Source organism: Mirounga leonina, unplaced genomic scaffold, assembly GCF_011800145.1.
Source record: "Mirounga leonina isolate KUSES-001 unplaced genomic scaffold, KU_Mleo_1.0 Mir_114, whole genome shotgun sequence".
Taxonomy (NCBI): Eukaryota; Metazoa; Chordata; class Mammalia; order Carnivora; family Phocidae; genus Mirounga; species Mirounga leonina.
In genome coordinates this window covers 28762416-28904002 of record NW_023270265.1, presented here as the reverse complement: position 1 = coordinate 28904002, position 141587 = coordinate 28762416, and the positions used below count along the sequence as shown (strand labels likewise).

Below are 141587 nucleotides of genomic sequence, written 5' to 3'. Positions count from 1 at the left end.
CATACCAATTGGTGTGGAGTAAAAATAAAAGCATCCCATTCTTCCATGCCACTCCATCCCCAGCCTATTCTCCAGAGGTAGCCACTAGTAACAGCTGGGAGGGCATCCATTCAGACTTGGTCTGTGTTTGTACAAAGAAAATATGGATGGGCGATGAACAGATGCACGGATAGATACATAGATAGATAGATAGATAGATAGATAGATAGATAGATAGATAGATAACAAGACATCAAACCACAGAAGAGAGAGTTGTTCCACTAGACATCTACATTGATCACTCCTTCACCTCCTTCTGGTCATTTTCAAATGCCATCAGGCTTTCTCTGGCCAATTTATTTAAAGTGTAAACACCGCCAGACTCCCCACCCGTAATTCCATCCCTGCCACAGCCCATGACTTATTTCTCTCCAGAGCACTTACCACCATCTGACATCCCATATGTCGTCTTTTTCTTTCTTTCTTTCTGTGTGTGTGTGTGTGTGTCTGTCTCTCCTCATACTCATAAGAATGTAACTCCATGAGACAGAGAATTTGTTCACAACTATATCCTAATGCCTAGAACAGTGCCTGGCACATAGTAGTCACTAAATAAATATTAGTTGGAAGGAAGGAAAGAGGGATGGGAGGGAGGGAAGGAAGGAAGGGGAGAGAAAGGAAAAATATAATACTCTAAACACAGATAGGATCATAGGATGCACACTAGGCATACCGTGCAATTTGCTTTTTGCTCTAAACAATATGGTGCACATTTTTAAAAACAGTACCACCGAATAGTAAAAGTTGCAAAGTCATCCTGTGTATAGAGGTACCATCGTGGACTAACCACACTCCCTCCTTCTTGAAAGCCTGTGTGGACAGTAAGTGGGGAATGGGCCACAATGAGGTGCCTCCCCAATGCACTTGGCAATAAACTGCCTGATTTTCAGTCTATGAAATCGACTGGCCATGAATCAGAGCATGCAAAGTTACCCTCGAGAGATGAAACAGCCCCAGTAAAAGAAACCTGACTGGAGGGATTAACAAACCTAAAGCAAAGAGGTGTTCATTGGATGCCAAGGAAAAAGAGGAAAGGGGTGTCCCTGAAGCAAACTGTAGTGGGGCCCATGGGAGCACAGCCAGGGGTGGCCTAGCGTTGGGTCCACCTGGTAGGCATCTCCCTGTTGGTGAAGTGGTCTGGGTGGAGTTCAGGGCCCAAGGGCATTAAAATCTCAGATTGTGGCCTCAGCTCCCTGGTCAGATGCCAGGTTCAGCCAGCACTCAAGGAGCTTCCTGCAAGGGAAGAAAATGGCAAGCAGTTGACATACTGCCCGGTCCATCTGACAGTAAATTTCTCACTGCCAAATGGTAAATTGACTTCTGATTTGATTCATGAGTTTTTGTGGGCTTGATCAGATGAGCCAGGAGCCCCCCAGTCCTATCAACTCAGACAAGACACCTTGGAGATGGAATCTGGGGCCAGCTAGATGCTAGGCAGGGGAGGACTCCCATTAGGCTGAACCCTGTCCCATTGCTCACTATCTTCAAACTTCTAGTTATGAACAAGAAGTGCCTACTGTTGACTGACATTTTACTATGGACCAGGTCCTGAGCCACCCCAGTTAATCCACACGATAACCTTGTGAAGTGGGAACTAGTATGCCTGCTTACCAATAGAGAAACTGAAGATTTGGAAGATCAAGGGACTTGCCCAATGTCAAGACCCAAGAGCCAAGATTGAAGCCCAGATCTGACCGACTCCCAGGGAAGCGTTTCACAATGGGTGGTCCACAGATCTCTCACATCTGTATCACCTGAGATTCTTGTTTAAAAAAGCAGAACGCAGAAGCCCAACCCCAGACTGACTAAGCCAGATTATCTGGATGTAGGCGCCAGGAGCCTGCATGTTTACAATCTACAGGCAATCCATAGGATCATTAAGGTCTGAGAACCACCCCATAAGCTATATCACAACCTCTAAACTCTACCCCCATGACCTCCGTCAGCTTCTCTGGCCAGCTGCCTTTTCTTGATTTTCCCTTACTCCTCGCCCAACTCCTTCACAGATTTGTTCTGTCTGCCCTGGGATCCCTCATTCACCTTCAAAGTTTAAGTGGCACCCATTGCTGACAACAGGTTGCAGTCATGACTTCCCCCACAATCCTGGAGCTCACACATGGAGCTGCTGACCCAAGTGTCTCCCCCAGAATGCCTCAACGCTCCTCTGGCATCCCAAAACTCAACCCACCAGCTTCCCCTCCAGTCCTCCCCTGCTGCCTGGGGTCTCGATGGAATTTCCATCCTCCCAGCCACCTGAAAACCTGGGCACCATCTTGGATTCTTCCCTCTCCCTTATGACCCCCGCCAGGCACCCCTGCTCAGTGTGTCTCAAAAGCTATCCCTTCCTCTCTTTCACCAAAACTGCAGTTCAGGCCCAGGCATCCTTCCCCGAGATAGCTATGCTCCCATTATAACCAGTCTCCCTGCCCCCATCTTGTCCCTCTTAAATCCATCCTCCACAAGGCAGCTAGACTGATCTACCTAAAAAGCAAATCTAAAACCTTCAATGGCTTCCCACTGCCCAGGAATGCCCAGGGCCAGTGTGGTTTTGTTGGTCTTTACATCATCTCCGTTCACTTTAATGCTGAGTTTAATGTTTGCTAGGGTGTGATGTGCTCTTGGCAACGAGATGATCTTTTGTAAATGAGTGCCTCGCCAACCATCTAGAAGCAGACGTTTAACGTACCTTTACACACAGCCTTGGATACTAGTACTAGTGTTACTGCTAAAAGAGCAGCGACTGGAATGTTCATAGTAAACAAATACAGTGTCTCCTGCCCTGGTTTCCCCAGCACCAGGGCCTTCCAGTTACAATTTGTCAGGTCTGCGCTTCCTAACATCTTTCTTTCCTTTTTCAGACCCGGGGATTCCTACACTGGTCAGTTGCAGCTTCCTACGTCCCAGCTGTGTGATCTCTGTGAAAAGAATCAGTGAATAAATGAGAAGTTCTTTTTAAAGGATTTTAAATGGGGAACTCCCTCTAGAAAGAATATCTAAACATGCGCTTGCTGTTCATCCAGTAGGGGCCCAGGAGAGAGCAAAGGCAGCGGGGCCACAGGGAGCCCTGAGGCGGGCCTGGGTAGGCTGAGCAGCTCAAAGGCAACGGCCACCACGCTGGCCTGCTTCCTGCCCCACTCCCCACTCTATTTGTTGGGCACTCCGGGATAGACATTTTGGGGATATGAGTTCATGTCCTTCTTGCAAAGACCCCCACTGCTCCCTGTAGAGCCGCAGGTTTTGAAGCCTGTATCCTTCATGAGTAGCCCAGCTAAGAAAGTATCAGAGGCAAGACCGAGACCCGAGTTCTGCCTCTAAGACTCATGCTCTTGCAGAGGACTCATGAAGGGTCCACACCCCCCTTTGCAAGGAAGGGGAACCTGGGCCCAGAGAGGGATAATGACCTGCCGGGTGAGCGGGGTCCCACAGCCCATCATTCCCTGGCCTGAGTTCATCCAAGGCATACTCTGGGAGAGGCACAAAAAAAGGCTGAGCCTCTAGGACAAGTGGGGAAGACCAAGGTCAAAGAAGGCATCTGAGAGCCCGAAGTTACAGCAATAGCAGCAGAGTCAGGACCAGAACCAGTTCTCCTGGACCCTCAGCCACCTCCCCCTTCCCTCGCACCACCCCCTGCCTTCCTTGCCCTTCCTTCTCTCTCACACCCGGGGACCCCCCAGCTCACTGCCCCAGGCCTCTGTGTTTAGCCGCTAGGCCGGAAGCCTTGGAAGATGCCCAGACTGAAAGGCCTCTTGCAGCCAGATTCACCAGCACCCCCACCCCGCACAGCTCCTAGGCCAGAGGCGTCCTGGCAAAGCACAGAGATCTGAGAGCCAGAGACTCGGGAGCCTTCTAGACCTCTGTCTGCTCCAACTTGCCCTCGGACTCTGGGCAGGTCCCTTCTCTCTGAGCCTGTTTCTCCCCTGGGAAAGGTCAGTGCCGGACAACATGACCCCAGGCCCTCTCCATCCCTGAGGTACTGGGGGTAACTGGTGTCCAAGGGCCAGGCTCTATGTCACAGACACCTTGGTGACCTTTGGAGGGGCCCTGCAGACCATGTCCTAAGGAGGGGGCACAGAGGGGCTTCCCCAAAGCCCCCACTGCCTCCCCGTGAAAAACAATGAATTTCATTCCAAATAAGGGAACTTACAGCAAAGTCCTCGCCATGGCCCAGTTCCGGCTGGTTTATGTTAGCTGGACAAGACTAAACAGACCTTCACATTCTCTGTATCAAGCACTACAAATGAAAAAACGACTGCTTGTCTCTGGAGCATGGGGCGAGGGAGAGGTCAGTGCTTCCCTGAGGCCCCTGAGCAGACCTAGGGGGTAGTGCTGGACGCAAGGAGGTGGGGTGTTTGGGAAGGGCCACTGGGGAGGGAGAAGGGTTTCAACAGGCAGCAAAGAGGCAGGCACAGAGTAATGGCACCAACGGGCCTGGGGCCTGGGCGTACAGGGGGCAAGCGGTGCTTTGTGTCTGCAGAGGTGAGAATGTGAAGGGGAACCAGACAATGACAAGGTGGAGACAAGGAGGGACAAAGAGAAACGCAGGGAAGGCCAGACAAGGCCAGAAGACCCTAGAAGGCTCCTTACTGCCATGACCAGGGGACTGGGAGAGAGGGAAAAGGGCAGGGGAGGGACTCTACCACTTCCTGGACAACACAGCACCTTGTTCCCAACGGCTGCATCTGCCTCCTGCAGCGTGGGCACCATAAACCTGAGATAAGAACTTAATTATTTACAAAACAGAAGCCTGAAGCAGGACTGCCTTCCTGTTTTCCCACGTAGCACCCCCCCATACCTGCCTCCTAGCCTGCCCCCCTGCACGGCCTGCCACTCCGTCCCTCCACTGCCTGGGCCATCTTCTTTTACAAAGAGGTTTGCCACAGTGGGCTGACCACCCTGAGTGGCGGCCATCACAGCTCCCATCCTACGGGTGGGTACCCTAGCCCTCGGGCCATGCCATGACCTGCCCAGGGTCACTTGTCTGTGGACGGCAGCGCGAGGATCAGTGGTACCCACAGCTATCTTTAGCAAGATAGCCAAGGCCCCCACACCCTCAGGCCACGATGTCATTGGCCAGCTTTGCCTTATTGCCATATATCAGGCAGCTCCATCTTCTTCAGCTGCTCTGTGCCCACCCCCAAGAGAAGGCCCATCTGTTATCTACCCAAACTTCCCCATCATTCTGCAAAACCAATCTCTCCTCCTGGAAGCCTTCCCTGACTCTACTCAGCCTAGCTGACCACCCTCTCCTCCTCTGACCTTTCTCAGCCCCAGGGATCAGCACCAGGAGTGCTGTAAGGATGGGGGCACATCCGTCCCCAGAGGTGCGGCACCCCCGAGAACATCTGTGTCATCAAGGCATGAATGGATGAACCGACAGTCCCACATCACTCTTCCCTTCTCTTGTCTTGGCCCCAGAGCCTGGTATTCGGGAAACGTCATTTCAACCAAGAAAAGAGTGGGCTGTTGCAGCGCTGAGGGGCCGGGAAAGAAAAGTTTGACTTTCCCAGATTCAGCCCGTTCTTGCCTCTATTTCAAAATATTTGTTGAGCACCTACTGTGTATGCCGGGCCAGTGAGCGCGCAGGCCGCGCGGGACACCGACAGCCGACCAGGCCCTCAAGCCTGGTTGGATCCGTGCTTGTGAGGGGGGCCCAGGGCTGCAGTGAGGAGGACACAGAGGCCATCTAACCCAGCCGGAGGATGGGGGTGGGGGGGGTCAGGGAAGGCTTCCCGGTAGAAGTGATGTCTAAGTTGGGACCTGCAGGCTGAGCCTCAGGATAACAATGACTAGTATTTGACTTGTCAAGCATCAGCTCCGATAAGGAATGCGGGTATGCAGAAGTTAGCCTCTGGCTCCAGGTGGCCCAGGCAGCAGAGACAAAATCTGACTCCAGAGTCTGTTCCTCAACCACAGGGCCTCTACCTTGCCTGCTTCCTTCCTCCCTCCTCACCCCCTAGTTCCCCCACCCCATGCCCTTGGGGAACTCCAGACGCCTGCTGGACCACACCAGAGTCCAATGTCTGGGTTGAGTTTCCTTAGCCCAGTGGGATCCCCAGGCTCCTCAACCTCCCATGTACCTTGGCCAGGCCCAGACAGGGGGGCTCGGAGGGTCCCTGCAGACCCAGACAGAGCACCCCCTACATCCCTGGGACAGAGCTAGTGGTGGAGAAAACTCCCCCATCTTCTGTGGTGCCTGAGTTTCCTGGGCCATAGGGAAGGGGCTCTGTCCTAAGGGAGAAGTTCTTCTGAAACATTAGAGAAATTGCCCCTGAGCTGGAAACTCCCTGCATGGCCTCACCCTGACAGCTCTGCATTACTCACTGCTGTCTCCCATTTGGGTTGAACAGAGGAGGGCCTCAGAGACAGGAAGGTCCACCTGCCAGAGGGGTGTCGTGGGGCTAGGAGGCCACAAGGCAGGCACTCGCGTTCAAGGCCCACTGGCCGGTTCTGTGACCCTGGGCAAGCGGCTACAGGCATCATTGAGGGTACCCTGGAAATGTCCACCCAACTGGACCTCAGTGTGTTCCTCCAGGAAATAAGGCCAAGACCACCTGTCTCCGCAAAGCTCTAGGAGATGTGGAGCAAGATCCAGGAGGGAAGGGACAGGAGGGCTTCACAAAGCTGAAAGTCCCAGACAAACACAATGGGCTTTTTTCTTCCCAGCAACTTCGGCTCTCTGAGAGGATCCACACTGGAGTAACAGGAGAAAGAAATGAGAGAGGGGAGTTAGGGCAGTGGCCCTATATAGAAGCAGATGTTTCTCAGCTGGGCGCTCGCCAGGCTGGGGGCAGAGGACAGAATAATCCCCCCGCATCCCAGTCACTCTCCTCCACAGAGCACAGTGGAGAGAGCCAGGCCCCTCAGATCACAGTTTACGGAATGTCTGCACCCACCGCCTGGGCTATGTGAGAACTGGCCCACTCGGAGGGAAGCTGTGGGCCCAACCCAGCCCAGCTCCCGCCTGCCAGAGCCCCACACCAAGCCCCAGGGCCCCGGATTTAACATATCCCACTCAGAGTGCGCTCCCTTGCCCCAGGGCCCCTCGGCACAAGTTAAGATCCAACTGGCACTAACTGGACCAAGCTGACAGTGCCCAGGGCAGCCTGAGCACTGTCATCATGTATTTGACTCACCGAGCAATGGCCATCGGTGCCTGCGGAACCCACCATTAGTGTCATTTTGGGAGGATCAAGGGAGCTTGGATGGTGCTTTGTGAGTCAACACTCCTGCCCGGCCATGCTGCGAGCGAAGACCTAATGCTTACAGGTGATTTATCTTCAGTCTCACATCCAGGCAGGGGCTGGACCCCAGGCCTCCTGACCATCAGCTCATGAGTCTATTGGCCCATTCCTCTGCTGCTGGTCCCAGAAAGTCTTCTCCAGAAGTGAAAGGGAATTCTAGCTCTTCCCTTCCTCCCAGGGCACAAGACCTCCAGCCTGATAATCAAACCCCAAGCCCAAGAATTGAACCTCAACCCAATCCTAGAATATGGAAGGCCAAAAGGGATTCTTGGCCCCAAGACTCAAAGCTCAACTGCAATCATGAATCTGCGGCCCTGAGGTGAAAACCCCCCTCCAGAAATGGAACTCTCACCCCAGCATGGAAATCAGACCCCCAAAATGGGCACCTCAATACCAAGCCAGAACCTTGCCTACAGAAATGGTACCTTCACCCCAAAATAGAACCGTGTACCCTAGGATCGGAAACTTAGCACTAGACAGTAAACCCCCCACTTTCAGAACAAGCCCTGAATCTTGGGAAACCCTCTTCACAACAACTGATCTAGGCTCTTGTTATATTTTGTTTCTTTAACACACCCTCAACTTGGGGACCAGATGAGGAAACCCAAATTCCCTAAAACAGTTTCCTTTACATTTTACAGTGAAGGAACCAGAAGAATCTCATGCAACCAGAGCCCCAGTTTCTAGGAGGGCTGTACTCTGATGCAGAAACTTCCATGTGAGTGGCATTCTGGTCACTCACAGCCTCATCCCACCACTTACTCTATGCTCTTGGCTCCACGCCAGGGTCTGGGGGGCTGGCTGGTTTCCTCAACCCCAAAGGATCTGCCAGCCCAGCCCAGGAGATGGAAAACCCCCTCTGCTCCTCTCAGGCCTAGCTAGGCTCTCTCTGCCCTGAAAAGAGAAGATTTCCTCGCTCATTATTGGTCTGTTCAGATTTTCTCTTTTTTTAAATTTTGATTTATTTTTTTAATTTAAATTCAATTATTAAATCTATAATGTATTATTGCTTTCAGAGGTAGAGGTCAGTGATTCATCAGTCTGATATAATACCCAGTACTCATTACATCACATGCTCTCCTTAATGTCTATCACCCAGTTACCCCATCCCCCACCCCCTCCAGCAACCCTCATTTTGTTTCCCACGGTTAAGAGTCTCTTGCTGTTTGTCTCCCTCTCTGATTTTGTCTTGTTTTATTTTTTCCTCCCTTCCCCTATGATCCTCTGCTTTGTTTCTTAAGTTCCACATATAAGTGAGATCATATGATAATTGTCTTTCTCTGACTGACTTATATTGCTTAGCATAACACCTTCTGGTTCCATCCATGTCATTGCAAATGGCAAGATTTCATTTTTGATGGCTGCATAATATTCCTGTGTGTGTGTGTGTGTGTGTGTGTGTACACACATACACCACATCTTCTTTATCCATTTATCTGTCGATGGACATCTGGGCTCTTTCCATAGTTTAGCTATTATGGACATTGCTGCTATAAACACTGGGGCGCTCAGATTTTCTATTTCTTCATGATTCAGTTTTGGTAGGTTGTATGTTTCTACAAATATATCCATTTCTTATTGGCAACTTGTTGGCATATTATTGTTCACAGTAGTCTCTTATGATCCTTTGTATTTCTGTGGTATTTGAGTCTTCTCTCTTTTTCTTAGTCTAGCTAAAGTTTTGTTAATTTTATGTATCTTTAAAAAAAAAACAACTTTTACTTTTGTTGGTCTTTTCTATTATCATTCTAGTCTTTATTTCATTTATTTCTACTCTGATCTTTGTTATTTCCTTCCTTCTACTAACTTTGGCTTTAGTTTGTTCTTTTTCTAGTTTCTTGAGGTGTAAAATTAGGCTTTTTATTTGAGATCTTTCTTTTTTCTTAATATGAGCATTTATCGTTATAAACTTCCCTCTTAGAACTGCTTTTGTTGCATCCTGTAAGTTTTGGTATGTTGTGTTTCCATTTTTGTTTGTCTCAAGATTTTTTTTTATTTCCCTTTGGATTTCTTCTTTAACCAATTGGTTGTTCAGAACTATGTTGTTCAATCTACACATATTTGTAAACTTTCCAATTTTCCTCCTATAATTGATTTCTAGTTTCACACCATTGTGGTTGGAAAAGATACTTGATATTATCTAAATCTTCTTCATATGTTAAGACTTGTTTGAGAATAACATATGATCTATCCTGAAGAGTGTTCTATGTGCACTTGAGAAGAATGTGCATTTTGCCACTGTTTGATGGAATGTTCTGTCTATGTCTATTAGGTCCATTTGGTCTAAAGTGTAGCTCAAGTCCATTGTTTTCTTATTGATTTTCTGTCTGGATGATCAATCTATTGTTGAAAGGGGAGGACTGAAGTCCCCTATTTTTATGGTATTGCTGTCTATTTCTCCTTCCAGATCTGTTAATATTTGCTTTATTTTACTTATGTGCTCTGAAGTTAGGTGCATATATATTTACTATAGTTATTTCCTCTTGATGAGTTGATTCCCTTTATCATTATATAATGACCTTGTCTCTTACTACAGTCTTGTACTTAAAGTCTATTTTGTCTTCTGTAAGTAGAACTACCCCCTGCTTTCTTTGGTTTCCATTTGCCTGGAATATCTTTTTCCATCCCTTCATTTTCAGCTTAGGGGTATCCTTGAAGCTAAAGCTAAAGTGAGTCTCTTATATTTGGGTAGTTCATTGGATCTTGTTTTTCTGTCTATTCAACCACTCTATGTCTTTTGACTGGAGAATTTAGACTATTTATATTTAAAGTAATTACTGATAGAGAAGGATTTACTACTGCCACTTTGTTCATTGATTTCTGGGTATTTTATAGATCCTTTGCTCCTTTCTGCCTCTCTTACTGTCTTTCTTTGTGATTTGATGATTTTCTATAGTGGTATGTTTTCATTCTTTTCTCTTTCTCTTTTTTTGTACCTACCATTGGTTTTTGCTTTGTAGCTACCATGAGGTTTACATAAAACATCTTATCACACCCAGGGGTGCCTGGGTGGCTCAGTCTGACTCTTGATTTCAGCTCAGGTCATGATCTCAGGGTTGTGAGATGGAGCCCCGAGTGGAGCCTCAGCATGGAGCCGGCTTGGGATTCTCTCTCTCTCCCTCTCCCTCTGCCCCTCCCCACCCTTACGGGCGAGTGCACACACTCACACACAAACACACACACTCCCTCTCTCTCTCAAAACAAAACAAAACGCCAATATCTTATCACAGTCTATGTTAAGCTGATAGCAACTCAACTTTGTTCATATACAAAAGCTCAACACTTTTACTGCCTCCCAACCATTTTAAATGATGTTTTTGATGTCACAATTTACATCTTTTTATATTGTATATCCACTAGCCAATTATTGTAATTATACCTTTTTAAAATAATTTTGTCTTTTAACCTTTACACTAGAGTTGTTAGTGATTTATACACTACCATTAGAATATTGGAGTATCCTGAATCTGACCATACATTTACATTTACCTGGGAATTTTATACTTTCATATGTTTTTATGTTACTAGTTAGTATCCTTTCTTTTCAGCTTGAAGAACTCCTTTAGCATTTCTTGTAAGGCAAGTTTAGTGGCTGTGAGCTACTTCAGCTTTTTTTTTTTTTTTTTTTTTTTTTGTCTGGGAATGTCTGTATCTTTCATTCAATTCCAAAGGATAGCTTTGCTGGGTAAAGTATTCTTAAATCTCCCAACAAAGGACGCCTGGGTGGCTCAGTCGGTTAAGCATCCACCTTCGGCTCAGGTCATGATCCCAGAGTCCTGGGATAGAGCCCCGCATCAGGCTCTCTGCTCAGCGGGGAGTCTGCTTCTCCCTCTCCCTCTGCCTGCAGGTCCGCCTGTTTGTGCTCTCTCTTTCTCTCTGTCAAATAAATAAATAAGATCTTTAAAAAAAAAAAAATCTCCCAACAAAGAAAAGTCCAGGACCAGATGGCTTCACTGGTGAATTCTATCAAACACTTACACAAAAATTAATACCAATCCTTCTCAAACCCTCTCCAAAAAATAAAAATAAAAATGAAGGGAAGGAACCATTCCAAAGTCATTTTATGAGACCAGCATTACCCTAATACCAAGGCCAGATAAGAACACTACAAGAAAAGAAAACTACAGGCCAATATCCCTGATGAACATAGATGCAAAAATCCTCAACAAAATATTAGCAAACTGAATTCAACAGCACACTGAAGGGATCTTACACCATGATTAAGTGGGATTTATCCCTGGGATGCAAAAACGGTACAACATATATAAATCAATAAATATCATATATCATGTTAACAAAATAAAAGATAAAAAATCATATGATCATTTCAACAGATGCACAAAAAGCATTTGACAAAATCAACATCTTTTCATCACAAACACTCAACAAATTAAGTATATATGGAATAAATGTACCTCAATATAATGAAGGTCATACATGACAAGTTCACAGCTAACCTCATACTTAATGGTGAAGAGCTGAAAGTTTTTCCTTTAAGCTCAGGAACAAGACAAAGGGGCCCACTCCAACTGACAGATATATAGATCAATAGAATAAAATAATGCAGAAATAAACTTATGTATATATGGTTAACTAATTTTCAACAAAGATGCCAAGAATACACAAGGGGAAAAGGATAAATGGTGTTGGGAAACTGTGTATCCACAAACAAAAGAATTAAACTGGACCTTTATCTTACATCATATATAAAAATCAACCTAAAATGGATTAAAGACTTAAACATAAGACCTAAAACTATAAACTCCTGGAAGAAAACATGGGAAAAAGCTTGACATTGGTCTTGACAATAATTTTTTGGATAGGATCCCAAAAGCACAGGCAATGAAAGAAAAAAAAATAAACAAGTAAGACTATATCAAACAAAAAGTTTCTGCACAGCAAAGGAAACAATCAACAAAATAAAAAGGCAACCTAAGGAATGGGAGGAAATATCTGCAAATCATATGCCTGATAAGGGGTTAACCTCCAAAATATATAATGAACTCTTAGAACTCAAAAACAAGAAAATAATAATAATAACTCAATTTAAAAAAGGACAAAGGACCTGAAGAGTAATTTTTCCAAAGAAGACATACAAATGGCCAATAGGTACATGAAAAGGTGTTCAACATCACGAATCATCAGGGAAATGCAAATCAAAACCACAATGAGATATCACCTCACACCTGTTAGGATGTTTCTTATCAAAAAGACGGATAACAAATATTGATGAGGACGTGAAGAAAAGGGAACTCTTGTGCACTGTTGGTGAGAATGCAAACTGGTGCAGCAATTTTGGAAAACAGTACAGAGGTTCCTCAAAAGATTAAAAGTAGAACTACCAAGTGATTCTTGCTTCTGGGGATATATCCAAAGGAAATGAAATCTCTATCTTGAAGAGGGATCTGCACCACCCTGCTGCTTCATTTCTCAGCCCATTCTTCTGCATTCTGTTTTACTATATGGCCATCTATCCAGTCCCTTCCGCTTTCCCCTCCCTTGACAGTTTAATAATTTAATAAGCACTGAGCCCCAGGGTGAGGGTCTGGGGCTTTGATCTCACTCTGGGAAAACCAGAGCAACCTTGGCCTGTCCCGGCTGATTTATGGCCACCTTTCATGGTTTGTGTGTGTCCGCTGGGAGCGAGGAGCCACCTGAGAAAGCCTGGCTACATCAGGACTGAAGGCCCCTGGCTCAGGGGCCAGCAGAAGCCAGGTGCACATCACCCCACAGGTGCCAGCACCCTGCCTCTCCCACCCCCCTGCGGGAGCCACCTATGACAGGCAGAGGTAATATTGATTATTGATGGTTTCCCAAGTGGTAGAGATGGAGTTAAGAGCCCAGGGCCAGCCATGCCCTGCCCACCTGTCTCTCCTCCAGGCTCTAAGACCTCAAAGCTTGGGTGGGACACAGCACTCAAGGGAACACCCACACATCGCACACACCTGACCTCCCAAGAGGCTCACCCTCCCCCGTGCATGCAAGCTCTTCCAAGCCAGGCCACTGCGTGTTTCCCTGACCACTGCCCTGGAAGTCAGAATCCCCAGAGATGTATCCACACAAGCAGCTCCTCCGTATCTCCCTCGCCACCTCCAAATCTTCAAGCTGAAGTCAATCTCCTGACCTCACTGCTCACTGCCCCCTCCTGGCAGAAGCCACACCTGTCTCCTCCCCTGGTGGTCTGCAAGAGGCTCCTGGCTGGCCCTGCCCTGCTCCTCTCTTGACCCAGAATTTTCTAAGACGTCGAAGTGATTTTGTCACTGTTCCATCTAAAGCCCTTCAGTAGTTCCCCTATGGCCAGCACAAAGCACGGCAGGGGCAAACATTCAGGCTGTCCCTCTGGACTATACTTCTGCCAACTCTGGAAAGCATTAGCATCCTGCAAGGTCAGAGCCTTGAGACCACATACCACCTGGTCCAATTCAGCTGTATGATCTTGGTCAAGTCACTTTCCCTCTCCAGGACTGAGAACCCCAAACTGGGGCTGAGAAAGAAGGCGGGAACAAAACAGTCTCTATGGTATATTTGGGTTCTGATGTTCAAAATCAGGGGTCACCGGCCCTTCCTCCTGACCACCTGCCAGTCTTCTAGCCTCAGGGAGAATGTGTTCCAAGGAGCATTTGCTGGGAAGACCAGGGAAAGAAAGGGAAAGGAAAAGAAAGCAGACATAGAGGAGAAAAAGGGCTCCAGGACCCTTCTGTCTATACGGATGGATGTCTGAATTAAATAAGGCTGGGCTGTGAGCACCTCAAGGGCAGACCCAATGCCCAGTATTCACATCTCAGTTCTCCATACCCAGCTCCATGTCAGACGCCAAGAGACACCAGCACATGAAGTAAATCAGCTGGAGCATCCTTGCAGTTTTACTTACTCTGATCAAGGCAAAGTTCCTCCTCCCCTCACTCTCAGAGGCACCTGGATGGACACACACTCTAGACTGACCCCTGGAGCAGATCCGCCTTTCAGTGGATGCTGGGGAGAAACCAGGGCAAGCCACAGGGGAAAGACGAAGGTGAAAGCCAGGAGCATGTGGATCTGCCACCACCCTTATCGTAAGACAACACCTCCTCCTGGCAATGTTCTCCCTTTTTGTTGTCCCCTCCCCAGCCTCTGGGGTAGCCAGGCTGGCATTCCGGGGCAACCGAGGCAAAGAAAACCACACAGATAAGCCAGCAGACACACTTCCCTCGGCCTTTCCTGCAGCCCAGGAAAGACCCTCTCTCCTCCTGCTGTCCCAGCCTTGCACAAACAGCCTCTGTGACCACGGCAGAGAGACAAGGCCGTGGTCTTTTAATGATTTTTCTGCTGAAAGTTCCTTGGCCCAGAGGGTCAGGATGACATGGGCCTGGGCTCATCGCCCCCACAGTTAGCAGGAGCCAACTCTAAACTCTGCCCTCAAGCACAGGGGCTTATGCTAGGCCCCCTGCCAGGAACCGTCTTCACTGCTGCTCTCCACACCCAGCTCAAAGCTCTCAATTAGGGGTGGCACTGCCCCCTTTGGGGTGTTTTTAAAAATATGAGAGATCTTAACTTGAGAGAACAAACAGATGGTTACCAGAGGGGAGGTGGGTGGAGGGATGGGTGAAGAGGTGAAGGGGATTAAAAGTACACTTATCTTGATGAGCACTGAGTAATTCTAGAATCGTTGAATCGTTATATGGTACACCTGGAACTAATGTAACACTGTATGTTAACTATACTGGAATTAAAAGAAAAAAGAAAAGAAAACCTTGGGAGAGCTGCTTTTTTTTTTTTTTTTTTATGTCACAGTGACATTTAAGGTGGCCAGTGGCATTGAACAGGCAGGGGACAGGGGTGCTAAATGAACAGTTCCACACCCAATAGGCCAGGAGCACCCCTCTAAGAACATAAAGCCAAGCCTTACTCATCCTCAGATCACTTCCCTAGAGAAACCTTCCCAGACCCCAGGACCACGTCAAGCTCCCCCATTGGCTTCACAGTCTTCTCTTTCACAGCCCTTATCCAGATGTAACTGATGTTATAACTGACCAGGTAACTAAAGAAATAGGTGACAGAGTAGTTAAAGTAGTGCTTGCGGGGGCAGAGGGAGCACCTGGGTGGCTCGGTCAGTTAAGCGTCTGCCTTTGGCTCAGGTCATGATCCCAGAGTCCTGGGATCCAGCCCCACATCAGGCTCCCTGCTCACCAGAGGAGTCTGCTTCTCCCCCTCTCCGTGCTCATGTGCTCTTTCTCACTCACTCTCTTTCAAATAAATAAATAAGATCTTTTTTAAAAAATTAAAATAAAGTAGTGCTCGGGCCTCAGGGAATGAAGTATAACTCCCACCCCTTAAGTGAGGGCTGTGCATGGGGACTTTCTTCCAAAGAGTTCAATATGGAAAGGGGAGAAAAGTGTAACTTTAACATTACAATGAAGAGATCAGACAAGCACTACCTCAGCCAAGTGATCAAGGTCAACTTCACCAGGGATAAATCATGTTGATTGCATGCATTGTTGATATGTGATGAAAATGGCACTTCACCTCTATGGTCTATCTCTCCAAAACCTACACAGCAATCTAATCACGAGAAGAACATCAGAGAAATCCCAAGAAAGGGGCAGCGTATAAGATACTTAACCAGTAATCCTCAAAACTGTCAAGGTCACCAAAAACAAAGAAAGCATGAGAAATTATCTTAGGAACCTAAGAAAACATGACAACTAAATATATAAGATGGTACCTAAAAATATAATGTGATATCCTGGATGGGATCCTGGTACAGAAAAAGAACACTGGGAAAACGAAGGCAATCTGAATAAAGTATAGACATTAGTTAATAACAGTGTACAGATACTGGTTCATTATTTGTCACAAATTTTCCATACCAAAATGTTAATAATGGGGAAATCAGATATGGGGTATCTGGAAACTCCCCATATTATTTTGCAATAATCCTGTAAATCTAAAACTGTTCTAAATAAAGAGGTTACAGGCATACCTCGTTTTATGGTGCTTCACTTCACCGCACTTTGCAGATACTGAGGTTTCTGTACAAATTGAAGATTTGTGGTCACCCTGCATCCAGCAAGTCCACCGGTGCCATTTTCCAACAGTATTTGATCACTTCGTGTCTCTGTGTCACATTTTGGTAATTCTCGCAATATTTCCAACTTTTGCATTATTATTATATTTATTATGGTGACCTGTGATCGGTTACCTTTCAGGGGTGTCACCAACCACACCCCTATAAGACACAAACTTAACCGATAAATGTTGTATGTGTTCTGACTGCTCTACCAACAACAATATGGACATTTGGCCAATTGACAACCTGCATTGGCCTTTAAGTGTTCAAGTGCAAGGGAGAGTCTTGCACCTCTCACTTTGAATCAAAAGCTAACAGTGATTTAGCTTAGTGAGGAAGGTGGGAGATAGGGAAAGCAAGGCCTCTTGTGCCAAACAGTTAGCCAAGCTGTGAGTGCAAAAGAAAAGGTCTTGAAGGAAATTGCAAGTGCTACCCCAGTGAACACATGAATGATATGAAAGCAAAACAGTCTGATGGCAGATATGAAGGAAGTTTTGGTGGTCTGAACAGACGATCAAACCAACCACAACATGTTCTTAAAGCCAAAGCCTGATCCAGAGCAACGCCCTGACTCTTCAATGCTGTGAATGCTGAGGGAGTTGAGGAAGCTGGAGAAGAAAAGCCTGAAGCTAGCAGAGGTGGGTTCATGAGGGTTGAAGAGAGAAGCTGTCACCACAACATAAACGTGCAAGGTGAAGCAGCAGGTGCCGCTGTAGAAGCCGCAGCAAGGAATCCAGAAGATCCAGCTAAGATCATTCTCGAAGGTGGCTACACGCAACAGCAGATTTTCCATGTAGACGAAAGAGCCTTCTATTAGAGAAGATGCCATCTAGGATTTTCATAGCTAGAGAGGAGAAGTCAGTGCCTGGTTTCAAAGCTCCAAAGGACAGGCTGACTCTCTTATTAGGGACTAATGCAACTGGAGGCTTTAAGTTGAAGCCAATGCCCATTGACCATTCTGAAAATCCTAGGCCCCTCAAGAATTATGCTAAATCTATTCTGCCCATGTGCTATAAATGGAGCAACGAAGCCTAGATCTGTTTACCACATGGTTTACTGAATATTTTAAGCTCACTGTTGAGAACTACTGCTCAGAAAAAAAGATTCCTTTCAAAATATTACTGTTTGTTGACAATGCACCTGGTTACCCAAGAGCTCTGATGGAGATGGACAACCAGATGAGTGTTGTTTTCACGCCTGCTGACACAACCTTCGTTCTGCAGCTCATGGAGCAAGGAGTCATTTTGACTTTCAAGTCTTACTATTTAAGAAATGCATTTCATAAGGCTGTAGCTGCCGCGGATAGTGATTCCTCTGATAGATCTGGGCAAAGTCAATAGAAAACCTTCTGGAGGGGCACCTGGGTGGCTCAGTCGTTAAGCGTCTGCCTTCGGCCCAGGTCATGATCCCACGGTCCTGGGATCGAGCCCCGCATCGGGCTCCCTGCTCCACGGGAAGCCTGCTTCTCCCTCTCCCACTCCCCCTGCTTGTGTCCCCTCTCTCGCTGTGTCTCTCTCTGTCAAATAAATAAAATCTTTAAAAAAAAGTTAAAATTAAAATTAAAAAAAAAAAAAAAAAACCTTCTGGAAAGGATTCACCATTCTAGATGCCATTAAGAACATTTATGATTGATGGAAAGAGGTCAAAATGTCAGCATTAACAGGAGTTTGGAACAAGTTGATGCCAACCATCATGGATGCCTCTGAGAAGTTCAAGACTTCAGTGGAGGACGTAACTGCAGATAGGATGGAAACAGTAAGAAAACTAGAATGAGAAGTGGAGCCTGAAGATGGGACTGAATTGCTGCAATCTCGTAATAAAACTTTAACAGATGAGGAGCTGCTTCTTATGGATGAACAAAGTGGTTTCTTAAGATGCTGTGGAGAGGGGCGCCTGGGTGGCTCAGTCGGTTAAGCGTCTGCCTTCGGCTCAGGTCATGATCCCAGGGTCCTGGGATCGAGCCCCACATCGGGCTCCCTGCTCCGTGGGAAGCCTGCTTCTCCCCCCTCTCCCTCTCCCCCTGCTTGTGTTCCCTCTCTCACTGTGTCTCTCTCTGTCAAATAAATAAATAAAATCTTAAAAAAAAAAAAAAAAAAGATGCTGTGGAGATTGTTGAAAGGACAACAAAGGATTTAGAATATTACATAAACTTAGTGGATAAAGCAGTAGCAGTAGGGTTCAAGAGGATTGACTCCAATTTTGAAAAAAGTTCTCCTGTGGGTAAAATGCTATCAAATTAGCACCACATGCTACAGAGAAATCATTTGTGAAAGGAAGAGTCAATTGATGCAGCAAACTTCATTGTTGTCTTATTCTAAGAAACTGCCACAGGGGCACCTGGGTGGCTCAGTTGGTTAAGCATCTGACTCTTGGTTTCAGGTCATGATCTCCTAGGTTGTTGGGATCGAGCCCTGTGTCAAGCTCCACGCTCAGCAAAGAGTCTGCTTGAAAATTCTCTCCCTCTTCCCTTCCCCCACTCATGCTCTCTCTCAAATAAATAAAATCTTAAAAAAAAAAAAAAGAAAGAAACTGCCACAATCACCCCCAACCTTCAGCAGCCACCACCCTGATCAGTCAGCAGCTATCAACATCAAGGCAAGACCCTCCACCAGCAAGAACACAACTCACTGAAAGCTCAGGTGATGGTTAGCATTTTTTTTAGCAATAAAATATTTTAAATTAAGGTATGTACACTGTTTTTTTAGACATAATGCTACTGCACACTTAATAGACTACAGTATAGCATAAACACAACTTTCATATGCACTAAGAAACCAAAAAATTCATTTGACTCACTTTATTATAACATTCACTTTATTGCAGAGATCTGCAACACAACCCACAATATCTCCTAAGTATGTCTGTATTAAAAAGAGAAAGAGAGAACAGTAGCTCCAAAATCAGAAAGATTTTGGCCAGAATCCCAGCTCCATCTTGTATCAGCCATTTGACTTTGAGCAAGTTGCTTAACCTCTAAGCTTCAGTTTATCCATCCATAAATGGGGTTAATAATCATACTTCCTTCACAGGTTTGTTTTAAAAATTACATGAGATAAGGGGCGCCTGGGTGGCTCAGTCGGCTGAGTGTCTAACTCTTGATTTTGGCTCAGGTCATGATCTCAGGGTCGTGGGATCGGGCCCTGCGTCTAGCTCTGTGCTCAGCGCGGAGTTGGCTTGGGATTCTCTCTCTCCCTCTGCCCCTCCCCCCACTCACGTGCACACGCACTCTCTCTCTAAAATAATAAATAAAATCTTTAAAAAAAAATAAATGAGATAATAGGTGTAAAGAGCTTAGTACAGACTCCAGCACATAGCATGCTAGCACTTTTATCGTATTCCGATTCATTTTTGTTCATTTGTCATTTTTCTTCCCATCTGCCTCTCCACTGGAGGGGAAGCTTCATGGCAGCCGTGGCAGCAAGCCCTCATCTATTTTGTACACCACTGTATTCTCATGCCTACGAGAGTGCCTGGCCCATCGTCAATGCTCAGTATGCATTTGTTAAACAACAGAATGAGCCCTTCCCATCAGAGCATTCCTAGAACCCCAACTCTCACCCTAGGAGAACCTCAGTTCCAGAGCCCAGTGCAGAGCCCGGCCTACCCCCCAGTTGCAGCTAGAGCAGAGAGAAAACCAAGGCCTCCCACCTGCCTGCCAGTGACTCTTATCTATTTCCTTCTCCTCCTCTCCTAGACCTTCTTTTCTCCCCGCCCGGCTCCCCACGTGTGTCAGCACCTGCTCATTTCCTGAAACAGCAGGATCTGGGTAATGACCTCTGATAAGCATCTTTTAATAAACCCTGTAGCTGGATCTGTCATCCAGAAGCTATATTCTACCCCCCTTCCCACTCTCACCCCCATCTCCTCCCACTTCCTGGGCATTGGTGCCTTTGGCGTCGCCAGGCAGGCCCCCAGTTCCCCTGGGCCACTGGACTCTGGCTTGCTGGGGAATAGCCAACAGGCAGCCCAGGCTATTTCATAAGCTTGACCCTCCCCAAAGGCCTTTGATCTCAGCAGCCTAACCCAGCTCTGCCTGTGCCACCCTGCCTGACCGCTGGCCAGTCCACTTCCCTCCATCCCCATAGGCAGGTTTCCCAGGCGTTACCACGGAGACCACTTGCATCCTGCCCAGGGTTGCCAAAGCAACCAGTTCAGTGATAAGCAGCTCCTAAGCCTCTAGCCCTTGGGAGAGTCACAGACCAACAAGAAATAGGCCCAGGCAGCTGGCACACCAGGATAGAGGCATCCCTGGCATCCCCCGGGCAGTGCCCAGCTCCTGCCCTCCTCCCCCCACCCTTCTTGCTCTTGCCTATCCAGCCTCCATCTTGGCCTCTGTGACTGAGAGCCAATGCCTGACCCTCAATGTGCATATCTTGGCAAGAGCACGTGCCATCCCAGAGGGTCAGGGAAAAGAAAGCCCTAATGTGTTCTCTCCCATGGGCTCCGGTGTTCTGGGTAAAAGTCCCAGTGCCACCACTTCCTAGGTCAGTGTTTCTGGGTAGCATTCTTAGCCAAGGATTCAGGGGAGGGGGTAATGGGGAGTGACTGCTTACTGGATACAGGCTTTCCTTTTGAGGTGATGAAAATGTTCTGGAACTTGATAGAGGTGGTGGTTGCACAACACTGTGCATGTACTAAATGTCACTGGACTGTACGCTTTAAAATGTTAAAATGAGGGCACCTCGTTGCTCAGTCAGTTAAGTGTCTGACTCTTGGTTTTGGCTCAGGTCATGATCTCATGGGTCGTGGACCTGAGCCCCACATTGGGCTCCGTGCTCAGCAGGGAGTCTGCTTAAAGATTCTCTCCCTCTGCCCCTTCCCCCACTCTCTCTCCTTCTCTCTCTTTCTAAAATAAATAAAACAAAAATAAATAAAATATTAAAATGGTAGATTTCATGTAAATTTCACTACAATTTTAAAAAAAAATGATGGGAGGTGGCCCATCCAATCCTCATCTATAGGTAACCACTGGGGCTGGATAGCCCTCCACAGGGTTTTCTTAGTTACCTTTCCCTCAACACATACACCAAGCAGGCAGGCACTCAGAAAGAACTGGGAAAGGAGGAAGTTCTTTATTCTCTGTATTTGTCTCCATGAAGCATGAGCCCCTTGCCCCAGTTACCCTGTGCCCCTCACTGAGATTATATACACACAGCTACCGATTCCCACCTTCAAGCCTCTGCTGTATGTCTCTTTCCCAACCTCCTCCCCATACCCTAGCACGCCTGCTGCACCCCTTGTCACCTATCCAATTTCTGCAGTTCCCTCCATGTTCAGCTCAAATCCACCTTGCCTTTTCAAATAGATCTTCAGCCTGTGAATGTACAGGGATGTCAGAAACCCTCACCTCTAGGCCAGGCACATAGCAACTCCTTGTAACTGTCTGTTGGTCCTAAGCCCAGAGCTATGCCTTGGATCTCTCCCCTGGACACTCCTAGACCAACCCTGTTCAGACCCCAGTGGGAATCACCAACAATGAAGTCAGTGTGTCTCCAAGGAGAACACCAAAGTCTACCACCTGAGAGGTGATGGATGAGCTTCATTTCATGTCGGACTGACAGCCAGACCAATCTTAGCTCTCCAATGTGTCCCAGGGTCCCTATTGTGCCAGACCCCTTCCAGTTGTTTTAATTAAAATGGTGAGAAATCAATAGAGATTGCAATTATAGAAGGAGAGAAAAAATCGAGAGTTCCTCACCCCTAGCAAATTTCTAAGATAGACACTGATATGAATTAGAGCTGGATTCAGGGTGAGTACATAAGCAATCTGAGCAGAAGTCTGGGTGGACAGGCTTAGAATCACAGCCAGTATTGAGGTCAACACCAATAGAATTGAAATGGAATTCTGGATGACCAGTGATATATCAGAGAAGACTACTAGGTCAATGCTGATACAGTTAGAAGGGAATTTCGAATGGACACTAAAACAATCACAGAATAAAGCTGATGGCTTTATTAGGGTGTGGAGCAGTCAGGATCAGTGGAACCTGGGCAAAGGACAGAGGGCACCCATAGGTGGCTGTCATGGGCACACTCTAATCCTCATCTCAGGCTTGGAAGGAGCAAAATCAAAATTCTCATGGCCACCTCCTATAGGTGTGTGGGAAGGGAGAAGAGAGTGGATTCTGGTAAATCAAGCCTGAAGGGAGATGGGCAGAGGGAGGGAGATAGTTAGGGGGAGAATTTCACCACAATTTAGTCCCCTAGAAGAAGAAACTGATCCCTGTAAACCAGGGAGGCAGCATAAGGGAGGTTTCCCAGGCCACATAGGTGGGGAGTCAGGCAGAGGAGGAAGTTGGGGTGGGGACAGGGAGGTAGGAGGATCCCAGACCCTCTCCTGCCCCTTTTCTCCCTTGCCGAAGACCCCAGCCATGGAGACCTCACATCCCCACAATCCCACATTTTAGGTAAAAAGGGGTACAATTACCAAAGCCTTCTCTGGGCTTCCCTAGGGTCAAGGATGGAGCAGGCCAGCCTTCTTGGGGCAGTTTGTGAGCAATTAAACCCCAAGTCAACTCACTGGCCCAGCTACCCTATCCTTGAAGGGTTCAGCCCGACTTTGCCTTCTGATGCACTGAATAACTGGGCAAATAACTCTCCCTTCCCTTCATTCTTCTCACTTGTGAGGGAGGACATTGAACGGGAGGATGTCCACAGGTTCCTCCATCGTTAGGAATCTGTTTCCAATACTCAGAAATAGTCTTTATCCATGTTAATACTTACAGCTTATTTCTGATGATACAAAAATAATACTTGCTTATTGTAGAAATTTTTTAAAAAGAGTGAAGTATAAAAAAGAAAAGAAAAAATCTTACATGATCCCATTTACCAGAGGAAAACCATTGTTACCATTTTGGACACTTTCCAAGGTTTGATTTTTTTTTTTTTTTTGCATTCATATTTTTTTTAACAAAATTGGGATCTCACAGCCTATACAACTTTGAATCCTGCTTTTTTCAACTGTCATTATGCTGCACTGAGCATTTTCCCAAGTCATCAAATATTCTTCAAAAATACAATTTTAAAGATTGCATTATACTCCACTGAGAGGATATACCATGATTACAGGGCATTTAGGTTGTTTTCCAAGTATAAATAACACTGCCGTGAACATCTTCACCTGATGCATAAGTATTTGCCCAGATCTCCATTTTGCTGGGATCAGTTCTCTAAGGAGAATCACAAGGCCAATGAATGTGTTATTTTAAAAAGATTGACATGTACCACCATATTAATTTCCAGAAAGACACAACAAACCCACTGATCTTCCCAAACCCAGTGCGAGCGTAAGTTCTGAAAGGTTTGGAGTTAGAACGCTGAACAGTGGTCCTGTCTCTCCTCTCTCCCAGTCTGAAAAGTTAACTGTCCAGTGAAAGAGAGGACAGAATTCCAAGTCAGAAGATACAGCTCTGCAGCCTAGCTCTGCCTCTCGCTGGCTTCAGGAATATAAAACAAGCATTGGTTCTCCTCCACCACAAAATGGGTTCGATTAGTTTTGCTGACTACCCAGAGCAGTTTCCTCGCTCACATGAACAGGTGTTTGTGTAAACTTTAACACTTTGTCAAGGGGTATGACTATTATCCTTCTCACAACCCAAGAGACTGAAGAAGTGGGTGGTTCTTTGTGGAAGACCAGGGGCTTCCCTTCCTAGCTCTTAGTCATCAGAACGCCCAGGACAAGTGCTAGCTGGTTCTAAGGGATAGAAAAGCAGTTTCCTGAAGGGAATCAGTGGGGTCTGAGGGCCTGGGAGGACCCAGTTGGGTCTTGCAAAGGTCAGAGACAGCACTGGAAGCCTCAGGGCTGAGGACTGGGCCTAGGGCCTCCCTTCCGGTGCTGGGTAGGTCTGGGGGTTTAGACAGCAAAGACATTCCTGGTAAATGTTCCTCTCTTTCAAGGCTCCCAGCCTTTCCTTTCTAAGGTTCCAACTGGACATCTGGTCTTTGGAGGAACCAGAAAACAAGCTGAGTCTGTGGATGCAAAAAGTCAACGGCTGCAGAGGACTCGAGAGGCCATCAGCTTTGGCTCCTTCTTCCAGGCTGCTGTAAGTCAGTCCTGGATCTTTAAGATCGTCCAACTGGAAATGCAACTAGTACTTCCAGCGTGACCTCTCCAGCCCTGGGCAGATGAAAAAGGAGACCGAGATGCCTCCCTTGAAAAGCACAGCTGGCCAGCCTGAGCATCCTGCCACACTTCCCTACCCACTGGGCAAATGCCCTTCCCAACGCCTGCACGCTAGCCTAGCATCATGGCCTGAGTTAACTCCAGTGACGTCCCCAGAGCTGGCAGGGAAAACTGCGCAGACCCCACGGAACGCCATCCTCCCGGTTTTCAACATCACCACCAGCAGCCCCCCCACCCCAGCCCACCTCTAGGGCCAGATGCGCACCTCGAGTCTCCAAATACGCACAACAGGTGGCACCTGCCCGTCCTCCCCAACTACACCTGTCCACATCTCCCTGCCCCTCCACCTGCGCCCCAGTCCTCCGGCTGCGCCCGGCCCGGCGGAGCCTTCCTTACCTTTGAGGGTTTGGGGGTGGCCCCGCGGCGCCCGGCTCGGGTTTCCTCGGGGCAGAGAGGGGATACTGGAGAAGTTGTTACCCATGGCATCCGGCCCCAAGGGGTTCGGCACTCGCGGGGGGCAGGAGAGGCTGGGCAGGAGCCGAGGGACCGTGCGCGAATGTGTGCGCGCGCGGGCGCGCGCCGCCGGGGGAGGGCCCTGCCGGGGCTGCGGCCGGGGGCGGGCGGGCCGCCGCTCTCCTCCCTCTCTCGGGGCCGCGCCGTCCTCGGCCCGGCCTGCCCGCCGCGGGGGTCCTCGCGCCAGCCGGCTACCTGCCTGCCATTCCCCGCGGCGGCGGCGGGGGCCGCGGGCGGGCCCCTGGGCCGGGGCCGGCGGCGCCCGGGGCTCCCCTGTTCCTCGGGCTGGCGCTCGGGTTCCCGCCGGTGATGGGCGGCGCGGAGGCTCCGGCGCGCTCCCCCCGGGCCATAGAGTCAGGGCTCCCGGCGCGAGCGCCGGGCGGCTGGGCGGCGGGCTCGGTCCCCGCCCGCGGGGACGGCCGCTGCGGCGACGTGCGTGGCGCCCTCCCGCCGGCGGGTCCGCATGGAGCGGGGCTCTGTGGAGCGCGGGGCGTGCTGGGCGCCCCCGCCGGCTTCCTCCCGCGGCCGCCGCCCCCGCCCCCCGCCCGCCGCAGTCGCCAGGAGTCCCTCGCTCCGGTTGTTATGGTGACAGCTGCGCCGGTGAATGAGCGTCTTAGTGACACGCGCGCGCGCGCTCAGCCAGATGTGGCCCCGGGGCGCGCCGCGTTCCCGCTGCCGCAAGTTCTCCGCGGCGCTGGGGGCCCGGCCCACGTCGGGGGAAGAGGCCAGGCAGATACCGGGGCTCCGGGAGTTGGGCTCATTCCTCTCACGGATAGTGGAACTCGGGGTTGAAAACAGAAACAGCAAGAACGTTGAGGTCCCCGGGTGCCGGGCGCAGGGCGAGTTAGCGCTACTTTACAGTCCCCTTGGTGCCAGGTACAGGGCCTGGCACACAGTAAAAGCTCAAGAAAAAAAATTTTTTTGGATGAGTGAATGGTTGATTCAATGAGTGGGGTGAGACTAGAAACCAAAGCACTTGACCGTCGCTCCTCAGTTACATCTGAGGGTGCGCCGGGGCAAGGGCTCAGGACAAGAAGCCCCGGCTATCCGGTCACTGCACACATCGCATTGGGGGCCTTTGTGAATACAGAGAGGACCTAGGAGACCTGGCCAAGCTGGGGGAACAGCTCTCAGGGACAAACCGTGAGAGAACCACCAACTCTGAACCGAGTGGTTCTGTCAACTGTAAGAGGTGGGGCGAGCCCAGCCTCTGTGGCCCTTAGCAATCAAAGAAGGCTTCCTAGAGGAAGGGGCTTCAGCAGGTTATCTATTCACATGACTCTTTTATCCTCCAGCTCAATACTGCTACCAGGAAGCCTGCAGGAAGGGGTAAGGGAGCCATTCCCTTCTACCTGGATGTAGGGTATCTCCTTCTCCCTGTCTGTTGGGGTAGAAGATGAACCACGGTCCCCCCAGAGAGAGAATCTGCCTTCCTGCTCCTCTAGGTCACCTCTAGTTCTCTGGCTTCAGCAACTTTGATCCAGAATCCAGTGAGGGTGGGAGCTGACAACAAGCATCTCATCCATCCTCTTATGGAAGGTTCTTCCCTCAAGTCTCCATGTGATGGCTCCTCATTATTCAGGCACAGTTCACGTGTCACCACCTGACCTTCCCTGCCAACCCCAGCTAAAGAACCCCCAACACCTCGGCCATTTCCCATACCATTATTGGTTTTTGGGGGTAAGGGGGGATGACGGTGAAAGTAACCTTTCCCCCTTATTTATGTTCTGCCTCCCCCCACTAGAACATAAGCTCTGTGAGGCGAGAGGGCAGGTCACCTCTATTCACCATGATGTCCCCAGCCCGTAGGAGAGTGCCCGGCACGTGACAGACTATCAAAAAATACTTGTGGAATGGATGAATCTGCCTGGCTGCCAGCAGAACTCCACTAAGATCCCTGGGAGTGAAGCTCTTTAGGTCCCTCCCCTACCCCCTGCCCCCCACCCATTGCAGGCATCACATCCACAAATGTCTGGGACTCCAGGCAAGCTAGAAATATCCATGACAGCTGCTCTGTGGGGTCTGGAGGGAAAGACAGCCCCCACCCCCGCCTCCAGCGTCTTAGATGCCCAAGATCACGTGCCCAGTCAGCTGCAGAATGGACATGGAGGTTAGGGGTGCTGTCTTATTTATGGGCATATCTTCTCGAGGCTCGCTCCCAACCCATGACTCATGCGTCAGAAATCCATGGGCTCTGAATGGCAGCACACTCACACATTTGCACACACACCTCTGCACTCTCGCACACTCATTTCTACACAAGCGTACACAGACTCTCACACATACACCTATACCCTGAAGTCTGCTGCAGTGAGGTAAACTGTGAACTGCTGCTGGCCTGAGAATAAATCTGAAGGCTCTGTCTAGACCAGACTAATTCCCCTGGAGTGTGAGTGAAGTGCAGGGCTCTTGGTAGGACTTGCAGAGGGTGGCTGAGGGGCTGCTCAGGCCTGCCCCGGAGTCCCACCCCTCCCTTCCTCAGGGAGGAGGAGCTGGTGCATGGGCCAGGGGACGGGGGTGAGGGGATGAGGCCCCAAAGGGAGAAGACAGCAGGGATGTCACAGGCCCCACGTAGTCTAAAGCTGGGACTGTGGGCAAAGCAGGGGAGAGTTAGAGAAGGTCAAAGGGAAGAGGAAGTGAGGGCCAGAGACTAGTGCCCGTCAGGCGGGTCCAGAGGCAGCTACAGGCTCTGCAGCCCCATCCCAGGGAGTCTCACAGGAAGGTGAGAGGAACTGGGGACCCAGGCGGGGAACTGAGGGCAGGAAAGAAACCTCTTCTGCCCCAAGAGAGTTGAGGAGGTAATGGGAGCATCAGCAGAGCCAGGAGAGGATGAGGCAAGCGAGGCATCCCTGGTGTAAAATGCAGGGGTGCGCTGGCTCTCGCGGGGTCACAAGTGAGTGCCTCTGAAATGTTGCACCCCACGCCCCCTCCCTGGCCTGGCCCCAGCCGTTCCAGGGAGCTCTATACTGTGGGAAGGGAGGCCACTGTCAAGTGTCAGCTGGATGCAAGTGTTTAGCCAGGCAGAAACCTAGAGAAGGCAGACATGACCGCATGGGACCCTGAGAAGCTGAGAGTGAGCCCTCGGAGGGCTCCTGTGTCTCAGAAACCCTTTTCTGGCAGGGGCTATGGTTAGACTCAGCTCAAAGAATCAAAGAACACCAGCAGTCCCCTTCCCACTGGACATTGGGGCAGAATCCCTGAGGCTTCTAGGACATTCTTTACCAAGGCAGCTGCCAGGAGGCAGGGAAATGGCCTGTGTGGCCCCAAGGGTCCTGTCTAGCCCCATCCTGGAAGGGAGGAGGGAGGAGGAAGCTGCCAGGGAGACAAGGTTGGATGAAATCCTTGTTTCGGTAACTTCAGTGGAAGCTATTAATACCCATGAGGTGGGGCTCCAGTACCTGTCGCCGTGGCAACCCCGCCCCCCCAGTGGTAGAGATTCTGAAGGCGGTACCCAGGGGGATGGGTGTTGGTGCATGTGTTTGCATGGATGTACACGTGTGTCCTTGTGCATGCATGTGTGGGTGCTGTGAGTGCTCACACCAGCATGCAGGAGAGGGAGGAGCCCAAGCAGGGATGTCCGGCAGAACTGGAGCTCCTTCAACAGCAGCTCTAACCCCCTCTTTCCCCTTCCCTCTGTCTTGTTTCTCTCCCTTAAGGCTGACTCCTTTCTCCCTCTGTCTCTGTCTCTTCCTCTTTCCCTCCCTCCCTTTGTCTTTGTCCCCTTCTCCACGCCCTTCTCTGCTTCTTGTCACTTCCTCTCCTGGCCATCTCTCTTCTCTTTTTGTTCCTTGCCTGTCTCCTCCTGCTGGTTCCCCTCCCTCTTCCCAGCTCCCAGATCAGTTCAAGTCTTGAAGCGTCTCCACGTTGATAAATAATAAAATATTTGACAGAATAATGAATTCCTTCCCTGAGCACCTGGATGCTGAGCCCAGAACCAGCCCCAGGGAGGGGCCCCACCAGGCAGGCAAGCGTGGGGTTCATCTAGGCCACGATGGGCTCCCTGCAACTTGAGACCACCCTAGTCCATACCGTGATACCTTCCTCCCTGTCAAGAAACTAACCTTAAAATAGGAAAAAGCCACAACCATCCCGAGGCTGGGAGACAGGACACCCCGCCATCCCTCAAGGCCCAGTCCATAACTATCAGGCCATCAGAAAAATCTATTCAGGGTTGTCCTGTCTGAATGGCAGGAGGTGGCTGGACAGGCTAGAGGGGGAGATCTTTGAGTGCCTGATACATAATAGATACCCAATAAATATTTGTTCAATGAATCAATCAATCAATCAATAAATCAGCAAATTCCCCTATCGGCACAGCCACCCTGTCAAGAGACTTGCTCAGACCAGCCCACCTGGCCTGTTCTCTTCTCAACAGTGCCTTTCTCGCAAAGTTGTCCCTGAGGCCAGGTCTTCCCTTGGAGGGATGGGAGTCTGTGCTACGCATCTTAGCACGGCATGGGCACCATATGGCCCAGGCGCTTTGGAATTCAGCATCTCTGTTGCCCCAGTGACCATTTATTGAGCACTACCTGTATGCCTGGCACTGTGTGAGGTGCAGTTTCCTCGCCAGCACCATAGAGGGAACCTCTCCTGTGCTTCTGTATGTTCCAGCTTCCTACCTCCCAGGGCTAAGGTTAGGGCCAAACACACAGTAGGTCTCAATATCGTCATGATAGCAGTTCTTCCCGACTTGATCTATAGAGTCAACGCATCCCAATAAAAATCCCAGCAAGTTATTTTGCGGGTGTCAACAAACTGATTCTAAAGTGTGTATGAAGAGGCAAAAGACCTGGAATGACCAACACAATATTGAAGAACAGAGTTGAAGGACTGACGCTACCCAACTTCAAGATTTACTATAAAGCTACAGTAATCACGACAGTGTGGTGTTGGTGAAAGAATAAACAAATGGAGCAATGCAACAGAATAGAGAGCCCAGAAATAAACTCACACAGATACAGTCAACTGACCTCTGACAAAGAGCAAAGGCAATACAATGGAGCAGAGGTAGGCTTTTCAACAAATGGCACATGAACAACTGAACAGCCACATGCAGGGGAAAAAAAAAGAATCCAGACTTTACACCCTTCACAAAAATTAACTCAAAATGGATCACAGACCTAAATGAAAAATGCAAAACTACAAAACTCCTAAAAGATAATAAAGAAGAAGATCTAGATGGCCTTGGGTTTGGTGATGACTTGTCAGATACAATGCCAAAGGCATGAGCCATGAAAGAAAGAATTCATAAGCTAGACTTCATTAAAATTAAATTTTTCTGTTCTGCAAAAGACACCGTCAAGAGAATTAAAGACAAACCAGAGAGACTGGGAGAAAATATTTGCAAAAGACGTATCTGACAAAAGACTATTATCCAAAATATGTAAAGAACTCTCAAAACTGAACAATAAGAAAACAACCTGGTTTTACAAATGAGCCAAAGACCTTAATAGACCCCTCACCAAAGAGGATATATGGATGTCAAATAAACATATGAAAAGATGCTCCACATATTATGTTATCAGGGAAATGCAAATCTAAACAACAAAGAGATACCATACACACTTACTAGAATGGTCAAAATCCAGAACACTGACAACACCAAATGCTGGTGAGGATATGGAGCAATAGGAACGCTCATTCATTGCTGGTGGGAATACAAAATGGTACAGAACCTTTGGAAGACAATTTGGTGATTTTTATAAGAAAACATTCCCTTACCATACAATCCAGCAATTACAGTCCTTGATATTTACCCAAAGGAGTGGAAAACTTACGTCCACACAAAACCTGCACAAGGATGTTTATAGCAGCTTTATTCATAATGCCAAAACTTGGAAGCAACCAAGATGTCCTTGGGCGGGTGAATGGATAAACAAATGGTGGTACATCCAGACAATGGAATATTACTTGGTGCTAAAAAGAAAAGAGCTATCAAGCCATGAAAAGACATGGAGGAAACTTAAATATGTATTACTAGATGAAAAAATATAATGAAAAGGCTACTTACTATATGATTCTAACTATATGAAAGTCTGGAAACTGTAAAACTATGAAGACCATAAAAAGATCAGTGGTTGCCAAAGATTGTGGGGAGGGAAGGATGAATAGGCAGAGCACAGAGGATTCTTGGAACCATGAAACTATTCTGTATGATAACATAATGGTGGATACATGCCATCACACATTTGTCTAAACCCCATAGAATGTACGACACCAATAGTGAGCGTTAATATGAACTATGGACTCTGGGTGATACTATGTCAATGTAGGTTCATTGATTATAACAAATGTACCACATTGCTGGGGCGATATTGACAATGAGAGAGGCTATGCATGTGTGTGGGTATATGGGAAATCTTTGTATTTTCCACTCAATTTTACTGTGAACCTAAAGCTGCTCTAAAAAATGAAGTCTATTTTTTAAAAGGATCATCTTGCCCTCCTCCTGTGGTGCACACACACCAGACTAATGATTCTCAAACTTAGTATACATCAAAATCATATACAGACCAGGGGGGGAGGGAAGGGGGACATGATTGATAAAATGCAGATTCCCAGGCCTCATCCCAAGAGATTATGGTTTAATAAAATCTGATGCAGGTCATTAATTGACCCCACTTTGGGAAACTGTTCCATATGGATATGTGTTCTAGTTGAGAGGATGATGTTTAAAGAATGCCTGCAGGCTCTCCCAGGGAAAGCCAGATATCCAATGAGTGCAGGCTGCTACCCAAGTGGGGCTAGCCACATTGGAAGATGGGGCAGGAGGTGGCTCTGCAGGGAGGGGGAACTCCACCCTTTCCTCTGTTCCGCAGACAGACCTGCCCCCTGGGAGGTAGCCCTTAGGTCCATGACCAATTGTAAGATCTTCATAAACCCCCAAACCCTTATCCTCGGAGCTCAACTGTATCAGGTCAAACACACTAAAATATACTACATCCCACATTAAACATAATTTTCCTGCCTTAAACATTTTGAAAATGTTTGGCTTTTGGAATCATTGGACTATAAGGAACTCCTTGAATTTACAATTGGCTTTATTTCTAAGCAATCATGCATGTGTTGGATTTCTTGCCAAGTGAGAAAAACCTACAGTTGTCTTTAAACATAATGAAATCTTTATGAGTACTCATGTAACGATTAATGAAGTTGGTACAACATTACTTTGTAGTCAAATAAGTAAATATTTATTAATTTTGATTTTGAAATTTTTCCATCATAATTTGGAACCAATCATTTTTTTTCCAGTCTTAAGCAGACCCTTAGAAAACTTGTAGGTCTAAGTACTGAGCCTATCATGCCCATGTATAAAATCCAGGGCTGAGGCCAAGCACTCCCAAGGTTGCATCTAAAAGGACAGTGGAGGGGCGCCTGGGTGGCTTAATTAAGCGTCTGCCTTTGGCTCAGGTCATGATCCCAGAATCCTGGGATCGAGTTCCGCGTCGGGGTCCCTGCTCAGCATGGAACCTGCTTCTCCCTCTACCTCTGTGCTCTCTCTCTCAAGTAAATAAATAAAAAATAAAAATCTTTTTTAAAATAAAATAAAATAGGGGCGCCTGGGTGGCTCAGTCGTTAAGCGTCTGCCTTCGGCTCAGGTCATGATCCCAGTGTCCTGGGATCGAGCCCCGCATCGGGCTCCTTGCTTGGCGGGAAGCCTGCTTCTCCCTCTCCCACTCCCCCTGCTTGTGTTCCCTCTCTGGCTGTCTTTCTCTCTGTCAAATAAATAAAACCTTTAAAAAAAATAAAAATAAAATATAATAAAATAAATAAAAGGAGAGTGGAGGTTCCTGCTACACGCAGAAAGGAAAATCCCCAATACCAGAAAGAGGAGCACAAGTATCCCTGTCTAGGAAACTTGTCTAGTGACTTCAAAGGAGTCCAGCATCCCTCTTGACCGATCCTGGAGCTACTGGCTCAGTAATAGTGGCTGGTGATGCTTATGGAGCACTCAGTCATATGGACCAGGCCTTAGTCTAAGCAATTAATCTGTATTAATTCATTTAAACCTGGTACAACCCTGTGAGGTAGGTACTATCATTATTACTATTATTATTTTATCTTCATTGTCCCCACTTTACAAACGAAAATCTCAAGGCTTAGGGAAGCTGAGACGCTTGGCTAGGAGCTGATAAAAGAAACGTTGAGGTACAGCCCTCCAGTGGTCTGAATCCAAATCTCTGTGATATTGTGCCTGCCCTACAATGGGATTCCTCCAAGTGTCCAGCCTAAGGAAGACTGTCCTCATTGAGTTCCTGAGCCTGAAAACTTCTGAGAGACCCTAAAGACGCCCAGGTGCTTTGGCTCAGCTCTCTGGAAGTTGGCCAGGGAGCACACGACCACTAATGAACACAAAATAGATTGAAAATAACTAAACTGAAAAACATATTTAATTATTAAAATGGTGGTAATACCCCAGCATCCTTTTGCTCTCATAGATGTTTACTTTTTCCACACTGGCAGTGAAGAGCCCAACTCAGGGCTTGAACTCACGACCCTGAGATCAAGACCTGAGCTGAGATCCAGAGTCAGACACTTAACCAACTGACCACCCAGGTGCCCCAAGTAAGGGTCATTTAAAACATCTGTGAAGCCTGGGTGGCTCAGTCACTTGAGCGTCTGATTCTGGATCTCAGCTCAGGTCTTGATCTCAGGGTCCTGAGTTCAAGCTTCTCATTGTGCTCTGCACTGCCCATGTGGAGCCTACTTAAAAATATATATAAAAATAAAATAAGTGACCTTTACTTGTCAGGAAAGCTTTTCTAAGAATGCTACAAAGACTAGGGGCGCCTGGGTGGCTCAGTCGTTAAGTGTCTGCCTTTGGCTCAGATCATGATCCCAGCGTCATGGGATGGAGCCCCGAGCCCCATATTGGGCTCCCTGCTCAGCGAAAGCCTGCTTCTCCCTCTGCCCCTCCTCTGCTTGTGTTCCCTCTCTCACTGTCTCTCTCTCTCCATCAAATAAATAAATAAAATCTTAAAAAGAAAAAAAGAATGTTACAAAGACTAGAGAATCATAAAGGAAAAATATGATAAATATGACTACATAAAAATTTAAAATTCCTAGCTGGCAAAAGTTGAAAGACAAATAGGAGTCAGGAGGCACATGCCCAATAAGCCAATAGCCTTCAGTCACTTCAAATGCCCCTCACCCCTAGATCAGGAATGGGAAACAGACATCTCTCCACCATGGCTGGCGGTGTGACATCTGCCTCCTATCCACCTTTTCCAAGAGACGTGCCAGAGACACTCACTTGTTCCGACCTTCCCCAAAAGACCCTTCAGGGGAGCCTCTCTGCCCGCTGAGGGTAGCCGGTGGGAAGTTTTCTCTCAACAGAGTGAGTAGTAACCCGGTGTCCCCATCTCTCCCCTCCTCATCCCTCCCTCTCCAGCCACCACTAGGTAGCGCTAGAACTCCATTAGAATCCCCTTCGTCGCTGGCAAACATTTTGGGGGACCCTCAAGTCAATCAAAATACCTTTAAAATGTTTATGCGTTGCCCTTTTTCTCTCTCAAAACAAAGAGAGCTTTTTGGGAGGTGGGGGTGGGGAAGATACATATCCTGATAGCTTCCATTAACGACTTCATTGTAAAGAAAATATATCAGTGAGGAAATCAGCCCTACTCTTTAGCCACTGAAATATTACCCTCTGGGTATTATTTGCTTCACTAAGGCCACTTTCTCATCTTTCATCCTGAGATTGGACCTCCTGAGGAGTCCTCCCCATCATGGTGGCTAGACCAAAGAAGGTCAAACCTACCAACAAATACTCTCTTCCAGGACTGAGGGAGAATCTCCCCAAACCAAAGCCAAGGGGAGGTTCTCTCCAGAGAGCTCCAGCTCACACTGAGATGCTTCACTGGCTGCATCTGGTACCTGATGTGGGCACCTGTGTATGCCCAACACCAGCACAACACCTGGCACTGGGCAGATGACCAGTGAACAGCTGTTGTCATGTGGCTAGAACACAAGGGTGTGTGGCCAATAATGCAGGCGCTTCCTAGCTTAGCCCTCTGAGCACCTGATCATGCTCAGAGCTGGGACTTGCAACTCCCAGCCCAGCTGTCTTCCCACAAGACCTCTACATCTACTCAACCACAATGGGCCATCTCAGAAGTCTCAGGAGTTTGTGTGGGTAGGAGACAGGGGAAGGGGGCTCTGGAGCTGCTCTGGCTTTGGTATTTATTGAGTAGAATCCAGAAAATCCAGCTGGAGGGGTTCCCCTCTCCCCAGTTCAAGTCACCTGTGTTTGTCCCTGAGTCTCTGCATTTGGCCCAATATCTAGGGTCGGATGTCACCCCTGGCAAGATCTCCATGCCAGAAAACCAGCCTTCCTCAGCAGGGCTTAGAAACAACATCATGTCAGTTTGGTTAGAAAATCCATGTTCACATGTTTTTAGTCATGTGAAAAAAAAGAGAGAGGTGAAAATAATATCACAAAACCAGGCTTATCTCTTCTTCTGAGAGGAGTTAGAAGCGTATTGTGAACCAAGGAAATTATTCCATATTCCATAACCTGTGGAGTGAAGACCAAAAATTTAAGTGGAGAAGAATATTAACGTTTGAATTGGGATCTGTTATTTTGTGTGTGTCATATATTTTAATCCTATTTTTAATAACATTTCTCATTTATATATGGATATGTATTTTTTAATTCCATAAATCCACTGCCCAGATAGCCTCTTCTTTTTTTCTTTTTTTTCTTTTGGAAGATCAAAAACAGGCTTTTTTTTTTTAAGATTTTATTTATTTATTTGACAGAGAGAGACACAGCGAGAGAGGGAACACAAGCAGGGGGAGTGGGAGAGGGAGAAGCAGGCTTCCCACGGAGCAGGGAGCCCGATGCGGGGCTCGATCCCAGGATTCTGGGATCATGACCTGAGCCAATGGCAGACGCTTAATGACAGCCACCCAGACGCCCCCAGGCTTGTTTTTTTATACACCGAACAACTTATTTACAACCCCAGGAGTGGATATGTACATAGAAATACAGGAGGCATTTGCTTCCATGGTAGGCACTATATAAATTAAGATTATAAATATGAGAGGTAAGCCCCCTCAAGGGCACAAAACAGCCTCTTACTGATCTCTTAAAAATAAAATTCATATGTACACATTGTTTAAAAAGTCAACAACAGGGGTGCCTGGGTGGCTCAGTCAGTTAAGTGTCCAACTCTTGATTTTGTGTCAGGTCATGATCTCAGGGTCCTGAGATAAAGCCCCTTGTCGGGCTCCGCACTGGACGTGGAGCTGGCTTAAGATTCTCTCCCTCTCCCTCTGCCCCCTCCTTAAAAAAAAAGTCAACAACACAGAAAGGTATAAAATGGAAAGAAAATAAAAGTGCCCTCTCTCCGACTGCCCAATAACTACCCATATCTGTTGTGTATCCCTCCAGCAAAAAGGGTACACAATACCAAAATTTTTACATATTTATATCATTTTTACTTAGAAGGGATCATACCATGCACAATGCACTAACTTGTTCCTTTTTAACCTACCCAAAGATCTATTAAAGGTCTTTTCATAGGAACACACATGGATTTGCTTTGTTCTTTTAATAGTTGCGTAAATCCCATTTTATGGCTGTGACATAATTAATTTATTTAATGAAATTTTGGTTGTTTCCAGTTTTATCACCATTCAAACAAAGCTATAAGGAGTACCCTGTTCGTTTATCTTGGCTACTTCCAGGCAAATCTATCCATCGGGCAAATTCAGACCTGTGTACTTGTTAGGTCAAAGGGCATGTGTATTTAAATTTTTGCTTTAACTATATTGCCAAATTGTCCTAGAAAATCCCTACAAATTTGTACTCTAACCAACAGTTTATGAAAGCAGCTATTTCCTGAAGTCCTCATCGACATCAGATACCATCAACCCTTTAGTTTCCAACGATGTGGTGTTCAAAGAGGCACCTGGTTGTTTAGATTGTGTTTAATTATAGGCGAGAATTAGAATCTTTGCAGGATTTGGGGCCAGTCGTTTTCCTGTGAATAGCCCATTGACATCCTTTGCCAGTTTCCCCATAGGATTGTTCACCTCTTTTACGGATCTATACAATCCCTCTGCAAATTAGGAACATAGGCCTTTGTGTGGCAAATGCCTTTTTTCAGTTTGATATTTTTACTGCTCATCGGTATTTTGCCCACAGGAGTTGGGGCCTACATTAACCCTCTTCTCCTTCAGAGCGGCTGACTTCTGTGCTCCGTTCACCAAGGCCTTACCTAGCCTCTGATCATGAATACATTCACCTACATTTTCTTGTAGAATTGTTATGATCGTAGTTTTTATGTTGAAGTCTTTGAGCCATTTGGAATGGATTCTGGTATAAAGAATGAGATAGGAATCCAGTTGAAGATTTTCTCAGATGGTTATCCAGCTGTTCCCATGCCATTTGTCAGACTCACGCCCCCCCTCCCCCATGTTCATCCTCCTTCCAGTCCTTGAAGGGCCACATGGCTCCATGGAGTCACCAGAGCGGAGCCCATGTAAGTACCATGTTGATTTCCCCCAGGTCTGCCAGAGACAACCCGAAGGTCATCGTCAGGATCCTGCAGAGGCCTCTGTCATCAGAGTGGAGGAGCACGTGGGCTCTAAGAGGTAGAAAGGGCCCCACTGCTCTGCTAGACACAAGGGAACAATAGTCTTCCCGTCCTGAACGACAAGTGGGACATGCTTCCAATGTCTTCCTTTTGAAGGAAAAAGAGAAAGAGAAACATCAGGGGAGAGTGTACTCACTACAAAAAGAAGAAACAGAGCCACACCTGTATTTCTGAAGACACACACACACTCACACACTCCACATACGCTGAGTTTCTCCAGTAGCAGCACCTAGACCTAAAGAAGCCTTCAGTCACAGGAACTCCAAGAGCAGTAGAGCCAAGGTTTCTCAAATAATATCCAGATTCCTGTTAAAGGAAAAAAAAATCTGGAAGACCCCCAAGATACATCTGCAAGACCCTAAGGAAAAAAAAAGAGAGAGAGAGAGAGAGAAACCAAAGACTTGTTCTATACAGATCTTAGGATTGCAAGTGAACCCATGTTGCAAACCCCTAAAAAATTTAAGTCACCATTTAAAATGAAAACGTGCATTGAAAAAATTTCCCCAGAATGAAAAGACCCAGAAGAACATAGCCACAGACCCCTGGGGTGGGGTAGGGGTTTAATTAAGAAAGGCTGCTTTAGGGGCACCTGAGTGGCTCAGATGGTTAAACGTCTGCCTTCGGCTCAGGTCATGATCCCAGGGTTCTGGATCGAGCCCCGCATCGGGCTCCCTGCTCCACGGGAAGCCTGCTTCTCCCTCCCCCTCTGCCTCTCCCCCTGCTCATGCTCTCTCTCTCTCTCTAGCTCTGTGTCTCAAATGAATAAATAAAATCTTTAAAAATAAATAAAAAAGAAAGGCTGCATTAAGCCCTTATCATGCAGCAGATCTGCAATTTGATATGTCCCACACAGCAGAGTAAAGTCAGTCTCTCTCCGATTCTGTGCTCTGTCACTGCCTCTCCTGTTTCAGCAGGCCCGGGGCTCCTGGCAACAAAATGTGATCTTCCTCCCCTTTTACCTTGTTCCATAACGCTTTTGAGTTTTTCTGATAGAAATAGTTGATGATTTTATTGAGAAATTTCTAAAATCGTTACTATAAAAGTAGATATTTAGAAAATACAGAATTTGGGGGGATGCCTGGGTGGCTCAGTCGGTTAAGTGTCTGCCTTTGGCTCAGGTCATGATCCCGGGGGTCCCTGCTCAGTGGGGAGTCTCCCTCTCCCTCTGCCTGCCATTCCCCATGCTTGTGCGCTCACTCTCTCTCTGACAAATAAACAAATAAAATCTTTATAAAAAAAGATTAAAAAAAGAAAATATAGAATTTTTAAAATGTAAAGCTACACCCACACTCTGGGAGATAATATCTCTTTAAGTCGTGGTGGGCTGACCAGGGAGCTCTGTCTCACCTCTCGGGTTGGACCTGTGAACATGATAAACTGGGAGAGACCTTGTCCCAGTTTCCTGCAGTGTTCTCCCAGAAAGATTGCTCTTTTCTGGAGACTCTCTAGGTTATCAGGGGCTAGGGGCTCTTAGGGTCAGGAGCCCAGCAGGTGAGTAGGGCCTGGGAGGCATGGAAGGAGGATCCCAGCTTCCTTCCTGGCTCTGTCCCCACCAGGCTGTGTGACCTCCGACAGACGTCCAGCCTCTCTGGGACCCACACCCATCTGAAGAATGTGGTGGTGATGGTGGTTCTCAGCTACATTAGGAGACTGAACCAGGCTAGAAGAGTTCCTCACTCAGGGTCACACTTGCGTGCCCAGGGTGGCCCTCCCACCTCCTCCAGCTCCCTCCCCATTTTCCCTCACACAGTAATCCTGTCTCAGGACCCAGACTAACACTCTCATTATGTAAAATACAAATAATAAACAAGACCCCGGTTTCTGTCTGTCGCTCCCTTATTATAGGTATAGACTGCACAAATAGTTACGAAATCTGCAGGACATACTTGGGATGGTCTGACTTAAAACACGGGCTAAGTGACCGACGCAAAATTTATTTTGCAGGCCCAGGGGTCCCTCAAACAGCTGGGCTGTTATCCTTCAGAAGGCTGAAACCAAGACACAACAGCAGACCCCGGGTGGGGTGACGAGTGTCAAGAGAAGAAACAGACGCACCTCAGAGCTGCGGCTTGAGCTGGGAGAGGCCTGAGCGGCCTCTCCGGGGCCACCCCACGGCTGCGTGACCAGCGGCCCCCGGTGGCCAATTCACAGTGGGTAGCGGTTCTCCCAGGGAATACCAGGCAGGCCGGCGGCTTGGGTCGGCATGGGCCCTGCCACAAGTCTGGAGGGACGCACACTGAGGCAGGGGCAGGGAGACCCTCTGGGGGTTGCAGGGATGGGGACACGTTCATGTTCTCTATTTTTAAAGGTTTCATAATGCTGTGATTAATCAGGAAAACTGGAGATTTTTCTCGAAGTTACTTGAGAATAGAGAAACAAGGCTGGTCAATGCCACTGCAGTAGTCCAGGCGAGCTCCCTGGAGATGGGAGAGTTGGGCCAGGTCTCTGAGGACGGGAAGGATACGGAAGGATGCTCACTTCGTGTGCCCTACAGGGTCGGTGTGAAGTGGCACTCAAGACTGTGAGGACCCCGCGTCTGAGGAAAGGACACCAGGGCTGATGCATGAACTTGACTGAGGCCATCACTTGGAGCCCAGGGTGACTGCTGGTCCAGGATGGACAGAGCAGGGGTCAGTGGGATTAGGGTCATCCCAGTCCCTGAGGTTTTCCCTATCTCAGAGGTCACCCTGGCCCGAGCGAGGGAGCCAGAGAGATGGTGAGTAGCTGGGGTCTGGCCACCTCACCCACCCCCAGCCTACGCTCCAGGCCCAGGGCCCACTGACCCGTGACCCCAGGGACAGACCCCGGGGCTCCTGTGGCAGCCTCACTCCTCTCTCCAAGCCAGGTGGCCAATGTCAGAAGCGGGGGCCAGTAAGACAGGGGTGCTGTGGGTGGACAGCAGGCAAGAAGGGAACGATAGAAAGAAAGAGGCAGCAACACAGAGAGAGGGACAGAGACAGAAAGACCCCAGAAAGACCCAGAAACACACATGGAGGGACACAAAGAGTCACACACACACACACACACACACACACACACACACACTAAGGTAGAGTCAGAGAGACAGAGAGAATGAGAGACAGAAAGGGAGAGAGACTGACAGAAATTCGGGCAGGACATACATTCCACTCATTGGCTTCCTAGAAGCAGACAGGGAGGCAGGTGCAGGCTAAGGGGTCGGCAGAGAGGACAGAGGTGGAGATGAAATAAGGGGGTCTGGGCATCAATATCCCAGAGAACAAACGTTTGTTATCACTTGCTGTGCACTCAGCACCATGCTAAATGCTACAGAGAACAAGGTTGCAGGCCAGATCCCTGCCCTCATTGGGAGATGCACCCCCCACCCCTGAGAAGGATTAATAACAGGCTGAGGCAGCCTTTCGGGCCAAAACGGAGGTAGAGGCTCCCCCAGAGCTGAGGTCACCAGGGAGGCCTTGGTGACAGGGCTGCATTTGAGCTGCCTCTTGAAGAGCAGGTGGGAGGAAGGGGCAAGGCAGTTCGGTGGGGAGGATGGTGTCAGCAAAGGTGTGGAGGTAGGAGGGCATGTCTGGGTACATTTAGGAGGGCCTTGAATGCTAAGCTAAGGAAGCTGAGGGAGCCCCTGGTTACACCCGGGCAGACGAGTGACGTGCGGGAAGCTGTGCTTTAGAGACACCTGGCTGGTCGGTGGCCGGACCTGGGGACAGTGGAATAAAACAGAGGAAGGTTGCAGGCACCCACTGACCCCTCTCGCCCCCTCTCACGACACCCCCTGTCTGATACTACATTCCAGCAACCCCAAACTCCTGGCCCATCCCAGGCTGCTTCTCACCTCCTTGCCTTTACCCATGCGGCGCCCTCTGCCGGGAAGGCCTTCCCCTTCCACAACCCCTCACCCAGCAAACGCCAAAACATCATTTAGACTCTTCGCAAGGGTCAGGCAGCCTTCAGGCAGGGGGAGGTCCCAGCATGAAAGTCAACACACAATCTCCCTGAGCTCAGCTGAGTCAAATTGTGTTTTTGACCAAGACCAGAAAATATCATTGGCCCCATCAACATCGTTGCCTTACCACACCCCAAATTTGCCTATCCCCCATAAGAAGCGCCACCAGCTGCTAAGCCTCAGGATCCAAACCCTGAAGAGAGGAAGGAATGGGCTGGGGAGGGTGGCGTGACAGGGCAGGGAACATTTGCCTAGAGGTGCTTTGGGCTGGCGGCTCACAGAGCAGTGACTCTTTCCTCCAGAGAGCAGGGGAGTGGCACTGGGGGACAGTCGGGGCCGGGCAGGGGAGCCTTTGGGGAGAGAGCCTGCCTCTGCCTTACGTCCGTGCCTGGGCCCCAGGAAGCTAGGCTGGGAGCTGACCATCACCCCTTCCTTGTCACCCCAGGCCCTCGGAAGACAGGACCCTCTTGTGTACCCCAGGCTTGCCCCCCCACCCCAATTTGGCCGGGAAGGCAGCCGAAGCCTCGGTGCTCCCCCAGACCCACGGCTGCCCACCCCCGCCAGGCCGGGACCATGGAAAAGTTCCGCATGTTCTTCCAGCACTTCCAGTCCAGCTCGGAGTCGGTGATGAACGGCATCTGCTTGCTGCTGGCCGCGGTCACGGTCAAGCTGTACTCCTCCTTCGACTTCAGTTGCCCCTGCCTGGCGCGCTACAATGCCCTCTACGGCCTGGGCCTGCTGCTCACACCCCCACTCGGCCTCTTCCTCTGTGGCCTCCTTGCCAACCAGCGGTCTGTGGTGATGGTGGAGGAGTGGCGCCGGCCCGCGGGGCAGCGGAGGAAGGACCCGGGCATCATCAGGTGCGGTCCCACACCACCCAGCTACCCGGGGGCACGGTCAGGGCCTCCCCCGTCAGACACTGCCAGGTGACTCCCCAGGCCCGGTGATCCTCATGGGTATCGGCAGGGCTCTCCCCGCCACCCCCATAGGCCCTATCACGTGAGCCCCTCCTTTCCCCAACTGGAGTAACATTAGCTCACAGAGACTCCTCAGCCACTTTCCACTCTGGAAACAGACACTTCTGTTCCAGTCATCTGTCACCCTTCGGTGGCCAGGGCTGGAGACCCGTGGATGATACAGGATTCCCAGGTTTTGCCCAGGTCACATCTGGTCGCTGGCCAGGAATTATAACTCAGCAAGCACATACATGAAGGGCCATCCCATGGCTCACACATGTAGTAGCAGGCGTGACTGACTTCAAGGCTGCATTCCCGCTCCCGTAAGCTCCCCCGGGGCCAAGGACCTCACCTGCTGTGCCGATGGGTCCTCAGAGTCTCTCACCTGCTCGGTGCACTGCATCAAAATCAGCTGATGGAGTTTAGCAATGTGTAATGCTCCCTGACCGACACTGAGCACCCACTCGGTGCCAAGCTCTGTACCAAGTGCCACGTGTGCACGGCCTCTCAGTTCTTACCTCAGCCCCCGGTCTGCTCCAGGAGTAGACCCATTTTTAACGATGAGGCACCTGATGCAGAGAGGTTAAGTTTAACTCAACTGAGCCCCCACAGCTTGGAAGAGGCATGGCCCAGATTCAAACACAGGTGGACTCCCAGGCCAAGCTGACACCACAGCCCTTAGGGTTTTAGACAAAAGGTCTAAGTGCTCTAGATCTGTGGGTAGAGGCAGGCGGGGCTTGGGTTTCAGCCTGCTCACCATCTCCCCCTTTCCCCTATTGTTTGGTATGGACAATCGCGGTGTTCTCAAGCGTATGTAATGTACGTCCGTAACAAGTCCTCAGTTCCACCTTCTAACCACAGTGCCCCTAGAAAACACCAGAGCCACCCCGATCTATGATGTATTAGTAATTCACTGCTGGGTAGGCCATGCACCCATACACACACCCCCAGCATACACTGTTTTACGTTTTGCATGTGGTCCAAGTCAGAAACAACATCTGCACGCAGTTCTCAGCCGCCTCTGCTTCCTACTGCACTGGGGTCCCGTGCTCCCTGTGATTCGGCCTCGCGGCAAGGGTCACACGCACTGGCTGTGCCCTTTGCCTTTTCCTCTGGGGCCCAGTGAGTACAGCTCCACGGGGCTCCTGTCCTGTGACCAGCACCCAACCTCCAGAAGGGCAGAGGGCTGGAGAGGCCCCTGGCACAGTGGGGCGGGGGGCTTCCGGACCTGGAGGGAGGGATCTGAGGCACTGCCTCTGGAAGGGTTATTGGGCAGGGCTGGCTTAGTTTAGCCCTCCCCCTGCCCCCCACCCCAGAAGCGGCTCTGGGGAGAAGGTGATAATGAGTGGGCCACTGGGGTCTGTCCTTCTGGGGGCCCTCTGAGAACGTGGGTAGAACACACCTCAGAATTGTCCCACTGAGAGTCTAGGAAGCTGGGGTCCCTGTGGATGGAAGGTTGATTGGGGTCCTTAACTCTCCTGGCTTCCAGCGCCCCCCTCTGGGAGCAGAGACTCCTCCAAAGCCCTCAGGCAGAGCCAGGCAGCTAGCTGAGGTCAGAGGCCCTCAGTCCTGCCAGTGAACAGAACTAGTCACCAAAGATCTAAGTGCCTCTGGCATGGGCAAGGAACCAGCAGAGCCTGCCCCAGCGGTAGGAGTAGGAGGCACACCAGCCCGCAGTATTCCAGTCCTGGGACCGCTGGTCGGCCTTTCCTGACCTCCCGGGGCCCCAGCCCTCTGGCCTCCCTGCCTCTGCTGCTGGGACCTCTGCAGTGGGAGCCACAACCATCTCTTTGACCCAACCTCACCAGGTATCTCCCAGCCCTCCTGGGAAGTCCATCCTTGCATCCCTCCTGTGGCCTTCCTGCTGCAGCTGAATCCCAGCTGCCCTGCGTGACCCCTCCCTCCCTCTACCCCTAGGTATATGTGTTCCTCTGTGCTGCAGAGAGCCCTGGCCGCCCCCCTCGTCTGGATCCTCCTGGCCCTCCTGGACGGGAAGTGCTTCGTGTGTGCCTTCAGCAGCTCCGTGGACCCCGAAAAGTTTCTGGATTTTGCCAACATGACCCCCAACCAGGTGCAGCTCTTCCTGGCCAAGGTGCCGTGCAAGGAGGATGAGCTGGTCAGGGACAGCCCCGCGAGAAAGGCAGTGTCCCGCTACCTACGGTGCCTGTCACAGGTGATTCGGGTGGTTCTCTCCCAGCCTGGAAAATCTCCTGCACTGGTTCCGAGGGGCGTGGGGTGAGGAGGTACAGATGGTTTCCTGGGGCCCCTCCCCACTGCTGGAAACACAGCCAAGGAGCAGGTGGTCCCTGGAAGGCTCAGGAGCATGATCCACATACAGGACACTTTACCTTCAACACTTCAGCTAAGTCACCCTAGGGCGGAGACCAGGTGCCCATACCCTCCAGGAGCAGCTACTTCCATCCCCAGGAAGCTAGAGGACAAAAGCACTGGAGATATACTGCTCTGTCCTGTCCCCCACCCCATACGCACATTCTTGGCACCTCTCAGAAATAATACTCATTACCATTTATTGAGCACTTATGTATCAGGCACTGTGTTAAGCATTTCATATGCATCACTTCATTTATTCTCAGAACAGTCCTGTGAGGTGGGTACAATCATTATCATACCATTTTGCAGATAAGGAAACGGAGGTCCTGAGAGTTTCGTTCAGAGGCCCAAGTTGCACAGCTCATAAGAGGCTGGGCAGGGATCTGAAGTGTCATCACTCAAGCCCTCTGAACCACCTCCCTGCAATGCAGGTCCTCCCCAGACCCCTGGCTCCCCACACTGGCACCCACTCCATCACCCTGGGGGCAGACTCCAGCCCCACCCCTAGCCCAGACTCCAGATTCCTCCCAGAGCCCCAGTTGGGGCTGGATCCCCCCAAAAGCATTTATATCAACCTACCACATGCAGAGCATGCTGGGGCAACAGGAAATAAAAACACAACCCAGCCCTTTGTGGGAGCCAAGACAAACTCGTGGCGGATGCAGGCCCATGTGATTGAGAGAGGACCAGTGCTTAGGACACATTTGGTTCTGGGTCAGACTCTGCCTTGGCCACATTACTCCCCCTCTGGGTCTCAGCCTCTCCTAAAAATCAAGGGAGGTTTGGTCTCCTCCACATGGAAGGGCCCTGCAGGCTTAAACTCTCTGGGCTCTCGTTTGTGCACTAGAAAGAGTGTAGAATCTTCAGTCACACCAGGGTTTGTGTCCTGACTCAGATGGAGGTTATCAGGCACATAAAATACTCTTCATGTGTAAAACACTCACTCGACTATTTTAAATTGGTAAGAGGAAGGGGGCATCCTGAGAGAGGCCAATGAGAGAACTTTGTAAACCACATCTACAAATGACAAGCGTTCAAATATGTCTTTGTGGCTTAGAGGACTGATTTCTCTGCCCCAGGAGCACACAGTTGCTCTGGTCTTAAGCACAGTCTTGGAGAGACTAAAACTTTGGGTGGGCAGAGAGGAGGGAGAGATGTCGGGCAGGTGTGGGCTCCAGACTCAGGGAAGTCTTCAAGTCTTTCTTCATGCTTGGCCTGGAAGACTGTTCCCTATTTATATCCTATATAAATATTACTCATCCTTCAGTGCTCAGCATCCACCTCACTGTTCCCTAAGCCTTCAAAGTTCAGGTTGGGTGTCCCTCCTCTGTATTCCCATAATCCCCTAGACATCCCTCAACATGGCATTCAGCCAGTCTATCACCAATCTCATTGTTTCCTCCACTAAAGTGTGAGTTCTATGAGTCCCCAGTGCCTCTCCCAAAATATAGGACAGGTGGCTTCATAGATGGGATTCATAAGCCCGTGTGAAGGTAGCTGAAGGACTAGATAAAAAAACAAAAGGATGATGCCTGGATGGAAGGATGGATGGATGGATGGATGATGGGTAGGTGGATGGATGGATGGATGGATGACGGGTGGGTGGGTGGATGGATGGATGGATGGATGGATGATGGGTGAGTGGGTGGATGGGTGCGTGGGTGGAATGTAAGGTTTAGGTTTTCAGCTGAGACTCTAACAACAATGTTAACAGGAGAAAAACAGTTTCTTAATGTGCACAGTACACATCATGTGGGAAAAACCTGAAACAAAGAAAGAGTAACTCAAAGTGGTGGCTTAGAACTGCAACTTATCTGCCATCTTCAAAAAGAGCAATACCTTTGTAGAGCAATGGCAGGACAAAGGAGAGCAGTGTTAGTCTCCAAGGGCAGAAACTGTGGGAGGTCAATAAATGACCGGACACTAATAGAGTAAGGTTTTTCGGCAGATTCCTCTAGTGCTGTCTCTGGGCTGATAAGAGTTGTCTCCCAGTAAAAAGAGAATGTATTTCCTGCCTTTAGGCACAAAAGGGGAGGGTAAAGAGAGCTGTTCCTATGGTTGCCGCTTCTTGTCTTCCATTCAAGATAATTTTGATCTCAAAGAGGCATATTTTGGGGTGACATATTCTGGTTTCCTTCAAGAGGAAGGTTAGGAGGATGAATGGTGGGTGGGTGAGTGGATAGATAAATGGAAGACAGGACAGGAGTATGGGAACAGGATTGGATGGGTAGGAGGATGTATGATGGACGGTCAGAAGGTCCGCAGCGAGGATGGCTGGATGGGACACTGATAGATACGTAGTCAGGTGAGAGGACAGATGGCTGGATGGATGGGTGGAGAAGTAGTTGGACAGATGGATGGATGCAAGGATGAGACTGAATGCAAGCGAGGATGGGTGGAGGTGGTTGGTAGGATGGATGACTTAATGGGAACATGGATAGATTTGGGGAGAGATGAGAGGGCATGGAACACCCTTGCCATGCTATTTAGCACCTGACCTCACCCACACCCAGCCTGGTACCCCCACCCCTACCCCCCCCCCCCCAGGCCACCGGCCGGGGCATCCCCCCGCTACTGATCATCGTGGCCTTCCTGGCCCGCTGCCTGAGGCCTTGCCTCGACCAGACGGTCTTCCTGCAGCGCAGATACTGGAGCAACTACGTGGACCTGGAGCAGAAGCTCTTCGACGAGACGTGCTGTGAGCATGAGCGGGACTTCGCGCACCGCTGCGTGCCGCACTTCTTCGCCAGCATGCAGAGCGAGATGCGGGCGCGGGGGCTGCGGCGGGACCCCTCGGGCAGGGGCCCCGAGCCACCCGAGATGCCCGACGGCCTGGACGGCGGCGGAAGCAGGAAGGCCCACCTGCGGGCGGTTCCCAGCCGGGAGCAGGTGGACCGCCTCCTGAGCACGTGGTACTCCAGCAAACTGCCACTCGACCTCGTGGCATCCCCGGGGCCCTGGGCGTGTGGCCTCAGCCACCGCGCTCCCACGGTGGCCCCAGGCACCAGGCTGTCCCAGCATACTGACGTGTAGGGACCCCAGCAGTGTCCCCACGTGAAATGACCAGGCTTACAACGGTCTGAGGGCTTTCCAGGCTGTGGGGATCCCGAGGCAGGGCAACCTAACCCTTGCTGGCCTCCTTCCTCTAAATAGCCCAATCTCTGGGGCGCCTGGGTGGCTCGGTCGGTTAAGTGGCTGCCTTCGGCTCAGGTCATGATGCCGGGGTCCTGGGATGGAGCCCCACATCAGGCTCTGTGCTCAGCAGGGAGCCTGCTTCTCCTTCTCCCTCTGCCTGCCACTCTGCCTACTTGTGTTCTCTCTCTCTGTCAAATAAGTAAATAAAATCTTAAAAAAAAAAAAAAATAGCCCAATCTCTGGCCTAGTTTCCGGGTGTGGCCTCCGGTGCACTCTAAAGCAGTGCTTTGCAAACTTTAGGGTGCTCACTGTTCACCTGAGCTCTTGTTCAATGCAGATTCTGATTGGGTGCATCTAGGATTGGGTCCATGATTGCATTTCTGTCAGGGTCCCAGGTGATACTGAACTTATGAACTAGCAAGAGTCTAAGATCTGCCGTGGATTCTGGATCCTGGATATACAGATTCTAAATTTCAAATAATAATAATATAATAACATCTAATATGCTTCAGTGGTGCTTACTACATGCCAGGCATTGTTCTAAGGTCTTTACAGATATAACTCATTTAATCCTCATGATAACCTAATGAAATAGGATGATTATTAGACCCATTTTAGAGGAGAAAACTGAGGCCGAAAGAGGTTGAGCTGCCCGAGGTCACCCATGTGGGAGCTGGAATTTGATCCCAGGAGGTCTGGCTGCTACATAAGTCTAAGCTGCTATATGCCTAGGCCCTCTAGAGAGTTTGTGTATTGGTTTTCAGTGCTCTGGTTGGGTTTCCTGCAGCTTCCACCAGGTTTCTCTGGGCAGCTCCAGGTGTGTGGCGTATGGACCAGATCCAAAAATCGGGGCAGTCAACCCCCACACTGAACTAGCACCCCAGGTGATTTGATAAGTTCCAATGTGGTTTGTTTTAAGATTGATTTATTTGTTTCAGAGAGAGAGAGAGAGCGGGAGAGGGTGGAGGGGCAGAGGGAGAGGGAGAGAGAATCTTCAAGCCGACTCTGTGCTAAGCACGGAACCCGATACGGGGCTCGATCCCATGACCCTGAGATCTGAAACCAAGAGCCCAATGCTTAACCGACTGTGACACCCAGGCACCCCTGATAAGTTCCAGTGTTTAAGAACCTCTGCGCAAAGTGTGAGTGTGGGGTCTGGCTAGGAAGGAAACCACTTGAAACACCAGGGTTAAGTCTTGCTGGAAGAACTGCCACTCAGTCTTTGGCAGCCCAAACAGGAAAGGTTGGGAAGATCTAGCCTCTGGGCTCCTCTGGGCCTCCACCCCTCCGTGGTGACTGTCACCATACACACGTGCACACTCACACATACATACACATCCTGCTCTTGTCTCCATCAGCACAGATGGTGACCACAGACAGGCAAACCTGAATTCCCCCCATGCATTTCTGGTCCTCAGGGCCCAGGCGGGGGGCAGTGCAGGGGCCCCTGGTTGTCCCCCTGGAGCCCAGTCCCTTCCCTATCAGGCAATCTCTGCTCTCCTGAGCTCTTGCCAAGAGACCTTCTGGCCAGACCACCCTTGCAGCCCATGCAAATGTTTGAAGTGGAGCAGGGATTGGGTGGGGAAGAAGGAGAGAGATCTTAGACGTAGCCCATTCAGCACAGGGGAGCTCTCGGCTCAGGGGAAGGGGGCTCAGGGACCCCACTTCGGGCTGCAGGGAAGCAGCATTTGGCCCAGGAAAAAGCCACCAACTGCAGTCAATAGCCCTGCCTTCTTGTACTGAGCACTTATGAAGCACCTAGTGCGTAGAAAGCATCGTGCCAGGGAATAGGGAAGAGAGAATACACAGATGATATACCCTGCCCTCAAGGAGCTCACTGTCTGATACAGGGACAGAGATGGGGACAGAAACAATTATAATCCAAAGCAAAAGGTATAAGTGAGGCGATAGAGGCAAGCCAGGTGCCACAAAGATTTAGCAAGGAGAAGAATGGCTACAAGCTGGGGGATCAGGGAAGGCTTCATTTGAACGGGTCTGGAAGGAGGCGGAGGGCTCTGACTGGTGGATGGAGAGATGGGGGTGGGGCCGCAGGGCACCTACAGCGAGGGAACAGCAAAAACAAAGGCAAAGGACAGTGTATGTGTCGCTTACTCATTCAGCAAATATTGATGGGATGTCTGGAGTGGCAGAGAGTAGGACAGACAGACGGACAAAAGTTCTGTCTTAATGGCACTTCCAGTCTGGAAGGGAGATACGACATGAGCTAGTGAGCACACAGCCAAATGGAAGGGTGTGCCATTCAGCCTGGCAAAAGTGAAGGACCTTGGCTAGGGGGGCTGAGGAGCCCACTCCCACTGAGTCCCACCAAGAGTTGCTCCCTGAGCCCTGCATCCAGTGGCACATCTTCTGGATTGTCAGCCCTTGACAGCCCTCGAATGTGTCCCAATCCTCTTTAGTCGCCAAATGATGTGGTTTAAAACTCCAACCTCTTTGCCATTGTCCATCCACCATTTGCTCATATCCCATGAGAGGCCTGGGGCAGTGCTTGCCACCCCACCAGGGAGTGAGGGACACGGCTGGAAGGCTTCCACCTGCTCCCAAAGACCCTCACCTCCCAGGAGAGCAGCCATCATGGGTGCCCAAGCCCATTCCCCCAGCCCCAGCCAACTCTGGGTGATAGCCCTCCTGAGCACACCTTGTACACAGGGCCTCTCTCCTGGGAGACACAGTGGCAGAAATGTCCCAGAAGCTGCCTGGACAACGGCAGTTCTGCACGAGAAGGGGAAGATGGCAGGAGTCTTGGGGGTTTAGGTCAGGACTTTGGCTTGATCCTGCAGGCAGCTAGACATGAGAGCCAAGAGTGTGTGAGCAACGTCAGGGGGAAGGACATGGCAGTGATGTTTTGACGCTGCAGAAATGGGCAGGGCCAGAAAGAGAAAGAGAGAGGCTTGAGTGAGAAGAGGAAGGAGCAAGACCTTTAGAGCTTTGGAGGAGAAAGCGGGGGCGGTAAATGAGAGAAAGAGGAAAAATCACAGAGGAAGAGTCCAGAAAAATGCCAGGGACGAGGGAATTTCAGGATGGGGGAAGGATAAGCAATAAATCCAGAGCTTCAGAGAGACCCAGGAGTAGGAGGAACTGAGGGAAAATCATTGGGTTTTGGTAACTGTCCAGGGCAGGGGACTGCTCACAAAGGGAGGTGTCCTGGTGAAGCAGATGGGTGGGTTTCTGTAGGATTCTTATAAATCCCTGGTCATGTGTCCCCCCACCCACCCACACACCCCCAGGGTTATAAAGAACAGGTGGGAGGTTTGGAGCCTGCCCCTGTTTTAGGATACTGATATGGGAGGGATCTTAAGCACCCCTGTTTAGGGAAAGGCACCAGGACCCAAAAAGTACGATGAGAACAGAGGAATCATGTCCAACTAACACACTTCCACTGCCCGGGTCTCATAGAAGGTAAAGGAGTTCTCTGCTGAGAGCCCAGCTCTGCCCAGCTCTTTGGGGCCAAATGAAATGATCTCCCCTTGTCTCTACTTGATGTGCTCTGCAGAGGAAGGGCAGAGAGGGCTGTAGAATAGGGAGAGTATCCCTGAAGGTCTAGAGAAGAGCAATGGGAGATGGTCTGGGGTAGAAGGGCAATGGGAGATGGTCTGGGGTTGCAGAGCAGAGGTGACATTGGTTGTTACCATGGTAATGAGCTTTGAATGGGCACCAGCCCCTCCTGCCCACCCCTCCCACCCAGGCACCCTTCACATAAAGGAGGAACCCGCTCTCAGTCCTCCCCACTCTGCTCACAGAATCTAACCCCGGCAGCAAGCCCAGAGCCAGGGTGGCAGGACTGTCTCCTCTTTGTGTCTGAATTCCTGCCTCCTCTCAAAGTTATCTTGATCCAAGGCTCTTTTTCCCCTTATTCACTTATTCATGTATTTATTCATTCAGCACTTATTAACTGAGCATCTGCTAAACCAGCCACACTGGGCCAAGCACTGGGAACCCAGCAGTGAACAAAAGAGGTGTGGGCCTTTGACATTTATGGTCCAATGAGAGCCCCCGATCGTAAATAAACACACCCCTCCAAAACAAGGAATTCAAATTGTCATCAGTGCTGGGAAAGGGAAGTATGAAAGCCTGTGTCAACAGAACTGTCCAAGCTAAGGGTTCCGGAACCTCTCTACAGACGGACCATTAAGTTGAGGTCTTAAGGATACAGGAAGGCACACAGCACATGCAAAGATTCTGAGATGGGGAGGGGTTTATCCTGTTTGAGGAACTGCAAGCGGACAACTGAGCTAGAGAGTAGATATTGGGAGCAGAATGGCCCCGGGGAGCTGGCTCTCACATGGGCATATAGAACCTGTTAAGGATTTTTTTTACTTCAACCATTGAAGGAAATTGAGAATGTGGTCATATAATCAGATGTCCACTCTTAAAAGATCACACCGTCTGCAGCCTGGGAGGAGTTTGATAGGGGCCAGTGTGCACTGCAGAAGGAGGCAAGAACTAGTGGAACCAGGATTAGGGTGGAGATGGACAGAAATAGTAGGTTAGAAGTATCTAGAACTCTGGGTGTTCTTGTTTGTCAGTGTCCTGCTTAAAATGTAATGCATAGAACAGACCACCATTAGGTTAGACCGGGATGTAAAAATAAAATGCAGTCAACATCAAACCAAAATGTCAGTCCCTTAACACAACAAAGATGTATTTCTCACTCAGGCCAAGTCTGAGGTAGGTAAGCAGGGAAGGGAGGGCAAGAGGAGAGGAGGAAGGCTCCTCTGGTTACCTGGGGACCCAACTGACGGAGACTCACCCCATCTTGGGATGCCACCATCAAGACACATCGTATTCTCCAGATCCTGAGACAAGGAAGTGAATGCAAGTAGTTTACGTGGAAGCTGCTCCCAGGAAACACCAAAAAAGGAACAGGGGAGGTAATATAGAAAGGGAAGAAAGCCAGCAAAAGGTGGGGAGCTGGCCAGACACAGACAATGCTGTGAGCAGGTCCGGGAGCCGTGCGCGGGAGTCATCCCAACCCAGGAGGGAGGAAAGTGGAGTGTTTATTACCAATTTCCAACCATCATTCGCTGGGAAACTCACTGAGGCACCTCCAGCTTGCCTGGGGCCAAATGTCTCAGGCGTGCTGTGAGCAGCCTTCAGAATGGACTGGTGAGTGCCGGCAAGGGTGGGTGGGGCCCAAAGGCACCTGCTATATCGGTGTCCGGGGTCCAAGAGACAGAAGAAAAGGAGCAGAACAGTGGTAAGAGGTGGGGGGTTCGATCCCAGAACTCAACCACATGGCCCCAACCTACCTGGAGCATGGGCTGGGAATTGTAGGGAAGCACATAGAATATTTGATGAGCACTATTTGTTTTTGCCACACGTAACGACCTCCAATACAGTTTGGCTGATGCCGGAGAGAATGGCACTATAGCCTTCTTGGGTGAAGACTTCATACCTCTGATAACACAACCTGACAGCACTTGACTTGCTTCATAAGCAATCTCACTGACGGTCCCTGCCTCCTCCGTGGCCCTGCCCTCTGGGTGTTCCCACAGCTGCGGCTTGAGGGCAGGACCCACTGGAGCACCGCACTCGTGCCTTCCTACGCAAATCGGGCATTTTCCTAGACGTACAGCACCCACTCCCCAGGGACCCCCTTTGCATGCTACTGTTCATGACACTCTTGACTCCTCCAAGCCGGAGGGGCCTCGCCAGCCTGGGTGCCAGGACAACTCCTGGGGGCAGAAGGGGAAGGGGCTGGTGTGCATCCCACAGTGGTAGCTGTGGGTGAGTCTGCCGCCCAAGGCATCCAAAAGGTGGAGCAGAGTCGTGGCGTCCTGTTTTTTGTCTACGCCCAGTCACGCTCTAGAAGCTAGAGTTACAGCGCAGAGGTGCAGAAGACACGGAGTATGGCTAGCCTCTCTACCAAAGACCCCTGCTGCAGTAGATAAAGAGTAATGGGCCCCCAAGTCCACCTTGTGGTCTCTGGAACCTGTGAGTGTGTTACCTACAAAAGGGACTCTGCAGGTGTGATTGTGTTAAAAATCTTGAGATGGGGAGACTCTCCTGGATTAGCCAGGACTACCCAAGTGTCCTTAGAAGAGGGTAGTGGCGTGGGGCGCCTGGGTGGCTCAGTTGGTTAGGCGACTGCCTTCAGCTCAGGTCATGATCCTGGAGTCCTGGGATCGAGTCCCGCATCGGGCTCCCTGCTCGGCAGGGAGTCTGCTTCTCCCTCTGACCCTCCTCCCTCTCATGCTCTCTGTCTCTCATTCTCTCTCTCACAAATAAAAATAAAATCTTAAATAAAAAAAAAAAGAAGAGAGTGGTGGGAGGCAGAGAAGAAGTGACGACAGAACAGAGGCTGGAGGGACACGGGGTGGTGACCTGGGGAACGTGGGTATCTTCTCCAAGCCAGGGAAGGCCGGGAAATGGATTCTCCCCTGGAACACAGCCTGCCAACCCCTTGATTCTTAACCCACTGTGACCCATTCCAGACTCCTGACCACCCCCCGCCCCAGAACTATGAGAGAATACACTTGTGTGGTTTTAAGCCAATAAACTTGGGGTAATTTTCTAAAGTAATGGGAAACTAATATAGATTTTTTAAATGCACTACTGAAGCTCAAGTGCAGAGATGATAATTATTACCATTCCAAGGTTATCAGGGTCATTTCCTGAGAGCTCACTGGGGGCCCGGCGCTGCACTTAACTCCTACCTTCAGCATCCTCACAACAGCCTGAGAAGTAAGCTCTTTAATTCTCCCCAGTCCACAGATGAGAGGACTATGGCACCAAGAGGTAAAATTACCTGCCCAAGGTCCATGGCTGCTATTTGGTGGGGCTGAGACTTGAACCCAGGTCATCGGCTAGGTTGCTCTTAACCACTCTGTGACATGGTTTCTTGACTATTCAGTGAGACAGTGAGTGAATGGGCAGGGCCTTGAGATGGATTTGGGTGGGCAGATGAGGGGCAGCTGGTATTCCCAGAGGGGGACAGTATAAGTAAAGGGGTGATGGCTAAGGAGTTGCCCCCAAGCAGCCTTGTGTCCCTTCTGTGGTCGCTGACAGTTCTGGCCCCCTCCAAGCCACCTCCACCTTCTCCCCAGTAGAGCACCTGCCCCTGCCCCACCCCCCTTTAGAGGCAGAAGTTCCTAACCTTCTTCCCTTCCCAGTGGATCAACACACTGATAACATTGGTACAAGACACGGGGCAAACTGAGGGGATTTGGAGACATCTATATAGAGCCTGGTGGGAAAAAAAATTACACCTTCCTTATCTTCTATAATTACGGTAAGAAAGCTGTGGTACAAAGTACTAGGAAAGTTATTAAATACTGAATTGGTATAAAACATCCTAATGAAATCTCCCAGACCTCTCAAAATGAGAAATGTGAGCTGGCTTTGGGGAGCACAACTTTTTAACATCAGATTTTTTTTGCATGAAATGACCACAGGCAGTTCCTATTCAAGGCTCTTTTTTTTATTGAAATATATTAACATATAACATTATGTTGGTGTCAGCTCCACAACATAATGATTAGATATTTGTATATACTGCAAAATAGCCACTAGTTAACATCCATCACCACACAGAGTTACAACATTTTTTTCTTGTGAGGAGAATTTTTAAGATCTACTCTCTTAGCAACTTTCAAATATATGATATAGTATCATTAAGTATAGTCACCATGCCGTATATTACATCCCCATGACTTATTTTATAACTGGAAGTTTGTTTTGACCTCCTTCACCCATTTATCCCAACCCCCACCTCAAGGCTCTTTAATGATGATCTTTTCAAAAATTTACAAGAGTTCGAGTATATATAAAGAATCTAACACTCATTTACTTGCCATAACTGTAAATAAAATTCTTGTGATAATGAGAATGGTAGGTTTAGAATCCAATCAAAGTGGGTTTCTTGGTGGGGGGTGTGTTAAAGATTTTATCTATTTATGAGAGGGAGAGAGCGCACCCCCGAGGGAGCTGGTGGGAGGGGCGGGGGGGGAAGGAGGACAGAGGGAGGGGAGAAGCAGACTCCCCGCTGAGCAAGGAGCCTGATGCGGGGCGCCATCCCAGGACCCTGGGATCATGACCTGAGCCGAAGTAGACGCTTAACTGACTGAGCCACCTAGGTCACCCCCCAGTCAAACTTTTATATCAAATATTTTTAAATAACGTTGAAGTTACAATTGGCAGAGAATGTATGCAGCGTGGCATAGAGTAAAAAGAGGTTCGAGGGGCGCCTGGGTGGCTCAGTCGGTTAAGCGACTGCCTTCGGCTCAGGTCATGATCCTGGAGTCCCGGGATCGAGTCCCGCGTCGGGCTCCCTGCTCAGCGGGGGGTCTGCTTCTCCCTCTGACCCGCTTCCCTCTCATGCTCTCTGTCTCTCATTCTCTCTCTCAAATAAATAAATAAAATCTTAAAAAAAAAAAAAAAAAGAGGTTCGAGCGGGTAGCCAGCTGGGATGCCACTAAAAGTGCCCCCCAGCTGCAAACAGGGAGGCACGTCCACTATAGGAAACAGAGATTCCAGGCAGCCCCTGCAGCGCCCCCCCCCCCGCCCCTGGGCTCCTGCACCCCCCACCCGCCACTCTACACTTGCGGCGTGTACTAGGCTCGGCCAGCAGGTCAGTGTCTACCACGCACACTGATGCTGCAGGAGGTGGCTGGGAGCAGACACCTCCTTGGCTGGATCTCCCTCATCCTGCTCTCCGCCTATGGGTGCACCCCTCGAAGGCCCCCAAAAAGGGTGCTCCAAGGGCCACCAGCCCAGGTGCTCGAGCTTGAGGACTGAGGAGAGCAATATCCCTCCCCACCAAACCCTACTTGTGATACATTCGCATTTCCATCCAAACTAGTAGAACAGGGGAACCTGATCCTGTTGGAGGAGAAAGGCCAAAAACACACTGCCCTGCCCCCTCCTTCGTCCCCTAACTCCCACCTAGTCTGAATTCAAATCCCACTCCTCCACCTACAAGCCATGTAACCTTTAGCTAGTAACTTGACTTGAGCCTCAGTCCCCAGTTCTGTACTATGGGGACAATAACACGTCTCCCATAGGATTGTATGAGCGTTACACGAGGTGATGCATGTGGAGGGCTGGCATCGGGCCTGACCCGGGGGAAGCCCCAGACCCGTGCTCCTTCTTGTCGGTCATACAGAGATGCAAAGACACAAAGACCTCTCCTGCGGGCACTCACACACATGCAGATTCACAGAGGCCCAGAGTCACAGGAAGCTCACACATGGACACACAGATCTGAGGGCCCCACAGAGCCTCCCTATCCAGGCTCTTGCTCTGCTTCAGCCCCATTTGGTTGGCGCTGGGTCTGATCTGTTTTTCTGGGAAAGCTGGCAACATCAAAGGGAGCCCTTTAAGCTCTACCCCACTTTGATATGCTAATGGAGGGGCCCTGGCCTGGTTCCCCAGACACTCTGGAGGCCACAGCTCCAGGCATGAACCCCACAGCACCACCCCTTTAATTTTTGATCTGGGGGAGTAGAAATAGGAGGGGCAGCCAGGAAAGGATTTGTCATCCACAGTCCGTAAACACACAGACACAGCCACAGAGACAGGAGCAGACAGGACCTAGAAGCACCAGCATTATGCTCCCAGGCAGCGCTCCCAGGCCAGCCAGGAGGAGACCCGACAATCTTGCGGATCCCAATCCTCTGAATCCAAATTCAGGGCTTTTTACACTATGCCAGCCTGCTGTCCCCACTACCACCACCACCACCACCGTTGTCGTCCCCACTGTGACCGGCATCACCAACGGCATTGCCGTCCCCCCCTCCCACCACCACCCTAACTGCCTTCCCCACCACTACTTCCACCACCACCCCCCACCAACACTTCCCCATAACCACCATCCCCACCATCCCCACCATCCCCACCATCCCCGTCATGACTACCTTATCACACCATCACCGTCTGAAGGAGGAGCCCTCATGAACCCTCATACAGCGTGGAGGAAAGACCCCTTGGGCAGGGCAGAAGGCGGAGGGCTCCCCCCCTTTCTAGGAACGCAGGGGGAAAGGTCAAGAAGCTCAGGCCCTGCCCCAGCCCTGGATTCTCCCACACTCCAACCCTGCTGGAGACCCAGCCTTCCCGGCCTGCGTCCGAGCCTCCTCCCCGTCCCTGCTCCCACACCCACAGAGAACTGGTCTCCATCAGGTGTGGCCCCGTGGCTTCCCAGTGCCGGAGGCAGCCGTGGCGAGAGGAGCCCCGGAGGGGAAGGCAGGGGAGGGGTGGACGCTGGCGGCCCCCACCGGATTGGCTGACCCGAGCCGTCTCAGCCAGCCCCTGACTAGCAGGCTCTCAAAGGGACAGCGACCTCGGCCACTGCCCTGAGCGCTGCCCGTCTCAGCCATGCGGTGGGCGCCCGGGGCGCAGAGCCGGCCCCGGGGGCCATCCTGAAGCAGGTGGCGAGGTGGGAGGAGGCCACCTGGCGCCGTAGGGGGCACCATGGACAAGTTCCGGATGATCTTCCAGTTCCTGCAGGCCAACCAGGAGTCCTTCATGAACGGCATCCGCGGCATCATGGCCCTGGCCAGCGCCCAGGTGTACTCCGCCTTCGATTTCAACTGCCCCTGCCTGCCGGGCTACAACGCGGCCTACAGCGCGGGCATCCTGCTGGCGCCGCCCCTCATGCTCTTCCTGCTCGGCCTGGTCATGAACATCCACGTGTCCATGCTGGCCGAAGAGTGGAAGCGGCCCCCGGGCCGCCGGGCCAAGGATCCCGCCGTGCTGTGCTACATGTTCTGCTCCATGGCCCAGCGCGCCCTCATTGGGCCCATCGTCTGGGTGGCCGTCACACTGCTGGATGGCAAGTGCTTCCTCTGTGCCTTCTGCACTGCGGTGCCCGTGACTGTGCTGGGCAATGGCAGCCTGGCACTGGGCCTGTCTCGGCCCGAGCTTCCCTGCCTGCTGGCCCGGGTGCCCTGCCCCGACATCTACGACGGCGACTGGCTGCTGGCCCACGATGTGGCCGTGCGCTCCCTGCGCTGCATCTCCCAGGTGAGGGGGCGGCCCGGCCTTGGCCCGGGTCTCCCGTCGCGGCCCAGGGTCCCTCTGGCGAGGTCCAATCCCCCACCTCTTGAAATGAGGCTTGCTCTGGGCACAGCCGTGTTTTCCCAATAGATGGGAGCTCCCCAGACTGGGCTTGGGGCTCCCCCTCGGACGGAGCTCTTTGGGGGCGGGGGCATATTTTCCCAACCGAGGCCAGGGCTTCTGAAGGCAGAGCCGTGTGTCTTCCCTGGATCCGTTTTCCCTGGAAAAAGTGCTATGGCTACACCTCAGTTCAGAGGCCTGTGTCCTGTCTTGAGGTCCCTAGAGTGGACCCCACAGCTCAGCCAGCCCCACATTCTCCATCCTGAGCTCCAGCTGGGAAGCCTGGTGTATTTGCATCCTTTTCTTCTTCCAGGCTGGGGCAGTGGTGAGGCAGGTGGGTGGCTGGGCAATTTGGGTACATTTTCCTGGCAAATGCCCCCAGCAGGTGCCTCCCTGCTCCAGGAGCGGGATCCGAGGGTCCTGGTGCCCCTGCAAGGGAGGGCTTGGGTGAGGGGGATGCGTTGTTGGGATGTGCCCTAAAGGCAGGGTTGGAGGGCCCACTGACAGGAAAATCCAGAGCTTGGTCCTCCCCAGCCCCACTCCTTGTCTTCTGCCCCTCTGGACCCTCCCCCATCCAAGCACCCAGGCCTCCCCTGCAGTCAGAGCAGCACAGGGAAGAAGCAGCCGCGGGTCCTTGCAGCAGATGTCAGGGGAGGGGCAAGGGACCAGGCCTGCCGGGCCAGGGCCAGAGGAACACTCTGCTCTGGCAAGTCCAGACCCCTGGCTCCCTGGCGCCAGCTCTCCTGTGGGGCCCACGTCACCACCAGACGCCCCACATGAATGTCACGCTCTGAGTGTACAAGCTCTGCTTCCCTCCCAAACCACTTCCTCCCTGTGGGCACTGTGCCATCGTCCCAGGCCTCAGGGCCTAGGACAGTTGTCCCTCTGCTTGACTTCAAACCACCACATCATGAGCTAAAAGGGCCCCCAGAGGACAGGCTCCCCGGCCTATAGACATGTTTCGTCTGGCCTTCCGAGTGAATTCAAAATTCAACTTTGCAATTTTGGAAAACCAGACATTTTCACACAAAAATCAGATTTCCGGCTTTACCTGAAACATGAGGAGACCCAGCCCCAGGGGTCTACTCCCCATGCCTACTCCCCCCGACCAAACACAGGCCTGCAGCCTCCCAGCCCATGTTGGCTTGGCCACAACCCCCCGACCCCGATTATAGGCATTTAGCCACCTCTCTCATCCTGATCTGGCCAAAGGCTTCTCTGTGCGGCTGGGGGCTGATCCCGAAGCCCAGGTTAGGAGAGCCTCCTGCCCCATGCCTGGCAGTGAATTATTACAGAACGGGCCTAGCACCCAAGTGTCTTCCGCACAGAGTTTGAGCAAGTGTCTGGTTTGTCTCTGCCACCCTTGAGGGCCCAGCTCAGGGCCCACAGAGGAGGCTTGTTTAGTGCAGGCTCCTGAAAGGCAGACAATGCCGGGCCAAGTCATTTGCCCAGTCAGCACTCTTCTCCCTAACGGCCCTAAGAGATCATGCTTTGGGGGGTGTATACAGGCCTGGGAGGTGGGAGGGCAGTGCCAGCCAACTCTCTCTCCTCTCCCCTGCAGGCCCTGGGCTGGTCTTTCGTGCTGCTGACCACACTGCTGGCATTCGTCATGCACTCTGTGCGGCCCTGCTTCACACAGGCCGCCTTCCTCAAAAGCAAGTACTCGTCCCACTATAACAACATTGAGTGCAAGCTCTTCGATGAGACATGCATGGAGCACGCCAAGGCCTTCGCCAAGGTCTGCATCCAGCAGTTCTTCGAGGCCATGAACCATGACCTGGAGTTGGGTCACACCCATGGGGCACTGGCCACATCCCCGGCTGGCTCGGCCACCCCAGCGGCCAAGGATGGGGCTGAGGAGGAGAGAGAGAAGCTGCGCGGCATCACGGATCAAGGCACCATGAACAGGCTGCTCGCGAGCTGGCACAAATGCAAGCTGCCCTTGCGGCTGGGCCAGGAGGAGCCCCTGATGGGCAACGGCTGGGCGGGGGGCGGGCCCCGGGCTCCACGCAAGGAGGTGGCCACCTACTTCAGCAGAGTGTGAGCTGTGGCCAAGTGAAGAGGCAGGAATGGGGGTCTGAGCCCACGGCCTCTCAGACCCCCGCAAACCAGATGGAAAAATGAAGCCTGCCGGGGCGGAGTGGTAGGCCCCTGGGACAGACCCACATGCCCAGACATTCACCTGCCCATTGAGGCAGGAAATTTGGAGCTGGAAAGGGACATCAATCCCCCAGCTGGGACACAGCAGTATTAGAAAGGTTCAGAACTGGCTGGGGGAGGGGTTGGGGTGGACAAGCTCCCACCCGCCCAGCCCCTCCCCAGCCACTTCATCCCTGCTTCACTGTCTCCTCTCAGGTCCTACAGCCACCCTCACTGACATTTTATGATCTCTGTTCCCTTATGCTCAAGACTCAGGGAGTGGGAGGGCGTCTGGCTGTCTCACAAAGCAGGAATCCTCTGATTTGGGTCCATCTCCCAAATGAGGCTGCGAGTGGGCCGTGAGGACATGGCCCGCAGCCTGACCTCACGTAACACATCTGCAGTGACAGGAAAGGAGACAAAATGCCGGAAGTTAGGTCTCCTTGGGAGAAGCCAGAGCGTGTGGTCACCATGGAGGCCACTCAACACTTGTCAAGTGGATTGTCCATTGATTTAGTCCCGAGCACGAAAGTCTTCCTGTCTTAGCCAAGTGAGCTACTCCAACAAAATACCATGGACTGAGCTGCTTAGAAACAACAGAACTTTACTTCTCCCAGTTCTGGAGGCTGGAAGTCCAAAATCATGGCCCTGGCATGGTCACGTTCTGATGGAGGCCCTCTTCCTTGTTCAAAGCCGGGGCCTTGTCGCTGTGTCCCCACAGGTAGAAGGGGCAGGGGAACTCCCTGGAGCCTCTTTTCCAGGCACTGATCCCATTCATGAGGCTCTGCCCTCCTGACTTAAGCACCTCCCAAAGGCCCCACCCCCTCACATCATCCCCCTGGGGAGTTAAGATTTGGCACATGAATTTGGGGGGACACATTCAGACCATACCACCCTCCCTTGGAGGGCTCCTTGGAGACCACCTGAACGCCTCCTTCACATCCAAGTCTCAGGGGGAAATCAGACCTCCCCAGAGCTTGGGCATTTAGAAAAGAAGCTGTTATCTTCCCATTTTCTCAAAACCCCTACCCTGGGGAGGGGGCTCCCGAGTGCTAAGACTCGGGAAGCCCAACTGCCAAACGGGAAGCCCAACTGCCTCTCCTCTAGCACCTAGCTTTGGCCTGAGCTAGGGATGAGGGTGGTGAGGTGGTGGAGGGAAGCTGCCTAGAGTAGAAACAGCTCAGACTCCAGAGTGAGAGAGAACCGGAACAAATGCTGGCTCTACCACTTACAGTGTCCCTCAGGCCAATTGCTTCCTTTTCTGTGCCTCAGTTTCCTTATCTGTACAATGGGGATGAGGGCACCTACCTGATGGCGTTGTTGTAATCAGGAAATAGGTGAAGCAAGTAAAGTTCGTGGGCCAGAACAGGCACTAGGTACACGGCGGCTAATGGGCTTGTAGATTCCTGAACCTGAGTGCTTATCCTCCTCCCCTGCACAGAAGGGGGGGGCGACACGAGTCCTCCCATGGCAGGACTGCTCAACTTGTTGAGGAGGGAATTGAGGGACAAGAAGATGTAAGTCCCACTCATCTAAGAATTTGTTTTGATCTTGATCCCTGCAACATTGCTTTAGTGATTTCCCTTCTTCCCATCCATTCCCACTTCTGAGACCCGGTCTGTGTTCCTTTCATTATTCGGGAGGAGGATGAGCCCTGTAGGCCCAGGAGGCTGGAGGAGGCTGGGGGGCTCCTCTGGGAGTGGGACTTCATCTAGGCCCCGAATGCAGACAGGTTTTGAAGGAGTAGAGACCAGGTCTGTGTTGGTGGGTGGGGAGGGGCTTCCAGTGGGAAAAGCCAGCGCAGAATATCGGGAGGTACAAATGTCAAGGAAAGAGCAAAGCTTTGGGTCAGGCAGATTGGGGTTCAAGAACTAGAGCTGTAAGGGGCGCCTGGGTGGCTCAGTTGGTTAAGCGACTGCCTTCGGCTCAGGTCATGATCCTGGAGTCCCAGTATCGAGTCCCACATCGGGCTCCCTGCTCGGCAGGGAGTCTGCTTCTCCCTCTGACCCTCTCATGCTCTCTCTGTCTCATTCTCTCTCTCAAATAAATAAATAAAATCTTTAAAAAAATAATAATAAAAAAAAAGAACTAGAGCTGTAAGACCTCACCAAATCCCTCCAAACCTCAGTGTGTCTATCTGTAAAATAGATCTTAAAAGGACCTACTTTTCAGAACTATGGTGAGAATAAAGGAGGGTAACTTTGGAGGAAGAATCTGGAGTGGTGTTTGGATCTGAATAATAAACACTGGTTCTTTCCCTTCATTCCTGCCCATGACAAGCACAGCTCAGGGAGGCCAGCATGGCACTCAGCAGTTCCACGGTCCTCGAACCACAAACATTGCAGAGCTGACAGGGGGGGGGGGGGGGGTCTCTCCCTTAATCGTAGGGGTCATCTAGCCTGTCCTTGGACAGGGCTCTCCCCTTTAGCATTCTTGACCCATGACTTTTCAGCCTCAGCTTACACAGTCCCACGGATGGGGAGATTATGACCACTTTCTGGGACAGGCTGGGCATATCTGATGGTAACAAAGGGGTTCTTTCAGCAACCACCTGCCTTCTTGTAATTTCTATCCACGACCCAGAGCTCTGCCCACAGGGCCTCAGAGGATCCCTTACCAGCCCTCCTGAGATCTGAAGCAGTACCTGGGAAGGCAGGTGAAGTATGGACAGAAGAGCTGATGGTGGGAGGAGGACTGGCAGGGGCAGGATGGCTCTGAGGGAGAAGAGCCAGAATAAGGCGGGGAGGCCCTGGCCTGTGCATCCTGCTAGGGCTCAGCATCGGTCTGAAGGCATGACCCTCCCCTCCAACCCTGCCGGGGTCCAGCAGGAGTCAAGCATGGGGAGTGCTCCTGAAACTGGCAGGGAGGGCAGGCCCAGGCAGGATGTCCTAGCAGGCCCCCCTGCCTGGCCCCCTGAACTCGTCCCACGGGTGCGCAGGCCGCCAGGGCAGCTGGCTCGGGAGGGCAGGCAAGGCCAGGCACGGGCCGGCGCCGCCGCCAAACGGGAAGCCCAACTGCCTCTCCTCTAGCACCGCCCTCACTGCCCGCCCTCCCCTGCCTGGCGCCGGAGGGAGGCTGTTTTTCCACTCCCCGCCGCTGCTGCACGAGTCCCATCCTGCCTGTTTCCTCTGCTTCCCTGGAGTTTAAAACTTCTTTGAAAACACCCCCAACCCCACGCCCTGCTGGTCTCAGGCTCCCTGCTCCGGTGCAGAAGAAAGCACAAGAGAGCCCGCGGAGGGCACCGCCGGCAGCACTGGGGGGTCCGCCCTGCAGGCCCGCGCCCCGCCGAGGCTGGAGCCCCTGGTTGGCGCCACAGCTGGCCCCAGGTAAGGAAGGGCCCCTCGCTGGGGCGTGCCAGGCGACAGGGGGAGCATGGCAGGACTGCTCAAGGCTGCCCAGAGGGATTGTCCTGGGGAGAAAGGCCCCTCACTGAGGCTCCTCACTCTGGGCAAGGCCAGTGTGCCCCCCTCTCCCAGCCTATCCTGTCTTCTGTCCTGACTGTGGTTGTTGGAGGTCCCACCCAGGCTCGGATGCAACCCCTCCCTGGCTTGTGGGACAGGGCCAGTAGTCTCAGATGACGGCCTGGTCCCTCCTCTGCTCACCGCCCTCTGTGTTCAGATATCTTGTACCCCACTTTGGGCAGTTTATGAACCCAGGGCCCCACGAAAGCTCATGAGAAGCCCTGAAGCCAAGAGGGGAAGAGGAAGAGAGGAGCCTGCCTTTAACCCATTCAGCCTTGGCAATGGTACAAACTCTTTCCCAGGGAGTGGGATGGAGCCCCTGGGCTGGGAGTGAGAGGAAGAGTCAGATCCCTCCTCCTTCTGGCTCCCCACGTGGTCACCGAGCTCTGCCGGGGCCCATCTGGCAGCATTGGCAGAGACCGGGAGGGGTGCTGGGGTAGGGAAGAGGCACGGAAGGAAATATGGCAGGTCTCCCCTCCTCCGTTTGCTGCCCACCCTATGCCTCCATTCCCTGGCTTCTGGCTGCGGACTTTTGTTTTTCATCCCCCAGATGGGGAGGACATGGGCCACGCCCTGGCCTGTGTCTCTGCTTGTGTGGGTGGGGCCTAGAAAGAGGTCTCGAAGCCGCAGCCACTTCCTGGCACCGCGGCAGCCCAGACCATGGCTGAGCAGGCTGGGGATGGGCTGGTGGGGACGGTCGAGCCTTAGCCTCCCCATTCCCTGTCACTGGGAGGCCGCTAGATAGGGAAGGGGGAATGGGTGGGGAAGGGAAGTTTCACCAGGGCTCTCATGGATGAGCAGAGAGCAAGGGTAGGAGACCAGGAAAACAGAGGACTCACTTGGCTTGACCCACCCTTGTCCGCTTCCCAAGCCTCCTTAAGTCAGGCTCAAAAGTCCTGCCCAGACACCTCCGTACTGTCATGGCCTCAAGCGAGGCACGTTCTCCTCTTCAGGCCTTAGTTTCCTGATCTTGGCAGGAAGGAGAATCGTCCCCACTGCCTAAAGCCTTGGCAGGGTGAGATGGAGGGTCTCAGGCATCGTTTATCCCTTCTTTTCCTGCCAGCATCCCTACGGGGAGACCAAGGGCCGGAATGATTTATCCTCTTTTCACAGATGAGGACACAGACCCAGAGAAAAGTCATGAAGTATGTTGAGAGCCAGGATCTCCTAAACCAGTCCAGACTCTGAGGTCTCCAGAATGAAAAGTTCTCATGAACTCCAGGCACACTGCCTCGCTCGGCACTGACCAAAGCCTCCTTCCTCCACCCCACCCCACATCACGGAGTCAAACCCAAGACCCTTCTCTCCCAGGACACCCCCTCCAGCTGTGAAGCCCATGGGCTAGAGACCTGGAGGACAACAGCCCCCAAATAGTCCTAGGTCCGTCAGCGCTCTAGCACTGCCCGGAACCCCACATTCCCCGGTGCCACAGGGCCGTCCTTAATCCCGGCTTCAAGGGAAGCTTGTGGGAGTAACAAGAACCCAAGTGCCTGAGGCAGACAGATCTGAGCCTGAATCTCAGCTCTGCCCCACCGCTTATATGTGCCCCTGGCAAGCCCCTCAGCTCCAGGGAGTCTCCACCTTGTCTGTGCACACTGGGGACATGTCAGCTCCATGCAGGACCATGACGATGGGCAATGAGGGATAGAAAGCACCTGACACCCAGTGGGAGCTTAGTGAGCAGTGGCCACCACGTCCCCTAGGCCCCAGGGCTCCCCAAGTCTCCTTTCTCACTAGCCTGGCCATACAGGACCCCCCGCCCCGATTCCTTTCAGTTTTCAGAGGCCAACATTTATTGGTCGTCTACTATTCCACAGGAAGCACCAGGCTGGCCACTGGAGGGGATAAAATGGCAAGACGGTGCCCTGCCTTCAGATGCCCACCAGCCTGTACTCCCTCCTAGTCCCTCAGGAACCGTCGATCCTGGTCCCCCCGCCCCTCCACTGACAAGTCACCATGGCAGCCCTGATTGCAGAGAACTTCCGCTTCCTATCGCTCTTCTTCAAGAGCAAGGACGTGATGATTTTTAATGGGCTGGTGGCACTGGGCACAGTGGGCAGTCAGGAGCTGTTCTCCGTGGTGGCTTTCCACTGCCCTTGCTCGCCTGCCCGGAACTACCTGTATGGGCTGACAGCCATCGGTGTGCCTGCCCTGGCACTCTTCCTCGTCGGGGTCATCCTCAACACCCACACCTGGAACCTGGTTGCCGAGTGCCAGTACCGGAGGACCAAGAACTGCTCGGCTGCCCCCAGCTTCCTCCTCCTCAGCTCCATCCTGGGCCGTGCGGCCGTGGCCCCCGTCACCTGGTCTGTCATCTCCCTGCTGCGCGGTGAGGCCTACGTCTGTGCTCTCAGTGAGTTTGTGGACCCCTCCTCCCTCACAGCCGGGGAGAAGGGCTTCCCACCAGCCCATGCCACAGAAATCCTGGCCAGGTTCCCTTGCGGGGAGGGCCCCGCCAACATGTCGGGCTTCCGGGAGGAGGTCACCCGCAGGCTCAAGTATGAGTCCCAGGTAAGGCTGTGCAAAGAGAAGCCCCTTTTCTTTCTTCTCTAGGCCGTGGCGGGTGCGGAGGTACTGGGATGGTCTAGTATTGAAGCTAGAGCTGGTCCTCAGGGGCTGAGGTCTCCAGGAAAGCACTAGATCATCAGCATCAGGTATCTGAGCTGGGTAACCTGTAGGTTAGGAGTTGGTGAGACAAGTTTTAAACATTAAAGGAATGTTTTTCTGGCTCAGACTGAGCCTTGATCCCAGTCACAGATTACGCCCCTACTGCTCCCAGATTGAGCACGAACCCCTGTAAGCTTACGAAACATTTGCCATCAGCTAGGAGTTGACATGTTCCTATCCCCAGAAGGACCCCAGCCCAGCCCCGAGTCAGCGCCAGGTGTTGCTGACATCGGGGAGTCCCCTGAGCGAGGACGGGGTGCTGAGTTAGGAAGCAGCGCCTGCGGCCCTGATCCCAGCCTCAGCGTGGCTCACTTCTGAAGGAGGAGAGCTCAGTCAGGGCAGAGACCTGGGCAGAACACACGGCTGCAGGTGTTCGCTCAGAGCAGCAGGGGCATGAGGGAGACAGGAAGGAGCACGAGATTGGCTAAAAAACAAAAACGAAAACCAGAGCACGTGAGTTCAAGGGAGCGAGGACGAAGTGGAATCAGCCGGACAGGCTGGCTTCCCTCATCGAAGGAGAATCTGCTCTCGGGGGGTGTGCAGCCCAGGGTCAGCCCAGCCCAAGCCCTCTGACCAGCTCGTCCGACTTCTTCCTGGGGCGGGTGAGGGTCCAGGCAGCTCCTTGCCCCTCCTCAAACCTGCCCCTTCTCTGGCCAGCTCTTCGGGTGGCTGCTCATCGGCGTGGTGGCCATCCTGGTGTTCCTGACCAAGTGCCTCAAGCATTACTGCTCGCCACTCAGCTTCCGCCAGCAGGCCTACTGGGTGCAGTACCGCACCAACGAGGACCGGCTCTTCCAGCGCACGGCCGAGGCGCATTCGCGGGCACTGGCTGCCCACAACGTGCGCCGCTTCTTTGGCTTTGTGGCGCTCGACAAGGACGACGAGGAGCTGATTGCCAGGTTCCCAGTAGAGGGCACACAGCCTCGGCCACAGTGGAATGCCATCACGGGCGTCTACTTGTACCGCGAGAACCAGGGCCTCCCGCTCTACAGCCGCCTGCACAAGTGGGCCCAGGGTCTGGCGGGCAACGGAACAGTGCCCGACACCGTGGAGATGGCCCCGCTCGCCTCCTAGGGGTCCTGTTCCCACACTCTCTGCAAGTGACGGTACTTGGTCTCAAACTGAACTCCACTGCCTGCTCACATCAGAAGGGGATGATTTTTTCACTTTTTGGGGAAACAGGCCGGGAGCACAAAGGAGCCTGGGGCATGGAGAGAGCTAGGAGACAATGGGGTCCACTCCGACAGGAAGGCTCTCAGATCTGAAGAAATCCCCTCTCCCGCTGCCACCAACCACTCCGTCAACAGCTTTGGAGAGAAGACCCTTTCGCAGACCTGGTCCTTCATTAACTATGATGTGGACGACCTTTACTGGTGGGACTCCAAGGCTGGGAAGCCCTGGCCAGCAGAGCCAGGTGACAGTGAAACTCACCAGCAGACGCCTCGTACAGGATATCATGCAGTTAACGTTATGGCGTGACGCATAGGGTTACCTGGCTCAGCAGTGCTCAGCCAGGAGATGCCCTCCAGTGTATGCTTTATTTTATATACTTAAATTTTTGATAAAGTTTTTCTTAGTATAAAGGACTAGCTTGGTGTCTGCATGATTGGATGGGCTATGCCGCTGTAGGCTAGTGGTCATGAAGACAGGCCCAAATCCCATCCCCTGTGGGAGGGAGGGAGGGGGGAACAAAGAGACCCTGGGCAAGATTAAAATGGATGGGAGGGAGGACAGGAGTACAGGGAAAGCCAGGTGTTGGGAAGGCCCTACAGCTTATGATGTCTTGACAATTAGATTCAATTATCTGATTTGATGTGAGGAACAGGTGAAGCCTGGCCTTTCTCACTGAGAAGACTGGCTTAAATTTCATGAGTCAGAAGATCCCGCACACGGTAGGGCAGACTAGCTCCTATAACCTAGGGCTAATGCCCAAAAACCAGGACAGCCCCAGCTATGCCTCTCCCCCGACCCACACATGCCCGCCCTTGCCTGATCACCTCCACCACCCCTAAAACCTTTGATGCTCTCCCTTGTCCCTGTCCTGCTTCCCAGCATTCGACCCAGTCACTTCCCATGGAAAAAGCTCTCTGCCAGAGAAAACATTTAATCCCCTTAAGACCAAGCCAAACAAGAACTGGCTTCAACAACTAGCTGGGTCTGCGCTGGTGTCCAAGAATTCCGAAACATACGGGATTATTACGTATCAAAGGAGGTGGAGACCATCTTTCTAGGAAGTTTACAAGGGTCACAGGGAGGTGTGGGTGTGGTGGGCCCATCATATCCCCTTTCCCTCAAGTCTCAAAGAAAACCATGAAGCCAATCAATGCCCTCCACCCAGCAACCTCTCCGCACAGGAGCTACAAGGAGAAACTCTGCAGTTCTCCCCAGCTCACACAGCACAGCAGTCTACGTCCTCACTGAGCCGCCTACCCGCCAGGCCCTGTGGCAGCACACAAACATACATGCTCTCACTTCATCCACAAAACAACTCTTCAAGGTAGGCCTTTTGGACCCCATTTCACAAATGAGACACCCAACTTGGAGAGCTTGGATAATCTGGGCCTGGTGGGCCTGGGAGGAAACACCACTGGATGGTTTAAGCCAATACCTGTGGCTTTCCTCTCAGATGGCCGGGTTCCCCAACTGTCCTTTCCCCCAAAGGGGTCTGCCTTTGTCCTCCTGTCCCAGCCTCACGTACTCCACAAAAGAGCACAAGTACTAGCTGAGCTCAGGTTGAGGGAATGCCCAGAGACTCTGAGACCTAGGGGAGGAGGTCCTCTCCCTGGGCCTTGCTGACCCCCTCTGGCTGGACCAAGAGCCTGCCAGGGCCAAAGGGGGGATCCTGACCACAAGATTGTCAGGAGTCAGCCCCTCTATTCCTGCTCTCCCGGAAACTTCCAAGAGGGAGTCTTAGCTTTTCTAGGAGTCCGAGAGCCTGCTGTCTACAGCAGCCTCAGAAAAAGGGGAAAAGGGCGCCTGGGTGGCTCAGTCAGTTAAGCATCCAACTCTTGATTTCAGCTCAGGTCATGATCTCAGGGCCATGAGATCGAGCCCAGTGTCAGGCCCTCTTTTCAGCGATGAGTCTGCTTGAGACTCTCTCTCTCCCTCTGCCCCTCTGCCCCTCACGCATGCTTTCTCTCGCGTGCTCTAAAGAAAGGGGGAGGGGATGATATAAAGTAGTACTAAAACAAAACACGCAAAAAGGAATTACAGGAAAGCTCAAATTCTTTTTCATCCTGACAGGATTGCCATAAAGGTGGTGCAGAAGAAGCAACACTTAAATAAGAGTCCTCAGGCAACATGGTTTTCCGGCTGCCCAGGCACCTGAGAGTCAGCCGGGCTGGCCCACTACTGACAGGGGTCACCGGAGACAGCTAGCCACTAGTCCTCCAACACGGAGCTCTTCGCTTCCACGTATTCCAGGGCCTTCGCCTTCACTGCCTGCACGTCCTTCTCAGTGCCATGTTGTTTCTCATAGTCCAGGTAGCGCTTGAAGAAGAATTTCATTCGCTTGGGGGCCAGGCTGAGATGAATGACCCGTTCAAAGATGTCCCTGTAAGGAAGAGCAAGGCAGCGTTTGCCTCTTGGCCCCCTGCCCCCCGACTGCTGACTAGCCTTCATCCACTTGCCCTCTGGCTCTGCAGCCAGGCCCTCTGTTCTCCAGCACTCTCACTTCTACCTTTACGTTTATTACCATTTTAAACTCCTAAGGTGTCCATGGGGAGAGAGACTGCCACCCTCACTTTCTAGATCAGACAGACACCCACGGGTGTTAAAAGGACTCATTGGCTTGAAGTGACACAGTGAGTCAGGACAAAGCTACTGGGATGGGGACACACATGAGGTAGGGCTCTGTGAGAAAAGTTCTGCTTCAAACTCACTGATGCGCTTGGGTGAGGCACTGGTTCTTTCTGGACCTCAGGCCACCCACCTCTGACCCTCCCTGCCCCGTGGGGCTGTAGGCGACAACAGCAAGCCTGTGACCATTCTCTAGCACAAGAGCCAGGCTCAATGAATTAGGTGGGAAACCCAAGTCTCCTGACCCCCACATCAGGGCCAGCCTCCCGCCCACCCAAGACTCCAGACATAGGCCAGACGCTGGCCCCTGAGGCAGCAAAACAAGTCAACAAGTGAATACCACAGGAGCTGGTGTGTCATGTCAAAGCTGTTCTTCCAGACATGGTAAGAGAAACTGGGGACGCTGGAAGATGCTGTGGGGCTAAAAACTCATCCACTTGGCCAACATCCCCAACCTCCCCCAGTTACTTCAGCCCTGGCCTGTCTTCCCCTCTCACCGGACTTCCTTCTGGCTGCCATGCTTAATGGTCATGTCTATGTAGACCGACCAGACATCAGTGCGCCTTGGGTAGGTGCTCAGTGTGTTCTCAAAAATGGCCTTGGCCCGTTCCGCATCCCCCAGCTGAAACTCCAGCTGGGCAAACTTGGCAATCACATCCACATCTGCAGGGAGAGAACAGCTCAGACGCACAAAGCAGAGAGACCCCTCACCACAGCATTAACGTGCTGCACAGACAAACCGACTCCCGACTCCCTACTCATAGGTTCCAAGACCTGGGTGATGACAAGTGAACACTGGGAAGGTTTGGGGCCAGGTATACAGATGGGCACTAATCTATGATTCCCACTGCAGACATCCCACTCTCTGGGCCCAGAAGGGAGAGGGGGCAGCGGCAACAAAATTAGTGCTAATTGTTTTTTGTTCCTCCATCTTTGAAGTTTAGCATCTGAAATGCAACTCATGTTATGTTCATGAGCATATAATCAACAGAGAGATCCGTGCCCTCCACTAGGCTTTCCTAATACCACACCACCCTCAGATGAGAAAATCTCCAATCCCTATGCCCAGATATCAGAGAGCTTAATGTGATCAGGAATCGGGCCAAAGGGTAGGGATGAGCACTCACGCTCTTTATTGGGCAGACACTCGAGAGCTCGCTGCATCACACGGTGACTGGCCCCAGCCTGGCCCCTCCGTAGAAGAAAAGCGCCATATTTGATCCAGACAGCTTTCTCCTGCCTGAATCGCTTCAGCATCCGGTTGTAAAGTTCACCAGCTTCCTGTGGGAAAGACAAGGTAAGCTATGGAGTGTGATATGACAGAGGGGGCAACAACAGAGACAGAGGGGCAATGACAGAGACAGGCAGCTAGGCTCATGAGAAGCTAGACATGGCCTCAGACTCTGGTCACTATGTAGGTGCAATTCTAGATGCCTGAGGAAAGCGGGCAGGCTCCCAGAGATGGGGAGAGCACACGAGGGGGCCTAACATGGTGGGGAGAGCCCCTACTAATCCTGTGCTGTATGGAGGTCCTAAGAGTACAAGAACATGAGAATGACAAGGGGGAACAGGAGAGACAGAAAAGGGACATTGGCTGAGCTGCTGCCTTGTGGCTGTATGCCCAAGGGATACACACCAGGGGTCCACTGTCCCTTTACTTTCCTCATCTTCACCCTGCATTCCTAAGGCAGAAGTGGGAGGAAAGGATTCCTCCCACTTCGAAGATGAACAAGTTAGGGCCCAGAGGTCACACAGCAAGCCTGCAGCGGGACCAGATCCATAAGAGGGGGATTCTTTCCTGGACTTCCCAGGAATTCGTTTCCAAGCTGCTGAGGACCTCTGGCAGCGGGCCACTTGGCCCAGACTCCTACCTGGAATTTCTCGGACTTGGTATAGATGTCAGCCAGATGGAGAAAGACCTTGAGAGGCTCATTGTACTGCACGGCCCGCTCAAAGACCTTGGTCAGTGACTCCTGAGAGCCGTACATGTTCTCTAGATTCAGCAGTGCCACCCACACGTTCAGCTTCTCTTGCTCCTCTCTGGAGGGAGAGTGAGCATGTGAGCTCCATCACCTCAGCCCAAGGAAGCCCCCACTACCACCCAGGGATGCTGACTGGAACTACTTCTCAGTTCCCACCATCAAGTGAGCCATGGAGCAGCCTGGCCCCCACTGCAGCTCACAGAGAAGCAGGAATGCCAACCCGACGCTGGGCTTCCCCGAGTGTCTGCCTCCGTTCTGAAAAAGGAAGCCCAAGAGATCTTAACCTAGCCCAAGGTTTGGGCAGAAAGGAGCAGAATCTCTGGTCTGATTCTGTCTCCAAACTAAGAGAATGAAGCAAAGGATTGCCATCCCTCCTCTTAGCTGTCAGGAAACTCACTCTACCCTGTGCCTGGAAAGTGGCCACTGAGAGTGTTTGCACCCAGCTATGTACAGTCATTGTCCCTGTTCTACTTCTGTTCCAAGTTGGGCACCTTATTTAAGCACAGGGAGTCCTGTAAATGTCACCCTTCGCTACTTCAGTGAAGGGGACTATAAAATATAAATGAGCAGATCTGTTGCACAGATGGCGCAGCCAGGAGCCAAAGCCTGAAAACCCACAGGTGCTGGTGATAGCCACCCAAAGTGCCGTCGGGCTCCTGAGGAGGGAATGACCCAGAGTCCACAAGCCCTGCAGCCCAGGGAGACAGCTCCCTGTCTAGAGCCACGCCCACCAAAGCAGTGGGCAAAGCCAAGACCTGAAGGAAATGGTCTTGAGAGCCCTCTCCGCCACGGCCCGGGCCTTCTCGATTTCCGTGGCCTGCAGGTGGAAGGCCATGTACTGCAGCCACAGGATGGAGCTGTTGGGGGAGCTCAGCAAGAGTCGGTCAAAATCATGTGCTGACTCTGGCTGTCGCCCAGGATCCATCAGCGCCTCCTCCATGCGGGACAGCTCTTTCTCTGCCTTCTGCTTCTCCAGCATCCTTTCCTTCCTGCTTTTCTTCTGCTAGGGAAGGCACAAAAATTAGTGAGTAATCTGCTCCTCAGACCACTATGGAGGTCTGTGGTGGAAGCCAAGAGCTGGCAGGGCAGTCCATGAGCCCTAGGATTACTGGCAGGCCTGAGACCGCCCCGCCCTGTCGGAAGGGACCCTCAGGCCAGGACAGAGCCAAGGAGACTAACACCAAGGGGTCCCTGCAGAAGGACAAAGCCCCACAAAATACGACACCGTGGACTGCTGAGGCTTGTCGTCCTCCTCGCTGTCTGAGCTCTCGCCTCGAGGTGGTAAGGCCAGGGTCAGAGAGTCTAGCCCTACGTCCCAAACGAAACCGGAGGACAGCTGTAGCCGGGGCACTTCTGCTGGCCTGGTCGGCTTCTCCTGAAGGATCGCAGAGGTGTGTGAGGAAAGCATTCAGCTTAGGCTGTACCCTGCTCCCCAGCCCCAACCCCGATGAGGAGCCGGGGCCCCCACCATGCCCAGAGACCCTTCCTCTCCTCTAGGGCCAGGCTAGGCCCACTCCCGCTGGAGAAACTACTCAGTAGTGACATAAAAGCTTTCCTTGTAAATAAATTCATTTAGACAACAAGCTTTTTAAACATACGTATGTAAAAACAAACAAACAAAAATCCCATACGTATGTGTATTCATATATACGTTCACGTAAAAAGTACTACATGCGCATAACATAATAGCAGAGCTGGGACAGAGACATGACAGGCGTTCTAAGGGTGAAGGGATGTCAGTACCTACTGTCCGGGCAGCCCTTCCACAGTCAGGCCTCAGTCCAAATGGTACTGTCCTCATCTTTCAGAGGGAGATGCAGGCTCAAAAAAGTGAGATCTTTATTTGCCTGCCCCACTGATTTAATTCAGCTCTACTCAATAAACACTGATGAGAATTTATTTTATGCAGCCCACTCCTTGGGTAAAGCAGGGTCTCTGTCCTCAGGATGCTGATGACCAAGTGAGGACCTAACAGCCCCACCTTAGGCAAAGAAAGAAGACTGCCCAGCTCTTAGACAGGAGACCAAGGACTTCCCTCCCCAGAGCAGCGTCTCTGCCCCCAGCCAGTGCTGTCCCTCACCTTGGGCAACACACTCATCTCTTCTACCTCGTCTTCCCCTTCCCGATAATATACTTCAACACCACTGTCGTCCTCCTCTGACGGAGCAGCTTTCTTCTGCTTCTTGTCCACTCTCTCCTGAGGTTCCAAGGGGGAAAGATGGCGAGCCGTCCTCCTGGCCCCAGAGAACCTGCTGGCAGCCCAGGGCAATGCCCTCCCTCTGCCCCTCCCGGCGCCACCCAGCACCTGGCTCCAAACTCACACCGCTCTCAGTCCAAGAGAAAGCCACTCGGTCGGCTGGCTGGCTTTGAAGTGTGCTCCTTTTCAGGCGAGGGAGGCCATCCTCCCCAAGGGACGTACCTGTTCGCTTGCAGACTCCCGGCGCCGCCGCTTGCCCTGCTTCTTTGCTTGCGGTTTCTGGGGCTCACTCTTCTCCTTGCCAGGCAGCTGCACCTCCTCCTGCCCCTCCTGGTTCCTCTTCCCTTTCCTTTTCTGATTCTTCTTCTCCTTCTCTTCTTCTCCTTTGCACTCTTTCTCTTCTGCCTCCACTTCCCTCTCCTCTTGCTTTAGAAGCGGCAGCCCTAGGGAGGCAGGAAACACGTCCGGCTTCCCGGTGTCACCGGGGAGGAACGACAGCTCTACCAGGTTCTTTTGGTGGTTCAGGCTACAACAGGGAGGGAGAACAATGAGGACAACAAGCACAGCAAACAGCCCAGGCCTTCCTCTCCTGATCAGCCCAGTTTTCTGGGCCCGGCACCCCCTACCTTGCAATCCATTCAGTATCCTTCAAAACAACCTGCACATTTTACCACGCTGAATAGTAAAATACAGGGGGCAGCTGCGATGTCCCCCTACTCTGTCCCCAATAAGTACCTATGTACAGAAAAGTGTCCACATCAGCTTTTAGGAGCGGAGGCTGGGACTGAGGTAGAAGGCTCCAAACAAAGGGGCTTTGTTCATCTGAACACTGCACCAACACCACCCAAGCCGTTATGTCTAGTTTACCTCTGAATCTCCTCCCAGTGCTCCCAGGGAAAAGAGGGAGTGCAGGGCAGGGGAGACACCTACCTCAGGACCTTGGCTGTGAGCAGCTTCCCTTCTGGGAGGTATCTGTTGTAAAGGGCTTTCTTGGATGGACTGTACTGGGAGACATGCAGATATCGGGCCAAACCCACAACGGAGGGGCCAAGACTGACAGGAGAGAGACAAGGGTCCTGTGGTCATAAATACAACAACAGAGTCCCAGCCTAGCCTAGCGCCTCCACTTTCCCAAGGACCCAAGTTGTGACAAGGATTTAGGACAGACAGAAGTTCCCGGCACTCAAAAGGTTAAAGAAAGCTTTGTAAACTAGAAACAATTATCAGGCATCATGAAGATCTGACTGAAGGGCGTCTCCCACCCCACACCAGAGCACCGCAACGCATCACTCGCAATGGCTGGGGAGGATGAAAACGACGAAGCCGTGGCCGAGAAGGCCGTGCTGCCTGCTGGATGTGAACGTTACGTGGTTTCACAGAACATTTATGAATCACCATTAAACACTAAATCAAAGAAAATCCAAATGTATTTAAAATTGAAATTGGATATGCCATGCTTTTTGTCCAAAACACCAATAAGAATAATTTAAAACTTTTTTTAAAGTATAAAACATCTCAGAATTTTAAAAAACTGATGCGAACTCAGACTCCCTTTCCTTCATATCCTCTTTGGAGAAGGTGACTGAGGAAAGCCACAGACCTGAGGACCAGAACAGGCCCGGAGCGGGGGGCCCTCACGTCTGGCCCACCAAGCACCACCTCACTCACCCAAAGAGCACGCCATGCGGCTGGACAGACTTCACATAGCCCCTCAGGAGTTGCCCTTCCTGAATGTCCTGGATGGAGTTAATCTCAGGATCGGTTATTTTGCTCTTCGTCTCTGGGTTTGTCCTAAAGGAATAAAAGGCTTATGTACATGTACCCCAACCCTCCTTTCCCACTCTCACCCGTGACACATTTGTGATAATCAAACTCTACATGTAAGAATACAACTCTGGACCCGTCCATAGTCAGAGCCCAGACCTACTCTTTCCTGAAGTCCTGTCAGGACTTGGCCTCAAAAACATCCATTTCTAACCATGGAACAGGCTAACTTCAGGCCAATTACTTCATGATACATGCCACGAACTACGGAACCCTAGGGGTTGGACCATCTTCCCTCACCGGGGTCACTGCATGGTCGTCTTGAACACCACATGCAGATGTCTGAACCTTGCCCTGGGCAACAAGAGTTTGAGCAGACAGGTTCTTCTAGCAATGTGAATGCCTGCAGCTTTTCTGGACAAAGACAGAGCAGGGTAGAAAGTGCACAAGCAGAGAAGAAAAGTGGGAAGCCCAAAGTTCTGTGTCAGGTCCACGGAGCCTCTCCTCCGTGCCCTTCTTGTCCCCACCAAAGACTCTCACCTGGACGATCGCAGTGACAGAGTCAATACGTGGCCTGTAGTAGACAGGACGTAACACCTGGAATGAGAGCAAGAAAAGGAGATGCTGACTTTTCAGCATCCCAGGAGACAGCAGAGGGCCTCAGCTTCCTCCCCACAAGGCTTCCTCCCCACAAGGCTGACCAACAAGTAAGAGTGAGGGGACGGGACACCTGGGCTCTTCTTCTTTATTCTGTTGAGAATGTGCTGAGGGACTCTGGACAAGTCACCTCTCTGGGCCTCAGTTTACTTGCCTGTCACTACCTATTCTTACCCAAGAAAGGTATTGGGAGAAGAAAATGAAAGGAGACATGGATTCCTCGGGAAGACACACAGAGCCATACGGGTACTCAGAGATGACACCAGCCTAATGTCAGATCCCAGCAGTGTGCAAACTCAGCCACTAACCACCGGAAACTGTGACCAGGGAATGACCTAGGTCCTAGTGCAGGCTCACGGCAGCAGATCAGAGGAAACAGATCATTGAGGCCTGAGCAGGGGAGGCTTCCAGGAGGGAAAGCAGGGTTTACTCTTTGGTTAGGTTTCCAAACTTTTTTCATCAAAACCAGCACTTAGCAACCCAAAGTCACAATTTCAAAGTATAGAATCTTAGCAGTGGAAAGAATCTCGGCAATAGTCCAAATTTTTCCCAAGACAGGCACCTGCCCCTAAAGCAGGAAGGACCTTAGGGATCATCTACTTTTAGGCAATTAATTTATTATCCATATTAGATAGATATCACAACTGAATACGACTCACAGATATGGCTACAATAAAATATACTTAAAATAAATATTTTGGGGTGCCTGGGTGGCTTAGTCGGTTAAACATCTGCCTTCAGCTGGGATCAGCTGGGATCAAGTCCTGCATTGGGCTCCATGCTCAGTGGGGAATCTGCTTCTCCCTCTGCCTGCCACTCCCCCTGCTTGTGTGCATGGGCACTCTCTCTCTCTCTCTCTGTCAAATAAATAAAATCTTTAAAAAATAAAATAGGAGCGACTGGGTGGCTCAGTCGTTAAGCATCTGCCTTCGGCTCAGGTCATGATCCCAGGGTCCTGGGATCGAGCCCCACATCGGGCTCCCTGCTCTGCCAGGAGCCTGCTTCTCCTTCTCCCTCTGCCTGCACACACTCTCTCTCTATGTCAGATAAATAAATAAAATCTTTAAAAAAAAATTAAATAAAATAAAAATTTTGCTAAAAGCCACAACCACATTTTTAAAGCTCAAGAGACAAAGCAGAGATAATCCTGGATTTCTCAGATGTGTTCCTTTTCTTCTCCCAGGCCCTGGATATCTCTGTGCTGTTTAGCTCTGATAAGTGGTTGTGAATTTATTAGGCAGATGCTGGTGGCTGGGACACCAGAGGTGGGAAAGAGCATTACAACTTCCCTGCCTGTCTCCTCAAGGCTTCCCACTCTACTGTTAGCCAACCTGGATTCTCAGCCAACCTGGATTCTCAGACGTCTGCACGGTATCAGGCTGAAGCCTGCCTCTTCAATGCTAATTTATTCACCCTAGAAAATGACTTTAAAACTCTGAACCAGGGGCACATGGGTGGCTCAGCTGGTTTCAGCTCACGTTGTGATGTCAGGCTCTGCACTCAGCGGGGAGTCTCCTTCTCGCCTTCTGCCCCTCTCCCCACTCATGCTCCCTCTAAGATAAATCATCTTTAAAAGTCAAAAACAAAAACAAAACTCTGAACCAGGCTCATTTTAGTGCATATAAAATAGTTCATAACACCCCCCCCCAACTACAAAGGTCTCTTTTTGCAGAAATCACCTATAGATCAATTTTTTTTTAATTAAAAAGATGAATGGTTCAGTAGAAAAATGAGCAAGCAAAGCACAGAACAAATGTAAAGAGCCAATAAAGAGGGAAAATGACCAGTAAGAGAAATGCAAATTAAAATGAGAGATCGGGGCACCTGGGTGGCTCAGTCAGTTAAACGACTGCCTTCAGCTCAGGTCATGATCCCGGGGTCCTGGGCTTGAGTCCCATAACGGGCTCCCTGCTCGGCGGGGAGTCTGCTTCTCCCTCTGACCCTCCCCCCTCTCATGCTCTCTCTCTCTCATTCTCTCTCTCTCAAATAAAATCTTTAAAAATACAATAAAAGGAGAGATCAATTTTTGCCTGTTTAATAGCTTAGATTAAAAATTAAGAATACCCACTGTTGGCAGGGGTGTGAGAAACAGTCATATTTATGACAGGAACATAAATCGGCATGATCATTTTGGAGGGCACTTTGGCAAAATGTGTGATGTCGTTTGGCCCATCACTTTTAGTTCTGGGAATATATTTCACGGATACACTTGCACTCATGTCCAAACACATGCACAAGGATATTCACTTCACTATTATTGTCCATCAACAGAGCTTTTAGATAATGACAAAAAAAAAAAAAAAAAAACGGAACACCAAAAAAAATGTTAAAAATAAGGTAAAAGAACAAGGTAGATTTAGATATACTAGCCCAGGAAAAAAAAAAGTCCATGATAAACTGCTATGAGAAAAAAAGCAAGCTGCAGGATATATAAAATGAAATTCTATTATTACATTAAAAACATTATACCTCCATGTGTGTAAAAGTCTTGAAAGATAGAAACCAAGGTATATAATGGTGAAAAGTGGTGGAGAAAGAGAGGAGCAACAGAACTTTTCTTTTTTTCATACAATTTTTTTCTGGTACAAAATCACATATCACATATATTTTTTTTAAAAAAGAAATCTACCCACGTAGAGCTAAAGAGGAACAAAACAAACCAACTAGGCCTACCTGACAACCTTCTGGGGGATGAAGTCTTCCAAGGGCGTCTCTGTGTAGGAGTCACTCACGTGAAATACGCTGACTCTTCCGATCTTCCCAAAGGGGAAGGAGACAGTCAGCCCCTCCTTAGGAGTCACCTTCACCACTCGGCCCATGGCCACTTCCCCCTTCTCAAGCTTGTGAGGACCTGGTAGGCAGGAGAATGAACCTGATTCAGGGAAGGGCAAATGAAGAAAGAAGCTGGAACACTGGCCAAGCACAGGCTGGGGAGTCAGAGGCTGCCCAAACTTGGGGATGCCCAGGTTAAGGGGAGCAGAATGATCATGAACACCCATGTTACCATGCCATGTAGTCAGGAAATCTCAGGGCCATGTGATGGACACCCCTTCTGAGAGACTTGTGAAAACCAACTGTGTCAGAAAAGGCGGCTCAGACAGTAGCAGAGTGACACAAGCCAGAGAACAAAGCCCCAAGAGAAAAAATGGTCCCGGAAGGCACAAACCACACTAGGCTTTCTGAGGACTCCAATACCTGAGGCATCCTTGAACCTGGGCACTACCTGATGACTCTTTCCTGCTCCTTTCTACCCTCTCCCTTCCCTGACCAGGCAGCATTTCTTCACCACACCTATAAGTGAGAGACACAAGAAGGCCTTGGAAGAATCTGGGCCAACCACAGTAGCCTTCAGGGCCTGGCCAATCCGGAACTTCTTATCTGGATGTTTCAGAACCTGGAAGGACAAGAAAATTCCTTTAACATTTGAAGAAAGGTCTGGCATTTACCCAAAACTCGCATTTAAGTCTCTATACCAAGTATGTCCCAAACTAATCCCAGAATAAGTACATAGTTCTCTTGTACCCACTGCAAACACACCAGACACTGATTTCAGACTCTGAGTTCAGAGATCTTCTCTCCAGGGATCTCAAGCATACTGACCTTGAAGCTGAGAGAAGTGAGCAACAAGGGAATCCTGCCCCGGATGTCTGGAGCAATCTCCACCTCAAGCCATTTCTTAACCACATTGTACTGGAGAAAAAAATAGGAGGAGAAATGGAATGGGATGGATATAAACATCTCCTTTTCCCTTCATTAAAACAGAAGACTTTCCTAAAAATCACAGGGTTGAAGAGGCCCTAATCCTACATTTTTCCAAGGGACAGGAATCCAGCCCCTACATCCCACTGCCCCTGCCCAATCTCCACTTCTCACAGACTTCACTCAGAGTCTAGCTCAGAGCCTTTGCTGAGCTAGCTAACCATGCACCCCTCCTGGTGCCTCAGCTGATCAGGAGGCAAAAATGACCTCAGAGGTGTCCTCAAGTAGCAAGAACAATCCCACTGACCTCTGCAGACTCCTCCAAGCTCAGCTCTGCCCAATGATGGTTAATTATCTCCAGGGCTCAACATCTGATTTCTAAATCAATTTAGATTTTGATCCTTCACTGTTTACAGTGTCCTGCCCTAAATACAGAGCCCTAGTTTTCAAAGTGCATTCAACAAAACACTTATCAAGCAGCCACTACGTACGTGGCAACCTAGTGATAAATAAAAGCCAAACCCTACCTTCAAGATTACAGTCTACAAAGAGTAAGTCAAACAAGTATGCAAATAACCAGAGCAGTAGAAATACAATATGCTATGGGAATATATAGGAGAATTAGGAATATGGAGTGGGGGGAATATCTGTGCTGGGCCTTAAAGGGTTGTAGGAATAGAGGGTACTCTGAGCACAGAAATAAAAAAGGGAAAAAGAGGAGGTTTTCAGGCTGACTAGTACACAAGGTATATGAGGTCAGATTATGAAGAGCCTTAAATACCATCCTACGGCACTGGGGGCTTATGAACACCACCAAGAGACAACAGGTAACTAAAGGGCATCAGTGACAAGCTCAGCCAAATGCTTATGGAAGAAAAATCTGGCAGCAGTGAAGAGGAGCTAGCCCTCAAGGTCAAGCCCAATCCAACTTTCTCTCTGATATATTCCAACCGGTAGTTTTTACTGATCTCTTCCCTTTCTTGAATGCCTGTTCCACTTGAGGCTAGAACACATAATCTGGCACCCAGGTATGTATTGCTCTGCATTGCACCTGAACTTTATGAAAGACAAGAATCCTTTGTGGATTCTGCGCCTGGGTAGCTCAGTCGTTAAGCGTCTGCCTTCGGCTCAGGTCATGATCCCAGCCAGGGTCCTGGGATCGAGCCTCGTGTCCAGCTCCCTGCTTGGCAGGAAGCCTGCTTCTCCCTCTCCCACTCCCCCTGCTTGTGCTCCTGCTCTCGCTATCTCTGTCAAATAAATAAATAATAAAAAAAAAAAGACAAGAATCCAGAATCCAATAGCACATTTACTTTAAATCTTGCTCTCTATTTTCCTTTCCCTTTCGTTTAATTAATCTATAAACATGTTGAACTGTGAGTTGCTTGCTAATTGTTTCGTGAGCCATAATTTTAGCTCCTCAATTAGGCTTCTGGTCTCCCACAAACCAGCACGGTAGCAAACAGACTCAAATGCTTAGTGCTAATGGCCTTTGTCTCCAGCTGCTCCCCTTTTTTCTGAAAGAAGGATGGCATCACACTGCAGGGTGTGCACTACTCACCTTCTTCAAGAAGCAAACCAAAGTCTGTCCAGCCTGGTACTGTTTAATCTTCTCCAAGGGGCTAACAGAGTGAGTGTTGAGAGCAGTGCGGCCATCCTTCTCCAGCTCACTGTTCGCAGAAAAGCAACGGAAAGAGTATGCCAACTTCTGCATAAGGCTTCTAGCTTGAAACCGTCTCCCCCACGCGGCCATGGATTGACTGTACACCCCTCGTTCATGCACACCTCCCACACGCCCATTTCTCTCCCCCAAGGGGAATGTTCATAATACCTACATGAGAGCTAATCTCTTCCTTTTCATTCACCTAGGTATGAACAAGCTATAAAGTAGGTAGGTAGCTTACAATCTTTACAAATTTAGGAAACAAAATTGTTTTACTTCTTTCGTAATACTTTAGCTATTGCAGAACCTTCCCACATAGTCTCTCAGTGAATGTGACAACAACAATCACATGTGAATGAGGCAGGGCAGATATTATTAAACTCATTTTATGCTATTGAACCAGGAGTTGAAGTCAGGGCTCTGACTTCAAAAATCCAGGGCTCTGTCCCCTATGCTACCTTGCCATTATTACTTTCTTTTCCTGCTCACAAAAGCAACAAGGGGATGTGGCTTGTGGTTACCACAAAGCACTTCAAAGAAATCACAGAACTCCCAGCCCAGCTTACCAATTGAAGTAATTTCTAAAACAAAACCAAACTCAACAATAAAATGGTACAAGTAATGCTGGTAGACTGTCACATATAATAGCAAGCACTGGTGAATATAGAAAAATGGAAACCTTCATATACGAGTAAAGTTAAAAATGCATGTACCTTACAACCCGGTAATTCCACCCTACAGAAATCCAGAAGCACAGTGGAACAAGTTCAAAGATGTTCACTGTGGCATTATTTATAAAAGAGAAAAACTAGAAACAACCTTAAACGTCCTCCATCAGTTGGAGAACATAAGAGTTGGGCACATTCATTAAGATGAATTACTGTTTTAACTACAGGCACAAAAGCAGATCTCAAAAACAAAATTTTGAGTGAAAAAAACAAGCTGCAAAATATTAAGTACAGCATGCCATTTATGTAAAGTTTGAAAACCACACAAAAAAATTTTGTAGACATACATGTGTGTATATAAATATATATGTATGTATATATAAGTGAAGTATGAAAGAGCTGGATATGTATCAAATGAATAACAGGTAATTCATCCTCTGAGGGTGGAGAGAGAAGCCTAGGGAAGGGAACATCTGTAAAATGTTATTTCTTAACACACACACACACACACAGAACATCTATGTGCCTGGCACTGAAATAGATAATTTATACACAGTATCTATCATGCTTATACAGTGGTATAAAAAAAAGCTTATTCACTCAATAGCTGACATTGGAATGCCTCTGTTACAGGCTAAACTGTGCCCACCCCCACCTCCAAGTTTATATGTTGACAGGCTAACCCTCAGTATCTCAGAATGTGACCGCATTTGAGATCGGGAATTTAAACGGGTGATTAACTTAAAATGAGAATGTTAGGGTGGGCCATTATCCAGTTATGGATTATTATTATTGTCATTATTTTATTAGGGTTAGCCTATAACACAACAACAAAACCCAATTAAAAACCAGGACTTGAAGAGACATTTATCCAAAGAACATATAAAAATGACCAACAAGCAGAGAGCCTGGGTGGCTCAGCCAGTTACGCGTCCAACTGTTGGGGCGCCTGGGTGGCTCAAACCGCTGGGCGTCTGCCTGTGGCTCGGGTCATGATCCCAGGGTCCTGGAATCAAGTCCCACATCGGGCTCCCTGCTGAGCGGGGAGCCTGCTTCTCCCTCTCCCTCTGCCTGCCGTTCCCCCTGCTTGTGCTCTCTGTCAAATAAAAAATTAAAAAAAAAAAAAAAAAGCGTCTGACTCTTGATTTTGGCTCAGGTCATGATCTCAAGGTCATGAGATCGAGCCCCAAGTCGGGGTCTGGTGCTGGGCATAGAGCCTGCTTAAGATTCTCTCTCTTGGGGCGCCTAAGCCTGCTTCTCCCTCTCCCACTCCCACTCCCCCTGCTTGTGTTCCCTCTCTCGCTGTCTCTCTGTCAAATAAACAAATAAAATCTTTAAAAAAAAAAAAAGATTCTCTCTCTCCCTCTCTCTACCCCTCCCTACTCTCTTAAAAAAAAAAATGACCAACAAGCATAGGACAAGGTGCTTCACATCACTAACCATCAGGAAAATACACATCAACACCACAGTGAGATATCTCACCTCACAGCTCTAAGGATGGCCATTAACAAACACACAATACAAGCGTTGGTGGATATGTGGAAAAAAGGGAACCCTTCCTTGCACACTGTTGGCAGAACTATAGGATGGTATAGCCACTACGGAAAACAGTATGGAAGTTCCTCAAAAAATTAAAAACCACCATACCATCCAACACTCCCACCTCTGGGTATATATCCAAAAGAACTAAAAATAGAATCTCAAAGAGATATTTGTACGCCCATGTTGACTGCAGTGTTATTCACAATAGCCAAGAAGATGTGGAAGCAACCTAAATGTTCATGGATGGATGAAGAAAATGTGGTCTATACATACATGGAATATCATACAGCCTTTAAAAAGAAGGAAAATCCTGCTACATGCTACTATGTGGATGAACCTTCAGAATGTTGTGCTGAGTGAAGTTAGCCAGTCAGAAGGACTGTCCATGACTCCATTTACACGAGTTATCTAAAGTAATCAAACAGAAAAAGAAACAGTAAAGAAACAGAAAGTAGAATGGTGGTTGCCAGAGGTGGGGGGTAGGAAGAAATGGAGAGTTGTTCTATGGGTAAAGAGTTTCAGCCATGCAAGATGAAAAAGTTCTGGAGATCTGTGCACACAGTTAACACTGTGATGCCTACTTAAAAACTGTTAAGAGGGTAAATTTATGTTTTGTATTTTTACCACAATAAAACAAAAAAGCAAAAAAAGGGAAGAGATTAGAACACAGATCTACACAGAGAACACCACATGAAGACACCCTAAGACAGCCATCTGCAAGCCAAGAAGGGAGGACTCAGAAGAACCAACCCTCATTAACTGAACGTGTCTACCCTTAGCTTGAATAAACTACTTGACCCCCAACTCTTAATTAAACAAGGCATCACACCTCAGGTGAAGATCTGGCGAACTCAAACAACTAATACGGTGCTCTCTCTGTTTTCACTACAAAGACTGGAGGGGGACATGATCAAAATCTACAAAACTAAGGAAACCACACAGTAAACAAATAGGAATGTGTGCATCCACCAAATCTCATTATTCTGGAACTAAAGGGCTTACTCTGAAGTTCCAAGAATGTGGTTAGCATCTCGAACTCAATATTCCAGGAATATATGCCCATCTCAGACCCAAGTCTTCCCAGAAATATTCCTCTTCTATTCTGATACCTTCAGGACAATGACCAAACCTTACTCCCTGATGTAATACTACTCAGCCATAAAAAGGAATGAGATCTTGCCATTTGTGAGAACATGGAAGGATCTAGAGAGTATTACACTAAATAAGAGAAAAACAAATACCACATGATTTCACTTATATGTGGAATCTAAAAAACAAAACAAATAAACAAAAAAAGCAGAAATAGACCTATAAATGCAGAGAACTGATGGCTGCCAGAGAGGAAATGGGTGGCAAGATGAGCAAAATGGGTGAAGGGGAGTGGGAGATATAACCTTCCAGTTATGGAATTAATAAGTCACAGGGATGAGAGATACAGCACAGGAGATATAGTAAATGGTACGATACGAGCATTTATTACAGATGGTCGCCACAAATGTGGTGAGCACAGCATAAAGTATAGATTTGTCCAATCACTATGCTGTACACCTGAAACTGATGTAACATTGTATATCAACTATAATTAAAAACAAGCAAACAAAAAACCTTACCCCCTAAAAGTTACTTCAGAGGCCCTTCTATTATATCCCTCTGCACTTGAGACTTACACCCTGGATGGACCCCACAGCTGACTCTGAAGAGCCATTCTCTCGGTCATGTGTATCTAGCTTCATTCATTGATGACCTATTAACTTCAAGAGGCTGGTTTTTTAAAGGAGGAAGCAGAAATAGGCCCATGGATCAAAATGCTTCAGATCCTCTGAAAAAAAAAGATCCCAGACAAACTGGATCCAACATTAAATGAAACTAGTTTTCCTCCACACAGAATCCCTCACTGAACACCCCTCTATAAAATCCACTAGAACATGAGCTAAAATTCCAGTCAACAAGGAGTAGTCTCTACACTCAAAGAATGGGTATTCTTGGCTACATGTTGTTTATTTTTGGAATTACTGAGTTCTAGAAAATTGAATTGAGAGCAAAAATGTGCCTTTTTTTTACATGCTGACAAACAGAACTGCAACCAGCCTTTTAAACCCTAAATACAGCTTTTACATTAAGTTTCATATAATCCCTCTAACTAGCCCTATCAGAGCCAAATATCCTTACTAGAGAAATAAGACAACTGGGACAGACAGAGGCAAAATAAGGCACAACACTGGCAGAATCTAGGCTGGAACTCAGGTTCCTGACTCCAAAGCCCCACACTCTTTCCATGAGACCATGCTGCTGGGGTTCCCCTTACCTTGGCCGGACACTCAGCTCCGGAATGGTTCGAATAAATCTAGGATGACTTATTGGAAGAAATCTGGAGAAAAAAATTAGGTCAAATCATTTCTCTTATTCTCGGTACCACCATAATCTGGAGATCAGTCTTTCTCTCTAGTCCCAGGAAACCAAGCTTAAAAGCCACTTGCTGTGCTGCCATCCCACCCACTGGTGACGTGTCAGGCCTGAGGGCTTCCTCTCATTCTCTGCAGTAAATGTTGGGGAGCTGGCTCATCTGACCTTTCAGTATTGTCTTATTAAACCCTGAGTAGTATTTTCCTTACGGACTACATTCTCCAACTCTTTCACTCTGAAAGTAGGGAAACTGAGGTCTAGAGAGAGCAGTTACTGAAATCAATATGCAAATTATAAACTATGAATTATTTTGCTTTTCTTATTACAGCAAGGATTTCTGCTACAATAATAATAGTGCAAGTAGATTTAAAGAAAAGGAGGATGAGTACAGTATGTAGTGGAGAATGGATTATAATAACCTCTGATGTATACTGAGCAATAACTATGTCAGGCAACCTGCTAGGCACATTGGGTACCAGATGTTCTCTCAAGTCTGCAAAAACGGTACTAACCACCCGTACTCCCATTTTACAAATTAGGAAAATAAAACTCAGAGTTAAGTAACTACTTAAGTCATGGTCACCCAATTTTAAGTGGCAAATCTGGAATGCAAACCCAGGTCTCTCTTCTTTAAACTAATGCCCTTAAACACTACACCATGTGCCTTTTTTTTTTAAGGGGAAAAAGACAAAAGGATTCTTTCGGTAAACATTTCTGCTAATTAGAAGAAAATCTGATTTGTGCACAACTTTTTCAAGCCTGCTTTAGTGCCCATTCCTTCTCCCACAACTACAATAATCTCCCCTCAGAACCAGCCCATCTCCCAAAGCCTCCATACTTGAAGGTCTTCATGTCGCGACCACCAATCACTCGGGCAGTGACTGTCTTCCCAACTTTCAGCTTGGCAGTAGGAGATGTGCCCTCTGGAACTTCATCTAGAATGTGGGAGGCGTGAATACAGCCAATGATGCCATCTTCCAGGGTTACAACCACATGGGTGGGCTTAATGGACTTGACAGTGCCCGTGACCATGTCCCCAATGGACAGGGTGTGCTTCTTTATAGTCCCCACAACCAGAGCTGGATCTGCTTCCTCGTCCTCATCGACTGTCTCAGAGTCCTTCCGGGTCTGTCTCACAGTCCTCTTAGCAGCTGGCCCCTCAACAGCCAAAAGAAAACCAGTCACTCCTGGTTCTGTGGTCTTGAGGGTTAGGGAGACACCCTGTCCCACCTGCAACTTCTCTGAGTCAAAGCGGAAGGTGTCATTGAGGTGAGAGGTCAGGGAGAAAGCTGCCAGGTGGCCAGTCTCTACCAAGGAGGCGACAGCAAAGGACTCCTCCAAGTGTTGCACAATCGCCTGGTACTCGCTGCCTTTCTTCAGCTGGAAAACAGAAAACCCACCATCCCCACTTCTTACAGGGCACAAGTGCTCAGTCATCACCCACTGGGCAGAGCGGGGCTGGGGAAGCCCCCTGAGTCCAGGGGGCCCAGGGCTAGTATGAGTTGTAACAAACTAGCCTTCACTCCCTCCACCTAGCTTCCCCGCTTCCCCTCCTGTTACTGAGGTGACCTGACTAAACTCAAGGCACCACATCAGAAGCCCTGGGACTTAGCTTTTGTTTTGAATTCAAATTCCTAGGATCCTATCCTAGAATTAGCGAAATCGGAATTTTAAAGTTACTGAGGTGATTCTGAGCATAGCCGGCTAGCCCCGACTCTTGTAGTTCTGCAGCGCCCCACCTGATTTATTCACCCGTTCAACCACTCATCAGAGTCATTACTGAGAGCTCAATGTATGCAAAGCATTTAGCCCACCTTTCCTCAAAGTCCAACCTGTACTCATACCCTTATATACGCACCAGCTTCACTTGGATATATGGAATATGAACCTGCTAGAAAACTCAGTGAGGGGTTAACACTATTTCTATTTCTCTTTGTTTCCCCAGGTCTTAAAATTATAGGCAATCAGACATGAGGAATTATACCTATGTAATCCTCTCCACCATACCCTACACAGTTAGATGCTTAATAAGTACTTTATTTATTAACTTGTTTGTTTATTTATTTTTAAGTGGAGCCTAACATGGGGCTTGAACTCACGACCCTGAGATAGAGACCTGAGCTGGGATCAAGAGTTGGGATGCTTAACTGAATGAGCCACCCAGGTGCCCCCTTAATAAGTACTTGAAATGAGGACCAAATATACACATCATCCAGAGAAAAATACTACAAATGTTGAGAATCCCCTTGAACCCATTCTTCTCTCACACAAAAGTGTACAGGAGTGAATGTGGATGAGCAGCCTGGAGGTCAGAACTATGCACAGACATGTTTTGTTTGGGTTATGTGTCTTAAAAAAAGTTTCCAACATTTCCCACATTTATTTCAAATAAAAATCAAATTCTGCCTTCTCTTAAAAATCAGATTCAGCAGAGCTACCCTACAACCCAGCAATTGCACTACTGGGTATTTACCCCAAAGATATAAATGTAGTGATCCGAAAGGGTACGTGCACCCCAATGTTTATGGCAGCAATGTCCACAATAGCCAAACTATGCAAAGAGCCAAGATGTCCACAGATGAACGGATAAAGAAGATGTGGTATATACATACAATGCAATATTATGCAGCCATCAAAAAAACCAAAATATGCTAAGCGAAATAAATCAATCAGAGAAAGACAAGTATCATATAATCTCACTGATATGAGAAATTCTTAATCTCAGGAAATAAACTGAGGGTTGTCGGGAGTGGTGGGGGGTGGGAGGGATGGGGTGGCTGGGTGATAGACACTGGGGAGGGTATGTACTATGGTGAGCACTGTGAATTGTATAAGACCGATGAATCACAGACCTGTACCTCTGAAACAAATAATACGTTGTATGTTAAAAAAAAAAAAGATAATAGGAAGGGAAAAATGAAGGGGCGGGGGGATCAGATTCAGCAACATCAGACGCTGATGTTCCCACCTGGCAATAAGTAGATGGAACTGACTCGTCTCTGCCCCTTTGTGGGCTGACCATGCCCACTTCATTCATTTACATTATCTACTTGGCCCTGAAGACAGGGGGACCACATAATTTAACACCGGCACCAGAGTGCAAATCAGTGCTATTAATAACCACACCAAGACAAGGGGTATAGGAACAACCCACACCAATCCAGGCAGACGATCATCTCATCCACAGGCATTTGCATTAAAACCCCCAAGCAAAGTGTGTGGGGCTGAAGAGGTGGGTAATGCCTTTGAAACCATGGGAATGGAAGTCATCGCCAGCTTACCTTTTTAGCTTTTCTATTCACCAAGTCATGGCAAAGGGAAACATGTACCTCCAACTTCAACATATCAACATTTAAGATGACAACCTTCTTTTTCTGCCCAGGTTCCACCTCTTGCCCTGCAGTGCAGAACCAAACACAGCATGGTCGCCCTCATGGAGCAGGGAAGGAAGCATCTCTCCAAGAGCCCTGCAAGCCCTTGGGCACAGAAAAGGAAAGAGGACATCCGTCCTGGGACGATATGGGCGAGGAAAACCAAAAGTCTAGCTCCCATAATTCAAGTGCAGGTGTGCCTTAATTTATGCAACCTGATATACAAAAATCTAGATTTACCCAATTATAACAACAGAAGGATTCACACTTAAACCTTCTTTAGCATGCTGTCAGTTGTCTTGATTTACATCGATACAAGACAGGGATGCCAAAATTTTCTACTGAATCAGGTCCTCTACACTATGTATTTGGGAATTCTGTATCCGAAAGGGAAAAATGGGCAAAGAATTTCCCCCACGAACCATGAGGGGCAAGACAGAAGTGCTCACCTGCCCGATGATATCTGCTGGCCCTCAGGACCAGGCCAGGCACAGGGCCCTCACTGAACACCACAGAGCCATCCTCCAACACCTCCTGCACCTCTAGGTCAAGGACCATCCCAGGGGTCATCTCAGCCAACGTCTGGATCAACACAGAGTCTGCCAGAGACCCAAAGGAAATAGGGATTAACAAGCAGAAACAATACTCACCATTCTTTTCCTTTGGCAATGTGCTGCCCCATGGAGGACAGCAGAGCACTGGGCATTGTGAAGGGAAGATCACTTTTGGTAGAAATATGCGACACCATGAACACTCCTATTGAAGTGAGAGAGATCTGCACCTCTTGCTAATCCTCCCTGGCCAGAATTCATGAAAGTACCCAACAAATACCACAAACACACACTTTCCTTCGCTTTTTGAATTTTCATTGCTTCGGTTTGAAATCTACCTTCTCAAGCTTCTTATTTCCAAATCCCATCAGGGTTCCAACAATCCTACCTGATGGTTCAAAACTTCAGAAATCAACACAATAACCCCTCACAGTCTTCTAGCAGGTGCTTGCTCCATTCTATCATCCACCAGATATTTGTTGAATAAGAGAACAGTGAAGAGGTAAGTGGATTCACAACAAATGCAAACCTGAGGACACAGAACTAAGGGAAATTTTGATTTTGGTCTGGGAGGGAACACAAAGGGGACCTCTGGGATGCTGGTAATGATCTTTATCTGAATCTGGGGACTAGTTAAACAAGGGTGTTCATTTTATAAACATTTACTGAATTGTACCTTAAATGCCTTATTCCGTTTATACAGGTTATACGCCCATTAAAAAGGGGGGGGTTAGCGCCTGGTGGCTCAGTCGGTTAAGCATGTGACTCTCAATTTTGGCTCAGATCATGATCTCAGGGCTGTGGGATCAAGCTGAGCACGGAGCCTGCTTGAGATTCGCACTCTCTCTGCCCCTCCCACTCGTGTGCTCTCTCTGCCTCTCTCTCTCAAATAAATAATCTTTTAAGTTTATCAAAATTGTTTGAGCCCAACAACTCATCGGAACAGACAGGCATAACTTACGACACACTCCCCACCCCCGACCCTCAGCCTCCACCCCCATGTCCCCACCTCGGTTGCTCATGAGGCTGCGTACACCCTGCCGCTCTTCCAGGCACTGGCTCAGGAGGAGGAGGCTGGTGGTAGCCACGTCCCCCAGACAGCAGTCCGACAGCCGCAGCGACAGCAGCATGCGCTGCTTCTCCTCGTCCACGGTGGTCACCTTTGCAACCACCGTCTGCCCCTCGACAAAGTGGTCACTTGTGGAAGTCACAAACTTGTCACTCATGATCTAAAGAGTGGGCAGAAAGTAAACACAGGAAGTCTCTATCAAGACAACTCACTCCATGCCCCCAGAAAAGGATGTGTGGAGGAAGGGGTGGGGAGAAATGGAAGCCAGGGAAGTCCCCCAGTAGAGCACAGCTCTACTCCCCTTCCAGAAAAAAACACAAGACCTTGGCTGTCCAACCCAGCCTTCTAGAGGGCACCCAGCCTAGGCAGCACATCACTGGCAAGCCAGAGGGACACCAAGCTGTCCACGTCTCTAACACCCAGCGGTAACCCTCTGCCCTGCACTATGCATGTTTCTGCAGCCTTCCCCTCTTCTCCCATTGTTAAAATTGTTCTGGCAGGGGATGCAAATGAGAGCCGCCCAAGGAAACATCAGGGGACAAACCTATGGAAGGGAAGAAATATTTATGAATAAACTACAGGCCACTTGCTCTCCCACCGTACTACAATGACTTCGCTAAGACTCCTCCCGACTCTGGGTCTCAGTTTAGTCAGCAGACATGAGGGGTTCAACGATGGGGTCATGAAGATTTTTTGCAGTCTGAAAAGTTTATGACTTCAGTGACATTGTGGTAGAGGGGATCCTTGCAAGGGTATTCTGGTACCATGATGCCTCAAAAACGCCAGGAGGTTGCAAAACCTATACTCAGCAGCTCAGGAAAATTAACTTCCACGTCTATACATGCTGAGAGTCTAAGTTTACTATCCCCACACTGGAGACTAAAATCTTCACAGCCCCTGCCCAGCTACCCAATGCTGTACTGTGAAGTAAAGATGCCCCTTCTTCCAGGACACAGCCCTGGGCCAGGACACATGGCTGGGCAAGAATCTCAGCCCCATTCCCCTCAGCCAGGTGCCTTTTTGCCTTGCCCCTGAAAATCTTTTCATTGATTTTCACCAGATACCAGATACAAGGGATTAAGGTATCCTGCTCCTTCCCACCCTCAGGTTCCATGACCCTAATATCTCTCCTCCAAGGCTCTTGTGCATGGAGCTGAACTTACAGCTTTGGGGGCCAGTCCACTAAGACCTGACGGGAACTGGACGAACACACCGTAGTCCTTGATGCTCTTCACAAAACCGATGAGCAGCATCCCAGGATGGATTTCTGCGAAGCTCTTAGGATCCTGGCCACCCTCCACAGTGGACACCAAAGCTGGCTTCCTACAAAGGAGCTAATGGCACTTCATCAAGGAATGTTCCAGAAAGGGCAGATTAAATATCCATCTCTCCATCTCCTTCTTCCACTCTACACACTCAGCTGCTACAATGATTCTCTCAGCATGCACACTAGCAGCATTAGCATCACCTGGAATTTGTTAGAAATGCAAACTCCTAGGGCGCCTGGGTGGCTCAGTCGTTAAGCGTCTGCCTTCAGCTCAGGTCATGATCCCAGGGTCCTGGGATCGAGTCCCACATCGGGCTCCCTGATTGGCAGGAAGCCTGCTTCTCCCTCTCCCACTCCCCCTGCTTGTGTTCCTGCTCTCGCTATTTCTCTCTCTGTCAAATAAATAAAATCTTCAAAAAAAAAAAAAAAATGCAAACTCCTAAGCACTGTCCCAGACCTAAAGAATTATAAACTCTGGGGTGGGGCCCAGCAAGCTGTGTAAACAAGGCCTCCAGGTGATTCTGACACACACTCAAGTTTAAGAACCAGTGTTTTTCCTTTCCCTATTAATTCATCCCCAGATTACTGAAGAGGACCAAAAAGAGACTGGTTCATCCCTGCGGTTTGGCAGCTGGACCATGGTCGGTCCACAATCTTCACACTAACCAACTCTATCCCACCTCCTCTGTCTTCACTCTACGGAGATTTTATTTTACATTCTGTGAGAAAGAGGCAGTTTTCTCCTTCGAAGTGTGCACACCAAGACCAAAGGGAAACTTGGAGCCCCATGGGGGTAGGGGGGCGGTTGGGAAGGACGACAACAGCTGCCTATTAATTGTTCCAGCTCAAGGACTAAGCACTGTCTGAGAAGGCAAGATGTGCTACTGGAAATATCCCGCTGGACCTGGCAGGCCACTTTGCCCCCTCTCCAACATCCTGGACTCCCACTCTGCCCTGACCAGCATCTGCTGGTAGGACTTCAATCCTCTTACTTTCCACTAGGGGAAGACAGGGAAAGTACAGTCTGGTCACCAGTTTGGTTTTATGGGGTTATTTCTGAAGTCAAATAACTGACTTTTTTCCATGGAGTTTCCACTTAAGAGCAGAGCCTGACCCAGAGTCTTCCCCCAGGTCCCACGGCTCACCAGATACCAGTAAAGGATACGACACGTCCCTCACTCTGGCTCAGACAAAGTACTCTGTGAAGGGCGTCACCAGCCTGGAGCCAGTGATACAACAGAGGGCCATTGGCAACGTGGTCCGACAGATGAGGTGTGGGGAGGAAAGCAGGGATGTTGTGGGGCAGGACAGCCACCTCCAGCCCATCTTTGGTCTTCTCTAAAACCTTCACATCCACCAACTACTCAGGAAGAGAAAGACAAAAAATTGTACTTGTCTTGAGCAGACAGCAACCACATCTGGCTCAGGCTAAGATCAGAGGTATCGAGTCCCAGCATCACTGAGGGGTCAAGATCAGAGAAGGAGCTTTCTTCCAAACCCCACACAACTGCCCCCAAAGACCCGGCAGGCACTCACGCACACACACATCAGGACCCATTTGCGTGCTCACGTCACTCCTCTCCCAAGTCCCTCCACTGAGTCCCAGGGGAAAGACAGTCTTGCAGGCTGGTCCTAGAGACCAGAGAGGAAAGAGGACAGCATATACTGCTGAACAGCCATACGAGAATGGTGCTTTCCTTTCCTGGACAGCTTCCATTTGCTCTGACACACAGAAAGAACCCTCTTTCAAGACCCTCAATTCTCTCTAGCCCCAGAACCTTACCTAGCTACTTTGATCTTTCCCTCCACGGGTCCCAGGGCCCCACATGTCAGTGGCACCCCACTTTCTGCCACTGTCAACTAAAATAGCTTGTCTGGAGAAGTCCAGGTACCTGTCCAAGACTAACAGTCCTTCTTTTCTTCTGACTGTGTCCCGGAGGCTCTTTCTTTCGATCACCCAACAGCTTGAAGGACAAAAGCATCCTCTCTTTGGATGGCTCACAGTTCAGCACCACAACCTTCACCACCTAGTGAGAAACCACACTGGCCTGGCTAACTCTTCCCTGCAGGCCAGTCAGGCCCCAGAGAGAGCTGCCCTCCACGAGCACTGCAGAGGGAGATGCACCTAGACCTGGGATCAGATCAGGAGGCAGCGGAAAGCAATGTACTGAAAGATACGCAGAATCCCCCTATGTCAGCCTTTTGCATGAAAGGAAAACATGAGTAAGTTTTTGGTACAACCCCAAGCTTTCAAAACTTACTTTTCCTAGATAGACCCAGACTCACTAGTTTTACGGCACTGCCACCTTGTGGTGACAGTGACCTGAGAACAACTTCTGATGTGAGGAACACGAGCATGTTTGTTGTAGGTAAAGACTAATTCATTTCTTCCAGGTTGTGGGGCTGAGGTCCCTTAGTGTGCCAGCTTCTGCTGAACCCCCTTGAGGGTTTCTCTTGGTTCTGTTCCACATCTCTCCACCTCGCTGGCTCAAACCCACTGCCCTATATGCGCGGTCCTTATCCCTTAAAAAGTAGTCCTCCCACTACTCTGTCAAATCCGTGTTCATGGGGTCACCAAGGACATGGGTCTGTCCCAGGAAAGGGTTACCTGGCCAGCATAAAAGACCCTCTCTGGGTCAGGGACATACTCGGCACTGAGCTCATGCTTAGGCACCAGTCCCTGCACATCGTTGTAGAACTTCACAATGCAGCCATAGTCCTTGACCCTGAGGATGAAGCCATGTGTCTGCAGACCAGGCTTGGCATCGGCATAGCAGGTAATGGCAGGCAGATTAGACTCAATTAGGGTTTTCTTCAGGGTCATCATCAGCTTTTTGGCTTCAGGATCACAAAGCAAAACCTAGGGGAAGGATAACGGTTGTCATCAAGTTACCCATTATCAAGAAAGCCACTGGACTGGTCTCTGCGACCTCTGAACCCAAAGGCCAGGGTCCATCCCTAAGAACCTATCTCTTTCCCTCTGAGAATAATCTCAGCCGTAGATCCTCCCTGTTCCCTGCTGGATGACAATCTGGGGAGTAGTCACCTATTTCAAAAGTACTTCTTCCTGTACGTTTGTTCCCTCCTGGGCCTGCATCAACACTCACCATGTCCCTGCACCTCCACAGAGTCCTGTGTCAGTTACTTCACCACTGCCTCAGCTCCTCCCAGACCATGTGCATCTCGTGTAATAGAATGAACAACCGAGCCAATTTACCACCTCGGTACTATTGCGTATTAGCTATTAACTAAGACTGAGGGCGCCTGGGTGGCTCAGTTGGTTAAGCGTCTGCCTTCGGCTCAGGTCATGATCCCAGGGTCCTGGGATGGAGGCCCACATCGGGCTCCCTGCTCGGCAAGGAGCCTGCTCCTCCCCCTCCCTCTGCTTCTCCCCCTGCTCATGCTCTATCTCTGTGTCTCGAATAAAAAAAAAAAAAAAAAATACATTTTAACTAAGATTGAGAGATCCAACCATCTCTCATCCCTCAGGTCATCTACCATCTCTCATCCCTCAGGTCATCTCCTTGAGGGCAGAGAAATTCCTTTATTTTTAACTTCCTGACTCTAGTACTATAAAATTTTGCACCAATGGGTGAGATCAGTATCTTTCTTGACTCAATAATAAAATAAAATGAAAAGAAGAAAATCTAACATTGTGAGTGCCTGCACACACCAGGCCTTGTATTAAGCACTGTGTATCACATTTAATCTTCACAACTCTGTGAAGCTTCTCTTGGGATTCAAAACTTTGTTATAAACCACTCAAGTTTTGGCAGCTTAGTCTTATATTTCTGTGCCTGACACAGCCCTTGCTCCTCTTTAAATCCTTTCCAGTTCAAGGACCACCTCTGCCAGAAATCTAGAAGACATTATTGTCATATAGACCTGAATGTGAAAACTGGTTCTGCCATGTATTAGCTGTGTGACTTTGGGCAAGCTGTGTGACTTCACTTTCCTAAGCTTTAATTTCCCCACCTGCAAAATGAGGGTAACAGTACTTACTTTATGGGGTCGTTTTAAGGATTAAATGACATAATGCATGTCATGGGCCTAGGATAGCAACTGGCACAAAATACATGTTACACGGTGGTCGCTACTGATACCACCAATGATTCTTGCTGGCCCAGCCCACCCTCGCCTCCCCTTTGAGATATGACCATAGCATAGAGCCTGCACTAAACTATGTGACAAAAGGTCACACAGTGGCCTGCTCTCTTCACGTATGAATATTTTAACTCTCAATTATATCACACAACTCTCAAGGGCAGAGACCCAGTTTTCTCTTCTCAATGCCAGACACATACCATAGATGTTATATGGTCATTCTATGGAAAAAGGCAGAAACTTCAGCTGAGAAGCACTGCTCTCTTCCCATCTGGCTTAAACCCCAACGAGACCCTTCCGGAGGCTCACCCGGCACTTGACCTCATTCCCAATGTGGTACTTCTTCTCTGGATTCTTCATCAGGATGTCGGCCAGGTGCATGGGAGGTATCAAGCCCTTGATTTGCTCGCCCACCTTCACCAGCATCCCGTATGGCTTTATGGTCAGCACTGTGCCCTAGGGAATCCCAAGAAAAGATGCCATCATACCTCAAGAATGGCTTTTTTCCTCCACCTCTTACAACAAAACAGGTCACATCTCTCTTTTGAAGCCCAGTTTCCCAGGCTAACTGCCTGTTATTCCAGATGTCATGGGGTAAAGCACACACCCCACACTGATTTGAATGCAGTCTGGTTTGTTTACGGGAAACTGCACATCTTTTTGTGGAAGCATGTTCTATCTACCTCACAAGCACGTTCTCTGAAGGTGACTCTGTCTCCTAAGGAACAAACTCTACATATAAAGGAGATCTGCTCAACTGGGGCTAAATGGTTGGACACGAAAGGCAACTGTAAGTGACCTCTTACTAACATCCCAGGAGTTCAATTATCATAGAACTAACTTTTGCCCAAATCTAATAAACACCATCAAATCCCAGGATTTACAAACTACTAACTCTGTGTATTTGGGTGATGCTATTAAGACCTTATCTTGCAATTAATTACGTTACCCAAGAGAAGAAAAAGAAACTCCCATTAAGAGGCAGAGGTAAGGAACGTGACTTTAAATGTGTTCAGTGAGAACTAATGAGCGGCCAGTTAACTAGCGAACTAAAGAATGTCTGAAGGTGAAAGAGTATCTAATTATATGCTTGAGTCTTACCTTTACCAATGCCCCAGGTTTGATGTCATGATATCTAAGGTACTGAGCTTCAATAATGGACCTAGAACAAAAAGAAAATACAAGATTAAATAAGCCAGGGCAGAGGCTACCTAAAATTCAGGGCTCCCAAAATCATGCTGGCAAGAAAGAAAACCCTCACCGAGTCAGGCCAGGAGAAACTGTGACCATACATCCCTAGAGAAGCACACTTCTATAGTCCCACATGTGTCAATAACAGACTTACGTCCTCAGAGAGAGCAAGGCCAGCTCATCCATTTGGCTGTAATCGATGATTCTACACTTGTGAGTGTTCCCCGGCTTGAAGGCCTCAGCATTGAAGATGTTCTTAGAATCGGAGAGATGGCTGAGCTACAAAATACCAAGTGATTAAGGGCAAGCCAGACACAGTAAATCTGAGGCAATCAGACATGAAAGCACACTGACACATTTATCACCTACCATAAAAACACTACTAATCGCCTGTTAAAAAATTCCTCTAACTAAAACATTGCTCTTTACAGTCATAGAATATAAGGTCAGAGAAAGTCTAGATCATGGGTCTGTAAACTATAGCTCATGAGTCAGTGCCTATTTTTGCAATAAAAGTTTTTACTAGAACACAGCCATACCCCTTCATTTACGTACGTTCTATGGCCGCTTTCTGACTACAACAACAGAGCTGAGTAGTTAGGTCAGAGATCGTATGGCCCGCAAACCTGAAATATTTACTATGTGGCCCTTTAAAACCCTTTGCCAAGCTCTGGTGTAGATCTTAATTCATTCTTGTACCTACCATCGACCAGGGATCAAAGTAAGTCAAATTAATCCTAAAGAATTCTAATAGAACAGATAGACATTGGTCTAACCCCTCTGCAGAGTCTGCCACACTTGGGGATATTCAAAAATAGGAAACTAATACAAGGGATGTAAAAAACAGAAAAGGACCCATGTGTCCCCAAAGTCCTTCTAGTGATAAGATCCTGATGAAACAAAGAGCGCCTCCTCACCCGGGCATAGGCCAGCGCCCCATCCTTCAGCCTGAAGGTGGCCCCGGCCTTGCTGAAAAAGCTCTGGACAGGAACCTCATCCAGCACAGCTCCCAGGTGCTGGCAAGAGAGCCGAGTGAGTGAGCGCCCTGGCTGCAGGAAGACGGGACGCAGGCTCAGCCGCACAGCCCTGGTCCGAGGATGGACAGAGAGAACACAGGCCCTTACCTAGACAAGGGAAAGAGAATCATGAGCAGGAGGAGGCACACAGAAGATAAGGCCCTCAGAGCTGACTTTTGGAGGTCAAGACTCCACATGTGCTGCCCAGGTTATGGATGTAAGTAGTAATATCAGCTTGTGCAATCAAGGAGCATGTGGAAAATTCAAACAAAATGCCCCAGAGGAACTGTGTCTGACTAAAACAATGCTTACTCAAGGCCAGGAAAACATACCAGGGTCCCCTCAACACCATGAGGCTAATAACGCATACACAACAGAAGCCACGTACCGGCATCACTAGATCAGAGGCCTGTCTGAAACACACCAGAAACAGCCTGCCCTGATCACAAGGTTACAGCAGGTAAAACATCTGCACTTTGTACACAAATACGATTGTATCGCTTCTCGGCTTTTTGGCTAAGATCAAGTGTAGTACACAAATATGATTGTAAGGAGAAAAAGTTACTAGAAAAAAGTTCACCAAACAGTTAATATTATCACTAAGTGCTGGGAAAGCTTGTTTAGCTAAAAAACATGTCTCTATAGACTCCAATAGAATATATTACTGTTAAAAACAAAAAAAAGAAAAGAAAAAAATCATTTTAGGATTCCTTTTAAAACTCTGAATAACATATATTGGGACTTTCTTCCCAAATATTCACGATCACTGCAGAAAACTTGGGTATTTAGATAAGTGAAGAAAAATCAGCCACAGTCCATCATTATTAACACTTGACTGTGTATAATGTTCCAATATTTTTTTTTTAATTTTTTTTTAAGATTTTATTTATTTGCGAGAGAGAGAATGAGAGACAGAGAGCATGAGAGGGAGGCGGGTCAGAGGGAGAAGCAGACTCCCTGCTGAGCAGGGAGCCTGATGCGGGACTCGATCCCGGGACTCCGGGATCATGACCTGAGCCGAAGGCAGTTGCTTAACCAACTGAGCCACCCAGGCGCCCCTATAATGTTCCAATATTTTAACCAGGTGTACCATTAAAAAATTTTTTAGGGCCGCCTTGGTGGCTCAATCAGCTAAGCATGTGCCTTCAGCTCGGGTCATGATCTCAGGGTCCTGGGACTGAGCCCTGCATCGGGCTCCTGCTCAGCGGGGAGTCTGCTTCTCCCTCTCCCTCTGCCCTCCCCTGCTCATGCACACACACATGCTCTCTCTCTCCCTAATGAATAAATAAAATCTTTAAAAATTTTTTTAAAAATAAAAATATTTTTTCAGAGCACCTAGGTGTCTCAGTTGGTTGAGTGTCCGACTCTTCATTTCGGCTAAGGTCATTTTAGAGTCATGAGATAGAGTCCCACATTGGGCTCCACACTCAGCTTGAGATTCTCTCTCCCTCTCCCTCTGCCCCTCCCCCAGCTCATGCTCACACATGCACACATTCCCTCTCTCTCTCTCTAAAATACATAAGTAAAATCTTTATTTTAAAATAATTTTTTTTCAAAGTTGGACCTACTCTACCCATAGCACTTTTTTTTTTTTTTAGCGAGATAGCGAGAGCAGGAACACAAGCAGGGGGAGTGGGAGAGGGAGAAGCAGGCTTCCCGTGGAGCAGGGAGCCCGATGTGGGGCTCGATGTGGGGCTCGATCCCAGAACCCTGGGATCATGACCTGAGCCGAAGGCAGACGCTTAACGACTGAGCCACCCAGGTGCCCCCCATAGCACTTTTAAACCATATTTTTCTAATTAAACATATATTTTGTTCTTTTACATTACATATTCTTCTTAAACACCTTAAATGATAACAGCAAAAGATTCACTACCCACCCCCCCAAAACCAAACTATATAAAAGAATTACAAACTACAAGTTACCTTCTTTTTCACAGATTCCCTTCTCTAATCTCAGTGCACAGAAGTAACCACCGTGGCTTCCTGTGATCCTTCCAAAACACATTTCATTCCCCTCACTGCCTCTAACACCTGTACACACGCAGCCCTAGGATCTGCTCACAGCTAGCTGCAATACTGGACAGCTGTTTGGGACACAACGGAATCAAGAAAAATTTCTTACTGTTTGATTTGAGAAATATGTTCCAGCTTTCTTGGGATCCAGGTGCATTAAGTCGACCAGGCCAGTGAAGAATGAGAGGAAGTTTAGGGTAAGGCCAACTGGAGTCACCTAGAAATAAATGGAACAAGAAGGAACCAAGAATGTGAGACACGGTTCATACGAAACCCTCACTGCCACATCTCCCCCAACTGTGTATCTCTCCTCCCCCAACTGTGTATCTCTCCTCCCCCAACTGTGCATCTCTCCTCCCCCCCCATTAAGTGGCAGGACAACTCCCAGTAGCTCACCTCCCTTCTGGCCTGAGAGGCATCAATCCTGCCACCCTTGAGGTTTCCCAATTCATTTACACAAGGATCCTTGGGGAACTGCCAGCCTGACAACCTGGACAAATTATTGCTAACTTGATGATCTGCCCAGACTAAGAAGGCAAAACCCTAATCCTGGCAAAAGGGAGATGCTGACCATGCTGATTCGCCCTACAGAGCCCCCCAAAAGCTAAGGAATGAGAGGCAAGAAGCACCTCAAAAGAGAGCAATGAGGCAGATGACTGAATTCAGGGAATCAAAATTAAACCCCCAGGTCCTCTCCTCAAACTATAGGGTCTACGCCTCTCCTACCTCCACAGAAAATGAGAGTTATTCTCTAGGAAACCTGTATGAGACTCAAAAGACAGGGAGAGTGCAAACCCTGAAAATGTAGGTTAAGAAAAATTCTAAATATCATACAGATATAGATATGAAGACATCGAAGCCCTCTCTCACCTAGCTCTCAGCCAGCCAGGATTATACCCTCCTGAGGAGAGATTAATAGATCCTTTCTAGAGAAGACGTATAATGATGACATTTGGAGCTGCTCAAAGTCCGCTAGCTCCTGATCCTGACAGTGAAGTCAGCCAGTCAACAAGCCCCACCCAACCAGACACACAAAGTTTTTTAGCACCTCACTCATAAAATGGCAGTCAAAACAAAAATTCAATAGAGTACAAAGTTAAAATTGAGAGACTCTCCCAGAAGGTAGGATATAGACAAATACATGCACATACCCAAACAAAGGCGAGATGAAAAAATAAGAAAATTAGAAAACTGAAACATTAAGACCAACATCAGCTGGAGTTCAAGAGAAAAAAGAGGAAATTATATTTAAAAAATAAAAAAGTCCAATAAGGGGCTAGTATCCATAATATATAAAGAAATCTTACAATTTAACAATAAAAGGACAACCTAATTTTAAAACGGACAAAGGACTTTTGAATAGGTATTTCTCCAAAGAAGATATACAAATGGTCATAACACAACCGGCACATGAAAAGATGCTCAATATTGCTAATCATTAGAGAAATGTAAATCAAAATCACAAGGAGATACCACTTCACACCCACTAGGATGGCTATAATAAAAAGCGTAGTAACAGCTGTGTGTGAAAATGGGAAGGAACCAGAACCCTTAATTGCTGGTGGGAATGTAAAGCAGTGCCGCCACTTAGGCTGTTCCTCTAAAAAGTCAGTTACCATATGACCAGCAATCGCGTTCCTAAGTATACGCCCAAGAGAAATAACAACTTATATCCACACAGAAACTTACACACCAATTTCATAGCAGCATTACTCATAATAGCCCAGAGTGGAAACAACCCAAATGTCCACTAACTGATGAATGGAGAAACAAAATGTGTCATCTCCACAATATGGAACAGTATTCAGCCATAAAAAGGAATGAATCCCATGCTACATCATGCTACAACATGGATGAACCTTGAAAACATGCTAAGTGAAAGAAGCCAGAAACAAAAGGCCACATATTGTATGATTGCATTTATATGAAATATCCAGAATAGACAAATCTAGAGACAAAAAGTACACCCAGGGGAGTAAGAGAGGGAGAGATGGAAAGTGACCACCAATGTGTACAGGATTTCTTTCTGGGGTGATGAAAATGTTCTGGAATCAAACAGCTGCACACCTTTGTGAATACACTAAAAAATCACTGAGTTATACATTTTTAAAGGAGTGAATCTTCCTATATGTGAATTACATGTCAATTTGAAAATAGAAAAAAAACCAATAATATAAGAGGTTTTCTCAGAATTGAAAGATCTGCATTTCTGGATTGTAGGACAAATACATGGAGAGAGATCCACACCAAAACACATCATCATGAAATCTTAAAAGGAATAACAATAATCTTTTTTTTTTAAAGATTTTATTTATTTGTCAGAGAGAGAGAGAGAGCATGCACAAGCAGGGGGGAACAGCAGGTAGAGGGAGAAGCAGGCTCCCCGCCGAGCAAGGAGCCTGATGTGTCCTGGGATCATGATCTGAGCTGAAGGCAGATGCCCAACTGACTGAGCCACCCAGGCGTCCCAAGAATAAAATTCTTGAACTCTTTTTTTTTTAATTAAGACCTTTATTATTGGGTGCTTGCCGTTTGTTGATTTTTTTGAAAAAATCAAGTTGTAAACTTTTATTACAAATTAAAAATGAGGTTCTTAAAAATCAAATTCTTGAACTCTTCTAAGGGGCGCCTGGATGGCTCAGTCGACGGAGCATCTGACTCTTGCTTTTAGCTCAGGTCATGATCTTGGGGTTGTAGGACTGAGCCCCAAGTTGGGCTTTGCACTCAGTGGGGAGTCTGCAGGAGATTCTCTCTTTCTCCCTCTCCCTTTGCACCTCCCCCTGCTTGCACTCTCTCTCTCTAAAATAAATAAATAAATCTTAAAAAAAAAAAATTCTTGAACTCTTCCAAAAAGAAGAAACATATATAAGAAAGAGACACCAAAGGAGCACCAGACTTTTTAAGAACAGTAGAGGCCAGATAACAGCTCTTCAAGATTCTCAGTTATTTTTGACAAAGAATTCTAATCCTAGCTTTCCTACCAATCACATGTGAGTGTAGAATAAAGATATTTTCAGACATACTAGGTGTGCAGAAAAGAGGTAACAAAGCAAGACCCAGAATATGATCCTTAGAAAAGCCTGCTGACAAGGTTGGCCATTGGCTGGTGGCTGAAAATTTAGATTTTAGGAGGGTTCCCACAACTCTCAGGACCAAATGGCTCTCAGCTGAACTGTTTGTGTCAACAATATGGAATCTGGAATTTTGGTACATGTCAGGAGGAGGGTACCTACATGACCAGCCCCAGTAAAAACCCTCGGGCACTGAGTCTCTCATGAGCTTCCCAAATCGACAGTTCTACCCTTGTGACTCCACTGGGAGCAAGGACTCTTGGAAAGTTGTGCTCCAAGTGCTTTTTCCCTTTGCTGATTTTGCTTTGCTTCCTTGCACTGTAATAAGCCATAGTCATGAGTGTCACTATATGCTGAGTCCTCTGAGAGCTTCTAGCGCCACCAGCAAAACTGGGAGTGGTCCTGGGGATCCCCAACACCCTAGGTCAGGAAATAAACCTCCTGTGTACCTTACCAAGGATGGTTCTGGAGAATGTGCCACACTAAAATGAGTAAACCAAAAAAGGGGAATATGTGGAATCAAAGACGACTCCAATATAGGAGAAAGAGGGGAAGGTCCAGGATGACAGAGAAAGGAAGTCCTAGGATATTAGCTCTACAGGAGTCCTACCAGAGCAACCAGTCTAGACGGGAGGAGGATAAGAGGAAAAAGGGCTCTAGGTGGTTAAAAAAAAAGTAACTAAGGTTTAAACAAACACCTTTATGGAAAATTGTGGTATGAAGAAAATAACTACAAGATGTATTAAGCGGGACACCTGGGTGGCTCAGTTGGTTAAGTGTCTGCCTTCGGCTTGGGTCATGATCCCAGGGTCCTGGGATTGAGCCCCATGTCAGGCTCCCTGTTCTACAGGGAGAGCCTGCTTCTCCCTCTCCCTCTGCCTGCCGCTCCCCTGCTTGTGCTCTGTCAAACAAATAAATAAAATCTTAAAAAAAAAAAAAAAGATGTATTAAGAAATAGTCATAGGCAGGAAGAGAATTTGGTAAATGACAAAAACGAAGGTGTCTGAGTGCCTCAGTCAGTTAAACAACTGCCTTTGGCTCAGATCATGATCTCGGGGTCCTGGGATAGAGCCCCACATTGGGCTCCCTGCTTCTTGGGAAGTCTGTTTCTCCTTCTCCCTCCCCCCTGCTCATGCTCTCTAATAAATAAATAAAATCTTTAAAAAAAAAAAAAAGCTGATTATCAGCTCCAAGGATAAAGCTGTTTGAGAAACAATCATAGTACATTACCTAGCTCAGCAGTAAATAATATTTACATAACTATAATTTAAACTAATAATAGTAATAACCATAATAATTTAAATAACGATTTAACAAAAAATTTAATATACCTCTGTTAGGAGGGTGGAGGAAGGAAAGGGAAAATTAAGAAAGCCAAATATTCATCTACTATGATAAGAAGTTAACACTCAATGCCTAAAATCGATAAACCAAGAGATACCAGCAAAAGCTTATTGCTTAGAAATACAGAGGTAAATTTCCAAAGATATAAGAGTTAAAGATGGAGTTAGAAGAGATGAGATAGTTCTTTGTTATAGAAGTCTTTTAATGCTATTTGACTTTCTTGGGGTGCCTGGCTGGCGCAGTGGGTTAAGCATCCAACTCTTGATTTCAGCTCAGATTGTGATTTCAGGGCCCTAAGATCGAGCTCTGCATTGGCTCTGCACTCAGCATGGAGTCTGCTTGAGATTCTCTTCTCCCTCTATCCCTCCCCACTCTCTAAAATAAATAAAATCTTTTAAAAAAGAAAAAACTGTTTGACCTTTTCAATCAGCACTGTCCAAAAGAAACATAATCCATATGTAACTATGTAATTAAGCTCTCTAGCAGTCATTTTAAAAACTACAAAGAAAGAAATGAAAATTATTTTAATAACAGTTTAACCCAATACATCCAAAATATTATCATTTCAACATATGGCAATGGCTACATTTCAAGTGTGTAATAAGCCACAAGTGACCAATGTCTACCCTATCGGGCAGCACAAGGTTAGACTGTGCACATGTACCACTTCAGCAGAAATTATCTCTGTTTTAGAAAATAGTAATGACAGGGCGCCTGGGTGGTTCAGATGGCTAAGCGTCTGCCTTCAGCTCAGGTCATGATTTCAGGGTCCTGGATTGAATCCCACATCAGTCTCCTTGCTTAGCAGGGAGCCTGCTTCTCCCTCTACCTGCCACTCCCCCTGTTTGTACTCTCCCTCTCTTTCTCTCTCTCTGACAAATAAATAAATAAATAAAATCTTTAAAAAAGAAAATAGTAATGACAATGAATGGCTTACCTTCTGTACCTGGGCTTTGACCACCAGTCCTGGTAGCAAGTTATTAAGGGTCCAGTTTTGCTCCTCAGTAGCAATGGCAGTAGAAACATCAGAATGACCAATAGACAAACCAACAACTCCTCCATTGCCTTTCATCTCTTCAATGATGCAGTTCAGGTACTGACCCACCTTCAGTGTAGCACCTGCAAGCCCCAGCCCCAGCCCCCAAAAGGAAAAATACCTTCATGAGAAGGGCTCTTAACTTGGGTTAAGTCTACCTGCCCAATTACCATGTAATACCCATGTTCCCAATCTCTTAGGGACCAACTACAAGAGGGGAATAAAGTGACCCTGACAGATCTGGAATCAACAGCGTTTAAAAATATGAAAATCTCAACAAGGCAGGAAGAGTGCTGCAGGGGCCCTAGGGGCCCAAATTTCAGTGGAATATTCTAGGTGAGAAAAAGTGAAACTGGTCCATTGGATCTTAGATCCTGTTACTCACTGGTCCTTCACACATATTCCCTTTTCTATCAGCTAGGATTAACGCTGATTTTGGCAAAGCCAAAGAGCCTTTGGGGTCACCATTCTGTCATTTTACTCACCAAATGGTATTTACACATAATGCCTCACTACCATGCACTGGCCCCTCTTCTTCCTCTCACCTTTGTTCTTCTGTCGGATATACTCCTGGGCTTTCTGCAGTGGCAGAAAGGCTCTGGCCCCACAAACACCAATGTCCACTAGGTAGCCATGGTCTTCCAGGCTGGACACAGTGCCTGTGAGCAGCTGGAGGAAGTGAAAGCATTCTGAAGTTCAAAAGTCAGAGTTCAAAAGTTCAAAGGTAATGGGTCACACAACAAAAATCCACTACCAAACATGAATGTTCCCACCATCAATCTTGACACATCATCCCACAATCCTCCCCCAAGCCCACCCCCAACAACTTTGGTCCCACTCAAGGATAGAAAAGGGAAAGACATCAACTTTAATTCTCCTAGGCCTTAAGGGATCTTATGGTTTCCAGACAGTGAGAAGTGTTATATACATAGTTGAATGGAATGAAAAAGAGGGGTTTCTCCCCTGGAGAATTTTCAAAAGATAGGAAAGACTATTGTTACACAAAGAGGAGTAAACCAGATTGCCCTGCAAGGTCACTCCCAGAGCCATGACTAATCCAGAACTACTCTTTTAGCTGTCACCATGTCTTTTCTAAGCGCCTCCAAGACTTCAAAAACAGAAAAAAAAAAATCTTGCTAACCTCCTTTACATTTCATGGGAAGCAGTGTGAAATTCAAATCTGGCTCTTACCATTTAGTCCTTTGCAAGTCATAAACCTTTCTGAGTCCATTTTCCCAAATGTATAAGAGGAATATCTATCTACCTCACGGTGTTGCTGTGAGAATTTCTTCAGATGAAATGTCTAAAACAGCACCTGCCAAACAGCAGGCTCTTTTGACACTTGTCAATTTCCTGCAACTTGGCTTACTTCTATTCCCCTTTCTAGCCAGCTTTCAGGTCCTATCCCAAACTTATAACTAAAAGTTAAAAGGTCATACTGGGGCATCTGAGTGGCTCAGTCGTTAAGCGTCTGCCTTCGGCTCAGGTCATGATCCCAGGATCCTGGGATCAAGCCCCGCATTGGGCTCCCTGCTCCACGGGAAGCCTGCTTCTCCCTCTTCCACTCCCCCTGCTTGTGTTCCCTCTCTTGCTGTCTCTCTCTCTCTTTCAAATAAATAAATAAGGGGCGCCTGGGTGGCTCAGATGGTTAAGCGTCTGCCTTCGGCTCAGGTCATGATCCCAGGGTCCTGGGATCGAGTCCCGCATTGGGCTCCCTGCTCCTTGGGAGCCTGCTTCTCCCTCTGCCTCTCTGTCTCTCTCTGTCTCTCATGAATAAATAAATAAAATCTTAAAAAAAATAAAATAAAATAAATAAATAAATAAATAAATAAATAAATAAATAAAATCTTAAAAAAAAAAAAAAGATCGTACTCATCTCCTTCCTCTTAATTACAAGAGCACCGAGATGAGTGTGGTTCATATGAGTGTGTTTTATACCTATTGGATGTTGAGACTCAGAGCTAGGACTAATTTCTCCTGAATCTCCATAGGACTAGGTGACACAGTAGTGAGCTATCCATCAGTACAGCTGACAGACTAACTGCTCTATCTACCCTATCTCTTGCTCTCAGAGAGCAGCCCTCAAGCATTCCCCAGAGATGCCAAATAGCCTCTGAAAAAGACTTAATCTGTAAAGAACAAGTCTCGGTAAGCAAGACACTTTGAGGAACTCCTCACTCCTGCTAAGCCTCCTTGGGAGGCATTTTTTTTTATTGGCCACCAGTAAACCTTCCCTTTCTCCCCTCCAAGGTAATGTGATTAGGCTCAAGCCTTCAATTTCCGTTAAGTACCCTAGAAATCTTCCCCTCCCCCCCAGGGAAAGACCCACCCCTGTGTGTAACAGTTAAGCTGAAAGTAAAAGGTGGTCTAGCTACTTCCTAGGAGGCAGGGCAGGAAAAACGCACATTGTCTGATCCTCTTCCCTGGCCCCATACGTACCATGCCAGGCTTCAGGGCCTCAGCACTTAGCACTTTGTTGACATTTTTGGGGTTCAGAGATAACTTGACACTCTTTTTGCCCCTCTCTGTGATACCCACACTGCTCACCACACATCTCACCAGCATCCCAGGTGAGAAGAGTTCAGGCAAGCTGACCAGGTCCTGCATGATACAAATGAGAAAGATCTGATACATACTCCCCCCCCCTGAACCAACATACCACTGCCCAACCCGCGCTCGGTGGTTTCTCATCCTCAGACCCCAAAGAACCCAAACACTGGACGAAGACAGTAACCACTCGCCAAAGGAAGAGGGACCTGTGGCCAAGTCACAGTCTTGGATTTCAGCCTAAGGCCTCCAAAATATATCCAAAGAACAGGCAGATGTAAATGACTTGTCAAGAGTCGTCTGTATTCACGGTCTCCATTTCTTCACCTCCTGCTCGCCCTTCAGCTCACTCTGTGTTCCACCCCTCACCCACCACTTTATCTCCCAATAAAATCACCAGTGATCTTCATGTCACTAAATTCAATAACCCATTTCTCAGTCCTTCTTATATGTGACCTTCAAAAAGCATTTAACACTGGTGGGGGCGCCTGGGTGGCTCAGTCAGTTGAGCGTCTGACTCTTGGTTTCAGCTCTGGTCGTGATCTCAGGGTTGTGGGATTGAGCCCTGCATGGACTCTGTGCTCAGCGGGGAGTCTGCTTGAGATTCCCTCCCTCTCCCTTTGCCCCTCCCCACTGCACACATATATGTGCATGCGTGCGCACGCGCTCGCTCGCTCTCTCTCTCTTTCAAATAAATAAATAAAATCTAAAAAGAAAAAAAATACTTGAGGGTCAATCTTTCTCCAAGGTCAGGATTCACTCAAGGGTCTGTGCTTCAGTCTCTTCTCACTCTTTTTGCTCCTTCTAGGCACCTTCTTCCCTCTTCTTAGCTTCAATTACCACCTATGCAAAACATTCTCACACATGTACGTTTCTAGCCCAGACTACTCTGAATTTCCTGTCTACTGGATGTTTCAACCATTCCTCAAATTCAACAGAGCAAAAAATAAAATCGTGATCGTCTCTCCCAATCCAGGTCCTTTCTCAGGGTTTCTATCTCAGGATGGCAAGGCCGACCATCAAGTCACACACAACAGAAGGTTAGGACTCATGCCCCCTATCCATCAGTGGGCATTGACTTTACTTCCTCAGTAGGTAAACCCTGAACACAGCCTGGCATCAATCTCAGAGCTGGGCTACTACAGTAACCCCCTTAACGGGTCTCTGGGCAACTACATGCCTCTTCCATCTATTCTCTATGCTGTCTACATGTCACCCACCCCAATGAGAACACTTCAAGGGCTTCCCATTGGTTCTAGAATTAAAAACCAATCTTTAACATGGTCTAGCCTTACCCAGCTCTCCTGCCCCATCCCACACCACTCTCCCTTGCTCTCTCTGCTCTAGCCACACTAGCCTTCTCTCTGCCCCATATTGTGCTCCTTCTGTCTGAACACCCTACCTTCTTTACTCTTTAATCTTTACCCAGTACACACTCATGCTTCAGATCTCAGCTCAAGCATCCCTTCCTCAGAGAAGTCTTCCAGACTCCCTGGGCTAAGTCAAAATCCTCTTATTTAAAAAAAAGAAAAAAAAAATTCCCTATTATAAACTCTCATGACACCTTGTGCCTTGACTTTTTAGCACTGAGCAAAGTTGTAATTTTACATCTACTTGTACACCACTTAGGTCCAGTTACAGAGTACATTCAGGTTTCCCTTACCTTCAGAGGTTCTTCTTGAGCCACCTGCTCACTCAGCTTTTTGGTATAGGCATCACAAATTTCAGTTACTTGCACAAAGCCCCGGAGTCCATTGGGGAGACTAATCACCAGTTCCAGTTCATTTACCTCCTTCACACAACCCAAGATCCGCATCCCCTCACAAAGGGACTAGAAGAGAAAAAGTGAAATGGGCACAATAGGGAAAAGAACAACGATTGAGGATGTTAGGGGGACTGGCTTCTAGTCCCAACTCTGACATATAAAAGCTAGAGGAGGGGTGCCTGGGTGGCTCAGTCGTTAGGTGTCTGCCTTTGGCTCAGGTCATGATCCCAGGGTCCTGGGATCAGGCCCCACATCGGGCCCTCTGCTCAGCCAGAAGCCTGCTTCTCCCTCCCTCTCCCACTCCCCCTGCTTGTGTTCCCTCTCTTGCTGTGTCTCTCTCTGTCAAATAAATAAATAAAATCTTTAAAAAAATAAAAAAATAAAAGCTAGAGGAAATATCTGTGCGTATTACATCCATATACTTATCAAATAGCTGACCAAGCACCATAAAACAGCACTACGATACTGGAGGACACTTCTGTCTTTTGCTTTACTCCACACAACCCAAACTCAAATGCCTGACAGGCAGCCAAATGAAGGAAGCAGGCCAGTGGAGAAAACGGCAGTCTGGGGTGTACATGCCAGTCCTGAAGGCACAACCACCACTCAGCTCCATGTGACTCCGAACACGAGGGAGTGCGAGTTTGTGCTATCAGCACTCTCAAATTTTTACAAGAAGCCAGAAGTCACATTTTTATGTGAAATTTCTTCTAATGTTGGCACCAAGTTAAGTAATTATTTTTCTAAGTATCACATAAGACAAACAAAACACTTCTGCAGGCTGAATCTCAATCTTTTCCTTAGGAATCATTTCGTTGGTTTTTTTTTTCTTTTTTACAACACATATCCAAGTTATAATCTAAAAACAAAGAACATTAAAAGACCACTTTACTTCTCCAAGAGAATTTCCATAGCTATGAAATGAAAGAGTAGAAGTAGAAAGGTTTAAAGTTATTGCCAGTTCTAACCTATGAATCTACTAAAACACAAATTTCATTAAGACACAAGCACAAAGAGGGACTCAGCAGCTAAAAAGAAAAACAACACATGATCCCAGGCATTGGTTAATAATCAAAGGTGATAGGGGCACCTGGGTGGCTCAGTCATTAAGCGGCTGCCTTCAGCTCAGGTCATGATCCCAGGGTCCTGGGATCAAGCCCTGCATCGGGCTCCCTGCTCCGCGGGAAGCCTGCTTCTCCCTCTCCCCCCTGCTTGTATTCCCTCTCTCGCTGTGTCTCTCTCTGTCAAATAAATAAATAAAGTCTTTAAAAAAATAATAATAATCAAAGGTGATAATGCTCAATTCTGAGCACAAACTGTAATAATCTCTACTGGGGCGCGCGCACACACACACACATATATACACAAAAGGATTGAAGGAAAAAAGAAAGAGGGAAGAACATATGCAAATGTAAGCAACCCAGGTAGTTTGTTTAGAACAAAATCAAAACGTAACAAACCTCAATATTAAGGATTTCAAACTTCTCTCTTATAGACTTGCTTTCTCTCTTTTCGGTTTTCAACTTTTTTATTTTTGCTGGCCCTTTCTGGCTCTTTTTCCTTTTGGTGGATTCCTCTTCAGTAGAAATCTACAGAGGGGGGATAAAAGATCCAAAAGAATGAAGAGAAACAATCCTGGGCTTTCCCTTAAACTGTCAGGTCACCTTTCACCTTGCTTTGTTACTCCTCCAGCACACTCCACTCCCAGAGTTCCTGTAATTCCTGCTCCAATCCCATCTCTCCCACTCTGTCACCAACATTCCCTTTGCCCAAGGTGGGAGCCCTCTTCATATTTTCAAAAGCCCCTTCACTCCTGTGTTCTTCCTCCCTTGACTGGGATGGACACTGGGGTCCCCACTATGAGAAGCAATTTAGAACAGTGTGTAAAAATGGAAGGTGGAGGGGCGCCTGGGTGGCTCAGTCGGTTAAGTGTCTGCCTTAGGCTCAGGTCATGATCCCAGGGTCCTGGGATAGAGCCCTGCATCAGGCTCCCTGCTCTGTGGGAAGCCTGCTTCTCCCTCTCCCACTCCCCCTACTTGTGTTCCCTCTGTGTTTCTCTCTGTCAAATAAATAAATAAAATCTTTAAAAAAAAAAAAAAAAAGAAGGTGGAGACACGGAGACCCGAGTTAAACTCCCAACTCCACTATAACAAGCTGTGTGGTTTGTTAAAATATGTAACCTCTCTCAGCCTCAGTTCCTCATCATGGAATGACATTCTCTACTCCACTGCAGTTGGAAAGATTACATAAAACACACATAAGGCCATACAATGAAATGTTAGCTCCCTTCCCTCTAGCATTTGGAGCCTACTCTAGGTGAAACTGGTGAATTTCAATGCAAATTGACCATTATATATGGCAATGATCCCATTTTAAAAAATCAATCACCAACTGCTTTCTCTCCATTCTTTATTTTTAATTAATTGCAGTACAGTTAACACACAATGTTACATTAATTTCAGGTGTATAGCATAGTGATTTGACAACTCCACACATTATGCTATGCTCACCACAGGTGTAGCTACCACCTGTCACCATACAATACTATTACAATACCACTGACTATATCCCCCATGTTGTACCTTTCATGACTTATTTCATAACTTTTCTCTCCAACCTTAACCAACAAGGCACAAAGTTCCTAAGAGCTCTGCAAACTCAAGTACTAAATGCCATGCTTCGAAAAATATAGCCTCACGGTGGTATGGACTCTCTAACAAGTTCAACTTACAAAAGTAGACTTCAAAAAGAAACAAATATGGAAAATACCAGATTCTCAAACAAGGTTCATTCTTCACAAGGATACTAGAAAATGTTCTGTGAGTTTTATCAAATAAGCACACCACTTACATCAAATAAGTTGTCTTGTTCAACTGACTGCTGCAAAGCTTTCTCTGATTTGTGGGTCCTTCTCGTACCCCCTCGGGGGAAGCTTTCTTCCATGGTTGCTGTGTTTGAGTCTCCTAAAAACAATGCAAAGAGTATCAGTGAGCTGTAGCCTTGGTGTCAGATTTCCTAAAGGTTGTGATCAGTGGACAAGAGATAGAGCCTTCTAGCACCAATGTCTAGACAACATTCAGGACTAAGAAATAGATGGTTTGATGCTAGGCCCCAGATAACCCATAATTCATCTTTCCAAAGATCTCTGCTTCAAAACCACAAGTCCATACATTTTCCTCCAGGAAAAGAAGTTTTAGATCCAATTTAATAAATATGACAAAGTAACTACACTTAAGTCAGAGATACACAAATGAATATATAAGTCCCTATCTTCAAAGAACATGCACGATTTTGGAGTGTTTGGGTGGTTCAGTTGGTTAAGCATCTGATTCTTGCTTCTGGCTCAGGTCTTGACCTCAACGTTATGAGTTCAAGCCCCTGTTGGGTTACTTAAAAAAATTTTTTTAATTAAAAAAAATAAGAACCATGCACAATTTTAAGAAAACAAAACAATTACGCAAATAATTTAAAATACAAATTGGGGCGCCTGGCTGGCTAAGTCAGAAAAGCATGCAGCTCTTGATCTCATGGTCATTAAGTTCGAGCCCTGTGTTGGGTGCAGAGTTACCAAAAAAAAAAAAAAAAAAAAAACTAAAATAAAAATCAAACTATAAACAAAAAAATAGGAAGGGATGAGGTTTCAGTAAAGAAGGCAAGCTTCCTAAAGAAGGTGTCTTTGAGCTGTTAAAAGATGAAAAAGATTTTGACAGGTGGAAAAGGAAAAGCAGAAGGAATGTGAGAAAAGGCATAGAAACAGTTAAAGCAAAATATTTCAATAATCACCAGCAATTTCTCAAAATATTGTTCAAGAAGTTGCTATTTCCCTTCTTTGAAAAACTGTTTAGACACACAGGGAGAATAAAGCATAATAATCAGAGTTAAATTGTGGAAGACAGGGGACCTTTTTTGTGAAAGATTTTGACCTAGATATGAGTAGCACAATGTTCACTTTGACAAGTCAGAGCCTTAAGTAGGAAAAGAAATAGAATAGCAATCAAGAAAAATATACTGCAGGCCATTAATTGGACAGGTAGAGAGACAGAACTGAAAGAAAGTAAACAGAGTAGAAGTCAATTGCAGTACAGCAGAGAAACTATGCAAATGAGAACTAGATCCAAGAAGGGAAGATAGTAGAGACTGGTTCTGAGAGACACCTGGAATAAGCATCTAGAAAGGGCTGTGACTGTAGAAGAGGTGAAGACCAGTGGAAGCCCTGGATTTGGAATCAGGAATAGGTGGGTGCATGCTTCGCAGAAATAGGAAAGAGCCGAGGAGTCTAGTTTGCAGGAAATTTGATCCTTAATGTCACTTCAGACAAGGGGAAACTGAAGCTTCAAAGAGGCGATCCAGAGGCAAAGAGGGGACATAAGCAACTTCTCAGGGTCCGAACCTGATGTTACAGGGGCCAGCTTCTGAGCTGGTCTGGGGTGCCCGAACCACTCACCCAGCACTGCAGGTGCATGGCAGGGACCCAGAGGACCTAGCCCTGGGACAGACCTGGAAGCCATGAGGTTTCCTCCCTTCTCGCCCTTGTCCTCACTCACCAGCCCCGCGACGCCAGCACCTTTCTACTTCAGAGCCTGTACCACTGGAGTCACACACGCGGAGACCAGTACACCCGGAATCCAACGATGCTATTCCGGAAGCGTGCGCGGGCCCAACACCCTATTTCCGTTACCATGCTGGGTCCTGCGGGTTGGGGGGGAGGAGAGTTAGAAACAGGAAGCGGAAGGGCGGGACTTCGAGCCGTAGCCAATCGACGCTGAAGGCTGAATCGTTCTGGCCCGTTGAAAGCGTGCGGGGGAGGCGGCTTCTTCCGGCCGACTGCGGGGTAGCTGCGTACGTTGAAGGACACAACCGGCGGAATTGGAGCCTTCTGCAAGGTGGGTGTGTGGACGGGAACCCGGGCTCAGGCCTCGCGCGTCCGCTTTACAGGGCTGGCATAAAAATCCGACCGCTCCTGGTTCAGGAACACCGCTAGGTCTTCGCTTTGGGGTGCGAGGACAGTGGAGAATGGAAAAGGAATTAGAGATAACGAGAGCCAGGGCGCGAGGGTTTGGACTGGGCTGGGAAGCCTCGGGGTGAGGCGGATAGGAGGTCCCAGAGGCTCCCATAGTTCCCGAAGGCCCTTAGATCGTATTTTACAATAGAGAAAAAAGGGGCCCTCAGCGAAGGGAGTCCCCCAAGGTCACCCAGCGACGTAATATTGAATGAAACTCGGGCTTCTGGCCAAATTAACCTTTTTTCCTCTGTATGCCTATAGCAGTTTATTTCCACTGTGCTGTCTTTAGGGAGCTGGCCAGCAAGGCCTTCTTTAGCTGCGCTGCAGCCTTTGTCAAAGCGAGAGTGTGTGTGGCCCAGCCCCTGCGGTTCGCCAGGCCCGCAGTAAGCGGGTTAGATTTCAGTCTGTGTCCGATCAGCGGAAAGGCCTTTCCTAAGAGATAGCCAGAACAGAGAGCTGTATACTCCTTGAAGTGCAAGACGCTGCTTCTGTTACCCGAGTACCTCTCGACTTTGCCTCCTTTTATCTCGTGATCTCACCATTCCAGGTAGATGTCCAGTCAGACAGGAAAATAGCAGTTTCAAGAAAATGAGAACGTAGCGAGGACATTTGGTCACTTTGGGCCTTTTTTCACAGGTGAAGAAAGACGTGGAAGGTTTCATTAATGTTTAGTAGCGGTGGGCCGGTTAATTAGAAACAAGAGCAAGACCCCATGCTTAGACTTCTCCACGGGCTACCATTTAACAGTGCAATTATTAGTCTTAGGTAATTTTTTCCTTAGGTCTTTCTAAACTTTGTACGATTCGAAAGGGAATAAGGTTTCAGTTTGAGTTATTCCACAGAGGGTGCTCTAGCACAAGGGTTCCTGATCTTTGTCTAAAAGTAATGTGCAGTTTGCTGAAGGGTGCAGACCCCAAGGCTTGTAGGTTTTTGTCCCATTGTTTATTTCACCAGCAACATTTTACTCCCCACTCCAGCCTCCATCTCACCTTCACAAGAGTCTTCAAGACCCAGACTAAATTTCAGTTCCTATACCGTGCCCTTCCCTGCAGTCAGAATTAGTCCTCTGTGGAATATCACAGTCTTCCTCCCATACTGTGTCGAGAGAAGTTTAAAGCACTTTAGTATTGTTTCATTTGGACACCACATCCTCCTAAAAATTTTTGTTACCCATAAGGTAGTGGGGTTATCAGTTAATAATTTGACTAAGTTAAGCTCCTGTTTTAACATGTAGGGTTTCTCCTAGAAACCCACTTAATACTGTAAGAATCCAAAAGTGTATCATGAAGATGAAGGGGGGGGAAACTAGTCTAGTAAAATGAAATGTTAATATAAAAGCTACATTATAAAGATTTATTTTAATGCAAATTTTCCTACTTGAGCTGGAAAGGCCAAGGCCCCTGAGTCTGGATTTCCTTCATTGTTCCAACTGTTCAGAATTAAGGTCATTTGTCCAAATTTTCATTGCCAATTCTGTGCACGTGAACGCCTCTGAAGGCCTTTGAATGGTAAATAGGGGAGTGCCAGTTTCCATAGCAACGACTTCCTCACAGATCTCTCCCTCTTCCATTTCATCAAGAGCCAGCTGAGTCACTGCCACTGCCTACCAATCTCGACCGGACCTCGACCGGCTCGTCTATGTTGCCAATCGACTCGGCGTGGCGTCGGTCGTGGTAGATAGGCGGTCATACATACGAATTTTCAAGTGTTGTTCTGGTGACTTTTGAATGTGCCTTTGTTATTTTTTATTATAACAAATATATGCCTGTGTAAAATATAGGTACTTATAACTCCAAAATTTTGCTGCATATTTTTCGAGTTGTTTTTTTTTTTTTCTATATAATTACTAACAAATATTTGGTTTTCTATTACTGCAGTGTCTTTCAAACCTTAGCTTACATCAGAAATGCCCAATAAAACAGATTATCCGGGCCCCAGAGTTTTTGATTGAATAGGCCTGAGGTCAGGCCTGAGATTTTGCATTTCCAACAAGCTTCCAGTGATGCTATTGCTGCTGGTCTAGGAACCAGACTTGGAGAACCACTTATGTGCTCTGTAATATAATGTCCAGAAATAGAATTTTTTTTTTTTTTTACTGTTTAACATTACACAGGGACACCATGTCAGTGCATAAGGATCTATGCACATTGTATTTCCTCAAATGGAAACCATCATTTTATCAGTCTTCTGTATGTAGATGGACTTTCAGTTTTTCCAGTTTATTTCATAAACAGCATTTCAGTCACTGTTCTTGAACCATATAACGTTTCCCTTTGTGGTATCTCTTATAAGGGTAAATTCCTGGAGAACAAGTGAACCAGCTACATAAAAGGGTATACTAATTTTATAATTTGAAGCTATTCCAGAATTGCACTTTAGGAAAAGTTGTACCAGTTTATACTCACGCAACAGCAGAGATGCTTATTTTCCCACATTCTTACTATTTTTCCCAGTCTGATGGTTAAATATCAGCTTCATTTTACATTTCTTTGATCATTTTTATGTTTTCCCTTCTAGTTTTTGTCCTTTGTATTTTCCCTTACCTAAGGTAATTAAAATTTTGGTCCATGTTTTTTTCCAGGATTCTTTGGTTTTACCATTTATATTTAAATCTTTTATCTATTTTGCTGTGAGGAGTAGGGATTCCAGCTTTCACCAGTAGCTAGTATGGATGGATGCTGGGGGTGGGGGTTAGGTGCTGAGCGCACTGCAGCCTAGACCGTGGGTATCCTGCTCTTTATAACTAGTTGACAGGCTTTGATAATGACATTTTGGTAGGATCTCCATTTTTAAGAACTTGAACCAGCATGCTCTTATTAATTCTTTAAACTGTGTAAATAATCTTCCAGTTCTTATTCTGATGTGCATCCCTTTTGTTAAAATAATGCTAATTTTTAAAAAATGGTAGTATCAATTCCATTTAGTAAATGATACCTTCTCTTCCTTCCCATGGAGGTCCTTAATTATTTCACAAGAAAAATTGTGAAAGGGGTTGCAAGTTGAGCTGTTTAGTTGGTGGTTACCCTTTTTAGAAACTTTGAAATGTATCATCACAAGCTCCAACTTTCAACTACTCTTAAAACTGATTGAGTCCATGCACAGTGTAACATGCTAGTACAAAAATACCAAGCAATGTTGGGTTAAGGGGTGGGGGGTGCTTAGAGACTACTGTGTTCTCTTCCTTGCTAAGTGATTTGATATGTATTTTGGAATGTTATACAATAGCAACCAAGGTAAAGTCTTTTCTGAGTTTCTCTTATCAGCAAGGCTTTTTCCACCATCTTTGCTACTTCTGTGCTGGGCAAGATATAAAAAAACCTCATAATACCTATGTGCAATGATTTTTCAGGTTTTTAAACTTAAAAAAAAAAAAAAGTGCCTGGCTGGCTCAGTTGGTGGAGCATGTGACTCTTGATCTCCGGGTTGTGTGTTCCAAGCCCCATGTTGGGTGTAGAGATTACTTAAAAAGATAAAATATTTGAAACAAAAACAAAACTTAATTTTCTTTTAAATTGCATCCAAACCAATTTATTGTTGCTTTCTTTCTTTTTTTTAAGATTGAAATCATGGCAGGTCCAGAAACTGATGCTCAATTCCATTTCACTGGTATCAAAAAATATTTCAACTCTTATACTCTCACAGGTAGAATGAATGTAAGTATTAATGATACCTTTGAGCAGTTATATTTTAGAATAATATAAGTGGCAAAAGCTCTTGTTTACTTTCTCCTTTCTTTTTCAGTGTGTACTGGCCACATACGGAGGCATTGCTTTGATGATCTTATACTTCAAGTTAAGGTCTAAAAAAACACCAGCTGTGAAAGCAACATAAATGGTAAGGAATTGACATTTAAGTTTATAACAGCCATTTTGTTGTTAGGGCTTTTTCCCTCACCATAGAAGTAAATTGTTGTCATTGTGCAAAGTTACATACAAGAGGAAAATATTGTTCATATCCTGTTACCCTGACAATTTTTAACATTTTGGTTTGGCTTTTTTAATATTTTTTGTTTGGTTTCCAGTGGCTATGAGTCATGACTGTAATACTGTCTTCTAACAAATATTTTTTCTATTATTTGAATGTATGAGTATTTATGGATATATGATTTATATCTGTTCCCTGTTAGGATTTTTTAAATATAAATAACATTGCATTGAACACTTTTGAGCATGATGTGTTGTCTGTATGATTGTTTTAGGCTTAGGTGCTTTCCCCAAAGGTTATGGGGCACCCAGCTTTGTAAGAGGGTGTCTCTCTTGCCCTAGCCAATGTTGAATAATCAGTTTCTGACCTTTGCTCATTTGATGAGTGAAAATGTCTTTTTAATGAAGTTATACATTTTTTCCATTTGTTTACCATTTGTATTTTTCTTAACATTCCCTGTTTTTCTCATTTAACAGTTAAGTCTTTCTCTTTGTGAAGACCTTATTTCTCTTACATAAGCCCTTTATGTAATAATTATTAACCAACCTTTTAAATACATTTCAAGTATATCTTATTTTTTGCTAGCCTCGAATTTTTATATAAGCAATTTTATATTTTCCTTAAATTCCCATAGATTTCATTTTCTTCTTATGGGGCACCACAACCTCCATTTGCCCATGCTTGAGTGAATAAATATTTGTTTTGGTAGTAGATGATGTGCAGAAAACCCAAAACCCAGATCTTTATTTACTGTAGCTCTCCACAGAAAATTTTTCCTCTGCTCTTAAAAGCTTTTCCAATCTCAAAACTATTGACTTAAGACTACATACCCCAGAATGCAGTGGTCCATGACTTATTCCTGGCAAACAGGTAATTTTTGCCCAGTTATCCGGATGAGGTACCTCCCAACTTTTGGGGAGAGTGGTAGTATCCCCATTATAAAAATGGAGAAATTTTATCTGAGATGTTTACTACTGTTTAAAATGTTACTTTGGGGGCGCCTGGGTGGCTCAGTTGGTTAAGCGACTGCCTTCGGCTCAGGTCATGATCCTGGAGTCCCTGGATCGAGTCCCGCATCGGGCTCCCTGCTTGGCAGGGTGCCTGCTTCTCCCTCTGACACTCCCCCCTCTCATGTGCTCTCTCTCTCTCATTCTCTCTGTCTCAAATAAATAAATAAAATCTTTTAAAAAAATTTAAAAAAAATAAAATGTTACTTTGTACACTAGACTTTTCCAGTAGCATACATTCAGGATCATGCTGAATTGTTGGCAGCTCTTTTGTTAAAGGTGAAGTGTTAGGTTAAACTGTATTAAGCTGAGAGATGCTTCATTTTGGGGTGGTTACTGACTCAGAATCTGAGGAATTTGCATTCAATTTGAGGGGGTTCATGGATAGTCCTATACTAGTAATTACTGAATACCTTAAAAGTAGAGTTGAACACAATTGTGTCTAAACTATTTTTGCTTTGTTTATAGAATTTTAACCTGTACCTCATCTGTTAAGTTCCCATGCCTGGAGAAGCTAATGTCAACTCATCATGTGATACTCAATTTGTACAATAAATTATGAACCTGGAAAAGCTGGTTGTCTTTATTTACAAGATATCAAAAATATAAAAACTGTACAAAATGCAACGAAGGCAAAAAACTGGCAGTGACTTGGTCTAAATCTTTTAGTTTCCCAAAGCAAGGCTCAGTACTGGAGGTAAGCAACTGAAATGTCTGTCTGACTTCAAGTGTACTAGGTTGTATGTAGCTATTTTAGCTGAAGTAGAACATGGAAGCTAAATTTTCTTCACCTGGCTTATAGAGTGTTGGGTGCACTCAGAATCCAACAGGTATAAATTCAGATGTCAGTAGATGGTTGTACTTCATCTAGTTCTTAGAAAGAAATTGTAGTTCACCCTACCAGTAACATTCCACTAGTCATGGGCCAAGCAAAAATGTTAGTGGATCATTTAACATAGTACTTGAGTGCCATACAGTAACCACATTTTTACAGCAGAAACACATGCTCATAGAATTCTTCAGCTAAAATTCAAGATGGTATTATATTACTTGATTTGAATCTTGAAGCAGGATGGATTATTGAAGTCAACTGATTTTTTTTCCTAAACATAATAAATTAAAATAGCATTTGAACAGAAAATGCATAGTTTCCACACATCCAGAGCACCATAAATGTCCCTCCACGAACATAATACCTCTTATTCAACTAACGGAAATTAGTTAAATGTGGTTGCTATAGAAACGTGGAACTGTCCTGTTCAGATTTTCCAAGCAGCATCCTTCCAGATCCATATAGACAAAACATTCTTTGTAGCTTAAATATTAATCACTGAGGTATTTGCTTTTAGTCTCCCTTTTTCAAACAGTAGCTTCCAAAAGGTCTTTAATACCGATTTATTGCGGACTATAAGCTCCTGCAGCTAGAACCAAGTTTCTTCGCGTAAAATGGAGGTGTACAACTGGCGTTGATTTGGTCATATATGTTCCCAACAATAACTCCTGTGAATTCTCAGGTAAATTTATATGCCCGGTGGCTGTAGTAAAATCATCAGTCTCTAAATCTTCAAATGCTTTGACAGCATCCCACAACCGGACTGTATTATCCATTGAACCTAAGGGGAAGTCAAAGGAAACCATTTTAGTAGCATCTACCATATTTAGATTCTGACCTCTTGTCAGATCTATTTTATATATTAACTGTTTCCGGTGAAAAAATCAAGCAGTTTAACCTGAGAAGTCAACACATGTCAGGGGATACTCTGGAATCATGGCTAAGAGAAGCAAAACCTAACACAGTCAACACTAAATGTTTCATTTTAACGTACCATTTACCCTTTATCACAAAGCCATTTCTAGTCATTTACCTGATGCCAAAATTTCACCATCTCTACTAAACCTAAGTGAACAGACTGTATCAGTGTGGCCTTTTAATTCTCCAACCATCAAACCATGTCCAATATCCCAAAGGAGTACTCTGCCATCCGTTGCTCCTGTAGCCAGGAATCTCCCATTGGGAGAAAATGTCAAGGAATGAATTGGTCCCTAGAAAAGAAGTCCATGGAAAGAATCAAAAGTGGATTAAAAATATCTAATAAAGAGAAAGCTAGAATTTTAAAGCTTAGTGGAATGAATCATTTCTTTTAATATGTGTTACTGGTTAATTTTTAAAATATTTTTATCTCAAAAGCAACCTTGTGTGCCGTAATAATGAAGGTATAAAATACCTTGTGTCCAGTGAATATTCTTACACAGTTCCCATTCAGGACATCCCAGAGCCGCACAGTTCTGTCTGCAGAGCCCGTAGCAACATAATTAGAATTTGGATGGAATCTGGTACAATTCACATCAGCAAGATGGCCAGCAAATATCCTTAAAGGCTGATAGTGGTCTGTAGCCCAGAGCCTTTTTAAAAAGGCATTGAAAACAAAACAAAAAAAAAGGTAATAGTTAACTGCCAAAATTCTAAAATAAATACAGAAACACCCATGTGAAATGTTAGCTCCAAATAGGTCCCCCCTTCACTGGCTACCTGAGGGAAAGAAAATGGAATGATTGAGACAAAGTAACATTCTTAAGGAAAACTAAGTTGATCTAGTACAAGTTTTTTTAATTCTCTAGTTCTCTGTATGTACCTGCCTTTCCTACCCCAATTCCTAGTCTAACCCATAGAAAAGTATTTTTCGCTAGTTTTGGCCACCACAAAATTGGTTTCGAACCTGAGTTACCTCATCCTGAACTTTTAAGGAGATCACAGGAAAACACCAGCAGTGCTTATAGTGGTAGTGAAAATCTAGCTGGTGGGAGGGGCTGGGAGCATGTTAAATAGCTTGAGGGGAAAAAAGGAGGACTCGATATGGACATAATTGCAGACATAGTAATACTCCCCAAATTCATTTACAAATAAGGAGCTATAAATGCTGACATTCTCAAAAAGATCCCAAATAATAGAAGTGAAATGAGTTTGGCTGGAGCTGTAATTCCCCAAAAAGAAACCATTCTGCCAGTCGTAAGATCACAATGTTCTTACCGAGCTACTCGATCGTGGCCCCCTGACACAAAATAATATCCATATGGAGAAAACTGTGTATCCCATACTGGGTAGTTGTGTCCTTTATATCCCACCAAGCAAGTAAATGTTTGAAGACTCCACAATCTAACAGTTCCATCCTCTGAAGAGGAAAGCAAGTAGTTCCTGAGAGAAGAGAATGTAATATATTTGATTCCCAGAATAACTTAGTTACCTGTCCAGTTTCTCTGTACATTTGAGTATGATAAATATAGCTAACTTGACATGCTACATCTTTTACATTATACATGGAATTCACAGTAGATAACAAAAGTTGAAAGTACTAACCAAACTAATGTTAGCTCTAACACTACATCTACTGAGCACCTACTAAATGAAGTTAGTTGTTTTTTTTTTTTAATTTTATCTATTAGAGCACGCACAAGCAGGGGGAGAGGCAGGCAGAGAGGGAGAGGGAGAAGCAGGCTCCCCACTGAGCAAGAAGCTGGATGCAGGCTCCATCCCAGGACCTTGGGATCATGATCTGAGCTGAAGGCAGACACTCAACCAACTGAGCCACCCAAGCGCCCCGAGGTTAGATATTTTTAAAAGTATATTGGAAAAATCACACTTCTTATAAAAAATTATACCAAAGGGTACCAACAAAAAGTTGTCAAAAAGGTCAATTGAGAAAAACTAAGAAATGTGATATATCACTTAAAACTCAACAATTTTTTTACTTTAAAATGGAAATGGCTCTTTTCATCTCTGGCGTGCATAAGCATTTTTTTTTTTAAAGATTTTTTATTTATTTATTTGACAGAGAGAGAGACAGCGAAAGAGGGAACACAAGCAGGGGGAGTGGGAGAGGGAGAAGCAGGCCTCCCGTGGAGCAGGGAGCCCGATCCGGGGCTCGATTCCAGGACCCCGGGATCATGACCCGAGCCGAAGACAAATGCCCAACGACTGAGCCACCCAGGCGCCCCTTGCATAAGCATTTAAAAGGAAATGTCTTTGGGGCGCCTGGGTGGCTCAGTCGTTAAGCGTCTGCCTTCAGCTCAGGTCATGGTCCCAGGGTCCTGGGATGGAGCCCCGCATCGGGCTCTCTGCTCCGCAGGAGGCCTGCTTCTCCCTCTCCCACTCCCCCCTGCTTGTGTTCCCTCTCTCGCTGTGTCTCTGTCAAATAAATAAAATCTTTTTAAAAAAAAAAAAAAAAAGGAAATGTCTTTTTGACCAAAAACAACACTATAGACATGTAGGTAATATTTTACCTTTTTCAGGGATAAACACAAAAGCTGAACCACTCAAACTATTACGGTTTTCATTGAAATTAGAGGTTTCCCTCAAGTAAAAATGCATCATCTGGGTAAACCTTATTAAAGTTTCACTCTCAAGATTTCATAAAGATGAAAATGTTGATGGACTGAAAGCTATTATCCACATAAGATACAAATGGTTATTATGAATATAAAATTCCCTCCAATTTCTACAGAATGTCAGAGATCACGAAAAATAAGCAAATACCTACTTGTGGGTTTCAAATTCCCTTTTCAGTATCCTCTTAATTCTTTTGATTACACAAAATCTTCAGTTGACAGCTAACATGCCTTTAATATCAGAAATCTGTCTGAATTTGGAGATGATGGAATACAGCAGTAGCCCCAAGCCCAAGGCAGGAACCCAAAGAAGCAATTTGGCCCCTATCAGGGTTATACAAAAACTAAAGCTAATTTTTAAAACCAACAAATCCTGAAGCTGTGCATCTTGATTCTATAAATTTGGGTATATATTAAGTTGCTATCTTATACAACAGTACCCCAAGATGAATTAGCAAATGGCAAGATTCTAAAAGATAATGCATTAAGAGGCATCCATGAGGGCGCCTGGGTGGCTCAGTTGGTTGAGCGACTGCCTTCGGCTCAGGTCATGATCCTGGAGTCCCTGGATCAAGTCCTGCATCAGGCTCTCTGCTCGGCGGGGAGTCTGCTTCTCCCTCTGACCCTCCCCCCTCTCATGTGCTCTCTCTCATTCTCTCTGTCTCAAATAAATAAATAAAATCTTAAAAAAAAAAAAAAAAAGGCATCCATGAGATTTTTCTAACAGAATTTTTCCCAATATGTTTCCAGTAATTAACTTATATATAATCTCAATATAATGCAGCAGTATTTAATTTTTCATTGAATGTTACCTATCCGGACTGAAGCTGGCTCCATAGACAGGCCCGCTGTGACCATACAAAATCTTCAACTCACTTGCGGTTTTCTCATCCATTATTCTTTCTAAGACATCATCTGATTCTTTGTCTATGAGGCTAAGATCTAAAATGGTCCAAAAATATTGATTTTTTAAAATACATTCATTTAAAAAAAAAAAGTACATTCATTAGAATATTTCAAGGCAATTACATCATGGTTCAGAAGAAGAACTACCATTTGAACAGTCCTACATACCAATCTACGGCCATACCACCCTGAACGCGCCCGATCTCGTCTGAACAGTCCTACGTACCACCCACAGTGCTGATGCCTCTAACCATCCCAGTGTACAGAATAGGAAACTGAGGTTCCGAATAATTAACAATTTGCCAGAGTGCACATAGCTGCTCAGTGTCGGAACTATGATTAAAACTCAAAGCAACTCACTATATCATGTTTTACCAAATGAAAACTATGGAAATATTAAACATTTTTTGAAAATATACTATCTTGTTTAAATAATACATTTAGCAAGAAACTTTCTTTAAAGTGAAATCCTAAAATTAGTTCTTTTTAAGCCATTTTTAGAGCTAAAACAGAATGTACTCTCCCACTATTTACTTTAAAGGCATTTTTAAAAATTCACAGGCAAACAGTCATAAAATTAGATTTTTAACCTTACGGAGTTTTCTAACCCAATCCCCTCATTTTACAGATGAGAAAACTGAGGCCCAGAAAAGTTAAACCAGTCTAGCGCCCCAGTCTCCTGACTGCCACTCCAATGTACTTCTCGCTTGGGAATGTTAGCATTTTGAGTTAAAGTAAAATCAAGTGAAATTCTGCTGAGATCACAATGTCTTATGTATACTCCATGGAATCCAGATTGGTGTAAACTAGGGCGAGTTCACATCTTCACAGGTCATCTCAGTTACCTGCTGCTTGTTTAACACTACGAAGCTTTTTGGGTGTCACAGACCACACTCTAACAGTTGAATCTGCAAAACCTCCAGCAATCAAACTAGAATCATCAGTGACATCCACTGCAGTGAGGCCCTGCCAATAAAAAAATAAGAACTTTGTACTACACAATATGGTCTTGGGGGGAAAATTACATCTTAGAAACTATATAATGATAACTCTTTTTCTCATAGAAGAGATTTCATTCTCTTATGAAACCCACTGTTTGAAAGTATTTACTTTTTTTTTTAAGATTTTATTTATTTGAGAGAGAGAGAATGAGAGAGAGAGCACACGAGAGGGGGGAGGGTCAGAGGGAGAAGCAGACTCCCCGCTGAGCAGGGAGGCCAATGCAGGACTCGATCCTGGGACTCCAGGATCATGACCTGAGCTGAAGGCAGTTGCTTAACCAACTGAGCCACCCAGGTGCCCCAAAAGTATTTACTTTGAGAACATGTCACCATTCACCCCTTTTGCCCTCCAAATTTAAAGCACACGATATGAAGAAAATGTTAATCATTTTTGTACTTTAGTAAATATATCCTCAGCAGCTTATTACAATCTATAAAGACATATAGAGTCCTTAATAAAAAGTATTAAGTTCATATAAGTACTTAAGCCAAGTTCAATAGAGATAAACTACAGTTTCCTCCTCCTCAAAGGCTAGCGGAATTCTGATCAGTAAAACAAGGGACACGCATAAGCAACATTCTGGCACCTGCAAGTTGCTAAAGGTCTTTTCAACACTGCCTTCTATCTATTCCAAATTCCAATTATCCTTTCCTAACTTCTGTGTTTAAGCTATATTTACATCAAGAGTTTAAAAAAGAAAACTCCGTCTTAGTTAACACATCTAAGTTTCTTTTAGTGGTAAGTCACCATTTTACATGACTCTCCAGGCAGAAATTGCACAATTATCTTACCAACCTGGTAAGCATTGAGGAATGTATAGAAACAAATGGAGGGTAAACAGTCTGGCCCAAGGCGTACTCGTTTGGTGGTTTCTTTCATATTCATTATCTTATCCAACTTATCTGAATCTTTCAACTCTGGAAGAGGGATTCTGTGAAAGAAAAACAGACTGAAAATCACTCTATTAAGAAACTGAATTCTCTATAATAACAGTTCATCCTAAACCTCCACACATGTTCCTGAAGTTTTTCCCTCACCTGTTTTGAGGTGGAGCATTGGGATCTTGTTTTTTGCTTTTGGATCCAATGCTATCTTTTTTAGGCTTCTTCTTTTTAGGTTTTCCTTCTTCATTTTCTCCTTCTTCATCTTCATCATCCAAAGGCACCTCAATTTCTGGCTCTTTTAATAAACCAAAAAATACCTACAAGTCAAAAGAGCCAACAATTTCAAAATTAATATTTCATTCATCAATACATCCTTTTCATATCTTGATAGGATGACTCACAATTACAATATAGTAATTTATACCCTGAAGCAGATTCTGTACTTGTCTACCCAATAGCCAATCTCCCCTTCTTCCTTACTAACAGAACCCTGATTTTGTTGGAGCTGCAATATGCTCAGTTAAATCATTTCTATTCCCAGACTCCCTTGCAGCTGGGAATAGCCATATAATGTCATTCTGGCCAACAGATGTACACACAAATATACTGGGTAGGGTTTTAGGAAAAAAATACTGTTTTCCTGATAAGAAAGAGATTTAGCGGGGATATGCCTTTTGTCCTCCCCCTTCTGCCTTCCTGGAATGCAGGTGCAATGCTGGAGCTACAACAGCCATTTGGGAGCACAAAGAAGAAAGCCACATTCTAAAGATGATGGAGGAGAAACTAGAAGGAGCTAGGCCCCTTGATGGCATTGTGGAGCCCTTATGCCAGAGCAAGAGGGCTTTCCTTTGCAATTCATTATACATGTATGCAAAATCCCTTATTTGTTTCAGTCACTGTAGTCAGGGTTCTGTTAAATGCAACCATTCCCAAATTCTCACTAATTTACACATCATCCTTAGAACATGAAACTTAGTATACAGGGTACGGTTATTCCCAAACTAGCTATAAGAAAAATGTGTAAATTATGTAGATGGAAATGCTACAGTTTTTCATAATCTGCATTATATAGTTCTTAGGTTTATTCCCATACCTTTGATTTGTTTGCCTCTCGTTTAGCCTCTCCTGCCAAACTTCCCACCATCGCATCTATCTGTTGCTTACTACGCGGCATCCCATCAAAGATGTCAATGTAGAGGTGCTCCTGAACTATGTTCCATATCTGATTGTTCTGTTTCTCCTGAAGATGCCTCTTCAAGAGTTGGTACGAGTCACGGGAAATACGCAGAACAAATTTACTTGTTCGAAAATCCAACATGGTCTCATTCCCTTTCATGTGTTCCTTTTTGGTAAGACTAGATAATACTCGTAGGTCATCCTGGTAATAACATTCCTGATCTCCATGGAACCTGTTTCAGTGATTTTAAAAAGTCATTTTTCAATGTAATCATTAAGGGATCTGCTCTCCCCCATATATTTATAAACATCCCAGAATATTTTCAACGTAGCAGTCTGAATAATCCTGGACTAAGCTACAGGATCAGAAGTAACTCATTTCAAAATTATTACAATTCAGTTTCTGAATTCATCCTGAAATTTAAAAATTTAATTCTCTAATGAAATGTATCATTAACATTTTAAGAGAATTTGAAATAAATACCATAAGTGAATGAAAGATGTCCACCACTGGTAGACATTTGAATTAGAACTTCTGCTTTACTAAATTTTATGTTCTCTCAAAACCCACTTTTAAAAACTTTTTATTATGGAAAGTTTCAAACATATACAAAAGTAGAAACTAGTATAATTAACTCAATGAACCTATCACCCAGCCTCTTAACAATAATCAATACATGGCATTCTCATAAAACCCATCATTTTCAATGACTTCTTATATTCTTAATACCAGACATATTTATTAAACATCAGTAAAATAATATGACTAAAGGACAAACAAATGTTGATACCAAAGAATGAACACTTCCATTTACTCACCATTACCAAAGGTAATTAAGTAAAGCTTTCAGCCTTGGTGAAAATTAGTAAATTTAAATGTACTTTTGTTTCTATAAATCTTAATTTTCCTAATAAAGTAAAATTAAAGATCATATATTTGGCACTCACTAAGAGCAGCAAACAATGCAAAAACATTTAGGGAACAATGACTAAACATAAGATACTAGGCTCTAGCTCTGATACACAGCCAACAGATGCCTAAACTGCTACCCCTGTTACCCTTTTATGACTCATCAAGACAAGATTTGTTTCTGTCCAAGATTTCAGTGAAATTAGAAATCTCAGCCTCCTGGTGTTCACATCAGTCACTGCCCATAACCTCATCTGAGCATGGTGTCTGGGCAAGGGCTGAGATTGTCCATAACAAGGAGACAGAGTCCCCCAGGATATTCTAGCTTCCTATGTGAAGAAATGGCTATCCCATGAGACTGGGAGAGAAAGAGGTTTTTTGTTGACAATACTATAAGAAAAATTAGGTTAGAGTAGAAGTTCTGTCATCATCAGCCTTTGTTAATTTTTTCAAAAATGCTGAGCTACAGAACATTTGCTTTATAAACCTTCTATTAGGTATCATACAATAATGAATGGATATAATGGCATAGAAGCTAAGTGTCCCGAGTTCTATTATTCCTGTATTACCACTACTTGTGTTATCTGACAAATGCCAGCTTTTGGGTCTATTGCTTGTACTAAAATGCTCTCATTCAAACTGTTAAGTACCACCTCCTTTTTAACCTCTCCTTTCTTTGGCTTCTATAACTCAATACCCTCCTGGTTTTCTTCCTACTTCTCTGACCTCTCCTTACATACCTCTTCTACGTGGCCATCCTTTCTACTCATTTTCTATCTCTTCTATTCCAAATGTTAGTGTTCCTCAAGGCCCAGGTCTAGGCCTCTCATTGACTTATTTCATAACCCCCACCCCCACCCCAGACAATCTCATCCATATCCATCAATATTACACACAACTCCAATTTATGGCTCCAGTCCCTACATCTCCTCAGAGCTCCAGAGCCTTATATATCATTCATCTATCAACTTGGTATCTCTTAAATGAGTCAAAGGCATATTCAAATCCGAAGCCAAGATTACTCCACAACCTGACAAACCAGGTCCTCTTCCAGGGTTTTCTATCTTAGTGAAGGGTACTCCTCCATCCCGATGGGGGAGCCAGAAACCTAGGGGTTATCAATAATACCTTCATTTCCCTGACTTCCATATCCAATCCATCACCAACTGCCTCACCAATATGTCTACTTACCTTCACAAACACTACTGTACCCTAGTCTAGTGTTTCTCAACAGAACATTTTGGGGCAGAACAATTCTTTGCTAAGTAGCACTACCTGCACATATTAGAACATTTGGCATCCCTAAGCCACCTGCTCTTCCCCACCCTAGCCATTATGACAACCAAAACACCTCCACGCAGTTTCAAATAGCCAACGGGAAGCAGGAATAATATTACCCCCAGTTGAGAACCACTACAATAACCTCCCAAACTGGTCACTCTAAAGTCACTCTGTTCCCCCTCACCACCATCTATTTTCCCAACTGCATAAAGGTCCTTTCAAAATGCAAATCGGGGCGCCTGGCTGGCTCAGGTGGTAGAGCGTGCAACTCTTGATCTCGGGGTTGTGAGTTCCAGCCCCAGGCTGAGTGAAGAGATTACTTTAAAAAAAATTTTTTTTAATGCAAATCTAATAATGACATGGTCCTTCGATGGCTTCTATAGCAGAGACACCTCACTGTCCCCAAACATCCATTTTTTCTTTCTTCCTTCACAACAGAATATCTGAATATTAGCTGAGCACATGAACACCTAGGCAAAGGCCATACTTTCTACCTCCCTTGTAGGTAATTGTAGCCGTTGCCTAACGACATAAAAAAAGGAAGAGTTGTGTGCAACTTCGAGGAAGGATGTATGCCCTCCCAGCTGACTATAACACTGATGTGACTGCACAGAGCCAAAGAGCCATCTTGTGCCACAGGAGGAAGCTGCATGACAAGGATGGAAGAGCATCAAGATGGAGAGAGCCTAGGTCCCTGGTAATCAAAGACTCTATACCAGTCCTGGACTGCCTAACCTTTATGAGAGAGAAATAAACTTTTATCGTATTTAAGCCTCTATTGTTTGGGTTTTCAGTCACTCTCAGTCTAATCTAATCCTAACACAGCTTCCTACTGCTCTTAGGATTAAAAACAAAAAATAAACTTTTATTTTATTTATGCCATTATTATTGGAGTTTTCAGGGAATCTCAGCCAAATCTAATACTACCCAATACAACCCACTACTGCTCTCAGGATAAACAAAGACCCTCAACATGACCCAAGAACCTGCCTGTTCCAGCCCAGCTTCGACCCTGTACTCTGCTCCATCCACACTGGCCTTCTTTCATCTCTGTACCTACCATGACCCCTCCCACCAGAGGTGTCACACATGCTTTTCCCTCTTCTCTTCATCTGGTTAGCTCCTACCCAATCTTCTGATCTTACCTCAAGTATCACTTCCTCTAGGAGCCTTCCCTGACTTCTCCAACTAGATCAAACTCCCTCTTTTTAGGTTCTCCTAGCACCAGGTACCTCTCCTTCATGAAATACTTTTTCAGTTACAATCTTACATTTGTGTGGTTACAGATGTGTATATACATTATATATATGTGCTATATATATAATATATATAAAATTCACATACTTCTCAAAAAATGATTTTGCTTCATTCTCATGTTGATTGTAGACTAGTTCCAAGTACATGTGTACAAACAGAGGATAAAACAGTTGGGATAACTCTGCCCGATGGCAGTCCAAGGAACATTCAATGAAGTGTTTCAGTCCACTATAGTATTCTTCATACATTGTGGGGTCCCCTTGTTGGTTGTAGGCTGACAGCACAGCACTGACATCCGGCTGGTCTTCTACAGCTACACTTCCAACTGTTTAAAAAATGAAGAACAACCTTCAAAAAATGACTGATACATACCAAGTGACTAAGGCTGCTTTGCTAAGGTCCAGAGGTAAACTGCTTCTCAGATGTTTGTCCCTCTCCTCTCAAAGTCTCTTCCCCAACACAATCATACACTCTTTCAATGGGATTTTCACTTTGTTTCAGTCACCTATCCCAAACTCCTTCAGCTTGTTCATATCTTAAAATAAAATTTTCAAATCAGTAACAAAAAGGTTCAATATTTTTCCTGCAGCTACCTCAAAGGCAAAATTCGTAAAACATGGTATGTGCAAATCAAACAACTATATTAATCTTCTCTCAAGGCTCAATGTAAATGGCACCCACCACCACCAAGCCAAGTCCTGAAGGAAGATTCCCAGCTCTCTGAGCTACCTAGGTATTTTGTAACTTTCCTATAACACATCCTACCCTGTAGGATATGTGTACATCTATCACTCCTTATAAAATGCAAGCATTTTAAGGGTGGGAAGGCGGAGCCTTGTTTCCAAAAGATAACTCAATTTATATGCTTAAAATAATTTCTATAAACATCATTCCAAGGCAGAAAACATGAGTATTTATTTGTAATATTGCAATACCAAACAATGATAACCTGTCAATCTAATCAGTTTGTTGGAAAATTTTAAGTTGCAATTATAATACTGCTGTGCTCTTCACTGCACAAATGTTTTAAGTTCTTTTGGTTACTCTGATGGCCTCTTTTCCTTCTTACTGGTTTCTGAGTTATGATAGGTCAAGTTTCTGAAGAGATGAGAGATTACAGAAAAATAACCAACATAATTCATCCATCTTATAGTTCATTCACAAAGTTCAGCATTCAGAAAAGATTCCTCTCAGTCATATTTTTGCACATTTCTATTTGCGGGATACAATGCTACATATTCATACTTCACTTCTGGCAATGCTGCAAAGATTAGGTCTCATAAATACAGATTAATTTGGCTAGAGGCTCTGCACTAGACAACTTAATTCAATAAACGTTTATTATCAGCTCAGGATCACCTTTGAGACCTCATATTGTGTATGAATTTTACTGCATGGACTTTGCAATTACAGTTGCTAGGAAAAGGCTGGGGAAGGAGGTCTCAGGTGTTAAGTGTTAGGTGCTGGGCATAAATTTATCAGTACCAGGCATTTTATATATATTATATCTGAGCCTCACAATAACCCATTTAATAGAGGGGGGAACACTTATTCTCAGGAAGAATTAGCATCACACAAGTAAAAGCAACAGAGACAGATTCTGAACCCAGGTCTGTCCAAAGCCTATTCCTAAATGAATGATTCTCAACCTTTGCCATACGTCAATACCACTTGGAAGCATATATTCAAAAATGGAGATTCCTAGACTCCGCCTCTACATGATCTGATTCACTAAGTCTGAAGTGACAGACTGTATAAATATTGTTAGTGTTAATGCAGACCTGCCAAGGCTCAAGAACCCAAAAAAGAAGAAAGGGACCAAAAGCCTGAAGGTCCCCGCCTCTCGGCGCCCACCCTCCCCAGACATCCCTCTGCTCAACAGCTCTCCTCAGACTCTCACTGGAACTGACAGCTTGGAAGAGGGCTTGACTGCGCAGCCGGCGCACTAGAGAAAGGGGCGGGCATGTGGCCCTAGAGGCGGGCCCAGGAAATTCAAAACAAGCCCGCAGAGGTGCAGGCCTGCCAGCCTCTGCCTTCCCGGCTTGCTCCTCTTAGTGCCCTGCCTCCCCGGGACTCCGCGGCTCACCTTTCCCCGGAGCCGCAGGACCTGTCGCTAAGCCCGAGACGGCGGCGGCCCCCGAAGCGCCGGTGCCCGGAGGGTCAGGGGCCGCGGGGCCGGGGGCCGAGGCTGTGACCCGGCTGAGAAGCGCGCTAGCCGCCTCTGTACCGGCGCCGTCCGCCTCTCCCGGGGCTCCGGTGCCCGCCACTGCCTCCTCCAGCAGCCGGGCCTCACGGCGCAGCGCCTCTTCGGCCTCGCGGAGGTTGCTCTGCCGCAGGAACTGCAGCACGGCCAGCAGAGTCTGTCGGTCGTGGGGAACGCCGGCCTCCGGAGCAGCGGCGGGCACCGGGGCCGCCCCCGCCGGAGCAACGGCGGAGACAGCCGCCGAGGGCTTGGGGGTCCCACCATCCCCGCCGGCCGACGACGACGCCGTCGCAACGTTCCCGCCGCCGCCGTTGGGGCCGTTGTTGGTAGTGCCGCCGCCACCCTCGCCAGCGCCGTCCCCCGCCTGCGGAGGTAGCAGCGTCGGCGGTCCCTCTGGCTCTAACTTGACCGCCACCTCCGTCTGCTCCTCCGCCAGCGCCGCCATCTTGCGGCTGAGCCACCTCGCGCCGTCAAGCGTGATTGCGTTTTCGCCACATGGAGGGCGGGGAGGAGAGTTTTACGACACCTTGGGAAGGCCATATACGGCAGTAGGAGGGGCGAGAAAGAAGGAGAAAAAGAATAGGAGGAAGAGCAAGTTTCAAAAAGTGAGTGACAGAAAGGCAGGAAGTGGGAGGTGGCGATCGCCTGTAACATTTGACTGTAATAATTGCCGTTCACTGCGGACCCGCTTTTAGGCACTGTGAGACATTTTACATTTTATGACCTCCTTTAATTCACCAATCTTATAAGGCATTATTATCCTCTCTTTACAGGTGGCTCAACCGAAACCCAAAGAGGTTAAACAACTTGCCAAAGTCACGCAAGAAGAAAGTGAAAGTGTCAAAATTCGAATCCAGGTCTCTAACTCAAAAGCATATCCCATAGCCTGAAGGTGGCTTCTGAGATACTGGTAATGTTTTATATTATCATCTGGGTGGTGGTGACTTTTTATTTTTTTGCAGCTTTTACCTTCGTAAAAATTAAGCTACACGCGTAAGTTTTGTGAGCTCTACAGTATGTATGTTATAATTCAATAAAAAGTTTTTAAGTACCTAAGTTTTGTCATTGTGAAATGTGTACATTCTGTATTCGTGCTATGTTATCCTTTATTACAAATAAACTGCGTTTTAATTGTATATTTTTATAAATAGTATGTGCCATTTTGGAATATGCTTCATAGGTTATAAAACCTTGCTGATATTTTATTTCATTTGAATCTCAAAATTCTAGGGATGGGTGCAGACAAGAAAAGTGAGCCTGGGGAGTTGGGAAGATCTAGCACAGTTATTCCTGTTGCTGTTTTTTAAGTCCTACCAGTTTCTTTCAACCCTGTTGAGTAGCTGAATGACCTGGATCAAATTACTTAACTCAAGTTGCCCAATTTCTAAAATAGGGATAATAATAGTACCTACCTCACAGAGTTGTGTAAGGATTAAATGAGATAATGTATATATGATACCTAACACATAATAAATAGCTGTTGGTTATTTTTCCTTCACCATAAAAGCTGTTCTGTAAATGTAGAGTCCAGTTATGATGTTCAAGGTGATCTCAAGACGGGAATATGAAGCTAATCTAACTAGATATCTAAAGTAAGATTATGGGGGCGCCTGGGTGGCTCAGTGGTTAAGCATCTGCCTTCGGCTCAGGTCATGATCCCAGGGTCCTGGGATCGAGCCCCGCATTGGGCTCCCTGCTCCGTGGGAGGCCTGCTTCTCCCTCTCCCACTCCCCCCTGCTTGTGTTCCCTGTCTCCCCATGTCTCTGTCAAATAAATAAATAAAAATCTTTAAAAAATTTTTTTAAATAAATAAAGATTATGAAACATGGTAGGAGTAAGGGGTAGTGGAAGATGACTAAGAATTGGTTAGCATTTTTTTTTTAGATTTTATTTTATTTTTTTAAGTAATCTCTATACCTAATGTGGGGGCTCAAACTCACAACCCCAAGATCAAGAGTTGCATGCTCCATCAACTAAGCCAGCCAGGCGCCTTTTTTTGTTTGTTTGTTTTAAGAAGATTTGCTTAGCATTTACCCAGCACTGATCAATAGAGAGAGAACCTGAATCTCATGTGCACACTCATGAGGTGGGGAGAATTTGTCCTTTTCCTTAGGATCATTGAACTAATTTTTCTGATTCAATATTTACTAAATAACTTGATAATTGGTAAATAATTGAGCACTTAGATGAGAGAAGCCATGAATAACAAGCTCAGGCATGTTTATTATCCCCTGGAAGGTGGTTTTACGCCTTTACAAATAGTATATTAACATCTGATGCATATATATTAGTCTCGAGAATCAGATCCTAAGAACTAGATCTACCTCTACAGCTGAAGCCCACATACTGGGACTCACAAAAGTACAGCCACCTCCTTTCCCTCTGTAGGGTCCACCTTTCACCTACCTTTGTTTCTTAAGTTCCAAAAAGTCTGCGTTGGTACTTCAGACAAATAGAGTGGTTTTCCTGTTACACCACAGAAGAGATAAGTATACTGAGTAACTGCAAGGCCTACTTTTAATTTTTGTTTCTCTTTTCCCCCTTCCTTTCTAATTCCTACTCCCATCCTCCTACTCTCTTCTTAGGATGTTTTAAGAAGTCAGGTATCAATCTGTATCTTTTTCCTTTACAGGAGAGCTACCCTTTCTCTCTGGATGTTTCTCTTTCTCTTCAGTGTTCTTTCATTTTACTCTAATACATCTAGGATTAGATTTTTCATGTCTATCCTGATTGGCCCTTTATGCACCCATTCAATCTGAGATTTTTTTTTTTTTTAATTCTAGGAACTTAGAAGCATTATATCTACAAATATTTTCTCCCTTCTATTTTTCCCCTTCTTATATTCTTGGTTTTTTAAAAAAGATTCTTATTTATTTATTTGAGAGAGAGAGCACGAGTAGGGGAGATGGGGAGAGGGAGAAGCCGACTCCCCGCTGAGCAGGGAGCTCAATGCAGGACTCAGTCACAGGACCCTGGGATCATGACCTGAGCCGAACACAGATGCTTAACAGACTGAGCCAGGCAGGTACCCCTCTTCTTGTATTCTTGTAAACAGATATTATACTTACACTTTTATCTTCTAGGTCTGCTTTCATATTTTCATGTTTATCCCTTCCTAATACCTTCTAGAAGGGTTCCTCTACGTGATTTTCAGTGAAATCATTCTCAGCCTAGATCCCTATTGTTATATAACCCATTTATTAAGTTATTTACTTCAACCATTGTATTTTCCATAGTATTTTGAATTGGTTCTTCATGATTTATTATCCTGCTTTAACCCAGTTGGGAGATTTTGTCCCCCCTGGGGACATTTGGCAATATCTGGAGACACTTTAGGTTTTTACATCTCAGGGTGGTGCTTCTGGAATCCAACTGGTAGAAGCCAGGGATGCTCCTAAACTTACCACAATGCACAGGACAGCCCCATCCCACCACAACATAGAACTGTCTGGCCCAAAATGTCAGTAGTGCCCAAATCAAGAACCCATGATATAACCAATATGAACTCTTTTCTTTTTGAGGATGTATATTTATTTAAATTATCTTTTCATCTGATGCATTTAATCTGTTATCTTATCCCTCCTATAACTCATTACTTTTCTCTATGAATTTGTATTTCACTGAAGGTATCAGCTCCTTGGCTAATATGTATACGCAGAGGGAGAGGCAGAAGCCCAGCATTGGGAAAAGGTGAAGGATGCACCAAAAGGAGGAAAGTCTGTAGTGTCACTGTCTGGGCTCCATCGCTCCCTGTTTGCCAACTCACATGCACACATGTGCACACACACATATCCTCAGGATTTTCACAGTTTTTACAGATCTGTCAATTTTGGTGCCATCTCAGTTTGGGTGCGATAGGGGAGCCAGCCACCAGTGTGAATTTACCATCTTGTTTGATTCCTACATTTAAACTCACACCAGGGGGATGAGGCTGAAAGTTCCAACCCTCGAATCACATGGTTGGTTCCAGACCTCATCCTGAGACTATCCAGGTGTCCTCAGCCACCAATCATCTCATTAGCATACAAAAAGACCCTTATTACTTCAGAGATTCCATGGGTTTTAAGAGTCATATGCTAGAGGGAAGGGGCACAGAGACCAAATGTATATTTCTTACTATGTCACAAACAGTTTCATTATGTCCTTTCCAATCGTATGCCTTTTATTTCTTTTTCTTGTCTTATTGCATTAGCTAGGATTTGCAGTATGGTGTTGAATATGAGTGGTGAGGTGAAAGTGGACACACTTCATTCCTTGTCTTAGGGAGAAAATACTTGTTTTTTTGTTATTAAGTATGATGTTCGCTGTGGGATTTTTATAAATGCCCTTTATCAAATTAAGGAAATTTCTGGGCAGTGGCATACCTTGTATCTCAGTTCTTAAAACCTATGGAACATTGATTAGGCTCAGATCATGTATATGCAGCTTGAGGATAAACCCAACTTTATGGGACCATTTTATTGATCTCCTTAATCTCCCCAACACTTCCCTTTCTGGTCCTCTAGCTAGAAAAGGGAGTGGGCTTTAGTTTTCTCACTCTGTTGTGTACTCCCTGAAAATGCAACTGCCGTGGAACCAAGAAGCAAGAAGATATACAGTGAAAACAGTAGTGGGGATCCCCCGTTGCTCTTGGGATCAAAGTTCTCCCCTCAGAGTTTTAGGTGCCTGCCTAGCCTCCACTGCCATCCCCCCCTCCATTGCCACTATGGATGTGCCAATGGACTGGTGTGAGAGAGAATGGAAAAACAACAACAAACGTTGGATTTCCATCACAGTTTATGACCTACAGAGGTCCCCTTTGCTGTTCCTCAAACCATGATAGAGGATTTCTCTTGGAGTTCTCTCTGACCACACCTGGTACACAGCTCTGTGTTTCAGCTTGTGTTTGAGTCTGGGCCAGGAGATATCAGAGGGAAAACAAAATGGGAAATGCTGTGATGGGTCAGTTGTAGTTTGAGTTCTGGTTGCCTTCCTCAACCTGCCTCTTGCCATTTGCATTCTAGAGTCTGTAGATAGCTGTTCCATGTATTTTGTCCAGAGTTTTTACCTGTATTGAGTGGGAAATACAGAATGAAGCACTAATTATCTTGACCAGACCCAGTAGTCTCAACCACCTTAGTCAATACGTATTTTAGTTTATATTTTGTCTTATCATTAGAGAGTTTGAACATCTTTTCATATTTTGGAGCTGTTTTTATATTACTGTGGGGGATTAAGTTTTATCTTTTTCCTCTAATTTTTTTGAGTTTTTTTATCTGTCTAGCATATTAGTTCTTTATCTGAGATATGTGTTGCAAATACTTTCTCCTGGTTTGGCCATTGTCTTTTCATAGTGTTTATATTTTGGGGGCCTGCAGAAGTTCTTTTTTTTTTTTTAAGACTTATTCATATATTTGAGTGAGAGAGAAAGAGCATGAGCAGGAGGGGCGGAAGGAGAGGAAGAGAGAATCTGAAGCCGACTCCGTGCTCAGCACAGAGCCTGACGTGGGTCTCCATCTCATGACCCTGAGATCACAACCTGAGCTGAAACAAGAGTAGGACACTTAACCAACTGTGCCACCCAGGTGCCGCCAGAAGTGTTTTTTATGAAGTCAAATTTACCAACTTCTATTTTATTACATCTGGATTTGGAACCATAGAAAGATCTTCCTTTCACCTAAAGAGGAATTCACCCATGTTTTCCTCTGGAG

General features: G+C 47.3%; 6 protein-coding genes and 1 long non-coding RNA gene across 11 annotated transcripts; 5 read left to right on the top strand and 2 right to left on the bottom strand.

The window, feature by feature from the left end:
• The first annotated feature begins 42058 nt into the window (after positions 1-42058).
• On the top strand, positions 42059-47805 carry CALHM3 (calcium homeostasis modulator 3). Its single transcript, XM_035020732.1, has 3 exons — positions 42059-42345; positions 44359-44614; positions 47320-47805. The coding sequence occupies exons 1-3, from the start codon at positions 42059-42061 to the stop codon at positions 47803-47805; spliced, it is 1029 nt and encodes a 342-aa protein (XP_034876623.1).
• Positions 47806-58332: 10527 nt separating this feature from the next.
• Positions 58333-61021, top strand: CALHM1 (calcium homeostasis modulator 1). The gene is made up of 2 exons (XM_035020720.1): positions 58333-58884; positions 60539-61021. The coding sequence occupies exons 1-2, from the start codon at positions 58333-58335 to the stop codon at positions 61019-61021; spliced, it is 1035 nt and encodes a 344-aa protein (XP_034876611.1).
• Positions 61022-64019: 2998 nt separating this feature from the next.
• CALHM2 (calcium homeostasis modulator family member 2) lies at positions 64020-68426 on the top strand. 4 transcript variants are annotated; one of them, XM_035028486.1, is made up of 4 exons: positions 64020-64442; positions 65691-65957; positions 66395-67088; positions 67902-68426. In XM_035028486.1, exons 3-4 carry the CDS (start codon positions 66534-66536, stop codon positions 68316-68318), a joined length of 972 nt encoding a protein of 323 aa, XP_034884377.1. In that variant the 5' UTR covers positions 64020-64442; positions 65691-65957; positions 66395-66533; the 3' UTR covers positions 68319-68426. The 4 variants fall into 4 exon arrangements, with proteins under 4 accessions (XP_034884377.1, XP_034884370.1, XP_034884357.1 ...); XM_035028479.1 differs by lacking the exon at positions 65691-65957; XM_035028466.1 differs by having other exon boundaries at positions 65691-67088.
• A 2025-nt stretch (positions 68427-70451) lies between these two features.
• Positions 70452-116652, bottom strand: PDCD11 (programmed cell death 11). 2 transcript variants are annotated; one of them, XM_035028409.1, is made up of 36 exons: positions 116507-116652; positions 114813-114925; positions 113423-113551; positions 111861-112028; positions 110090-110251; positions 108196-108319; positions 107552-107733; positions 102309-102416; positions 100085-100291; positions 99322-99446; positions 99078-99138; positions 98286-98432; positions 96481-96732; positions 95765-95899; positions 95038-95232; positions 93769-93939; positions 92546-92765; positions 91435-91584; positions 90896-91011; positions 88453-88994; positions 87517-87579; positions 82900-83008; positions 81243-81332; positions 80934-81036; positions 80316-80493; positions 77526-77582; positions 76890-77012; positions 76152-76274; positions 75444-75747; positions 75105-75221; positions 74250-74399; positions 73780-74027; positions 72914-73082; positions 72170-72323; positions 71540-71705; positions 70452-70797 (listed from the first exon to the last, which is right to left on the bottom strand). In XM_035028409.1, the coding sequence occupies exons 2-36, from the start codon at positions 114903-114905 to the stop codon at positions 70626-70628; spliced, it is 5613 nt and encodes a 1870-aa protein (XP_034884300.1). In that variant the 5' UTR covers positions 114906-114925; positions 116507-116652; the 3' UTR covers positions 70452-70625. The 2 variants fall into 2 exon arrangements, with proteins under 2 accessions (XP_034884300.1, XP_034884310.1); XM_035028419.1 differs by having other exon boundaries at positions 73780-74024.
• A 99-nt stretch (positions 116653-116751) lies between these two features.
• ATP5MD (ATP synthase membrane subunit DAPIT) lies at positions 116752-122467 on the top strand. The gene is made up of 4 exons (XM_035028443.1): positions 116752-116845; positions 120522-120617; positions 120706-120798; positions 122364-122467. The coding sequence occupies exons 2-3, from the start codon at positions 120531-120533 to the stop codon at positions 120793-120795; spliced, it is 177 nt and encodes a 58-aa protein (XP_034884334.1). The 5' UTR covers positions 116752-116845; positions 120522-120530; the 3' UTR covers positions 120796-120798; positions 122364-122467.
• TAF5 (TATA-box binding protein associated factor 5) lies at positions 122463-136461 on the bottom strand. Its single transcript, XM_035028431.1, has 11 exons — positions 135781-136461; positions 133782-134019; positions 130164-130479; positions 129224-129387; positions 128982-129117; positions 128030-128150; positions 127091-127220; positions 124924-125088; positions 124121-124298; positions 123761-123938; positions 122463-123508 (listed from the first exon to the last, which is right to left on the bottom strand). Exons 1-11 carry the CDS (start codon positions 136340-136342, stop codon positions 123291-123293), a joined length of 2406 nt encoding a protein of 801 aa, XP_034884322.1. The 5' UTR covers positions 136343-136461; the 3' UTR covers positions 122463-123290.
• On the top strand, positions 136418-136729 carry LOC118025773. The gene is made up of 2 exons (XR_004683386.1): positions 136418-136502; positions 136671-136729. It is a non-coding gene; the product is annotated as an uncharacterized LOC118025773 (long non-coding RNA).
• Positions 136730-141587: the final 4858 nt, after the last annotated feature.

Excerpts from the sequence above, each read along its gene's own strand:
- CALHM3 (XM_035020732.1), top strand. The coding sequence starts at position 42,059 with ATGGAAAAGTTCCGCATGTTCTTCCAGCACTTCCAGTCCAGCTCGGAG. Across the intron at positions 42,346-44,358 it reads AAGGACCCGGGCATCATCAG|GTATATGTGTTCCTCTGTGC; the intron begins GTGCGGTCCCAC and ends CTCTACCCCTAG. Across the intron at positions 44,615-47,319 it reads ACCTACGGTGCCTGTCACAG|GCCACCGGCCGGGGCATCCC; the intron begins GTGATTCGGGTG and ends CCCCCCCCCCAG.
- CALHM1 (XM_035020720.1), top strand. The coding sequence starts at position 58,333 with ATGGACAAGTTCCGGATGATCTTCCAGTTCCTGCAGGCCAACCAGGAG. Across the intron at positions 58,885-60,538 it reads CCCTGCGCTGCATCTCCCAG|GCCCTGGGCTGGTCTTTCGT; the intron begins GTGAGGGGGCGG and ends TCTCCCCTGCAG.
- CALHM2 (XM_035028479.1), top strand. The coding sequence starts at position 66,534 with ATGGCAGCCCTGATTGCAGAGAACTTCCGCTTCCTATCGCTCTTCTTC. Across the intron at positions 67,089-67,901 it reads GGCTCAAGTATGAGTCCCAG|CTCTTCGGGTGGCTGCTCAT; the intron begins GTAAGGCTGTGC and ends TTCTCTGGCCAG.
- PDCD11 (XM_035028409.1), bottom strand. The coding sequence starts at position 114,905 with ATGGAAGAAAGCTTCCCCCGAGGGGGTACGAGAAGGACCCACAAATCA. Across the intron at positions 107,734-108,195 it reads TATCCGACAGAAGAACAAAG|GTGCTACACTGAAGGTGGGT; the intron begins GTGAGAGGAAGA and ends TGGGGCTTGCAG. Across the intron at positions 75,222-75,443 it reads GGGAGTCTGCAAGCGAACAG|GAGAGAGTGGACAAGAAGCA; the intron begins GTACGTCCCTTG and ends TTGGAACCTCAG.
- ATP5MD (XM_035028443.1), top strand. The coding sequence starts at position 120,531 with ATGGCAGGTCCAGAAACTGATGCTCAATTCCATTTCACTGGTATCAAA. Across the intron at positions 120,618-120,705 it reads CTCTCACAGGTAGAATGAAT|TGTGTACTGGCCACATACGG; the intron begins GTAAGTATTAAT and ends TTTCTTTTTCAG.
- TAF5 (XM_035028431.1), bottom strand. The coding sequence starts at position 136,342 with ATGGCGGCGCTGGCGGAGGAGCAGACGGAGGTGGCGGTCAAGTTAGAG. Across the intron at positions 130,480-133,781 it reads GCAAAATCATTTTTTGAGAA|GTTCCATGGAGATCAGGAAT; the intron begins GTATGTGAATTT and ends TCACTGAAACAG. Across the intron at positions 125,089-127,090 it reads GCCAGCTTCAGTCCGGATAG|GAACTACTTGCTTTCCTCTT; the intron begins GTAACATTCAAT and ends CTCTTCTCTCAG.